This window comes from Monodelphis domestica, chromosome 2, assembly GCF_027887165.1.
Source record: "Monodelphis domestica isolate mMonDom1 chromosome 2, mMonDom1.pri, whole genome shotgun sequence".
Taxonomy (NCBI): Eukaryota; Metazoa; Chordata; class Mammalia; order Didelphimorphia; family Didelphidae; genus Monodelphis; species Monodelphis domestica.
Window position 1 is genome coordinate 366,553,220 of NC_077228.1, and position 144,179 is coordinate 366,697,398.

Here is a 144,179-nt window from a genome sequence, read left to right on the forward strand (position 1 = left end):
GGTTTTGTTTGTACAAAAGCTTTTTAGTTTGATGTAGTCAAAATTATTTATTTTACATTTTGTGATTTTTCTATATCTTGCTTGGTTTTAAAGCCTTTCCCCTCCCAAAGGTCTGACATGTATACTATTCTGTGTTTACCCAATTTACTTATGGTTTCCTTCTTTATATTTAAGTCACTCACCCATTTTGAATTTATCTTGGTGTAGGGTGTGAGGTGTTGATCTATTCCTAGTCTCTCCCACACTGTCTTCCAATTTTCCCAGCAGTTTTTATCGAATAGTGGATTTTTGTCCCAAAAGCTGGGATCTTTGGGTTTATCGTATACTGTCTTGCTAAGGTCGCTTTCCCCCAGTCTATTCCACTGATCTTCCTTTCTGTTTCTTAGCCAGTACCAAATTGTTTTGATGACTGCTGCTTTGTAATGTAGTTTTAGGTCAGGGACTGCAATGCCCCCATCATATGTGTTTTTTTTCATTATTTCCCTGGATATCCTTGATCTTTTGTTCTTCCAAATGAACTTTGTTATGGTTTTTTCTAAATCAGTGAAGAAGTATTTTGGGAGTTCAATGGGTATGGCACTAAATAGATAAATAAGTTTGGGTAAGATGGTCATTTTTATTATATTGGCTCGTCCTATCCATGAGCAGTTAATGTTTTTCCATTTGTACAAGTCTAGTTTTAGTTGTGTGGCGAGTGTTTTGTAGTTGTGTTCATATAGTTCCTGTGTTTGTCTTGGGAGGTAGATTCCTAGGTATTTTATTTTGTCTAAGGTGATTTTGAATGGGATTTCTCTTTCTAGTTCTTGCTGCTGAGCTGTGTTGGAGATATATAGAAAAGCTGATGATTTATGTGGGTTTATTTTGTATCCTGCAACTTTGCTAAAGTTGTTGATTATTTCAATTAGCTTTTTGGTTGAATCTCTAGGATTCTTTAAGTAGACCATCATGTCATCCGCAAAGAGTGATAACTTGGTCTCCTCCTTGCCTATTTTGATGCCTTCAATTCCTTTATCTTCTCTAATTGCTACTGCTAGTGTTTCTAGTACAATGTCAAATAGTAGAGGTGATAATGGGCATCCTTGTTTCACTCCTGATCTTATTGGGAATACATCTAGTTTATCCCCATTGCAGATGATATTAGCTGTTGGTTTTAAATATATACTGTTTATTATTTTTAGGAATGACCCTTCTATTCCTATGCTTTCTAGTGTTTTTAATAGGAATGGGTGTTGTATTTTATCAAAGGCTTTTTCTGCATCTATTGAGATAATCATGTGGTTCTTGCTAGTTTGCTTGTTGATGTGGTCAATTATGTGGATGGTTTTCCTAATGTTGAACCAGCCCTGCATCCCTGGTATGAATCCTACTTGATCATGGTGAATGATCCTTCTGATCACTTGCTGGAGTCTTTTTGCTAGTATCCTATTTAAGATTTTTGCATCTATATTCATTAGGGAGATTGGCCTATAGTTTTCTTTCTCTGTTTTTGACCTGCCTGGTTTTGGAATCAGTACCATGTTTGTGTCATAAAAGGAGTTTGGTAGAACTCCCTCTTTGCTTATTCTGTCAAATAGTTTGTATAGTATTAGGATTAACTCTTCTCTGAATGTTTGATAGAATTCGCTGGTGAATCCATCAGGCCCTGGGGATTTTTTCTTAGGAAGTTCTATGATGGCCTGTTGGATTTCAATTTCTGATATGGGATTATTTAAGAATTCTATTTCCTCTTCTGTTAGTCTAGGCAGTTTGTATTTTTGTATATATTCATCCATTTCTCCTAAATTGGTGTATTTATTGCCATATAATTGGGCAAAGTAATTTCTAATGATTGCCTTAATTTCATCTTCATGAGAGGTGCTGTCCCCCTTTTCATCTTTAGTGCTGTGAATTTGCTTTTCTTCCTTCCTTTTTTTAATTAGATTGACCAGTACTTTGTCTATTTTGTTTGTTTTTTCAAAGTACCAGCTTCTTGTTTTATTTATTAAATCAATAGTTCTATCACTTTCGATTTTATTAATTTCTCCCTTAATTTTTAGGATTTCTAATTTGGTTTTCTGCTGGGGGTTTTTAATTTGATCGCTTTCGAGTTTTTTCAATTGCATTTCCAATTGATTGATCTCTGCTCTCCCTTGTTTGTTAATATAAGCATTCAGGGATATGAATTTACCTCTGATTACCGCTTTGGCTACATCCCAAAAGGTTTGAAAGGATGTTTCGCCATAGTCATTTTCCTCGATGAAATTATTAATTGTTTCTATGATTTCTTCTTTAACTAAACGGTTTTGGAGTATCATATTGTTTAATTTCCAATTGGTTTTAGATTTGGTTTTCCATGTACCATTACTAATCATTATTTTTATTGCCTTGTGATCTGAGAAGGCTGCATTCATTATTTCTGCTTTTTTGCATTTGTGTGCTATGTTTCTGTGACCTAATGTATGGTCAATTTTTGTGAATGTGCCATGTGGTGCTGAGAAGAAGGTGTATTCCTTTTTATCCCTATTTATTTTTCTCCATATGTCTATTAATTCTAATTTTTCTAAGATTTCATTCACTTCTTTTACCTCTTTCTTATTTATTTTTTGATTTGATTTATCTAAATTTGATAATGGTTGGTTTAAGTCTCCCACTAGTATGGTTTTATTGTCTATTTCTTCCTTCAATTCTCCTAGTTTCTCCATTAGAAATTTGGGTGCTATATTATTTGGTGCATACATGTTGATTAATGATATTTCCTCATTGTCTAGAGTCCCTTTTAACAAAATATAATTACCTTCCCTATCCCTTTTGATCAGGTCTATTTTTGCATTGGCTTTATCAGATAGCATGATTACCACTCCTGCCTTCTTTCTATCAGTTGAGGCCCAGAAGGTCTTACTCCATCCTTTAATTCTGACCTTGTGGGTGTCAACCCGCCTCATGTGTGTTTCTTGAAGACAACATATGGTAGGGTTTTGGATTCTAATCCATTCTGCTATTCGTCTACGTTTTATGGGTGAGTTCATCCCATTCACGTTCAAAGTTATGATTGTCATTTGTGGACTCCCTGGCATTTTGATTGCCTTCCCTAATTCTAACCTTTTCTTCTTCGGCTCTACCTTTTAGTCCAGTGATTTACTTTGAATCAGTCCCCCTTGTCCCCTCCCTTGATGTTTCCCTTTTTAGTCCCTCCCTTTTTGTTCTCCCTCTACCCCTCCCCGCCTTGGTTTTCCCTTCTCCTTACCCTTGTTGGGTAAGATAGAATTCAAGATCCCAATGGATCTGGATGTTTTTCCCTCTCAGAGTTGATTTCCCTGAGATTGAGTTTTAAGTAAACCCCCCCCCCCCTTCCTCTCCTTCTTATAGGAGTTTTCTTCCCCTCCCCTTCCCATGTGAATCTTTCTGTGAGAAAGATTATTCTATTTGGTCTTTCTTTACCCCCTCTTTATACATTACATTTTCCCCACATATTAGTATACATAGATTGATATAAATGTAGTCCTTATAGAAGAGAGTTTGAGTAAAAGAAGAAGATAACATTTTTCCCCTTTCCTTAATATTTACCTTTTCAGGTATTCCTTGCTCTTTGTTTTTCGGTATCAAACTTTCCACAGAGCTCTGGTCTTTTCTTTGCAAAGAGTTGGAAGTCTTCTATTTTGTTGAATGCCCATACTTTCCCTTGGAAGTATATAGTCAGTTTTGCTGGGTAGCTGATTCTTGGTTGGAGACCCAGCTCTCTTGCCTTTCTGAAGATCATGTTCCATGCCTTACGATAATTCAGAGTAGAACTTGCAAGGTCTTGTGTGACCCTGATTGGCATTCCTTGCAAAGATATTTCTAAATACTTTATATTATCTAGAGTGATTTTAAATGGAGTTTCTCTTTCTAACTCTTGCTGCTGAATTTTGTTGGAAATATACAGAAATGGTGATGATTAATGGGGTTTTATTTTTTGTGTTGAAACTTTGCTAAAGTTTCAAATTATTTCCACTAGCATTCTGGTTGAGTTTCTAGGATGCTTTAAGTAGACCCTCATATCATGTGCAAAGCAGTGATCATTTAGTTTCCTCATTGTCTACTTTAATCATTCAATTTCTTATTCTTCTCTAATTGTCACATCTAGTGTTTATAGTAGAATTTTATTAATAGAGGTGATGATAGACATTCTTGCTTCACTCTTGATCTTATTGGAAAGGCTTCTAACTTTTCCTCATTGCAGATGATACTTGCTGATGGTTTTAAATATATACTATTTATTACTTTTAGGAATAGCCCTTCTATATCTATACTTTCTAGTGTTTCTAATAGGAATGGGTGTTGTATTTTATCAAAGGCTTTTTCTGAATCTATTGAGATAATCTTGTGATTTCTGTTGGTTTGGTTGTTGATTTTGTCAATTATGTGGATGGTATTCCTATTATTAAACCATCCTTGCATTCCTGGTATAAATCCCAACTGGTCATAGTGAATAATCCTTATGCTAAATTGCTGTAGTCTTTTTGCTAGTATTTTATTTAAGATTTTTTTCTTCTGTATTCATTAAAAAGATTGGTCTATAGTTTTCTTTTTCTGTTTTTGGTCTTCCTGGCTTTAGAATCAGTACCATATTTGTGAGAGAAAAAGAATTTGGAAAGACTCCTTCTTTGCATATTTTGTCAAATAATTTGTATTGTATTAGGATTAATTGTTCTTTAAATGTTTGTTAGAAATTACTTGTGAATCCATCTGGTTCTGGGGATTTAGTCTTAAGAAGTTCCTTGATGGCTTGTTCAATTTCTTTTTCTGAGATGGGGTTATTTAAGTATTCTATTTCCTATTTTGTTAATCTAGGAAATTTATATTTTTCTAAATATTCAAGCATTTCACCTACATTGTCACATTTATTGCCATATATTTGGGCAAAATAGTTATTAATTATTACCTTAATTTGCTCTTCATTACAGGTGAGATCACTCTTTTCATCTTTGATACTGTTAATTTTCTTCTCTTTTTTTATTAGAATAGCTGGTACCTTGTCTATTTTATTTATTTTCCAAAGTGCCAGCTCCTAGTCATATTTGTGAGTTCAATAGTTCTTTTACTTTCCATTTCATTGACTTTTCCTTTAATTTTTAGCATTTTCAATTTAGTTTTTATCTGGGGATTTTTATTTTGTTCTTTTTCTAATTTTTTAAGTTGTAAGCCTAATTCATTGATCTCCTTCCCCCTTGATTTTGTTGCTATAGGCACTCAGATATAAATGTTCCCCTGAATACTGCTTTAACTGTTTCACATAGGTTTTGATACAATCTCTTCTCATAGTCATGCCCTTTAATGAAGTCCATAATTGTTTTCATGACTTCTTTTTTGACTCAACAGTTTTGAATTATTATATTATTTATTTTTTCCAATTAATTTTAAACTTTCTTTTCCAGGGACCTTTTTAAATGTAATTTTCTCATTATGATCTGAAAAAAGATGCATTTATTATTTCTGTATTTCTGCATATGTTTGCAATATTTCTATGTACTAGTAAATGGTTGGTCTTTGTATATGTACCATGTACTGCAGAGAAGGTATATTATTTTTATCCATGTTCAATTTTCTGCAGATATCTAGTAATTCTAATTTTTCTAACATTTCATTCACTTCCCTTACTTCTTTCTTATTTTTTTTCAGTACAATGTATCTAGTTATGTAAGGGGAGGTTGAGATCCCCCACTGGTATGGTCTTACTATTTATTTCCTACTTAGATGCTATCCCAATTTGGTGCATAAATGTGTATTTATTTGTATATTGTATATAAATGTATAATTTCATTTGTTTATAATATGTTTTAGCAAAATGTAATTTCCTTCCTTATCTCTTTTAATCAAATCAACTTCTACTTTTGTTTTTTCTGGTCTCATGATTTCTACTCATTTTTTTTTCCTTTTGATGACACAAAGAAATGCTGCTCTAGCCTTTTACCTTGAATCTGTGTGTGTCACTGTGCTTCAAATATGTTTCTTGTACAAAACATAGTAGGATTCTGGTTTTAATCCACTCTTCTATATGCTTTCATTTTATGAGTGAATTCATCCCATCCACATTCAGTGTATGATTACTAACTGCATATTGCCATCCTTTATATTTTTCCCTTTAAATCCTGCTCTTTTACCTTTCTCTCTCTTTCCCCTCACCAATATTTTTGTCACCCCCCTACTTATCCCTTCCTCCAATTACCTCCCTCTTTCTTTGTCTTATTCCCTTTATACTTCTTTGTGGGGTAAGACAGAATTCTCTACTCCCATGTGTATCCACATTTTTACCTCTCTGAGCTAGTTAAATTGAGAGTATAGCTTAAGAATTGCCTGTCATCACTTTTATCCTCCCCTTCTTATCAATATTTTTCAAACCTCTTTATGTTATATAATTTACCCCATTCTACCTATCCCTTTCCTTTTCTCTCAGTGGAAACTTCTCTTTCAGCCCTTGATTGATATTTTTAGATATCATTCATATGCATACACATAATATCATATAGATATAATGTTCCAAATCATATATATGTATGTTTACATATACATCATATTATCATATATCATATCATCATAATCAGCTTACTTCACCTTTCTGAGTAAATTCCTTCTATCTTCTTTACTACTACTAAGAGTAATTTAGAGTTAGGTTCTTTTTTGGTTGTTTGTTCATTTTTCTATCTAATTTTAGGTAAGCACTGCTTTCTGAGAAGTTGGGGTACCCTATTAAACTTTAGTCCTTCTTTGATGTTACTTTCAGCTTATTTTCTGGATTGGTACTAGTTTACAAGATGATCTGAGGGCTGAGAGCTCTAAGAGCCCCCTAACACTGCTGATTGAATTGACCCTTGAGATTTTTATAGCTTGAGATACTGATAGAAAATGAAATTTTGAAATTGAAAGAATCTGTCACTCATAGGTAGGGTCCAAATAGAATATACAGAAAGTAAATTAGTAGAGTGGAATCTGTTTTTTATTGTATTGAAGTCCAGGTATAGATGTGCATAATTTGGACTGAGATTCAAGTATTTGTTTCCAAGATATAAATATAAATCTGTCCTAAGTAAAAGAAAAGCACACTCTCCATAATAATGCTAACAGTGGGAATTTAGCCATTAGCTGATAGAAATATTTATATTAAACTAAAATTTAGTCACTCACAGTTCAGCAGCAAAAAAAGGGCACATTAAAAATGAAACGTGCATTTGGGCAAAAAAAAATACAGCAAAAAAATAAAGTTTCCAACATCTTTATTGTACTGAATTACAGAATTTCCATCTTTTAACTCTGAATTGAAGTCAAACTCAATAAAACTTCTCATTCTTTGTAATGAATATTTTGTCATATGTTTTATGTGGCAATAAAAAACCCCCTCTAATTTAGTAAACTCACTCATTAAAATAGCTACCACTTGAGACTTTAGAAAAAGTTTTAAAAAGTTATCACAGAACCTAGCAAGGAAAGCAATTTTTAAAATATAATTGAAATAGAGAATGAACACACTCAGTGATTTGTATAGAAGCAATTCTTGAGCTAATAACAGTAGTTTTATTTGCCTTTCTGCCCAGTTTACTATCATTCATGAACTTAATTCTTTATAGTACTTAATGATCAAAGATGCTATATAATATAAAGTTCTGCTTTATTGTATTTTATATGTGGTACATTAATATCTATTGTGTTATTATGTTTCCCTCCATTCGCTACATGAGCTTTCCTAGATAGGATTTTACAAAATTGACAAAATGAAGACTATAACCCTTAATATCTTAACTTTATTGTCACCAAACTATTTTCACCTCGGTCTTCTAAATATACTCATAAGCTCTCTAATTAGTAGACAAAATGCATACAAATACACACAGATCATATATATATAAATTGGATGCGTACCATTAGTGAATATATATAAATTTTTACATGCACTGCTGTGACATATAAGTGTATGTGTGAATTGTGTATATGCAGACACACATATATATAAATGTATTTTATGTATATATGAAAATGTGCAAGTAAATACACACACAGACACACACACACACATATACTTTTAGTTAATTGTTTTGACATTCATATATTTAAGACAGGACATACTTTAGTTTTCCCAAAAACAGAGAGAGTTAACAACATAATTGGATTGGAAGTCCTTTGTTGATATATTCTAGTTGAGTGACCATGGGTAAGGCACTGAAATCCCTATAAACCAGAAGTCACTCTCTGTAATTTTGCTATTAGTTATTTGAGAATCTTTATCAATGGAAGGAATTTCCACACTAGGCATTCTTTACATCTGTAAATCATATGACTAGATAATTGTCCCCCTTGCAGAAATCCCTCCAAAAATATTAGTTTATTTTAATAGCATTATTTAAATAAAATGTCCTAACATTTTTTTTTTTACTTTGTATAATAAAGCAAATTATAGAAGAAATTTCTGCTCTTCAATGGCAACTAAGGTAGTAAAACAATCCTTTGGGGGATAGCTGTTGTTCAAACAAATATACTTTTTTTAAAGTAAGGTTTATTGAGAATAAAATAATAATTATAAAATAAATATTATAAAAGTCTTGCACTATATGACTAAGATATTCATCTTAATACTCAGATGAAGTCCAGCTGTCAAGAAAAGTAGAATATTTTAAGGTTATAGGCTACTGTGCAATTTCTCTGCTTAATAAAGCTTTACTTTCCTGGCATACAGTATGTCTTAATTTCTTGACATATCCTCATAAAATAGAAATTTTTGTGCCATAAGAAAGAATTCAAGTGGAATGTTTGCCAAAGACTGACAGGAGTGGGTTTGGTAAAGGAAATAAAAGTAAGGAAATATGAAAAATCACCCATATAGTTTTTCAAATTTAGACAAAATAGATTTATTATATTAATAGTCTGGTTGGAAAAAATATATATACTCCATAATTTTTGTTATTAAGGTTTGGAATATTTTAAATGGCATTATTTATCTTAAATCCTTAACTTTTGTGTGGTCTCATTTTCAATTTGGGCATATTGAAGAGGATGGTTATAGGAGTTTAGAGCTTTTCTTTTCATTTTATATTTGAAGGGTTTAAAAGTGTTTAAAAGCTCATACTAATATATGATTTTAAAAATGACTCCATATCTAGTTTTCTTATTCCTTCTATCTTGTCATTTCAACTTAATTCTTTCATTCCATTTCTATTTTAGAGTAAATTTAGCCACCTTTGAAGATATTTTCCTCAATGTGTTCATTTGAGTTCATGAATTTTTTTTGAGTCAGAGTTTTACCTTTTACATTTTTTATTTATTTGTGGAGATTGATTTTTCTCCCAGAGTTTGACCACTTTCTATTAATTGTTTTCTCCCCAGTATTTTTCTTGTTTACAACCATACCTATATGCTGTTATTCCTCTTGTCCAATATTTACCTTTTTAATATTATTAGTGCATTGTGTTCTCTGAGTCCTTAAGTTTCAGTTGTATTCTAGTTGCTTGACAAACGGGTCCAATGAAAATAACTCTCTATTCATTGTTTTAAACAAAATAAGAATACACAAAAGATGCATTTGAAAGCTGAACATTTAATAACCATTCCTCAATAATAACCTATTCATTCAGTTATTGCTAATTATGATATCAGGCCAATACAAATTAATGTTTATTAATGGATGGTAGAGATGTTACTAGACATAATTTTCAAAGATTAAGATTATTTGTAAATATATATGATAAAATAAAATGATTTGTGACTTTCTCATAAAGGCTTTAGAATACTAATTGATAGTAAATGTCATGATAAATAAGTCAATAATATATTTGATTGTCCACATATGAATCAGAGTGCAAAAATTATGTTTAGAATTTAGAAAATGTTCAAGGTTCACAAATTACTTTCCAAATAATATCTTTCAATAATCCATGGAGATAAGTGTCACTATGATCTTCATTTTACAGATGAGGAAACTAATGTTGACAAAAGTTAAGTAACTTAATAATGTCAAAGCTAGTGAAGTATCTGGATGTTATCTCAGGTATTTCTGACTCCAGATTCAGTACCCTATTGGACTTTGACCTGAATATAAATATTCTGCATCTAAACATTCTTTTTCATTCATAAGTTGATGTTACATTTTCAATATAAATTGAATAACTTAAATACTTTTAGAAATTATAAAACATTGCCTAAAACATATGACCTACAAAAATTGTATTCTAATACATAGAAACAATGAAAATCTATGAACAAATTCTTTTCCAGAGTTCTATGCCAATGCCCTAAACATTTGGGAAACTGAAAATTACAGGAAGTAATGTAATGTGGAAAGATCACTAGTTTTGGAGAAAGATAATTGGTTTCAATTCCTACATTTGTTGTTTGACTTTGAGTTATTATTTTAACCTCTCTGGCATTTCATTTACCTTATAGGTAAAATAAAGTCAGTAGATTAGATCTTCCTCTAGGATGACCTCAAGGTTAATAGTCAAATACTATCAAGTTGTTATGTACTCTTGAAATTCACTTTTCAAAGGCAAGTAGAACATAAGCTTCACCTCCCAACAAAGGTAGTAGCTTTAAGTAAGGTTTCATTGATAGACTTGATTCTGCTTAGGACGTATTTAGCTAAGTTTAGAGAATTTCTTCAACATAAAGTTGATTGTACGATTATGAATTTTTCATGAAGGTCAAATTATCATACATAGAACAGTTGAAATCTATATCTGATCCTGATGAAATGAACTTTCAAATTTAAATATGAGTAATAATCATACAGAAAATGTTATTATTGAAGATTCATAAATGTGTATATGCATATTACACACATATGGTGATATGAATACATATGTATATATATACAAATCAATACATGTGTGTATCTATCTATCTATTATGGAAAGAGGTGGTATTAAGGATCTTAACTCAAAGGAAAATATATTTAAAAGTAATAAAGTCCATACTGATGGGAGATAGAAATTTTCTGACTATGATAGATAACTATTTCCAGAAATTTCTATATATAAACTACAAATTCCATTTCATCATCCTGATAAGGAAAAAGTGATAGGAGATAGAAATCTGTGTCAACACAAACTAAATTAAAAATGTAGGCTTTTGAGCTGATGTTATCTTTTTTATAGAATGTCATTTCTTTGGTTAATGTTCTTTATTTTATTACAAAAGTTTATAGAAAAAGTGTAGGAAATGATTGAAAAGGAAATAATAAAAACTACCCACGAGGGCACAACAGTGAATACAAATATCTATTTTGTTACATAAACTTCATTGGTCACCACTTAAAACATAAATGCCAAAATATATTTATTGAATGAAATTTATTTTTTTGAGTTTAAAGACAAAATATCCATATATATAAATATATATATGTATATATATATATTTCCTCCTGCCTGCATGAGTATCTATTGATATATGTCACTGTATATCAATTATAATAATAAAAACACATATTTGCAAGTGTATTTCTCTATATTAGTACCTGTGTATGCAAACATAAGTTTTATATATATGTTCTTATAATTATAGAGACCATTTAATTTTTCGTGTAAAAATTTTTGAGAAAACTCTAGTCTGTTTTTAGGAGGAGTATTTGAATATGTGATCATATACATCATCTAATAGATATATTTTTAATTTTATAAATTCTCATTATTCTTTTTAATTAATTTATTTGATTAATTTTGAGAATTTTTCCATGGTTACATAATACATATTATTTTTTTTAAAACCTTACCTTCCATCTTGGAATCAATACTGTGTATTGGCTCCAAAGCAGAAGAGTGGAAAGGGCAAGGAAATGGGGATCAAGTGACTTGCCCAGGGTCACACAGCTAGGAAGTGTCTGAGGCCAGATTTGAACCTAGAACCTCTCATCTCTAGGCCTGGCTCTGAATCCACTGAGATACCCAGCTTCCCCCCATATTCTTTTCTACCCCTCCTATGTCCCCTGACCTGTAGCCATCAAGCAATTCCACAGAGTTTTACATGTATCATTGATCAAGACATATTTCCATATTATTAAAACTTCCAATACAGTGATCATTCAAAGTAAACATTCCCAAACATATGCCCATCAAACCATGTGATCAAGCAAATGTTTTTTCTTCTGTGTTTCTGCTCCCCCAGTTCTTTCTCTGGATGTGGATAACATACCTTCTTATAAGTCCCTCAGAATTATTCTGGATCATTGCATTACTGCTAGTAGACGAGTCCATTCTATTCAATTGTGCCAAAGTGTAACCATCATTGTGTACAATGTTCTCCTGGTTCTCTAATAGATATTCTTGAGTGACAGGCTATATATACAACTACTCATAAAAAAATCATACAAAGCAATTAAAATTTAAAAGACATCCAGCACACCACAAAAATCTATCTTTTTTTTTGGTTTACTTCCATTTTAATTATGAGACAGTCTATCTATCTTCTGGCCTTCTCTAAAACAGAAAGAATTTACATACAAGGTCTCTATTAATGCAATTAATAAATTCCCAAAATGGTCACATTATTCAAACTTTTACTATTCAAGTGAGCATTGTTGTTATATATGGTAATTGTTTCCAACCCAATGAAAATATTCATGGAATTAAAAATTTTTTTTCTATATATATTAATGTAATATAACAGTAAAGGATAATGAAAATATTTTTGTGTTTCACATTCATCATAAAGTAATAATAGAAAACAAAATTTAAGTTTGTGTTGTATTTCTGTATGTATGATTAGATAGCAATATATTTTTGTATATATTGGACAATGTATCTAAAAATGTCTTCACTGATCATATAATGAAAGCGGTATTGTATTTTAAAATATTTAACAACATAGCCCAGATCATTTTTCTTTCTTTAAATCCTCATATACATCTTAATAGACACTGAGAGATTTATATTTCAGCATATTTACATACTCTTTAATATCAGGTCATCATCATTATTTATTTTCTTCATGACTTATACAGTTCAAATAATATCTTAATGTTTTACACTATTCAATTTGTATATCTTACATCTATTCTGCATCATTATTAATTTCTTCAAACATTTGTTAATCTAAATTAATAGACAAACTAAAGTAGAAACCTAGGTTCTACAATAACATGTTTATCTAGAAAAGCATAAATTAACAGTATTTATATTTAATTATATTTATATTTTTAACACATCTCAGTTACAACTTAATATGATTAAATTGAGGGAATTTTCTCACTAGTTGATAGTTTGCCACCTCTAATCTGAATGAAAATAATCATCAGTCAATCCTTCCAAAGGCATATTTAGCACTTCCTTATTATTAAGATGTTCTTCATTAAAACCAAACTTTTTTTCTATGTTTGTTATTTATGTTATAATGGTCTTATTTTGAGAGAAAATCTTCAAAACATCTCTGCAAAATGTGACTAAATGAACTTACTTAATATATCCATAAAGCTTTGCAGTTATTTCTTGTTAACCATGGTGAATATTTGTAATGGAATCTTTGGTATTATAATGTTTTCAGAAATCAAAGAAAAATAAATCAAATTATCACCTGTAATCTCAGAAAATATATAATTGTATATTTTCCTTGGGTTATAGCCTTAAAAGTTATAATGCTTCCTTGACCTATTGACTACAATTAAGACATTAAAAAAAGTTTCTTGTGGTAAATACATAGTTTTTGTTTCATCAAACTATGAATCAAGGCTAATTTGAAAAATTGGAATATTAAATAAGGCGAGTAATGTGAAACAGCTAGGTTGTCCAGTAGATAGAATAGTAGGCCTGGATTTAGGAAGACCTGGGTTCAAATATGGGTTAAGAAACTTCCTACCTATCTGACTTTGGATAAATGACTTAATTCCAATTGCATAGTCCTTGCTGTTCTTCTGTTTTAGAATTTATGTTAAGACAGAAAGTAAGGACTTAAAAGTATAAACTAAAATGAGTAATGATTTAAGTGTGATGATTATCCTTGAATTATTTTGACAGTTTTTATAATATATTTTAAAAAGCTTCAGAAACATCTTTAGTCATACATGGCATCTAATTTAACACCAATGAACTGTAATAATCAGTGGTTATGATATGTCAGAATAAGAGAATTCAGGAACCAACCAAAAAGCATCCATTTTAATTTTACTAATTTCTGAAAATTTAGTTGTTGTTCAGGTGTTCAATTATGTATGAGCCTTCCTGACACAATATTGTTTTCTTTCTTAACTCTATTTTATTACATAATTTTCCTATTACCTAGAAAAACATTAACCATATATCAGCCATTTGTTTTATGATATTTTGTAATCTGATTTTTTCCCCTTCTTCTCCCCTCCCCAAAGTGGCAGGTAATATGATATTATATAAATTACACATGTGCAATCATTTAATAAACATTTTCATTTTTGTCATGTTATGAAAGAAGAAGCATATTGTACAAGAAAATACTCAAGGAATAAATGATATGAAAAATGTTATGTTTCATTTTGCATTCAGATTTCATACATTCTTTTCAAGATGGTAGAGATAATTTTTCATCATTAGTCTCTTGAGCTGTCTTGGATCCTTGCATTTCTGATAGTAGTTGCATTCACATTTGATCATCCAACTTTAATGATGTTACTCAGTAACAACATTCTCCTGTTCACTCTACATCAGTTCATATCAGCTTTTCTGGATTTTTCTGAAATCATCCTATTTTTCATTTCTCATGGTACAATAGTATTTTATTACAATCATATACCATAACCTATTCAGCCATTAACCAATTGATGGACATCATCTTTGTTTCCATTTCTTTGCCACTACAAAAAAGCCATAATTTAATAAAAAATTATGCATGTGCTTTCCTTCTTCCTTTGATTTATTTGTGATATGGACTTAGAAGTAGGATTGTTGGTGGCAGAGCTAAGATGGCTGAAGAGTAGAAGGAACTTTAGGATTCTCCCTACTACCAATCACTACAAAGTGTCTAAAAAGACAAAAATCAAAGTCAGATTAGTAAAGGGGCTCTGCAATGAGGACAAAACTTAAAGGTAAGCAGACTGGGGGCATTTCTAAGCTACAAAGGGGTAAAACTACACTTACCAATGTGTGAGCTGATCATACCTCCCTCATAATGCCTACTGCACCAGAGTTAGAATTAGGGCCTGCAATATCTAAATTCTCAGGGACTGGCTGAGGGCACCACAAAACTATTCCTGAGGATAGTGCAAAGTTTCTCATTAAATCATTAGGAAACAATGAAATAAATGGAGCTTTACTTAAAATGAAAAATGACATCAATCTAAAAATCAGCAAACATTATCTGTAAATGAAATAAGGTATAATTCTTTCCAATAACATCAGATATGAAGCAACAAGGCCCATTATCACTATTTCTATTCAATATTGTGTTAGGAAATCAATAATTAAAAGAATTAAAGTAGGCAATGAAGAAAAAATTATTTTTCTTTGCAGATGATATTATGGTATACATAAGGAACTGAAAAGAATCAACCCATAAACTAATCCAAATAATTAAAAACTTTATAAGTTTGCCACAAATAAAATATGCCTACATAAACCACCAACAATTCTATGTGCCAACAAAAAGTCTAATATTAAGGAATAGTAGGAAAATACTGTTAAAATAACTGTAGCTGATATATAATACCTGCAGGAGGTCAATCTATGAAACAAACTCTTGAGCTACATAAAAATAATCATGAAGGGGGCAGCTGTGTAGCTCAGTGGATTGAGAGCCAGACCTAGAGATGGGAGGTCCTAGTTTCAAACCTGGCCTCGGACACTTCCCATATATGTGACCCTGGGCAAGTCACTTGACCCCCCATTGCCTAGCTCTTACCACTCTTCTGCCTTGGAGCCAATACAGAAGGTAAGAGTTTAAAAAAATAATCATGAAACATGTTTCACACAAAGTCAGACCTAAAAAATTGGAGGGAAAAAAACAGTTATCGGAAGGAACCAAAATGGTAGATTAGATGTAGGAGTCCTAGAGTTTCTCTGAAAGCTTTGTCCAACTAACTTGACAGAACTAATGAAAGAACAGTTTGGGTAGAGTCAGGGGTGGACTCAGGATAGAAGAATAACTAGAGAAGCAGTTCCATTTCATGATGAGAATCTTCTCCATACAAGATTAAAATATCACCACAAAAGAATACAAAAGCAAAAGAAACAACAAAGTGACAGAATGAAACAAAATTCAAGAAAATAAAAACCTGAAAGGTAGGCAGAGTCCATCTGGGGATCTGGGGTGAGAGAGTAGCTGAGGCAGCAAGAGACTTTGGCAAAGATTAAAGAGCAAGACAAGAGAAAACTGCAACCCCCAAAACCACCCCACATCTACTGTCATAGGTTCCAAATTTAATACCAAGACAAATTCAAACCCTGAAAGCCAGCCTGGGCAAATAGTGGTACAAGCCAACTCATACACCTTGAAATTTCAAAACTGTGGATAAATGTGGAATCCCAGCATAGGGCAATTTAGACTGAAGGGTGCTGATCTGTGTGGACCCAGAACAAAGCCAGGAATCCTAGACTGGGTTTGGGATGAGGACATAATCCACAGTTTGAGGTGAGGACATAGTTTACAGGGGGAACCCCTGCCCCAGATATTTTGCCTAAAACTAAGGGCAGGGCTCCAGAAAAGAGCAATCCATAAATTTTAACATTCCTTTTAAAATATTTGAATGGTTGGTATTACCTCAAGAAATGAAAAATAGTGCCTCCATGTATCAGAAATTTGTAGCACAGTCACTCAAAGAAGTCAGGAAAAAGTATGAAGGTCAATATATCTGCCAATATTTAGATGATATAATGCTAGCAGAGCTATCTAGTGACATAGTTCAGAACATGCTAGCGGACACCACAGCAACTTTAACTAAAGCTAAGCTAGTAATTTCCCCTGAAAAGATTCAAATTAGACCTCCTTATAAATTGTCTATGAGCAGAAGATTAGACCACAAAAAATAGAGATTCATAGGGATTGTTTAAAAACTCTAATGATTTTCAAAAATTAATGGGTGATATTAACCGGCTTAGGCCTTTTCTGAAAATTACAACAAGACAATTAGAAAACTTGTTTGCCACTCTAAGGGGAGACTCTTCACTGTCCTCACCCAGGGTACTTTCACCCAAAGCTGAGATTGAATTACAAATAGTTGAAGCAGATTTATCAGCAGCTAGATTACACAGGATTGATTCTTCTCTACCTTTGGTAGCATCAGCACAAGGTACACACCCACAGGTGCATTACAATCAAGGGGACCATATAATTGAATGGATAAATTTAGCTAATTAGCAAAGTAGATCACTCATTCATTATTTAGAACTCATGGTACTAATAATCACTCAAATCAGAAAAAGATCCCAACAACTAATAGGTTGTGATCCAGAAACCTATCCATCTCCCTATCACACAAGAACAGATTCAAAATTTATTTGCACAGTCACTATCATGGTAAATTGCTCTTGTAAATTTTATAGGAATGATTTATAATCACATTCCTAGTAATAAAATATTACAATTTGTAAAATTAACTCCTATTATTTTTCCAAAAATAACATCTATGCCTCCAATCAGTAATGCAGTGTATATCTTCACTGATGCATCAAAAATGGTAAAGCAGGAGCAGTTGTAGACAATCATGTGATGTTAATGAACACACAATACAGTTCCCCACAAAGGCTGAATTAGCAGCATAAATACCCAAGTCATGTGGGATTTATGGAGATTTTAATTAATATAAATATTTAAATGAAGGAATTAAGGGAAGGAGAGAGAGAGAGAGAGAGAGAGAGAGAGAGAGAGAGAGAGAGAGAGAGAGAGAGAGAGAGAGAGAGAGAATAGCCAAGCAATAGAAAAGGGACTAGGCTCAAACAAAAGGGCCTAGGCCTGAGCCTAAGGGAGAGCGAATCAGTCTTTATCTCTCACCACAAGATCATCTCTAAGCAAGCTCCAGTCCTTACTTGAACTCCGAACTTATATTCACTAACCCCAACTTCAAACTGCCCTTCCTTTTAAAGAAATTTCCTTTTATGTCACCTCCCCTAAATTTTTTACATCTACCAATCATAGTAGACACTTTTTTTCCCAGGACTGCCCATTCTTTATTCTCATCTTCTTTTGTTCTCACCTTCTCTAGTTAGATAAAATCCTCTGAGAACTTCACACCTCTTTTGTTAATCTTGCCTTTTGTAAGTTGCTTGACTTTTAGGTACTAATTTAAACTTTTTAGGTACTTAGCAACCTTTTGTATTAGATCTAAAAATAGACCTAGCTTAAGGTTCTAGCTTTACTATAAATATGAGTTAGGGACTTTCATTGTTCAATCAGGAGTTTGCAACTTTATCTTCCCCTAAGGCACTGTCTGAGTAGGGTGGAGTAATTTTAAAAGTTCCCAATACATTCCTTATCATGTACCTCCATTGTTAAAAATGAGGAATAGCTTAACCAAATATTCTAAGGTACAGTCTGAGCAGTTTTTAAGATTCACAATGGACAAGCCCCCACTTATATATGTTAATGATACTAAATGGCTACCATACCCAATTTTAGCCAAAGATGTTCCTATGGAATCTGAAGAGGCAAGCTACAATTATTCAGGCTCTACTGTATACCCTCCATTTTGTATGTCTATATTACATGCTGACAAAATCAATGCATTCTGTATGCCTCGTAGAATTCAAGGTTGGATTGTAAAAAATGCTACTGATAACAAATATATAGGCATAGGTATGGGTGTTATAGGAAAAGAAGATAGAACATCTCAGTTGGTAGAGCATGAGACTTTTAATCTCAGGGTCTTGGGTTCAGGCCCCACATTGGATGCCATGTATAGGGGCTGCATGCAGTTCCTATACAATTTACTCATGGGTGGTTACCTGAGAAGGAGAATGGAGAATGGAGGAAAATGGATGAAAAGGTAATAGAGATAGAGGGAGAAAAAAAGGAATAAAGACTCAGAGACAACAAGTTAAATCATGAGGGGTGTAGCAAGCTCTGATGATGCTTCTGAAGAGCAAAAATAAGAGAGGCAAGGAGTGAGAGTGCAAGAGGAGCAAGAGGAGCAAGAGGGAAGCTTGCATGTGTCCCCGAACTTTTATTGGAGATTTTAGGAATGTGGAGTGGGAGGTAATTAATGAATATGTGACATGGCATAGGTATTAACATTGGTTGAATTCATAATCATGAAATCAAAGAGGAGGAGACTAGTCCAACATGGTCTAACAAGTCGAGAGCTAGGACACTGTGGCCAATAATGTCATTCTCAGGAATTCTCTTGTCCTTTGGACTGAAGATTTAGAAATGCAATAACAAATAAGTAACATGACCATGAGTCTGACATATGAACACATAAGATACAATATCAATACATCAGTCATAATTCCATGATGCTAATAGGCCTGGTATGATACAATTACTCTCTCAGGCAGTTGGGAGTTGGGCTCTTGTATTTGGCAGAAACACACCCTCAGAGACACTCTCAGTGCTGGAGAAGGTAACATCTTTTCCTCTCTCTGTGTCTGAGGGAAAGATCTGAAGGAGCTCATTTTTTTCTTTTCGCAACTTGGGAAACACTATTGAATATCAATTGTAGTTTTTATAGATTGTTGAAATCTGAGAAGACCAAAGAAAAACCTAATGATTCTTGTTGAGACTCAACCAGCTAGCCTTTGCTATTTCATAATTTGACGGAGAAGTTAAGATGTATAAGGAAATTAGTGGTAGTTTTTATTTAGATAGCATAAATTTGGGTTATTTAGATCAGGGAGGATTAGTGTAGCCTGTAAATCACAGGAGAAGTGATTCCTTGTGGAAGCAGGGAGTTTGGGGGTGGATTTAGAATCATTTAGAATTAGAAATCCTTCTTTATCCTTATATATTTCAATAAATATTTTATTTTTATAATGAGTCTCTTTATGTCCTTCCACCTGTTCATGAAGGGAAGTTCATATTTGAGCTTCACTTCATCACTGAGGATACTTTTGGTTACCTCTATCAAAAGTACACAAATAGTTTTGAACCAATATTGAGCAGTTTTCCACCAAAATATTTTATTTTTATAACTCACCAGTTATTTTTTACAGAGTGCCTATAGCAACAAAATTGAGAGGGAGGAGATCAATTACTTGGGTCTGCAACTTAAAAAAATTAGAAAAATAACAAATTAAAAATCCCCAGCTATAAACTAAATTGGAAATCCTAAAAATTAAAGGAGCAATTAACAAATTGAAAGTAAAAGAACTTTTGAACTAACAAATAAGACTAGGAGCTGGTACTTAAAAAAACAAATAAAATAGATAAAGTACTGGTTAATCTATTAAAAATAAAGAAACAAGGGAACCAAATTAACAGTATCAAACATGAAAAGTGTGATTCCACTTCTAATGAAGAGGAAATTAAGATAATTATAAACGATTATTTTGATCAATTACATGGAAAAACTATGAAAATCTAGGTGAAAGGTGTGAAAATTTTAAAATATATAAATTGCTTAGATCAACAAAAGAGAAAATAAAAAACTTAAATAATTAGATATCACACAAAGAAATTAAAGAAACCATCAAGGAACTTCCTAAAAATGAATCCATAGTGCCACATAGATTCACAATTGAATTCTATCAAACATTTAAATAGCAATTAATCCCCCAAAAATATAAATTATTTGACAAAATAAACAAAGAAAGAGTTTTACCAAATTCCTTTTCTGGAAAAAAATATGGTACTGATTCCAAAGCCAGGTAAGACCAAAAACAGAGAAAGAAAACTACAGGTCAATCTCATTAATGAACATAGATGCAAAAATCTTAAATAGAATTCTAGCAAAAAAGTCTCCAGCAAGTGATCATAAGGATTATTCACTATGATCAGGTGGGATTTATAGCAGGAATGCAAGGATGTTTTATGTTAGGAAAACCAGGCATATAATTGACCATATCAATAATCAAATGAACAGAAATCACATGATTATATCAGCAGAAACAGAAAAAGCCTTTTATAAAGTATAACACTCATTCCTATTGAAAACACTAGAAAATATAAGAATAAAGGAGCCATTCCTCAAAATAATAAACAGTATGTATTTAAAATCATCATCAAGTATCATCTGCAATGGGGATGAGTTAGAAATCTTCCCATTGAGTTCAGGAATGAAGCAAGGATGCCCATTATAATCCATATTGTTTTATATAGTACTAGAAATTATAGTGGTGGGCTTAGAAGCTGTGAAAGTTCAGACCTCAGAAACCCTTCCTTACCTATCTCAAACTGAAAGCTCCTAGGACACCGAAATTCAAGCTGAACAATAGGACAGACCTGGGGAACCCCTCTCCCAGACCTGGATCAAAAGGTAAGGACCCCCAAAAGCCAAAACCCTAGATCACTCGGTTCTAAGGGGCAGGCAGAAGGAAGGTCCCAGGACCCATCTCCCCCCAACCCAGAGTGCTGAGCCTACAGAAACAGCGGGAATTTCAGGGTTGGCAAAAGGGCCCCAGGGCTGGCTATTTTGAAGGACTCACCTTGAAGCAACCTGAGCCATTCTCAGGGATGCCCAACACAGATGGCAGGGAAACAGAGAGAAGGGGAAAGCCTGTAGCCCCCTGGCTGGGTCTGTCCAACTGAGTCTCAAGGGAGGTCCCAGATTTAGGGCACCAGCTGAACCCAATCCCATCAGGAACACTCAGAGGTACTGAAAGGAGAGAGACCTTATGGCCAACAAAAGGGTTGCTCCGAAGAGCTTACCTTAAAAGTAACCTGGGCCAGTCTCCAGGCATTCAACACAGATTGTGGAGGAGGAGGTTGGGTATTTTTTCCTTTTTTTTTTTGGCTTGGGGATCATTAGGCCCACACCAGCTGAACCTGAAGACAATTGGGAAAATCCCATGAGGAGCCCTCAGAGCATCTGAAAGAACAGAAACAGGGCTGGAGAAGGGCTTACATTGAAAGCAACCTGGGCCCGTCTCTGGGCATTCAACACAGATTGTGGATAACAAGGTTTTTTGCTTTAGGGCTCATTCAGTACAAACAAGCTGAACCTAATCCCATCAGGAGCCCTCAGAGCCCAGGGAGGCCACGACCCCTCCCCCCTTAGAAAGCAGAGTCTTCTGAAAGAACCAGATGAACCTAATACCATCAAGAGCCCTCAGAGCCCAGGGAGGCCACGACCCCTCCCCCTTAGAGAGCAGAGTCTTCTGAAAGAACCAGCTGAATCTAATCCCATCAAAAGTCTCCAGAAAGCAGGGAAGCCCAGGCTCCCCACCCATCCTCATTGACTGCTGGACTTTAAGCCAATCAAAACACTCCAGAGGACAGGGAAGCTCAAACCCCCAACCAGAGACTACAACAAGAGATCTTCTGTTAAAGCTCCAAGAGGGGAGACTGATAGAAGTGCCCAAGAAACAAAGAAAATGAGAGGAACAAGAGCACAGACAAATACGGGAAATAAAGAAGGGGTGAATTTGAGCAAACAACAGAAAAAGAAGAAAGAAACTACAATAGACAGCTACTACTCAGCAAATGGAACGGAAGGGGAGAGATCAGCAAACAATAAACCAGAAATCCCAGCGAATTGGATACAGGCTGTGGAAGAACTCAAAACACAACTAAGAGAGGCTGAAGACAATTGGGAAAAGAACTTAAAAAATAAGATAAGTCATCTGGAAAAAGAGGCACTTGAACTAAAACAAGAAAATAATGTCTTGAAAGCCAAAATCAACCAGCTGAAAAATGAGGCAAAGGAGATGAAAGATGAGGTAAAGAGGATGAAAGATGACCTTCAAAGAAAATCAGACCAGAAGGAAAAAGATGACCAAAAAGCCAGACATAAAATCCAATCTTTAAGAACCAGAATAAAACAACTAGAATCAAGTGACCTCACAAGGCAATAGGACACTATAAAACAAAGCAAAAAGAATGAAAAAATTGAGGAAAATGTAAAGCATCTCATTCACAAAACAGACAATTTAGAAAATTGTTCAAGAAGAGACAATTTAAGAATAATTGGACTACCAGAAGACGATGACAAAAGAAAAAGCCAGGACATAATACTAGAGAAAATTATCTAGTAAAACTGTCCCAAGATCCTAGAACAAGAGGAGAAAGTGGAGATTGAAAGAATCCACAGATCACCCCCTGTATTTAATACCCAACTGACAACACTAAGAAATGTTATATCCAAATTCAAAAATAATCAGATGAAAGAAAAGATATTACAAGCTGCCAAGAAGAAGCCATTCAGATACCATGGAAACATGGTAAGGTTAACACAGGATCTGGCTTCACCCACACTGAAGGACTGAAAGGCATGGAATACAATATTCCGGAAAGCAAGGGAACTAGGTCTACAACCAAGAATAAAATACCCGTCAAAAATGACTATATTCTTACAGGGGAAAGTATGGTCATTCAACACAACAGAAGAGTTCTAAGCATTCATAAATAAAAGACCAGACCTGAACAGAAAATTTAATGTCCAACCACAGAACTCAAGAGAATCATCAAAAGGTAATTAAAAAAGAGGGGAAAAAACAAACAAAGCAACAACAAAAATTTTATAAGAGACTCAATAAGTTAAAATGATATGTATCCCTATAAGAAAAGAGGTCATTGGTAACTCTTAAAAACTGTTGCTATCACCTGAGCAGCTAGAAGTATTACACTCAGAGGGAACAGTGACAAACTGTATAGGATGAAAGGATAAGACATAAATTGGTATATAGATATATGCATACAAAAATACATACACATGTGTATGTATATATATATATATGTATACATATATATATATATATACATGACTAAAGCTACAAAAGAAAAGAGATTATGACTGAAAGAAATGGGAAAAGTAACAAATGGGGTAAATTTGTATGTCACAAAGAATCTCATGGCGGGAGGGGGGAGAACATCAATACACTGGAAGGGTAAAATGGTTAGAGACAGGAAATACTCAATTCTTATGTACTTTGAAACTGACCCAAAGAGGAAAGAACAACCCAATCCATTGGGGAAGAGAATAGATTTGCGCCTTATAGGGGAGTAGAAGGGTAAAAAACAGACTGGTGGGGAGGGAAGAAGAGAGGGTGGGGGGGAAATTTTAAAAAGACTACAGGGGAAAATAAGGGAGGGAATAAGAAGGGAGGGGGGTAGAAAGGGAAGTAAAAAAATGGAGGGAACGGGGGGGGGATGACTATAAACAAACATTGGTATAGAAGGAAATAGTGAAAGAAGAAAAGGCAGGACCAGAAGTAGAAATCAATATGCTGGGAAATACACAGCTAGTAATCACAACTCTGAATGTGAATGGAATGAACTCACCCATAAAACGCAAGCGAATAGCAGAGTGGATTAGAATCCAAAACCCTACCATATGCTGTCTGCAAGAAACACACATGAGGAAGGTACATACACATAGGGTGAAAGTAAGAGGATGGAACCAAACCTATTGGGCATCAAATAATATAAAGAAGGCAGGAGTAGCAATCATGATATCGGACGAAGCCAAATTAAAAATAAATCTAGTTAAAAGAGATAGGGAAGGTAATTACATCCTGATAAAAGGCAGTTTAGACAATGAGGAAATATCTGTACTCAATATGTATGCACCAAATGGCAGAGCATCCAAATTTTTAAAGGAGAAACTAGAAGAGTTCAAGGATGAAATAGATAGAAAAACTATACTAGTGGGGAGATCTGAACCTTCCCCTCTCCAAACTAGATGAATCAAATCAAAAAATAAATAAGAAAGAGGTGAGAGAAGCAAATGAAATCTTAGAAAAATTAGAGTTAGTAGACATATGGAGAAAAATAAATAGGGACAAAAAGGAATACACCTTCTTTTCAACAGTACATGGTACATTCACAAAAATTGACCATATACTAGGGCACAAAATCATTGCAAACAAGTGCAAAAGGACTAAAATAATAAATGTAACCTTTTCAGACCACAGTGCAATAAAAATACTAATTAGTAAGGGTACATGGATAGATAAATCAAAAATTAATTGGAAATTAAACACTATGATTTTCCAAAACCAGCTAGTTAAAGAACAAATCATAGAAACTATTAATAACTTCATTGAAGAAAATTACAATGGTGAGACATCCTTTCAAAACCTAAGGGATGAGGCCAAAGCAGTACTCAGGGGGAAATTTATATCCTAGAGTTCATATATAAACAAATTAAGAAGGGCAGAGGTCAATGAATTGGGCAGGCAAATTAAAAAATTAGAAAGTGAACAAATTAAAAATCCTCAGATGACGACTAAATTAGAGATCCTAAAATTCAAAGGAGAAATTAATAAAATTAAAAGTCAAAGAACTATTGATTTAATAAATAAGACTAGAAGCTGATACTTAAAAAAACAAATAAAATTGACAAAGTACTAGTCAGTCTATTAAAAAAATGAAAGAAAAAAACAAAATTGACAGTATACAAGATGAAAAGGGAGACCTCACCCCTAATGAAGAGGAAATCAAGGCAATCATTAAAAACTACTATGCCCAGTTATATGGCAAAAAAATATGGCAATCTAAGTGATATGGATGAATACTTACAAAAATATAAATTGCCTAGACTAAAAGAAGAAGAAATAAATTACCTAAACAACCCCATATCAGAAAAAGAAATTGAACAAGTCATCAAAGAACTCCCTAAAAAAAAATCCCCAGGTCCAGAAGGATTCACAAATTAATTCTATCCAACATTCAAAGAACAGATAACCCCAATACTATACAAACTATTTGACAGAATAAGCCAAGAAGGGGTTCTACCAAATTCTTTTCATGACACAAATATGGTACTGATCCCAAAGCCAGGCAGGTTAAAAACAGAGAAAGAAAACTATAGACCAATCTCCGTAAGGAATATAGATGCAAAAATCTTAAATAGGATACTAGCAAAAAGACTCCAGCAAGTCATCACAAGGGTTATCCACTACAATCAGGTAGGATTCATTCCAGGAATGCAAGGATGGTTCAATATTAAGAAAACCATCCACATAATTGACCATATTAACAAGTAAACCGACAAAAATCACATGATTATTTCAATAGATGCAGAAAAAGCCTTTGACAATACCCATGCCTATTGAAAACACTAGAAAGTATAGGAATAGAAGGGCCTTTCCTAAAAATAATAAACAGTATATACCTAAAACCATCAGCAAATATCATCTACAATGGGGAAAAACTCAAAGCCTTCCCAATAAGATCATGAGTCAAACAAGGATACCCATTATCACCTTTAATATTTAATATTGTACTAGAAACACTAGCAGTAGCAATTAGAGAAGAAAAAGAAATTGAAGGTATTAAAATTGGCAATGATTGGCAATGAGGAGAAGAAGCTGTCACTCTCTGTGGATGATATGATGAATTACTTAAAGAATCCCAGGGAATCAACCAAAAAGCTAATTGAAATAATCAACAACTTTAGCAAAGTTTCAGGATACAAAATAAACCCACATAAGTTATCAGCATTTCTATATATCTCCAACCCAGTTCAGCAGCAAGAATTAGAAAGAGAAATTCCATTTAATGTCACCCGAGACAATATAAAATACTTAGGAATCTATCTGCCAAGACAAACACAGGAACTATATGAACACAACTACAAAACACTCTCCACACAATTAAAACTAGATCTAAATAATTGGAAAAACATTGATTGATCATGGGTGGGATGAGCTAACATAATAAAAATGACCATTCTACCCAAACTTATCAATCTATTTAGTGCCATACCCATTGAACTGTCAAAAAACTATTTTACTGAGAAGTTAGAGAAAACCATAACAAAGTTCATTTGGAAGAATAAAGGATCAAGGATATCCAGGGAAATAATGAAAAAACTACAAAGGAAGGTGGCCTTGCAGTCCCAGATCTCAAAATATATTACAAAGCAGGGGTCATCAAAACAATTTGGTATTGGCTAAGAGACAGAAAGGAGGATCAGTGGAATAGACTTGGGGTAAATGACCTCAGTAAGACAGTCTTTGACAAACCCAAAGACCCCAGCTTTTGAGACAAAAATTCAGTATTTGATAAAAACAGCTGGGAAAATTGGAAAACAGTGTGGGAGAGATTAGGTTTGGATCAACACCTCACACCCTACACCAAGATAAACTCAGAATGGACAAATGACTTGAATATAAAGAAGGAAACTATAAGTAAATTAGGTGAAGCACAGAATAGTATACATGTCAGAACTTTGGGAAGGGAAAAAATTTTAAAACCAAGCAAGACTTATAAGGAGTCACAAAATGCAAATTAAATAATTTTGACTACATCAAATCAAAATGTTTTTGTACAAACAAAACCAATGTAACTAAAATTAGAAGGAAAGCAACAAATTGGGAAACAATCTTCATAACAAAAACCTCTGACGAATGTCTAATTACTCAAATCTATAAAGAACTAAGCCAGTTATATAAAAAATCAAGCCATTCTCCAATTGAAAAATGGGCAAGGGACATGAATAGGCAATTTTCAGTTAAAGAAATCAAGACTATTAATAAGCACATGAAAAAGTGTTCTAGATCTCTTATAATCAGAGAGATGCAAATCAAAAAAACTCTGAGGTATCACCTCACACCTAGTACATTGTTCAACATGACAGCAAAAAAAAGTAATGAATGCTGGAGGGGATTTGCCAAAGTAGGGACATTAATGCATTGCTGGTGGAGTTGTGAATTGATCCAACCATTCTGGAGGGCAATTTGGAACTATGCCCAAAGGGAGATAAAAGACTGTCTGCCCTTTGATCTAGCCATAGCACTTTTGGGTTTGTACACCAAAGAGATAATAAGGAAAAAGACTTGTGCAAGAATATTCATAGCTGCACTCTTTGTGGTAGCCAAAAATTGGAAAACGAGGGGATGCCCATCAATTGGGGAATGGCTGAACAAATTGTGGTATATGTTGGTGATGGAATACTATTGTGCTAAAAGGAATAATAAAGTAGAGGAATTCCATGGAGACTGGAACAACCTCCAGGAAGTGATGCAGAGTGAGAGGAGCAGAACCAGGAGAACATTGTACATAGAGACTGACACATTGTGGTACAAGAGAATGTAATGGACTTCTCCAGTAATGGCTTTACTACGAGAAAAAATAAAAACTATCCTCAAGTGAGGACAAACTGAGGGAGTAAAAACACCGAGGAAAAGCAAGTGCTTGACTACAGAGGTTGAAGGGACATGATCGAGGAGAGTCGCTAAATGAGTGCCCTAATGCAAATACCAACAATAAGGAAATGGGTTCAGAGCAAGGACACATGTGATACCCAGATGAATCATGCGTTGGCTAGGGAAGGATTGGGAGGAGTGGGGGGAGGAAAAGAAAATGATCTGTTTCCAATGAACAATCTATGAAAATGACCAAATAAAATAATGTTTATTAAAAAAAAAGAATGCAAATCCATCACCAAGAGTCACTGAAGGCTCCAAAACAAACTTGAGATGGGTATGGAGGTAAAAAATGCACAATCATGGAAGAGCTAAAGTGTCCCTGAAGAGAGAGATATATATGAGTAGAGTAAGGATGCAGAATGTTCTGTGACAGTGTTAGTACCCTTTTTTATAAGGACATGAAAAATGACTCCTGTCTCTGGCATCACAAATTTCTAAATTAAAAAAAAATATTTATAATCAAAATAGAGTATTAAAAAGTTTAAGCCAAAAGTTAATCTTTAAACTATAGAGACATGTCTATAATTTATTTGCCAATGCCCCATACTCTTTAAGGCAGGAGATGATAAGAAACAGCAAGGCATGAATTGTTGGGAAATGGAAGGGTGGAGGCTGGCTAGAGATTTTACCTTCACATATCTGTCACACTCCTGATGGATGAAATGATCAAAGGATGACCAGACAAGGGAAGTGGAATAGTTGAATTTTAATTCTAGGTTTATTGCTAAACAGCTCTGTGATTTAAAAGAGGCACTTTCCCTCAGTTGGCCTCAGTTTCCTCATCTGCAAAATTACACTCATGATATGACCTCCAAGTTTATGATCAGCTGTAACATTCCAAGATTATATGGTTAAGGAAAACAATAACTTTACGCTTGTCAGGATTCATATCATTGTTTTCTGTTATAAATCTTCATTCATTCAATATTCATTTGTTGAGTACCTCCTTCGTGTATATGCCAGAATATGTCTGTGATTCTCTTAAGGTGGTTCTGCCTTACTTCATCACATATGTGTGTATGTCAAGTAACCTTTGTTTAAAGAACCCTTGTCTAGCTATTTGGTAAAATCTATGCATGCCTTCTTAGAATAATATTTTTTTGGAAAAAATGGAAGGAAATGCTAATTAGATGTTAGTGAAAAATAAAATAAAAATGAATTTTTTCCTATCCAAGTTTAAGGACTTCTTGAAACCTATCCATATGCCTCTGCTTAAGAATTCCCGACTTAGAAGACATAGACAAGAATTATAATATGTAGTTAGTATAGGTCCTGCTTAGAGATGCATGGATTAATGAACGGGAAATTTAAGTGCTTTACTAAGTGCCAAGGATAATGCTAAGCACTGAGGATACAAATAGAAACAAAATGAGATACTAGGGATACAAGACATGTGACAATATTTAGTTTCAAGGATGATGGCAAGGTCTATAAATCAAGTAGTCCTTAAAGTGTTCTAACAGGTCAAATGACAGTGTGGGGACCATTTAGAGGGCATCATCTTAGGACAGATGATAAGCCCTGGTGGTCTTCTATCTCACCAGAAGCATTATAGTTAATAACACTTAGCTCATCTAGAGATGTTTTTTTTCTCATTTTTCTCACCTGGCTGCCTTGGATGAGATCAGTATTAGGAAAAAGGTAAAAGAGACAAAAGAAAATGTTTTTTCTCCTGACAATTCTTTTTATTGACTATCCTGGGATCTAAACATCTGGGGGGGGGTAGGGAAGAGAAAAAGAAATCAAGATATTAATTTCATTTCTACTCCCTTTTCTTTTTTTTAATTATATTGGTTAAAGGCTTATTTATATGTTAGGTTTTTAAAAGAACTAGGTTATAGTTTTACATATTAGTTCTACAGATTTTTAAAATTTCAATTACATCTATTTACCTGCTAATTTTTAAGATTTCTTTTTTTTATTTTGGTGACTATAGTTTATTTGATGGCTTTCTAATTTTCTAAATTACCCACTCACTGACTTAAAATATAATCTTCAGCTAATCATTTCTTGTTTTTCCTATTTTGTTAATGCATCTTTTTAGGAATATTATTTTTTCCTTCAAAAACTCCTTTAGTTTCATCCTGGGAATAGGATGTGTTTTGTTACTTTCATTTAATATTGCTGTTCATAAGTTATTAGTTGTTTCTATGGTTTGCTCTTTATGCTGTTTTGATTAGGATTTAATTGTCTTCATTTAGTTTTTTCTTTTGCTTGAGCTTCCTAAATTGATTACTTTTTAAATTTTCGTATGATATATCATCTGTAAAGGATATGTTCAGCACTCATGGTTTCTTTTTCATTTATTAATGTCCTAATGCATGATCTATTTTTTAAAAGTATCCCGTGATACTGAAAAATGTGTAAATTCCTGACTGGACCCATTCATAAGGTACCATAAATCTTTTAGTTATAAATTAGTTTGCTCAATTTTATATTTTCCCCCTTAGTGTCCTGTTTGATTTTTGTCCAGTTTCAAGAAAGCAACATTAAAGTATATATTATAATAATTGTGTTGGAACTTGTCTTTTTTTGAAATTCAGATTTTTTTCTTTGTGAATTTAGGAACTATGTAATGTACTTCCTTCTAACATTTCCTTCATAGGTTTCCTTCTCTTCCTTTAACATACAGCTTAGGCAGTATTTTTGTGAAATTCCTTTATGATTTTCTCCCAAAACTGCTGTTGCCCTCCCTTTCCAACTATTTTGTATTTAACTACATTGTATATATTTGCATTATTACCTCTATATTCATGATATATGTATTTTATATGTATTTGTTATCTCTCCTATTAACATGTATACTCACTGTGAGAAGGGATTGTTTTAATCTTTGTATTTTGTATTTCTAGCATCTAGTTCAATGTCTGCTATATAGTAGGTACTCAATAAATACTTGTTTGATTGACTGTTAAAAAAAAGAAATGATAGTGGTAGCAATAAGAGAAGAAAAAAATTGAAGGGATTAAAGAAGGCAATGAGGAAACTAAACTATCACTCTTTGATACGATGATATCATGGTTTATTTAAAGAATCCCAGAAAATCAACTAAAAGGCTCAAGGAAATAATTAACAACTTTAGCAATGTTGCAGAGGACAAGATAAACCCAAATAAACTATTACCATTTGTACATATTTCCAACAAAATGCAGTAGCAGGAGTTAAAAATAGAAATTCCCTTTAAAATCATCCTAGGCAATATAAAATATTTAACAATTTATCTGCCACGATAAACACAGGATTTATATGAACACAACTACAAAACACTTTTAACAAAATTAAAAATAGATCTAAATAACTGGAAAAATATTAATCACTCATGTGTAAGGTGAGCTAATATAATAAAAATTACAATCCTACCCAAATCAATCCACTTATTCATTGCCATTCCTATCAAATTAGCAAAAATTTTTTTATGGAATTAAAAAAATATTTTAAAAATCATCTGGAAAAACAAAACGTCAATAATATGAAGGAAAATAATAGAAAAAAGTGTGAAGGATGGGGGCCTAGCAATACCAGATCTTAAGCAGTGGTCATCAAAACAATATGCTATTGGTCAAGAGACAGAAGTGTAGATAAATAGAAAAGACAAGGGGTAAATGACCTTAACAAGATAGTGTTTGATAAACCCAAAGATCCCAGATTTGGGGATAAGAATTCACTGACAAAAATTACTGTGAAAATTAGACAATTGTATGCAAAAAAATAAGTTTAGATCAACATCTAACACCCTACACCAAGATAAATTCATAATTGGCAAATGACAAATATAAAAATTGAAATCATAAAAAATAAGGTGAAATAGTATACCTGTCTGATTTGTGGGAAAGGAAGAGATTTAAGACCAAGCAAGTGACAAAGAACATTACAAACTTTGAAATGAATGACTAATATTATATAAAATTAATTTTTTTTTCTGTACAAGAAGAACCAATTCAACCAAAATTAGAAGGAAAGTAACAAACTGGGAAAACTTTTTTAAAATAATGCTCTCTGACAAATGTTTAATTTCCCAAATATATAAGGAACTAAGTGAAATTTATAAAAAAAAAATTACAAATTTACAAAAAATCAAGCCATTCCCCAATCAACAAATGGTCAAGATACATGAATAGATAGTTTTCACATGAAGAAAACAAAACTATAAAGAAGTATGTGGGAAAAAAGTGCTCTAAATCCCTTTTGATTAGAAAAATGCATGTTAAAACAACATTCAGACCACTTGTCAAATTTTAATTCTCCCTTCCCCAATACAGTTGTAACCCCAATAGAAACATCAGCATGCTGACTAAGGGTTAAGATCTATTCCACCAGAGCTAATTCGTTTGACTACTTCATGTAGGTACTTTCTTTGTGTCTTTCTTCTCACCTTATGGTTTTATTCCCTTAGACTTTTACCCATCACCTATTCTTCTCTCAGTCCCTGATTCCCTTTTGAGTATTCTAACCACTATGAACTTTTGTGAGGATGCTGGATGTCTTCAAAAAAGTATACCCTACCATCATATTAAAGGAAAATTTCAAATAATAATTTCTTGAACCAGAGAACAAAATATAAATTAAAAGAATCAGCTAACTGTCTCCTGAAAGAAATCCCCACAGGAAAACTTCCAGATAGCCAATTTCCAGAGCTCCCAGAGAAAGGAAAAATTACTGAAGACAGACAAAAAACATCAGTCCACGTATCATGGAGCCACAGTCAGGTAAGTAGGATTCAGCAGATTTTATATTCAGTATCATAGAGTTTTGTATATGATATTCTAAACGGCAAAGGAGCTAGGTTTACATCTAAGAATGACCTGTCAGAAAAACTGAGAATGTTATTTCAGGGGAGTGTAAGAATTGTAATAATATTTCTACCCAAATATATATTTTATTAAGTTTATTAGGAAGGGTAGACAATCATTCCTCTAAGTAAACTGACCACGTGGTCCCTAGCCTGCAACTCTCTTCCCCATTCCCTCTCATCTGCGTGCTCTGTTCCCAACTTCTTCCTTCATCCTTCTCTTTTCAGTTCTCCCCTCTTCAAGCCCAAAGCCTTAACTTTTATTGATGTACAGCACGTAGAGGGACACAAACTGGAGCAACTATGTTATGTCAGGAATGTTTGATGGACAGGTCAAATTACTCAGAAGGGGGGGATGAATAAACTTCCTTGACACAAACCCCCTGTGATCCTTTGGAAGTCTTGTCTCACAAATGGATCATTTAAATATAACTACCTTATAACTCTAAATGCCTTCTAGGTAAAAGAACATACTATATTGCATTTTTCATCATCCCTGAAACTTCTACTTCTATTTCCCTGATTTCTCTTCTTATATTTCATAATTATACAACACACTTTTCCACAAAATAGCACATTAGTGGTTGTTTTGTGGATTCTTGTAAGGGAGTTTATAAGGTATCTCTCCTTGCTTTACCTTTCCAACTGTTCCAGTTTATATCTTTTATTTCTTTCCTGAATGTCACTACTAAAGTAACATTCTCCTTATCCTTCTCTCCCTGTTTAGAAGTCAATTCCTTTATTTCCTTCCTTAATGTTTCCACTAAATCAGTATTTTCCTTCTACTTTTCCTTATGTTCCTCAAAAGTATAAGCTGCTACTCTTTTCAATTCTTCAAGGTCCATAGTAGGCCAATTTGGACAGCTAATCATAAAATCAAAAATCTTACAACTGTTTTTTTTTACTAGTTATATTCTTATTTGTCGAAGGTTCCTTTCTCTATCCAGATCAAGCTTGATATACCTTCCTCCCAGCTCAATAAGTCTATCCATGAACTGGGATGGGCTTTCACTGTCTTCTTTCTTAAGATTTTCAAATTTAGTCCATGTATGAGGCCTATCAGAGCAGGCTCTCAGAGTTTTTAGCAATGCATTTCTAGCCTGGCATAGTTGTAAGTAATCTTGCAATGAATTTGAGTCCCTGTTGGGATCTTCAGTTGGCCAATGAGGTGTTTCCTCTCCTTGGGCCTGCTTAACAAAAGAATATTATTCATTTCTCTTTCTGTTAGCAGGGCCTAGAGGAAATCTTATACATAAAGCCATATGGGATTATATGTGTGAAAAATGCTTTCAAATTTATTTATTACCACCACAGGCTCAGCTTCATAGGAAGGTGTTTTCTTTGAATCTCTCAATGTCCTGTGGAGAAAAAGGTGTATGGCTTCTATTGTTTACCAATCTCCATGTCTGTTATATGTAGGGGCATCCTTTAGAGGAAAATGACATTTATTTGAATCATCTGTGGTGACTGCTATTTGGCCTGAATTCTGTAGTTCAATGGAGTGGGTTTCAGTGAAGCTAATAGGGGAAAGGGGTGGGGTGGTTGAATGGAGCTGGTAATCAGGTAGGAAGGCAGAGGAAAAGGATTGGGGATATTTTAGCCAGGTAAAAGATATGTCCATCCATAAAGCTTTCCATCTTCTTTCTTTGTCATACAATTTTCCTTAGGAAGATTGGGATCAGCCCAAGAATTAAGAAATTTGTGCAGGGGTGAATCAGGAGGAATATTTCCTGATTTCCTTTGATTTGTTGCAGTATTTCCCATATTGTCTAGTCTGTATATCTTAATCTGCTTATTTGAGCTATTCTGAGTATTGCTAAATTGTCAGCTTAAACAATGAAACGGTCCTAAAACATGAAGAAATGGAGACACAAATCTCTTCATTGTTATTGGGGAAGGCAATAAGAGGCTTAAAACAAAAAGGCTAATGTAAAGAAACAGTAATTGTTGCACAGCAATAGTATCAATAATGAATATGTATTCAGTGTAATAATTGTTATTAATAAATAATAACATATTCATATATTATAATTATTGATGGTGCTATTGATAATTAATAACATATATTCATAATAATTATTGTTATTAATTATCAATAACCATAACTATATATTCTCTGTCATCAATAATAATTATTAGTAATTAATAATAGGATGTAGTAACTAATTATAGTTATTGAAAATTAATCATTATTGTTATTGATATTATTAATACTATTGTGTTCTAAAATTATTCCTTAATATTGTATGTAATTATTTGATTTAATGTTGGCTTTGTTCAATTTTAGAAATTTGATTTAAATTTAAATTTAAGATTATTAGTATTTTCTATTAATAATTCTGTTATTTCAATATATTCAATTTAATAGGATTATTTTAGATCACTAATAGAAGTAGCAAAGGAATTCTTTTTATTTTCCTGCAATTTTAATTCTCGACAGTATGTGGCACTATAAATTGGTGTAGAGTGGAAGGCACCTTTAGGTAAGCCTATCTAAGCAAGCAGACAGATAAAGAAAAAGAAAGAAAAAACTGTGGTTTTTGATATGATAAAGAAGGGAGGCAGTCTGCCAGGAAAGTTTGAAGGTGGAGGAGGAAGAGAGAAAAATTCAAAAAGAACATCCTTGTAAAAATGCAGTCTGAAGGAACATGCTGAGGAGGAAAGAAAATAATTCAAAAAAAAAAAAAACTTCCTGTTAGCCCAGTTCTAAGGAATGTTTGGGGCAGGGGAAGGGAGATGGGAAAGAAAAATGGAATTAATCCCTTCCCCTCCAGAGCAAACAGTCATGTTTCTTTAAAAAAACAAAACAAAACAAAACATCATTTTATTTGGTCATTTTTCAAACATTAGTCATTGGAAAAAAAGATCATTTTCTTTTCCTCCCGCCCCCACCTGCCACCCCTCCCATAGCCGACACACGATTCCACTGGGTATCATATGTGTCCTTGATCCGAAACCCATTTCCATGTTGTTGGTATTTGCATTAGGGTGTTCATTTAGAGGCTCTCCTCAATCATATCACCTCATCCCCTGTAGTCAAGCAGTTGCTTTACCTTGGTGTTTTTACTCCCACAGTTTGTCCTCTATTTGTGGATAATGTTTTTTTTTCTCCTAGATCTCTGCAGATTGTTTAGGGACATTGCTTTGACACTAATGGAGAAGTTCATTACATACAGTTGTGCCACAGTTTATCAGTCTCTGGGTACAATGTTCTCCTGGTTCTGCTCCTTTCACATTGCATCACTTCCTGGAGGTTGTTGGAGTCTCCATGGAATTCCTCCACTTTATTATTCCTTTTAGCACAATAGTATTACATCACCAACATATACCACAATTTGTTCAGCCATTCCCCAATTGAAGGGCATCCCCTCGTTTCCCAATTTTTTTGCCACCACAAAAAGCACAGCTACGAATATACTTGTACAAGTATTTTTTCCTTATTATCTCTTTGGGGTATAAACCCAACAGTGCTATGGCTGGATCAAAGGAAAAACAGTCTTTTATTGCCCTTTGGACATAATTCCAAATTGCCCTCCAGAATGGTTGGATCAATTCACAACTCCACCAGCAATGAATTAGGGTCCCAACTTTGCCACATCCCCTCCAGCATTCATTACCTTCCTTTGCTGTCATGTTAGCCAATCTGCTAGGTGTGAGATGAAACTTCAGAGTTGTTTTGATTTGCATTTCTCTGATTATAAGAGATTTAGAACATGTTTTCATGTGCTTATTAAGAGTTTTGATTTCTTTAACAGAAAACTGCCTATTCATGTCCCTAGCCCAATTATATATTAGAGAATGGTTTGATTTTTTGTACAATTGATTTAGCTCTTTGCAAATTTGAGTAATTAAACCTTTATCAGAGGTTTTTGTTATGAAGATAATTTCAGAATTTGTTGCTTCCCTTCTGATTTTTGTGACATTGGTTTTGTTGGTACAATAACTTTTTAATTTGATGTAGTCAAAATTATTTATTTTACATTTTGTGACTCTTTCTAAGTCTTGCTTAGTTTTAAAGCCTCTCCCTTCCCAAAGGTCTGACATGTATACTATTCTATATTCACCTAATTTATTTATAGTTTCCTTCTTTATGTTCAAGTCATTCACCCACTCTGAGTTTACTTAGGGGTAGGGTGTGAGGTGTTGATCTGAACCTAATCTCTCCCACACTGTCTTCCAATTTTCCCAGCAGTTTTTATCAAATAGTGTATTTTTGTAGCAAAATCTGGGATCTTTGGGTTTGTCATAGACAGTCTTGCTGAGGTCACTTGCCCCAAGTATGTTCCACTGATCCTCCTTTCTGTCTCTTAGACAGTACCAAATTGTTTGGATGACCACTGCTTTATAATATACTTTGATATCTGGGACTGCAAGGTCATCTTCCTTTGTATATTTTTTTTCATTTTTTCCCCTGGATATCCTTAATCCTTTGTTCTTCTAAATGAACTTTGTAATGTTTTTTTTTTTCTAATTCAGTAAAAAAGTTTTTTGGGAGTTCACTGGGTATGGCACTAAATAGGTAGATAAGTTTGGGTAGTATGGTCATTTTTATTATATTAGGTCATCCTACCCATGAGCAATCAATGTTTTTCCAATTGCTCAAGTCTAGTTTAAGTTGTATGGTGTGATATGGAAATCACTTTAAAAGACTGATACATATTAATTTAAGGTCGCCAAGGAATTCAGCTATGTAATTCCTAAATGAAAACTCAAGTCAGCAATCAACCTTTTATGGAGTTTTTAATTACAAACAGGAGGAAGAAAGGTATGAGAGAGAGAGAGAGAGAGAGAGAGAGAGAGAGAGAGAGAGAGAGAGAGAGAGAGAGGGAAGAGAAGGGAATAGGGCTTAAATACCCCCTCTGCTTAGGCTGGGCCAAAGGCCCAAGCCCTTAGATAGCTGAGACAAAGAAAATAGATCAGTCCCTATCACTCACATGACCAAAATGGAGAAACAGTCTCAGGGGCCTCCACCTCCAGTCTCCTTCAGAGCAAGCCCTCCTCTCAGATCTCTCCAGGAGCTCTCCCTCCAGGACCTCTCTCCTCTCAGACTCCTTCAGAGAAAAACCTCTCAGAGCCAAACTTCCTCCAGAGCATCCACTTCTCAGAACAAAACCTCCTCCTCTGTCCTCAGACCCCACTATCTTTAAGGAAAACATCTAATTCCCCTCCCCTCAGTTCTCACATCTACCAATCACTGTCGATGTCTCCCCTGTGCCAATGGTGGCTCTAGCTTAACCCAGGACCGCCCAGAGATCTGTTTCCTTTGCACATGTCTGTTGAAGGTCATATTCTCAAATAATTAAGTCTTGATCTTTGTTGCAGTCCTTCCTAAATCCTGTTACTCTGAGTAGGGTGGAGATTGTAAGTTCCAAGACCTGGTTCTGTCATTCCAAGTATCTCTATTGTATCAATTCTAAAATCAATCATGACTCAAAGAACTTCCTGTTCTATGCTTAAGCATAGGTCAAAGCCCTTTCCATTGTTTAGCAAAAGGTTTTTGTCCTAAAGTAGTCTTAAGTAGGGAGGAGAAGGATCCTCCCATGCCAAGGAGTTTCACATTCCAATAGAGTTCTTCCTTGAGGCAACATCCAGACCCTGAGACACTGCCTGAGCAAATAAAGGAACAAGCCAAGCCAAATCCCTTGAAATTTAAAATTTAAAACCTGTGGCTGAGACAGTGGTGGCAGTAGCAGCTAAGGAAGCAGTGGCCATGGTGGCTGAAGTGGCTAAGGAAGATAACCTCAGGGCAAAACATGGTGTAGCCTGCTACATTACAGATACACCCTTGAAAATACAAGCAATAGGAGGTGGGGCTCAGAGCTGTAGAAGCAGCAGCAGCAGAGTGGCAGCAGTAGCAGCAGCAACAGTAACAGCAACAGCAGCCAGAGTTTAGGAAGATAGCCCTAGGACAAAATGCTCTGAACCACACTCAGGCCTCTGAAAAGGAAGGGAAGGTACTCCTAAAGCTTAGCCCTGTGAGGTAGAAACCAATATAGCAATGACCATCAACACGTAGGAATCCCAGCAAACAGAGTAAAGAACAGCAATAAAAAAGTTATTGCCCCTGTAAAATTTCTGTGGAGAAAAAGAGCACAATGCAGAAGCAATACAAAAGATTGAGAAACAGACAAACACATACAAACTCCACCGCCCCCCCTTGTAAATGAAAATTGGTCAAAAACTCTGAAGGAACTCAAAAAAGGGTTCAATAATCAAGTAAGAAAGATGGAAGAAAAATGCGAAGAAAAGTGTGAACAAGAAATGGAAGTAATACAAAAAGAAAATAATCTCATTAAGGCAAACTTTCCCAGATGGAAAAAGAGACTGTAAAGAAATGGAAAGAGAGGCAAGAGGATGAACCTACAGAGTGAGAGGGGAACCTGTTTGGAATCCAAAAAGGAGGGGCCTGAGGGATTTCTGCCAGCCCTGGAAAGTTGGAGAGGGGCTCTGGAAAGGAAACCCATATGGGGGTTTAAGAAAGGTCTTAAAAAGAGAGCAAACTTCTAGCAGTAAGATAAGGTTAAACTTTCTCAAATTAGCCCAATAATTAATATCTTCTAATAAAAACAAAAAAAAACTGAGCTGAAATTATTAACTTCCTCCAAAATTCTGGGTTTCTCAGGAAGGTTAGAGGCTAAATATTCCTAAACACACACACATACACACACACACACACACACACACACACATATCTGCTTTATCAGGTCACAGTAAGCAATTCATACAGCTGTTCGCAATGTTAGGGAAAGAGATGTATACTTGAACAGCTACCCCGAAAGCAGTTCACAAGGACTCCCAGGTTGTGTATTCAAGAGATACAGCAGAAGGCTCACAGCAGCAGCAGTAATAGCAGTAGCAGGAGTAGCAACAGCAGGTGGCTGCAGCAACAGCAGTGGCAGTTTGAGTTCCCAGAAGGGTGAGGGCAAAGAGGTCAAGTCAGGAGACATATGTGGCTTTTCAAAATTCATCTACTCCCTATTCTTTACTCAAAGACTTTTAAAAAGAAAATTAAGGATTCTGTAGTACTTATCAAAAATGTAGAAATTAAATTAATGTCCAAAACTCCAAGAATTATATTTTATAAAGTTTAATAGTAATCACTTGAAGTAAAGGACTAAAAAAGGAAATAGAAGTTAAAAAACTAATTTTCTAACAAAATTAAAACCACATGAACACGTTCTCCTGCCTATTGCCTTATCTCACCTCCACAGAATGCAATCCCTGGAAAAGAGGACAAGAGGCTGGGCTACACAAAATTTATATCCTGTCTACATCAGCAGGTAATGTGAGGAAAAGAGTTGGGTGTTGGAAATTGTACTTCTGGGGTTCAGATTCCAATTGAACAGTACATAGGCAAAGACTGTGGTATTAAGCTGTTTAGGATAACATGTTAAAAAATTAGGGAAAAAAGCATTGTCCTAAGAGAAACATGAAGGAAGAGATAAAATATGGGAAATTATACCACACTTAGAGACTCATTGAGGGGGGATATTATTATTAGATGGGAAAGAAGAGAGTGGTGACAGGTAATAACTAAACTTTACTCTCAGTGTAATCAGTTCAGAGGGGGGAAGAATAACCATATTCATTGGTGTAAAGAATTCTATCTTACCCTATAGAGAAGTAGAAAGGGAATAAAAAAATGAAGTGTTTTTGGAGGGGAAGTATTAAAAATGTGAGAAAAGTTGGCAGGGGTTGATGACCAAAATATCTTAAAGAGAAATAGGAGGGGAATAAGAAGGGAGGGAGTGGGACAGAAAGTAAGTAAGGGTGGGGAAAAGGGAACTGATTAAAAGAAACAAACTGGTATAGAAAGAAATAGTGAAAGAAGAAAGGGCAGAACTAAAGGAGCAAGTTAAAAATGATTGGAAATACACAAGTGACAATCATTACTCTGAATGTGAATGGCATGAACTCATCCATAAAAAGGAAGCAAAATTCTACCATGTGTTGTCTACAGAAAAACATATGAGGCAGCTAGACACATACTGGGCCTGGATCAGAATTTATTGGGCATCAACTGAAAAAAAAGAAGGCAGCAGTTGCAATAATGATATCTGACAAAGCCAAATAAAAATAGATCTGATTAAATAGATATAAGGAAAGTAATTACATAGGCAGTATAGACAATGAAGAAATATCAGTACTCAATATGTATATAACAAGTGGTATAGCATCAAAAATGTCAAAGGAGAAATTATTAGAGCTTAAGAAAGAAGTAGATAGTAAAACTCTAATAGATGGAGACATCAAACTCCATCTATCAGATCTAGATTGATAAAACCAAAAAATAAATAAGAAAGAAGACTTGTGAATGAAATCTTAGAAAAAATAGAGTTAATAGATATATGGAGATGAGTAAATAGGGCTAAAAAGGAATATACCTTTTTTTCAGCAGTGCATGGTTAATTTACAAAGATTGACCATATAATAGGGCATAAAACATTGCAAACAAATGCAGAAAAGCAAAAATAATAAATTTAACTTTTTCAGATTATAATGTGATTAAAATCATAATAAATAAGGGTACATGGAGAGATAAATTAAAATTAATTTGAAGTCAAATTATCTTATTTTCCAGAATTTGTGTATTAAAGAACAAACCATAGAAATAATTATGGATTTTATTGAAGAGAATGACATTGTGGTAACAGTATATCAACATTTATGGGATAGAGTAAAAGCAGTACACCAGGGAAAATTTATATACCTGAGTGCACATATTAACAAAAAAGAGAAAGAGGAAATTAATGAATTGGGCATGGAAATAAAAAAAAAAAACTAGAAAAAGAACAAATTAAATACCCTCAAATAAAGACTATATTGGAAATTATAGAAATAAAAAGAGAAAATAATACAATTGAAAGTAAAAAAACTATTGAACTAATAAATAAGACTAGGAACTGGTATTTTGAAAAAAAAACAAATAAAATAGATAAAAATTGGTTAATTTAATAAAAAAGAAAGAAGAGAACCAAATTAACAGTATCATGAATGAAAAGTATGATCTCAGCTCTAATGAAAAGGAAATTAAGGCAATTATTATGAGCTATTTAGTCCAATTATATGATAATAAATGTGGCAATATAGGTAAAATTGACAAATATATACAAAAATATAAATTGCCTAGATTAATAAAAGAGGAAATAGAATACTTAAATAGTCTCATCTCTGAAAAAGAAATCAGATAAGCCATCAAGGAACTCCCTAAGAAAAAATCACCAGGGACAGATGAATTCACAAGGGAATTCTTTCAAACATTTGAAGATCAATTAATACCAATACTCTACAAAGGTTTTGGCAAAATAGGCAAAAAAATAAGTCTTACCAAATTCTTTTTATGATGCAAATATGGTACTGATTCCCAAGACAAGAAGACCAAAAACTGAGTAGGACAACTATTGACCAATATCCTTAATGAATTTAGATGCAAAAAATATCAAGTAAAATACTAGCTAAAAGGGTAGAGCAAGATATCACATGGCTTATTCCCTAGAACCAGGTGGGATTTATACCAGGAATGCAAGGATGGTTAATATTAGGAAAACCATTCACATAATTGACCATATAAGCAACCAAACTAACAATAATAACCAAACACAATTATCTCAATTGATGCAGAAAAAAGCCTTTGACAAAATACAACACCCATTCCTCTTGAAAACATTAGAAAATATAGGAAAAAAGATCCTTTCCTCAAAATAAATATAAAATAAAGCTCTATGTATCTTGCATATTACAATTACCTGAGAAGGTTCAATGTCACACATCTCACTATTGGAAATAGTTTCTAAGCATTTTTGTGAATGTGTGAGTAAATAGATTGTTTTTGACTCCCCAATAATGGGTTTGCTAGATAGAATTATTACAGATTAAAAAGATTCACATTAATTTTTTAGTATGAGAATTTACACTTTGGACATAGGGTATTACAACAAATAAGAGCCTCATTTATGTTTTGTTGATTGTCTATATTCAATAAATTGATGAAAAAGGTGTTAAAATAATATAAATAAAACTTAGAAACTTGTAATGAGCTTTCAGAGAACCAGTTGCAAAACATTTGCTAGCACATGCTTTCTAAAATAAAATATTTCCAGTGCACGGAAAAGAAGGAAAAATGATAGATAAAACCCAAATACATGATAACCTTGGAAACAAGGATATATAGCTGTAACAGCTAACAGAAATGGCTAAGCCATTACACTGAATGTTGATAAAGTTTCTTATTGATTTGACCAAATCATGGAACTATATAAAAAGTATGAATTAATGTTTTTCAAGTTTATATTGTACATTATTTTTAATTATTCCATTAAATATTCCATATTACATGACACTTTTTATTTTATGTAATAATCATTATTGCTAACATCAATTTTTTAAGGTTTGTAAAATCATTGCATTAATTTTCTCATTAATGAGCACACAGTTACATGTGTATTGTTAGCATGAAGATAGTCTCATTGGCCATTCAAAAGTGCTATTGAAATATGAGTTAATTTCATTATTTATGCTTTGGATATAATTTTTCCCAAATTTGTCAGAAATATAATTCCTCATTGCTATTTAATTTTGGTATTATATTTCCATACCTACACACACCTTCTTAAAAGGTCTAATATAGATTCACACTTTAAATTTAAAAGCACATAAAGGAATGTTGTCTTGATAGTATCACTATAATCTTTAAAGTAATTGAAAACATTTTGGAGTTTGTCTAAACCAGCAGATGGTTTATTGTGGTCTTCTTATTGCAGTAGATGTTTACTTTATGCTTACAACACCTTTAAAATATAAACCATATAGAGAGCAATGTTAGAATACATTTTTCTTATCTCAAAGGAAGGTCACCCAGCTCTATTTTGTAGCCTACATTTCTATATTGATGAATTGCTGTTTCTTCCACAGCCTATTTTCTCTGAGTAGATTTTATCATAAACAATTTTAGCTATTAAAATAAAAATAGCTCAAATTTCACAATGTCAAAGTTTTATTGGCTTTTTAAAAAATACTAGTTTTGAATCAAAATTCTTGGCTTGTCAGTGAGTCCATTATTAAACAATATATTAGTCTATGAAAGTTGAATTTTAGATTGAAAAAAAAATGATATATTTACCCTCAAAATTTTTGTTTATTACCTTACCAATTCTGGGATGAGCCTAGTTCAGTCTAATGAAGTGATCCTGGCTCAGGGTTAGAATGCAACAAGACATTTCTGGAATATAAAATGTAATTTAATTGATATAAATTAATTGATAATAAGGTTAAACTTTATAGATTCATGGTTAAATTTGTGTAGAAAAATTTATGCCTCTGCATTTACAATGGCAGTCAAAAAGATTAGATCACAACAACATTCCCACATTTCAATTAAAATCCAACTAAAAGTAAATCCCCATAGTCTGAGTCTTTCATGCTTCTACTGGCAAGAAAAACACATGGTTTTTGCAACCTTAAAGGTCTCAACAAATGAAGATCTGAGACTACTCTTACCAAACTCCCTGTTCTATCTTATGTTGTCACAACTTTGAGGATATGTGATTTGTTCTTAGTTATAAAAACCTATGCATTATTTCATAAGTACATAATTTTTTAGTCCTATGTAAGATCAAATGTGTTTAAAAATCACTGTAGTCTAAGAAATATGAGGTATGGAAAAAAGAGGTTTAGATTTGAGATGGAGAATGAAACAACCTTTCAGAAAAAATATTACAGGTTATCATCAACACAACTATAACCATCATCATCCTCATTATCATAAGCATTAATAATTTGTATATATGTGTATATATAATGTGTTTATACATGTACATATATAAATATATATTCCCTAATTGTTAAGCAATATCATAAATTTTTTCATTTGATCCTCATAGTACTACCAAAAGGTAAGTACTAGTATTGTCCTCATTTAATCGCTGAAGAAACAGTTTAAAAGACTTGTCCTAGTTCACATTGATAGAAAGTGTTTTCATGAGAGATTTTAACACGTCTTCCAAATTTATGCTCAGATTTCTAGCCATTGTACCATCTAGTCTCTCTCATGAGTCCTAGAATGGCCTAGAGTCTGCAAAATCAGCATGCATTCATCCAAACATTCATAAGTGAATCTATGACATGGAATATATCAAAGTACACATGTAACACAACTTATACATGTAAATAATACATGTGCTTATGTTATAGGTAAATAGAAATAGTAATGTAATCATATAATATTTGAGTTATATATGCATATGTGCATAGCCTTATATGTATTTCTATATTTTGTGTATGTATGTATAAATGTGTGTGTATGTTAGTAAGCATTTCCTAAGTACCTACTTTTGCCAAGCATTGTGGATGTGGTAAGTGCTTAGAATACAAGAAAGGAAGAAAGAAAGAAAGAAAGAAAGAAAGAAAGAAAGAAAGAAAGAAAGAAAGAAAGAAAGGAAGAAAGGAAGAAAGGAAGAAAGGAAGAAAGGAAGAAAGGAAGAAAGGAAGAAAGGAAGAAAGGAAGAAAGGAAGAAAGGAAGAAAGGAAGAAAGAAAGAAAGAAAGAAAGAAAGAAAGAAAGAAAGAAAGAAAGAAAGAAAGAAAGAAAGAAAGAAAGAAAGAAAGAAATAGAAAATATTTTCCTTGCCGTCAAGGAGTTTACAATCTAATGGTAGATACAATAAGCCAATATATATGTAAAAAGGATAAATATGATATAAATTAATGAGAGAAAGCACCATAATTTAGAAATATTGGAAAAAGCAACAATTAGAAGATGAGCTATATTTGTGACTTAAAGGAAACCAGATAAGCCAGTAATTAGAGATGTGAGGGACAACATTCCAAACATAGGGCATAATCAGAAGAGGACAGCATTCCATTCATAGGGCACAGATGAGAAATGAAGTTGCTTGTGCATAGAACATCAAGATTATCAGTGTCATTGGACTGAAGAGCATATGATCTCAAATTTCATCATAAATTGGCAACCATGAAAACAATCTGGTACTGACTAAGAAACAGACTATTAGAATAATGGTATAGATTAGATACTTCACACACTGTATTTGATAACTACAGAAACCTAGGTTTTGACATAAAGATCCAAGATTTTGGAAGAATTCTCTATTTATAAATACAATTAGGAACACTGGTAAATAGAATGAATGTCAGAAGAGCACAGAGCAACATCTCATTCAATTTACTAAGGAAAAGTCAAAATGGATATCAGAATAGGAAATAAAGAGTAATACCATTAAATACAACAGAAAATCATAGAAAAATTTACCTTTCAGATCTTTGGTTATCCAAAATTTATTTCCAAATATACATAGAGAATATTATGAGATATAAAACAAATAATGAATGTATTAAATAAAAAAGGGTTTTCATAAACAAAATCAATGCAACCAAAATTAAAAAACAAACAAAAGACTGGGAAAATTATAAGAAGTGTCTCCAAAAAGGGCCTTATTTTTCAGTATATAGAGAATTGAATACAAAACATTTCTCAACTAACAAATGTACAAAGGATATGAACAGGCAATTAGGTGAATAAATTAAAAATATATTTAATTATATAAAAATCCAAATCACTATAAATTAGAGAAATACAAATTAAAACAATTATGATAAATGATATATGTTAGAAGGGATGTGGAAAATTGGGACCCTAATACCCTGCTGTAAGAGCTGTGGCCTAATACATTCATTCTGGAGAATAATAGGGAATCATGCCTAATGGGCCCTCAAACTGTTCAAACCCTTTCACTTAGTAATATCACTAAATATGTGGTCTGTATGCTAATAACATCAAAAATAGGAGACAAGGAATTTCTAACATAAAATAAATATTTATAAAATCTCTTTTTGTAGTGGCAAAGAACTGGAAACTGAAGGAATGTTGACCAATTTGGGGAATGGCTAATATATTATTGTAATATATTGTTGAAATGAAATACTATTGTACCATAAGAAATGATGACCAAAATGAAACGATAAGAAAAAATCCTGGAAAGACTTATATGAAGTGCTTCAAAATGAAGTAAAACAATTAAGGGAATGTTACAGACTAAGAACAATAAAATTCAATAATCACCTCTAAATGATAATTATTATCATTAATTCAAGGATCCAGGACAAATCCAAAAGACTGATAATGAAAGAATAAAGCACTTGGGAGTGAACTGATGGAGTCTGAATGCAGAGTGAAGTATATTATTCTTCATTTTATTTCCTCCATTAATTTTTCTCTAGTGTAAGTGAGGTTTGTCTTCTTTCATAACATGATGAACATGGAAATATGTATTGTATGATAAAAGTGTACAACCCATATTACCTGCTTGTCTTGTGAGGCAGGATGGATTGGAGGAAGAGAGAAAACATATCACAAAATATCAGGAAAACATTATTAACAATTTTACCAAAATATAATCCTGAAAAACAATAATTAAAGTAAAAAAAAGAAGCAAGTTAGTCCCCTCTCTCTCTCTGGATGAGTGAAAAAGCACATGTTTACTGTTAAATTTTAATTGCGGTTGGACTCTGAATATTTATATAGGTGGTCATGAAGTATTTAATTTCTAAATCCCAAAATGAATTACTAAAGTAAATGGAATTTAGGGTTGCTTATTTACAATAGAGGGAAGATATTAAGGAGTGTGTGAGAGAGAGAGGAAACTCCAACTTCCTCTGAGCCAAGTAGAAATACTAAAGCCTTAATGAGGGAAAAGAGTCTCAAGATGATGGGCCTTTCTTGGAGGTCTCCAAGACAGGCAGGGTCACTAAGTCAGCCTTTCACTCACAAAGGGTGACTGTCTAAATGGAAAGAAGTCTGGTTGTCTGTCTTCCAGTCGCTCCTCAAGTGTCTGTCTTCCAGTCTCTCCTCCAAGTCAGAGAGCTCTTTGATCTCTAATCTAATCAAATATATCTTCTTCTGGCCTCTGGTCCTCTTTTTAATGATCTTTTTCTCTTGTGTCATCTCCCCTAAATTTCTTGTCTACTAATCACAGCAGACAGGACTGCCCACTCTTTAGTTCACACCTTTGGTTAGATTATACCATTTTCAGTTACTTAACACCTTTTGAAGTTAGTTAACACCTTTTTGTAGTTAAAAGAGGTAGATATACTTCAAATACTGAGTTACAACCTTTTGGGGATTAAAATCTAAAAATAGATTGTGTATTACAATTCAATCTTCCCAATAAAGGAAGAGCTAAGCACCTTCATTGTTACAATCAGGGGAGAGCTAAATCCAATCTTCACATTATAAAGTAAGGTATGAAAAGATTAAAATGTTAGAAAAGTATTTCTTTATGACAAGTTTTGAATGCCCAAAGATATTATATTTGGTCCTAGAAGAAACAGAGTTATTGTAGTTTGAGATCAGTTCAAAAGGTAATATGGTCAAAGATATATTTACAAAATTATTTTGGTGGCTGAATGGAGGATGGATTGGAGTAGATAGAGGCTTTAGGTAGGTAGATCCACCAAGAACTTATTATAATACTTTAAAACAGTGATGATTATTGCCCAAGAGAAGGGGATTTATGAGTAAGTATACACTTTGTCTTAGACATTTTCCTAACTTTTAGCCATGGAAAGAAAAAAAAAAAGATGGTCTGGACTCTGAAGGAACAGGAGGCAACCTGAGAACAACTATGAACATTCAAACTATTTGTAGGATAAATTTGAGACAGTGAACAAGAAAACTACTTCCTCCTTAAGCTCCTTTAGTTTCTCCTTTAAAAACCTAGAAGCTCTACCATTTGATGTACATTTAAGTACTGACATAACTTCATTGTCTATGCTATCTCTTATCAGGATGTAATTACCTTCCATATTTCTTTTAATCAGATCTCTTTTTACTTTAGATTTGTCTGAGTTCATGATTGCTACTTTTGTATTTTTTCATCTCAGTTGAAACCAGATAAATTCTGCACCAACTCTTTACCTTTACTCTTATGTGTGTCTACCTGCCTCAGATGTGTTTCTTTTAAACAGCATATGAATTATTTCTCTCTTCCCATTTCTCTTAGTACAATCCTCTTTTTCAAACTTTGATTTTTTTTTGCATATCATGTTAAACAGCTAGACTATGAAACCCTCTGTGTAGGTATGCTTCTTCTTACTAGTATAATAATGAGAGCAATTTTTAAATTACAAATATCATCTTTTCACATAAAAAATAAACAACCTGATTGAGGCTCTTAATTTTTTTCCTCTTTCTCGTATACTTTTTATGCTTCTCTTGAACTCTATATTTGGACATCAAATTTTCTGTTTCAGTCTGGTATTTTCTTCAGGAATTCTTGAAAATCTTCTATTTTATTAAATGGTCTTTCTTTCCCTTGAAAGAATAGTCAGTTTTGATGGATATGTGATTCTTGGTTGCTAACCCAGTTCCCTTGTCTTCCAGAATATCATATTTTAAGCTTTCTGTTTCTTCAGTGTGGAAGTAGCAGATCCTGTGTAATCCTGACTGGGACTCCATGACACATGAATTTCTTCTTTCTAGCTGTTTCCAGTATTTCCTCTTTGACATGGGATTTCTTGAAATTGGCTATAAGATTACTAGGAGTTGTCATTTGGGGATTTATTGTATGAGGTGGGCAATGGATTCTTTCAATTTCTATTTTATCTTATTATTTTATTATTATTACTATTATTATAATTATTATTGTGATATTTCTTTAGCAAGCTACCCTGAGAGTATGTGAACTTTTCTCAAGTTGAAAATTCAGTACACAAAGTTGCTAATGTCCTTTCAATTCCTTCCCTGTCCCCTGTTCACCATTTTGGTAATATCAGTACTACTGATATAGTTTTTGTGAACTAGAGAATGCCTTAATGATAGGAGGCAGTGATTGCCAATATGTTTTAAACTCTAATCTTAATAGCAATAGCTGAGGCCCCAATCACAGTCTTGGTCACCATTCATAGATCAAAAGGGGAAAAGGAGGTTCTTCTTGAAAAGGTATGATTTTGAAATCCCCTCACATTGCTTTCAAATGCTGAATCATAGCTCCTGGCTCATGAGTATATCAGTGTGGCTGCCAACATTTATAGAGCCAACCTTGGACTACAATTTGTGGCTCCAAGAGGACAGAAGAAGCCCTCCTTTGGAACCTCATAATTCATCAGCTAATCCTTGCATCAGCTTCCTGAATCATTGTGGTGAGGCTTCCTGGTAATTGATCTCTATCTGGCATGAAAATTCCTGAGCTAGAAAGCAGTATTATAGGGGGTCTTATTAGTTACACATGTGATTCAGGGCTTTGAATCTTTTTCCCACTCCAGAATGTATGTAAAGAAGCAGTGAGACTGCCAGACTTTATTTATCCATCTAGAAGTATAGCAGTAAGGACACAGGCATAATTCTAGTTAGTGGCTTATAGATTAAGGGAAAGTCCTGTGATGTAGACTTGAGAAATTTGTTGTCCATTCATTGGATTCTGGCAAGAAGGGACAAGTCCAAGAGTCACTACTACAGACTTTATTAGTGACACATTAATACTTAACAGTACCAGCAGATAGTCAGAGTCAGTTACCACAGCAAATGTGAAACTTAATTGAGGATAAGGGAGAGACAAAAGGATAGAATCTGAGGGATTTAAGTGCATGGGGTTTAAGTCATCCCTGAGAAAAGGGAAGTGATATTTCTGACCATCACCTTGAAAGTGGGAGATAATAATGCAATTCAGGGACTATCAATGATTGCTCCACTGACTGAATCTTATTTTCTCCTTGGGGACTTGACCTCCTTGTTCATCTGGATGGGAATGAGGCATTATCCATTGGTCTCAAAACAAGGAGAAAAGTATTTCTCTTTGAACTCAAAAAGAGAGCAAATCATTCTCCCCTCAATATTTAAGTCATTATAGGCCTCGTCTCCAGATACAGTTACTGAAAGTCCACCCAAGTGTCCCAACTTCATGGCCATTGTGGCTGTGTTGGTTCTATGTGGTAGATGGCAGCCTATTAGAATACACTCTCAGGAGATATCAAAGCTTTTGAAGTCTTATCAAAAAAGCTAATTAATTTTCAATGCAAATTAAAACTGTATATCAAGATAAAGTTCCAAATTAGACCATAAATAATCATATAAGGTATAGAACTTAGAAAATTACTCAATTTAAGAATTAAAGGATAATATGAAGAAATGTATTTTATTTCTCTCCTTTCCTTCTTTCCTTCTTTTTTAACTGATGTTTATGTCAACATCAATTCCCCTCAATAAATAAAATAATACTTTAAGGTATACAAATTATAAATGCCTTATAGTTCATCATTTTCTGTAAGATGACTTATTTATAATTTATTTAAAAGTTGGTTGATTTAGAAATGACACCCACATCAGTAACCGTCAAATTTCTCTTGTCAAGTTTTTGAAAGATATTTTACTGTGTTCACCATGCCTTGTCACTCTAATACACAGACACATACATATAAATGTGTGTATGTATTTGTGTTGTAGATCTGAGGCTTTTGTATAAGGTAATAACATTTGTTGTCTAATTTCTTACTACTAATTTGGGTTTTCTGGCATATATTCTATCTTATCTACTCCTTTTTGGAAAGAAGCATTAAAGATTATACAGTAAAATTTGGAGAATATTTTTAAAGTTTTAGAGAATTTTCTACTGCCTCATTCCCTGAAACTCTGGGGTATAAGTTCAATTGTCTTCCTAGTGTCCTTTTTGAAATTTTCATAGCAAAGGTACTTTCTCCAATTGGCCAGTCTATTACCAGTGATGAACCTTTCACTATTTAACCTAGGCTACCTTTATTAAAGCAAATGCTCATTCTGTTTTTAGGATTATATTTAAAATAATTCAGATAGGGTGGATACTTCCATAGTTCAAATATGGTCTAATGGTACATCCTCAAAAACTCAGTTTCCAAGCCATTATGAACCATTGGATTAGAAACTTCTGGAGATTTTATCTAAATGATGGATAAAAAAAGTTTCTTTTCCTTATTTATCCAGTACTTGTGTATATATGTATGCATATGTATATGTACATATTATATAAAAGTTAGCTGAGATCTATTTGTCAGTTTATAAGAATTGCAATTGTAGGTGTAAACTAAATATTAAGTTCACTTATATTTTCACATGTGTACATGAAAAGTAAAGGACACTTCCCAATTGATTTATATATAACAAACTATTTGCAAGGTGTGTCACTCTAATAAATATTGCTCTTACTTTTTATATATCACAACATATTTTCTGGGTAAGAAAAAATGTCTATGTAAAATTGACATATGAGTCAATAAATAGTATTCAAAAATGATTAAATACCAAATGAAAACAGGTGTATGATTACTAAATGATCTGCTTGTAGCATATGTTAATTTTATGAACACTATTCCCATTAGCTTATAATTTTCAACCATTTATTCTATGACTCATGATTTTCCATGCACTTTATAAAATCTAAGCAGTTTAAATGATTTACAATTTTTATACTGCTGGTGAGTAAAGTCATTGTGGATATACTCTATTTTATAGATAACCAGTACTTATTAATTAAGCATAGGGACCTACAAATTCCTTAATGATGACCACCCTAATGAAGACACTCCTATGAATTGTTTAGTATTTTCTTCACAATTTATTGTCTTATAGAACTTCTTAGAGTAGGGAGAGCTAAGTGATTTGCCAAGAGCCATAAGCCACAACTGGAGCTTTTTTTTTTTTTTAAACCCTTACCTTTCATCTTGGAGTCAATACTGTGTATTGTTTCCAAGGCAGAAGAGTGGTAAGGGCTAAGCAATGGGGGTCAAGTGACTTGCCCAGGGTCACACAGCTAGGAAGTGACTGAGAGCAGATTTTAACCTAGGACCACCTGTCTCTAAGCCTGGCTCTCAATTCACTGAGCCACCCAGCTGCCCTGCACAACTAGAGTTTGATTCCAGGTCTTTCTGGCTTTGAGACGAACTATCCATTCTACCAATGTGCCTCGCTTTTATGTATTAATTATTTAAAATATAAGAATCAGAATATTGATTCTAGATACACTGACAAGTTAGTATGAATTTTAGAGTCATAAAATAATGAAATAATGTAATTGTATTCAACACTGACTTTTGTATGTGTATCAATTAAATCTCATTTTTGACACTTTAATGTATTTTTGAATGGTGTCTTGTGTTGACATTTCTTGTATTTAAACTAAACCAACAATCCTAAAAAGACTTGTAGAACCTATTTGTAGTATATGCACATATAAATATACACATACATAATGTACACACACATATATTCATATGAATGTGTATGTGTATTCCAGTTAGTGAAATGAAGCTTAGTACATGGAACTACCAAAGTAACCCTTACATTGTTCCCTATTTTGATCTATGAGGCAGAATTCTCAAATGGCAGTTGGTCATTTTTCAAGGTGATCTATGATTAAACCATTACATTTTTTTTGGAATGTGTACATATGGATGAAGAAGCATCAATGGTTTGTTACTCTATTTTCCTTGATGAGATTTTTCCTGATCTGCTTCATGAAGCAAAATGTATTCCAGTTCTTTTCATCTCTCTCCATTTTATATTCACTGCTGCTGGGTGTACATTAAAGAGCTGAGATACTTAAGGATCATCATGAGATATTCAGTGGGTATAACAGAATTTAGGACTCGATGTTCTTCCTTACTCAACAAATGAAGTTTCCTTTTTTAATGATATCATTTTCCATCATGGCTGATTTCATCATAGACCCAAGGTGCCAAGTTGGTGAGAGGAAAAGGAAGATGAGCTCTGGTCTCTTCAGTCTCTCTTCATTTTCATTATCTTAAATTACTTTAAATGCTTCTGGCTTCCAGTTTTGAGATATAAAAGAGATAATGCCAACCCTGATAGAAGAGTTTCTTCATTCTGTATTGTCTACTATATATCACTCTACATATACATATGCCTCTAATTTAATTTTGGTATGAACTTGAATAAAAAAAATACTTCTTTGTTACTTATTAATTTGTGTTCATTAAAGAACTGGGATTTGGTGGGAAATAAGTCTAGTCTTGAATATAATAATAGCTGGTCCTTTCTTGTACTGTAGTTCCTATCTTTGAGCATAACAGAATCTTACTAACTCTGCTATGCTTAGAGATAGGAATTACAATTTTATTTAATTGGTCCCTTAAATATCATTAATCTAGGGGATATAATTTTAAGATTCAAGTTATAAAATGTCTATTCATCAAGAAAAATATTTCCTGCTGAGAGTATATATATATATATATATATATATATATATATATATAGTTTTTCTCCTTGGAGATGAATGGGAGATAAAGGGCTAAAAATGTCTATTCTTCTTCACTTTTAGCCACAAAACAATGCCCCCATGCTATAATAGCCCACTAATTCTGCATGTAAAACCTAAACTACACAGGCTTGTTTTTGTAAGCATAATCCATAACCAAGATCTTATCCACCCCTGAAAATTCATTTCACAGAATTTTTGTTTCATTTGTAACAGTTTTCTATGATAGTTAGAAAGGTTCAATAAATTCCCTCAGAACTGTTGGTGAATGTCTGGTATGCATGCTGAAGCATTCCAGAGGGGGCTGCTCCCTTACACCCATGCCTGAGAATATTTCTAATGAGACCTGCCCCTCTGGCCAGCAACATAGTGGGAGCACTTCCTCCCTCCACTGTCTGGGGTAAGGTAGAGAGATCACATGCAGCATGAGGGTTGCAGTTTAGGCACTCAATCTATAAAAGGTTTGCCATCACTGCCTAAGAACATGACTTATGAGTTCATATCTCTCTGCTTGTATTCATAGTACTAGATACAGTCTGAAATGCTTGCCATTCTCACCATTCTGAGATCCAAATAAGATTAAATATCCAATGTAATATATTTACTGACTACTCTAACACAAATAGAATGCAACCAGTCAGAGGAAGAGATCAGAGGGGACATAGTATGCTCCTACTGTGAGAAGTCCAGAAACAAGGTGGTGGACATTCATACTAAAGAAGCCACAGGAACAGAATATATTTCCATGTTGATACAGTTGAAATGGTAGGGAAAATTCAGAGATGGAGGGGGAAATCAAAGAGGAAAAAAAGAAAAAAGGACTTTTCAATTAGATATTAGTGAAAATAAATATGTATTTCATCTCATTCCAAATTCATGGACCTATTGAAATCTATAAATAAACCTATTGGGAGTCTGTGGACTCTAACTTAAAAACCATTGATCTAGGGCTTTCTCTCTATTTTACTTCAATGTAAATTATTTTCTTGATAACTAATAACTTGTTCAAAGTTACATAGTAGTAAATAGAAGCAAGATTCAAATTTAGAACTTCTATCTCCACTGCAATTGTTCCAAGGACTCTACACCTCATCAATTAGGAAAGTTATAATTAAGTATAACTAATAGAGATACTTTCTAAAGATGTAGTTTCAAGAAATAATCTAATGATTTAATTAGCTATTAGCATTATGAAGATTTCCCACAATTGGTGTCTAACAGGGTCATTTTCAGTTTTATGGAATGTAGTTTCATCTTTATATGATTAACCTTACTTAAAACCATCATTTTATGTGCATTAACATGAACAAATAAGTATTGTTCCTCCATGTTTTCACAATATTCAATAAAGAGTATGGAAAAATAATGGGCATGGTTACTTATTCTTTTGCTTTCAAAATATAAGGCAAGAATTTATTCTCTGCTATTACAGTGGCACCCCACCCACACACGGGAATGAAATTCAGTGTTGGGAGGATAAAAGTAGTTCTAACCACCACTGTTTTAACACTTTTCTACTAGTAGGTGGTCTGTTTTCTTAGACTGTACTTGATCTTCAAAACCTTGGAATGGAAAGTTTATTTTTAATGAATTACAATCATAGCATTGAGCAATCTGAAGCTTACACAGCTGTTGCAGACATTAAAGAGACCTTTTTTTTTTTCAATTAGAGTCTCTTCAAACAGACAGTGTTTCATTCAAACTTGGAGAAGTAACTTATTGTCTTTTTAAAATGTAAGTGGCCTAAAATTTAATTTAGCTCCATGATTATTTCCATGTCTTTAGTTTTTCTATTGTAGCATTTTCTTTAAAGAGTTGTTTGTTTTATTGGTGAAGTAAAGTGTTTATAGAGCAGGACCCAAATATTTCTTCCATCCTTCCCGCCTTCCTTCCTTCTTGCCCTCCCTCCTTTTTACCTCAAATAAATGCTGGGTAGACAAGTCACTGTGCTCAATTTTTCTCATTTATAAAATAAGATTCATTCACCTCTAACATCCCTTTTACTTCTAAATTTCTTATTCTTAATTATAACATAGGATTTTCTGAGCTAAGATATTACATTATTCCTTATATGTGTCTATATCTCATAATATCATTTTTGAAGGGAAGTAGGAGATAAATATTTTAGTGCATTCTTATAGTAGTGTAGTGGACAGTCCACTAATGTATGAAAATAACCAACTGAATTCTAATCCTAGCTCAAACACTAGTTCTGAGTCCTATCTGTAAAAGGACAACAAAAATATCAATTTTATTTAATCTGTGGGTCATCATGAAGTTCAATTAAGATAACATTAATATAATATTAAGATAAGGACTTTAACATTTGCCTTGAACCTAGTAGGTCATTCATAAATAATTACTGGTTAGAAATATGAGCAAAATGGAACTTTTGTCATATAATATGAAGTAAAGCATTATTTAGACCACAGGTCTGTGAGAAGAAAGCATAGTCAATACATTATTCTAAATTAGAGTGGTATATGAAGTATTCTCATGGTATCAAGTACAGTTTGGGTATCTGTAGCTCATCCTGTATGCTCATTTGGTTTTCCTCCTTGTAAATAATTTCCTGAAGCTCCAGTTTGTGTATTAAAAACTAATGAGAAAATAGAAATATTGACCCTTGATACATTTTAGTTGGGAGGGAGGCAATATGATAGGAGTATATTGGTCTATACCACAGTATCAAACTCATGATGAACCAAAAATTCTAGAATGTTCCTCTTGAACCAGTGTTTTTTAACAGTTTTATTTTTAAAGCCAAATTTTCATATTTTCCAAAGATATATGATCAAAATTCTCTCCCTCTCTTCTTCCTTGCACTTTCCCAGAGACGTCAAACAATTCAATATGAATTATAGATTTATTATGATGCAAAATATATTTCCACATTTTGCAGTTTTGTAAGTAATCTTTAAAATTTTTCAAAATATATTACTAAATAAACAAATGAGGAATCAAATCTGCATTCATACTTCAATAGTTCTTTTTTTTTCTTTTTTATAAGTCCCTCAGAATAGTTCTGGATCATTGTATCACAGTAATTCACCAAGTCTAACATATTTGATCATTCCACAAGATTGTTGTTACTGTGTACAATATTTTTCTGGCTCTCCTTATTTCATTCTGCATCAATTCATGTAGGTCTTTCCAACTCTTTCTGAAATCATCCTCTTAACGATTCCTTACATCACAATACTACTCCATCACCATTATATATAACAATTTGTTCAGCCATTCCCCAAATCTATGACATCCTTTTAGTTTCTAATTCTTTGCCACCTCAAAAAGAGCAACTATAAATATATTTTTTTTATAAGCAGGTCTTTTCCCCCTTTATTTAAGTCTTTGGTTTACAGACCTAATAGCAGTATTACTGTATCAAAGAGTAGGCATTGTTTCATAGCCTATTGAGCATAATTCCAAATTGCCCTCCAGCAATGGATCAGTTTACAATTCCACCAGCAAATGCTTTTGTGTTCCCAATTTACCACATCCCCTCCAACCTTTATCATTTTACATTACTGGCATATTGGCCAATCTTATAGGTATGAGGTGGTATCACAAAGTTGTTTTAATTTATAATTCTATTATCAAGAGGACTTTAGAATATTTTTAAGTGCTTATTGATACCTTTGACTTATTCATCTGAAAACTGCCTATTCATATCCTTTGACCATTTATCAATTGAGAAATGACTTGGATTTGTATAAATTTCACTTATTCCTTTATGTATTTATATATATATATATATTATATATAAATGAGACCCTTATCAGAAAAATGTTATTATTTTTTCTTTATACTATCCTGTAAGATCTGGTTCTACTAGGCAACCATCCTTCACATTTTTTCATTAGTTCTATTGATATTCTTGATCTTTTATTCTTCTAGATAATTTTTTCTAGTTCAATGAAATGATTTTTCAGTAGTTTGATTGGCATGACAATAAATAAGTGAATTAATTTAGAAAATTTTATTACATTGCTCAGTGATCCCATGAGCAATTAATGTCTTTTCAATTGTTTAGATCTAACTTTATTTTTGTAAAAAGCATTTTGTATTTGGGTTCATATAATTCCTGTGTTTGTTTTGGCAAATAGATTTCCAAATATTTCATATTGTCTAAAGTGATTTTAAATGGAATTTTTCTTTGTAACTCTTACTGCTTTATAATGATTGTTTTATTTTCTTTTTCATTAGAGGTGAAATAACTTTTTAAAATTCATGATACTGATTATTTTGTGCCCTTCATTCTTTTTTAAATCATATTAACCAATTCTCTATCAATTTTATTTGTTGTTGTTGCTGTTGTTTTTTTCATAGAGCCAAATACTAGTCTTATTTATTAGTTTAATTTTTTCTTTCAATTTATTAATTTCTCATTTAATTTTTTGGATTTCCAAATTAGTCCTTAAATTTGGATTTTAAATTGTTTTCCTAATCTTTTCAGTTCCATATATAACCATGAATCTTCTTTTCCCCCATTTTATCGATCTAAACATTCAAGGATATAAATTTTCTGTTGAGTAATGCTTTGCTCTATCCCATCAATGTTGATATGTTGTCTCTCATTGTCATTCTTTTCAATGAAATCACTTTTAAGCTTTAAAATTATGTTTGTCTAAATATGAAACTTCCAAAATAAGATTATGGTTGCTGTTTATAAAATATTAGCTCTTAAGTTAGAAAAAAAACTGTTAGCAGTTTTTATTTACAACAAGGTAGAGATATTAAAGTGGTTTGAAATATAGAAAAGAGGCAGAGAATTGTTTGGCCTACCAGCCTAAATGCTGATCTGGTGGAATCTTCATCCAGGAATTCACCAATGCATGCCTTTTCCTTCAGCCTGAGTCACTCAACCAGCAAGCCTCTCTAGCACAGAATGCTCCAGACTTCAAGAGCCTCTCTTCAGCCCTGGCTCACTAATGCAGAATAAATTAATCAGTCCTTGGACTTTACATTTTATCCCTCTTTTTCCACATCACTTCCTGTCTCTCCCCCTCTTCACAGGAACCAATTACAGTCTCCCAAATTGCCTAGCATTGCCCAAGGGGAGGTTCATGCTTGTGGCCCTTAGGGGTGGGAGCTAGTAAGTGATGTGTAAGCTCTCTTATTTAATGGTTAGTTAAGTGCTAAGTTGGTGTACTTTACATTCTTGATTTGATTAAAGTAGGCAAAAGGAGAGTTAATTCTATCTTCACACAGTGATAGTTCCTATTATTTGCTCTTTGATCCATCTGTTTTGAAGCATTAAATTATTTATTTTCCAAATAATTTTTATTTGTCTTACCATGAATCTTTATTGAGTATAATTTCTGTTGCCCTATGATATTAAAAAGTGCATTTATTATTTCTGTTTTTCTGCATTTGGTTGTAAAATTTTTAATGCCCTAGTACCTGATCAATTTTTGTTTAAGTACTATATACTGATGAAAAGAAGGTATATTCCTTTTAATATCTATTCATTGTTCTACAGATATCTCTGAAATCTAATATTTCTAAAATTTAATTCATTTTCCTTACTTCTTTCTTATTTATTTTTGGTTAATTGTTTTTAGTTCTGATAGGGGAAGGTCCCCCACTAGTATAGTTTTGCTGTCTATTTCTTCCTTAACTAACTTAGTTTCTTCTTTAAAAATCTGGAGTCTATACTATTTGGTGTATATGTTAAGTATTGATATTACTTCATTTTCTATACTACATTTTCTCAAGATCTATTACCTTCCTTATATCTTTTAATCAGAATATTTTTTGCTTTAGCTTTGTCTGAGTCATGATTGTTATTCCTGCTTTTTCCTTCATCTTGGTTGAAGCTATCTAAATTCTGCTCCAGCCCTTCACATTTATTCTATGTGTGTCTACCTACCTCAAATATGTTTCTTGTAAACAACATATGGTAGTATTCTGGTTTTTAATCCACTCTGGTTTCTGCTTCCATTTTATTCCCATTTACACTGACAATTATGATCACCATGGGTATATTCCCCCCATTTTTTCCTCTTTGAATCCTGCCATTTCTCATTACATTCTTTCTATCCATGACAGTGTTTTACTTTCAATAACTGCCCCATTTCCCTTCCCTTATATTACTCCCATCCTCACCACTCTCTTTGTCCCCTTCTATTCTAAAGGGTAAGATAGGATTCTATACCTCAATGAATTTGGCTGTTCTTCCCTCTCTGAGTCAATTCCAATGAAAGTAAGCTTGAAATATTACCCATCAGTACCCTCATCCTCCTCTCCACTGAAATAGTTTATTTTTCCACACATACTTCTTTGTGTGATAAAGTTTACCACATTTTAGTTCTCTCTTCCCATTTCTCTTAGTAAAATTAACTTTTTTATTCTTTTAATTTTTTGAATGTCATTCTAAACAGCTTACTACCCCACACTCTGTCCATGTATACTTCTTCTAACTGTGGAAAGGAAAACTGAAGCAAATTTTGGACTTTCCACCAACCAAGTGGAACAAACAGCAGTTGGAATGTTAGAGAGAAGATTTTGACAAGTATGACAGTTGGTGAGGGGAGGGGAAACTAGGAGTGGCAGTTGGTCTTGTGACTCTCTTCCTGACCCTTAGTATGGTAGGAGTCTATCTCCCTGTCTCTGGATAGAAGTTCCTCTATTCCTGATTTTCTCAACTCTGTGCTCTACCAGGATTCCTGTGATCATGCCATTGAACAAAAGGACTTAAAGGAAGCAGTTTGAACTGTAAGGCCAGTCTTTAGGGGCATCAGCCTGAAGACACAGTCCCAACAAGCACTGAAGATCAGAACCTTTTCTTCCTCTTGCTGTCTATTGCTAAAGACTTTGAACTTAAGAAAATTAGCACAGATTAGCATAGAGAAGAATAAAAGAAAATCTCCACCAGCCTGTGAGGCCTGCCCTCAGCTCAAAAGCTGAGAGAGACTCAAACCCAATCTAGGGAAATCCAGATTCCCTCTTCCCTGATACCTTCCAATCAAAACTTGTTATTAAAATTCATCTTTATATAAATAACTGCAGTCAGATAAGAGGACTATTATTTCAGGTAGACATAGAGGGAGCTGAACCTCAGGAGAGCTTGGTTTGGGGGGAGGCCTGTCCCTCCAGAGGGTCCATGCTTACCTGCTCTGGGGTATCTTCAATATAAATCAATAGAGAAGATGTCCCCTCAGGCTATCTTAGTTGGCCCATTTATTGGGAACCCCATTTTTCAAAGATAGCCTCTCAGCAGGAGGCATCTTCCTCCTTTTACCTCACCAGCAGCCATATTCCCTCTCTCCCTTCAACTCCTCCATTCCCTGTTATAAAACCATCAGTATTCCCTGTTCTTCAATCCCCTACATTTCCCTATAAATATTACAAACTAGTATGGTATTGATAACAATGTAAGTATAGAAATATCTTTCCATATTGTTAATATATAGTTAACCTTCTCATGAGGTTCATTTTTCACAGCAATATAGCCTTGAATAGTCCAAGAGTGATGATTTTTAAAGGGTGGATGTGGTGTTTGGGGTACTCTATTTTTGGTGTAGGCATATTCCTAGAAATCTGAAGTTGGATGATATCCCAGGTTCAGAAGACTGTTGCAGTACATGGCAGATGGTTAGCCAGTAATCCTCTTTGTGTAGTTTTACTTCCTGTTTCTACTTATCCCATGAAAATTAACTCTTTTCCTACCTTTAATATCATTTTCCACAAGTGATGATGTCTTTTTTGATTCCTGTCATATTCAGATACTTTTTAAAGATTGGTTTGGAAGGATTCTGAGAGAGGCTTCGGCTTTCACTTTCACTAAGCCACAATATTGGCTCTTCCCTGGTCCCCAACCAGTTTAAAATGTAATTGGAAAATGTTTAGTAAAATAAATAAAAATAGAATATATCATATAGTATGTTAATTTATGGTCTTCTTAGTCAAATTGTTGCTAAAGAATTAATTTCCTGGACTTCCGGGTAATCATGGCTGCAATCTAGACGCCACAGGCTTCCTCTCCCCGGCACCGAACAAAATAGACTACATCAAAGGAGCATAAAATCACCTTTGGAGGAACAGAAGGACTCCCCAGTACCCCACAGAGGCAAAGGTACGTGGGGCTTGAACATTTCCACACTAAAATAAGAAGGAAAAGCTTGCACAGAAAAGTGAACTGAGCCGCCCTTCCCCCACCCCACCTCCCCCACTAAACCAGAGTGAGCTACCTGAGCGCTCACCGGGACAGCGAGTGAGTGGGGAGTGTCTCTGTCTGGGGGGGCACTCCAGGGTCCTTGGGATCTGGGGACTGCCAGGAAAAAACGTCTCAGGGCGCTTTCACAGCAGAATCCAGCGGAACTGTACTTGGGGCGGGCTGCGCTGAACAACGCGGACCACGCGCTGATTATCTGGGCGGAGCTGAATACCTGGGCTCGGAGGCTGGGAAGAACTAGTCTGAAGCAACCTAAATTCACAGAAAAACCGCTCATATAACCCAGACCCCAGACCAAAAAGGAAAGGGGAATAAAACCACCAAAGGGATGGCTCACATGGCCCAAAATCAAGCCTCCAGGAAGAAAGGGAAAAAAGTGACTATTGAAAACTTTTATGGTGGAAGTACCCAAGGAAAAGAGGAGAATGAGGAGGAAATCCAAAAAAAATTCAGAACACGCCTCCCAAAATGGAAACTATCAACAAGCTCTGGAAGATCTCAAACTGGAACTTATCCAAAAGATGGAAACCTGGAAAGAAAAATGGGAGAAAGAGATCAGCTGTCTGACAGATAAGAATGCTCAATTGGAAAAAGAACTCGAAGCATCAATAGAAGGGCAGACAAGGCTGAAAAGCAAAACCAGTCCCTAATGACCAGAATTAAGCACCTCGAAGAAAGTGAGATGATAAAACAGCAAGAATCAATAAAGCAAACCCATATAATTAATGAATTGGAAGAAAACATAAAATATCTCACTGAGAAGGTCACAGACCTGGAGAACAGAGGAAGACGAGAAAATCTCCGTATTATCGGTCTCCCAGAAAAACCAGAGGTAAACAACAAATTGGATATTATTATACAGGAGATTATAAAAGAAAATTGCCCCCACGTTCTGGAGCAAGGGGGCAAAATAGAAATAGAAAGGATTCATAGAACACCTTCTATACTAAATCCCCAAAAGACAACGCCTAGGAATGTAATTGCCAAATTCAAGAGCTTCCAAGTAAAGGAGAAAATCCTACAAGAAGCCAAGAAGAAGAGATTCAGATATAAGGGGGCTCCCATAAGGATCACACACGACTTAGCGGCTAATACACTAAGAGACCGCAAAGCATGGAACACGATATTTAGAAAGGCAAGAGAGCTGGGTCTCCAACCAAGAATCAACTACCCAGCAAAACTGACTATATACTTCCAGGGGAAAGTATGGGCATTCAACAAAATAGAAGATTTCCAAGCATTTGCTAAGAAAAGACCAGAGCTCTGTGGAAAGTTCGATATCCAAGCACAGAAAGCAAGAGAAACATGAAAAGGTAAATATGAAAGAAAGGGAAAAGGAGATAAATCTTATCTTTTCCTTTAAGTCAAACTCTCTTCTATAAGGACTACATTTACATCAAATTATATATATTAATATGTGGGGAAAATGTTTTGTGTAACTCTCATAAATTGTATCATCATAAGAGTAGTTAGAAGAAACATGCATAGGGAAAGATTGGGGTATTAAGAAGATTTGGGGAAAGTTGGGGTAAAGAAAGGAAAAGGGAGGGGGGAACCGCAATAATACTAAGATTAACTTCAAGAAATAGGGGGGGAATCAATAGAATAATCTTTCCCATATAAAGATACACATGGGAAGGGGAGGGGAAGAACTCTCATATGAGAAGGAGAGGAAGAGAGCGTGAAGTGGAATTACTTAAACCTTACTCTCAGTGAAATCAAATCTGAGAGGGAAGAACATCTAGATCCAGTGGGATCCTGAATTCTATCTTATCCATTAGGGCAAGAAAGAAAGGAAAATCAAGGAGGGGGAGGGGGGAGGGAGTACAAAAAGGGAGGGAAGGAGAGGGGGGAGGGGAAGGGAGCATAAAAAGGGAGGGCTAGAATGGGAAGCATCTCAAGGGAGGGGACTAGGGGGACTGACACTTTCTCACTGGTTCAAAAGAAGAAAGCTAAAGAAGAAAGGTCAGAACTAGGGGAAGATATCAGAATGCCAGCAAATCCACAAATAACAATCATAACTTTGAACGTGAATGGGATGAACTCACCCATAAAATGCAGACAAATAGCAGATTGGATTAGAACCCCAAACCCTACCATATGTTGTCTTCAAGAAACACATATGAGACAGGTTGACACTCACAAGGTTAGAATTAAAGGTTGGAGTAAGACCTTTTGGGCCTCAACCGATAGAAAGAAGGCAGGAGTTGCAATCATGATATCTGACAAAGCCAAAGTACAAATAGACCTGGTCAAAAGGGATAGGGAAGGTAAATATATTCTGCTAAAAGGAAGTATAGACAATGAGGAAATATCACTAATCAACATGTATGCACCAAATGGTATAGCATCCAAATTTTTAATAGAGAAACTAGGAGAATTGAAGGAGGAAATAGACAGTAAAACCATATTAGTGGGAGACTTGAACCAACCACTATCAAATTTAGATAAATCAAATCAAAAAATAAATAAGAAAGAGGTAAAAGAGGTGAATGAAATCTTAGAAAAATTAGAATTAATAAACATATGGAGAAAAATAAATAGGGACAAAAAAGAATACACCTTCTTTTCAGCACCACATGGCACATTCACAAAAATAGATCATACACTAGGTCATAGAAACATGGCACTCAAATGCAGAAAAGCAGAAATATTAACTGCAGCCTTTTCAGACCACAAGGCAATTAAAATATTGATCGGCAAGGGTACATGGAGACCCAAATCAAAAATTAATTGGAAATTAAATAACATGATACTCCAAAATCGGATAGTTAGAGAAGAAATCATAGAAACAATTAACAATTTCGTTGAAGAAAATGACAACGGCGAAACATCCTTTCAAACCTTATGGGATGCAGCCAAGGCAGTACTTAGAGGAAAATTCATATCCCTGAGTGCATATATTAACAAATTAGGGAGGACAGAGACCAAGGAATTGGAAATGCAAATCAAAAAACTTGAGAATGAACAAATTAAAAACCCCCAGAAGAAAACCATACTAGAGATCCTAAAAATTAAGGGAGAAATTAATAAAATCGAAAGTGACAGAACTATTGAGCTAATAAACAAGACTAGAAGCTTGTACTTTGAAAAAACAGACAAAATAGACAAATTAATGGTTAATTTAATTAAAAAAAGGAAAGAAGAAAGGCAAATTAATAGCATCAAGGATGAAAAGGGGGATTTCACCTCCAATGAAGAGGAAATTAAGGCAATCATTAAAAATTACTTTGCCCAACTATATGGCAATAAATATACCAACCTAGGTGATATGGATGAATATTTACAAAAATATAAATTGCCTAGACTAACAGAAGAAGAAATAGTTTTCTTAAATAATCCCATATCAGAAAAAGAAATCCAACAGGCCATCACAGAACTTCCTAAGAAAAAATCCCCAGGGCCTGATGGATTCACCAGCGAATTCTATCAAACTTTCAGAGAACAGTTAATCCCAATACTATACAAACTATTTGACATAATAAGCAAAGAGGGAGTCCTACCAAACTCCTTTTATGACACAAGCATGGTACTGATTCCAAAACCAGGCAGGCTAAAAACAGAGAAAGAAAATTATAGACCAATCTCCCTAATGAATATAGATGCAAAAATCTTAAATAGGATACTAGCAAAAAGACTCCAGCAAGTGATTAGAAGGGTCATCCACCATGATCAAGTAGGATTTATACCAGGGATGCAGGGCTGGTTCAACACTAGGAAAACTATCCACATAATTGACCACATGAACAAGCAAACCAGCAAGAACCACATGATTATCTCAATAGATGCAGAAAAAGCCTTTGATAAAATACAACACCCATTCCTACTAAAAACACTAGAAAGCATAGGAATAGAAGGGTCATTCCTAAAAATAATAAACAGTATATATCTAAAACCATCAGCTAATATCATCTGCAATGGGGATAAACTAAATCCATTCCCGTTAAGATCAGGAGTGAAACAAGGATGCCCATTATCACCTCTATTATTTGACATTGTATTAGAAACACTAGCAGTAGCAATTAGAGAAGAAAAAGAAATTGAAGGCATCAAAATAGGCAAGGAGGAGACCAAATTATCACTCTTTGCAGATGACATGATGGTCTACTTAAAGAATCCTAGAGACTCAACCAAAAAGCTAATTGAAATAATCAACAACTTTAGCAAAGTTGCAGGATACAAAATAAACCCACATAAGTCATCAGCATTTCTATATAATTCCAACACAGTTCAGCAGCAAGAACTAGAAAGAGAAATCCCATTCAGAATTACCCAAGAAAAAATAAAATCCTTAGGAATCTATCTCCGGAGACAAACACAGGATCTATATGAACACAACTACAAAACACTTTCCACACAACTAAAACTAGACTTGAACAATTGGAAGAACATTAACTGCTCATGGGTAGGACGAGCCAATATAATAAAAATGACCATCCTACCCAAACTCATCTATCTATTTAGTGCCATACCCATGGAACTTCCAAATTTTTTTTTACTGATTTAGAAAAAAACATAACAAAGTTCATTTGGAAGAACAAAAGATCAAGGATATCCAGGGAATTAATGAAAAAAAAATACAAAGGAAGGGGGTCTTGCAGTCCCAGATCTCAGACTATATTACAAAGCAGCAGTCATCAAAACAATTTGGTACTGGCTAAGAGACAGAAAGGAGGACCAGTGGAATAGACTGGGGGCAAGCAACCTCAGCAAGACAGTATATGACAGACCCAAAGATCCCAGCTTTTGGGACAAAAATCCACTATGTCATAAAAACTGTTGGGAAAATTGGAGGACAGTATGGGAAAGATTAGGCTTAGATCAACACCTCACACCCTACACCAAGATAAATTCAAAATGGGTGAATGACTTGAACATAAAGAAGGAAACTATAAGAAAATTAGGCGAACACAGAATAGTATACATGTCAGACCTTTGGGAAGGGAAATACTTCAAAACCAAGCAAGAATTAGAAAGAGTTACGAAATGCAAAATAAATAATCTGGATTACATCAAATTAAAATGTTTTTGTACAAACAAAACCAATGTAACCAAAATCAGAAGGATAGCAACAAATTGGGAAACAATCTTCATAAAAACCTCTGACAAAGGTTTAATTACTCAAATTTATAAAGAACTAAATCAATTGTACAAAAAATCAAGCCATTCTCCAATTGACAAATGGGCAAGGGACATGAACAGGCAATTCTCAGCCAAAGAAATCAAAACTATTAATAAGCACATGAAAAAGTGCTCTACATCTCTTATAATCAGAGAGATGCAAATCAAAACAACTCTGAGGTATCATCTCACACCTAGCATATTGGCTAACATGACAGCTATGCAAAGTAATGAATGCTGGAGGGGATGTGGCAAAGTGGGGACATTAATTCATTGCTGGTGGATTTGTGAATTGATCCAACCATTCTGGAGGGCAATTTGGAACTATGTCCAAAGGGCGATAAAAGACTGTCTGCCCTTTGATCCAGCCATAGCACTGCTGGACTTGTACCCCAAAGAGATAATGGACAAAAAGACTTGTACAAAAATATTCATAGCTGCGCTCTTTGTGGTGGCCAAAAATTGGAAAATGAGGGGATGCCCTTCAATTGGGGAATGGCTGAACAAATTGTGGTGTATGTTGGTGATGGAATACTATTGTGCTAAAAGGAATAATAAAGTGGAGGAATTCCATGGAGACTGGAACAACCTCCAGGAAGTGATGCAGAGCGAAAGGAGCAGAACCAGGAAAACATTATACACAGAGACTGATACATTGTGGTACAATCGAAGGTGATGGACTTCTCCATTAGTATCAATGCAATTTCCCTGAACAATCTGCAGGGATCTAAAAAAAAATACTACCCACAAGCAGAGGATAAACTGTGGGAGTAAAAACACCGCTGAAAAGCAACTGCTTGACTACAGGGTTGGAGGAGATAAGACTGAGGAGAGACTCTAAATGAACACTATAATGCAAACTCCAACAACAGGGAAATGGGTTCGAGTCAAGAACACATGTGATAACCAGTGGAATCATGCATCGGCTATGGGAGAGGGAAAGGCGGGGGGGGGGGGGAAGGGGAGGGGAGGAAAAGAAAACAATCTTTGTTTCCAGTGAATAATGTATGTAAACGACCAAATAAAATAATATTTAAAAATAAAAATAAAAAAAAAGAATTAATTTCCTTTTGAATGTTCTGCCACTTATATACACTAGTTTGTCAAATGTCTTGCACCATCACCTTAAATTCAGAGTGCCACGCAAGCCAAGTATATCACCATGGCAATTTGAGGTTCTCATATAACCTCTATTGATTTTCCTCTAATCTCTCTAATGTCTAATTGTATACTCTCTTTTCCTAACCTGAAACCCAAATAAATGTCACTAATGGAGTAGATAATCTATCTTTCCAAATCAAAGACAATTTCCAATTTTGTGTGTGCTCCCCCCCTTTTTTTTACCCAGAAACTCTAACTATGCTAGTTGGTATCCAAATCTTCAGCAACCAAGTCCATTCAGATGTAGACTTCCTTGTTTTTGTTTTTGTTTTTTTTCTAGTTGACACTATGGACTTGCTTTAGCTATGCCAAGGAAATTTGCCTACATGTTACTTCTCCATTTTGTATTGTGGCATGAACCCAACCAGGTGATTTTAAATCTCAAGATATGAACATAGTTATCTGACAATCAATTTCTCTGCCTATTCTTTCAAAATCTCTTCTGAATTATTATTATCCCTGAGCTTACCTCTTTACTAGTGAGAAATCATGAAAATATGTAATTCTTAAAATTATTTTTTTGTTTAAATAGATGATTTCCTCTCTTGTGACTTTACATTCATTACTCACTATATCATTCATATATTGCAATAGTGGAATGAAAATTTCCCTAAACATTAACATCAACATGAACAATATGGCCTTGACAGTGAGAATGGCAAACCAATAATGATGATTCCAAGAACATACACCTAGGACACTTAAATAAAAACCACCACAAACTCCATGAAGTCAGTGACTCTCCTATCATATTCTCTTAGTTAATGACCAAATGCTATATATGTACATGTTATATTCCTAAAGGAATATAACCTCTTAAAAGTTGAATTGTTTCACTTTTGTCTTTTCATACCCAGCATTTAGTGTGGTGGTGACTTGATATAATAGAACTTAATAGATGTTTATTGATTGATTGATCTGTAATTATGAAATAGCAATTATAAACAGTAAGGTGGTCTGAAATTGGCTCAGTTTCTCATGACCCTGATGTTTTAAGAAGCGAAATTAACCAATTTCAGAAAACATCATTCACAAAAATGCTATTTCTTTTTTTTTCCTAAATGGCAATATGAGATAATGGAGGCAGCACTGGATTTAGAGTCAAGAATACCTGGATTCAAATCTCTCCTTAGATAGTAAATAGCTATAAAACTTTAATCATTTTATTTGTGTCTCAGTTTCTGCATTTGTAAATGAGGTAGAAGGATTCCATGTCACATTATGTCCCTTTTGTCTCTAAAGCTATGCTCCAATATTATTAGGAATATTATCCCACTTGTAAAGTAGACAATAGAATCTAAGCATTTTTAAAATTTATATTTCATTTCCTGTATTGAAGTAATTTGATAATACCATAAAATTAACTTTGAACTAAATTGGGCAATTCTTATGAAGAAAATGTCTTTTCTACTGTCTTTCCACTTAATAGTCACAATAGAATTCATGACAGATAAAATAAAATTTGATAATAAAGCTTATTCATATCTGGTAAAAGAATTTGCCATTATAAGAGGTTATAAAATCACCTATCTAGAATGCATAGTAAACAACATAAAATAATAGGAACTTGGAAAGGCTTCCTGGAGAAGGTGGAATTTTAAATGGAACATGAAAGAACTCAGGGAATTTTGGCTGTGATGATAAGGAAGGAGAGTGTTCCAAGAATGGAGGATAGTCATAGGAAATTCCCATAACCAGGAGATATACAGTCTTGCTCTGATAACAGTAAGATGGAAAGTATTAATGCATTAAATACTACATGGGGGAAAGGAATAAAAGACTACAAAGGTGAAGGTGTAAGTGTTCAGTTATGGGGGTTTTCTACATAAAAAAAGGGATTTTGTATTTGGTCCTGGAGGTGACAGAGAAAAACTTGAATTTATTGAATAGGGGTAAGATGTGGTCAGGGCAATGCATTAGGAATATAATTTTGGTGATAAAATGGAGAATAGGGAAAGACTTGAGACTAGTAGCCCTACCATGCTATTGCAGTGGGATAGGGCACAAGAAGATGAGAGCAAACACCGGGGTAAGTCACAGTATCAAAGTAATTAATGGGATGAGTAAATGAGGTTTTGCAAAGTATAATTGACAGTTGGGGGTCTTTTGCCTCTGGGATCTCTAGAGATTCAGAGGTGTGTCTCTGTGGGAAAATATCTGCTGGCAATTGGCTGCTGACAGTTGGACTGCTATAGAAAACTGATTAAAGGAGTGAGTGAGTGGTGGCTGTCTATTATTTTAGAGAGTTACATATTTAGTGAATAATTAATATATAGAGTAGAGTACATTAGGCCTTATGTGCCAGGGAGAAGAACCTGTCCTGAGAAGACAGTTAGATGTAGGTTTAGGAAATTTTAGGTAGTATTAGGAATTTTAGGTATATTTATAGGATATAAGATTTATAAACTTTTTTCCTCTTTTCCATCTTTCTATCTGTACTTCTTTCTTAAATTAAACAAAGTTTATGTTAAACTGTTCTCCTCAATTTGTTGAACTCCTTAATTTAACCCTTACAATACTTGTGAGCCAGGTAGGCTAATGTGTTAATTTGTTCATCTTCTTTCCTCCCTTTTTACTATACTATCCCTACTTTTCAAAAATACATAGGCAAAAAAAAAAGAAGTGCAAGAGATTTTTATAGAAAATTCAATATGGTACTAGAAATTATGGCACACATAGTGAAGAAGCAGTTTCCTGCCTATCTCAAACAACTCCCACTCCCGGAAAGCTTTACCAAGGTGATACAGTTCATAATTTTAGATTTTTTCTGGTTATTACCATTTCTGGGATTATTTGTTCTGAAAGAATTACTTAAAATATACCAAATTTACCTAGTTCTCTCTAAGAAGAAGAAACAACAGAAAGATAACTTAATTGAGACTTGATTTGCATACCTTGAAGATTGTGTCTCTCAAAAGGATATTCAAATTACATACCTTGAAAATGTGTATCTCTCAAATGTCCCAAATTATTGTTCAATTTAGTGAAACCACCTCTCACACTAATCAGCCTGTCTCTTCTACTGTTCCTACTTCCTCCACCAACTCCATGTCAGCTCAAGCAGAAACCCAAGAGAATGAAACAACAAGAAATAATCACGATAGATGTCTGTTCCCCTTAAGAGAAGTACCAAATTTAATCCTGAAGCTTTAGTTGCCATAAAACATCAAAAACTATTTACCTTTCAGGATCTTGAGGGATTTAAGCAGAACACCCCATATTTTGAGGATGATCCCAGAGTTGTTATCAACAGACTGGAAAGCATATGTCAACAACTTGATCCAACCTGAATTGATTTTGAACATTTGTTAGAGGGGTTGTTAATGAAAAGTTAGAGAGATAAGGTTACCTTGCTTACTAATGAGACTTGGGAAAGAGGAGCAGTTCACTGGTCACTAAAAGACTTCAAATGGGATTTTAAGAATAAAGCTGATTACACTAGATTGTGTCAGGGTAGGGAGTCAGTCCTCAAATCAATGAGAGCATGTTCTGACAGACTGGGTACTGGACAAAATTTGAAAAAATCAAGCAGAGTTCAGTGAAAATCCTTCACAGTTTATTGACAAGCTTGTAGAATTGGGAGGAAGATATATAGATCCAGAGAAAGGCATATTAGACAATAGAGAAGGCAGTTTGCAAAAAATTGTTGCAAGGTGGTCAAGGTCTATTTTAAAACCAGTTGTCCTAACTGACTGAATATGGCCCTTAATGAATTAAGGAGAGTGGCCATGTATGTGTATAATAGGCATGAAAGGAAAGGTGATGATAGTGATTTAGAGGAGGCATTAAGAAAGGAGATAAAGGTATTAAAGGGAAAACTTGAAAAAAAAAGATACAAATTATGGGGTAGTTATTGCCCCTTTGGGAGAATCTACAAACCAAAGACAAACATGTTACTTATGTGGAAAAAAGGGGACACAATGTTAAATTGTAGGAGCTGGATTCAAATATTCAATAATTTTATAAATAATGGAAACTTTAGGAACAATCATTCTAGGAACAAAAATCATTCTAGAAATAATAACAACAACAAAATAATTACAGAAATAACAATTATAGAAATTATGATAATGATAGAACCCAAAAATCAAAATGAGGAAAATGATGTTACAATATATCCAGAATGGGACTCATCCACACAATGGCCAAAATGTAAATCTTCCTCAATGAGGAGAATCTCAGAGAGGTGCACAAAGCCCTTTATGAAAGTCTGAAAGGGAAAAAAGAACTCTGGAATCAAAGATTGAAACATTTGATTTTCCAGACACCAATATAATTACCAGTCACCCCAGTCCTTTCTCTCCTGAATAGCAATGAACCATATGTGACATTAAAAGTAGGAAATAAGTTATATGATTTTCTTCTAGATTCTGGGTCATCAAGATCTGTGCTGATGAATATGCATGATTCTAATTGTAATTCTATTGTATCTATCAATATTGTGGGGATGTCAGGAGCACCTCTGAAAGTCACAAAGCTTTCACTACAAATGGTGTCTGTGGGACACTACCTGTGGAACATGTTTTTTTTTTTAATGCCTATTTATTTATTGGGGATTTTGGGGGGGGGTTTGGGGGGAAGAGATTTTTTGTGTCAATTAAAAGCCATGGTAATATGCACTCAGGATGATGATATTACATTAGAACTACCTGAGGAATCTCTAAATGTGTTCCCTGTACTCTTTCTAGATAGTCAGGAGGTGGATAAAACTCCCACCTTTGAAATATCAACAGATATACCTGAATCTCTCTGGGCTGCATCTTCCAATGTAGGCCTACTTAAATCAGCTGTTCCAGTTCAAATTAGAACAAAAGGTGGCCCTACTCCTTCCATTCCTCAGTATCAATTATTAAAAGAGGCAATTGAGGGAATTACCCCAGTGATAACTTCTTTAATTAAACAGAAATAAAAACAATCCCATACAAATCAGAATACATCTATTTTGCCTATTAAAATACCAAAATTAGATGAAAATGGAAAACCTCTTTAGCAATTTTTTCAAGAGTTAAAGGCTGTTAATAATCATGTCATCAAAGACATCCTGTTGTTCCAAGTACATTCACCATTATTTCCTCAATTCATAGCACCACTAAATATTTCACAGTAATAGATTTGTGTTCCAAATTTTTTTCAATACCCATCCACGAAGATTCCCAAAACATATTTGTCTTCACCTGGAATGTGTCTAATTACATGTGTTGTCATCTGTCTCAAGGTTACATAGAAAGTTCAAATTTATTTTCCCAAATATTGACACACGGTTTGGTGAATATTGAGTTTTAGGAGAACTGTTTAATACACATTATGGATGATTTTCTCTTGACCTCACCAAATACTGCAGCATACCAAAAAGTTAGTAAACATCTCCTATTGGAATTATATAAGAGAGGACACAAGATCTCAAAGGTAAAGGTTCAGTGGTGTCTCCAAAAACTAGAATATTTAAGATTTGTTTTAGCTAATGGTACCTGATTTGTTTCCCTGATCATATTGAAGAAATCCAATAACTGATTGCCCCATCCCTTAAGAGAAAGATGAAAGCAATTTTTGTAACAACAGGATTTTGCAGGCAATGGATTCCTTGGTATGGGAAAATCACCAAATCCCTTATAACACTGACAAAAGATGCAGTCACTGAACCACTTAGGTTGGAGGCAAAACATCTAGCAGAGCTTACTAAATTAAAACAGGCTATCCTATATGCCCCTGCTGTAGGCATCCCAGATTACAATAAAACATTCATTGTACATGCACATGAATGGAGAGGGGTAGCTTTGGATGTTTTAACCCAAGCTTTAGGACATCATCATTGTCCAATTGCACATAATTCATCTCATCTAGACCCAGGAGCTTCAGTAGCACCACCATGTCTTAGAAACATAGATACAACAGGTTTTCTAGTAACAAAATCTGTAGATTTAGTATTGGGATACTCACTAATGATAATGTATTCTCATGAAGTTGAAACATTGTTGCTAAGGCATAAAACACAGGCATTTTCTGACCAAAGACTTACAAGATATGACATACCTTTATTTATGACATCACTTTAAAACATTGCCCAATACTCAACCCTGCCACCTTGTTTCCCAATTTACCAATCACAGGAGAACCATTACATAGTTGCAGATCATTGGTGTCCATAACAGAAAAACCTCATGATAATCTCCTGGACACTCCTTTGGTAAATGCAGATCTAGTTTTGTTTATGGATGGTTCTTCCTTTATGAGAGATATTATATGTTACACTGGAGCAATTGTAGTTACAGAATTTGCCACTCTGTGGTTGGCTTCACTGCCATCAAATATAAGTGTTCAAGATGGCAGAAATAATAGAGTTGAAACATGCCTGTGTAATTGCAGGAGACAAGAAAGCAACAGTATACACTGACTAGAGATATGCCTTTGGAATATGTCATGCTATTGGTATGCTTTGGCTTCAAAGGGGATTTTTAATATCAGCAGGCAAATGCTAAAATCTTCAATGAGGTTCTTTCTACTCTCCAACTACCTGAAACCCTGGCTGTTGTACATTGCTCTGCCCATACAGGTAGAACTGACCCTGTCTCTAAAGGAAATCAATGGGCAGATGCTGCCACAAAACTAACTGCTATAGAAGGCCCTAGATTAGTCTTAAATTTGTCAACTACAAATGACTCAGATTTATCCCTTTTCTATAATGAAAAATAAATTAAAAATGGAAACAAAACTTCAAGGCAAAATAGCTTAATGTAATATAGGTGGCAGCTGAAAGAAAACCCCTATTCCCTAGAAATTTTTATTATTATATATGTAAATTCATCCATAAAACTGTAATTTTAGAACCAAAGGCTTGTAGATTGTGTGAAAAAAGGATGGATAGCCTCTGGAATAACTTGCATTGCCTGTAAAATATGTACAGGCTATCCCACCTGCCAAGCATATAACTAGCATGCAAGGATACTCATTTGAAATGGTATGAAGCTCTCTCTCTAGGACTATTCTATCTTTGAAGCAGACCCAGGGAAGGTCTACACATCTCACCCTTTGAGATGCAGTTTGGTAATCCACCAATGCATGCTAAACCATTTACCCCTAGGTATACATTTTTGCTAGTTGGAGATAATTCTATTGCCTCATATAAACAAGATCTTAAAATAAAAGAGGAAAACTTCAGGAATCCAGAGCCATGGTACAAGCTGGACTTTTAGACTTTTCTCTTCACGATTTAAATCCAGGAGTCACAGTATATGTAAAGAGCTTCCAGCTCACAGGAACAACTCAGCCAGTCTGGGAAGGTCCATTCCAAGTACTGTTAACAACCACAACAGTGACAAAATTTAGAGAAAAGGCATCATTTATCCATTGCTCTCAATGAAAAGAGTACCTTCCATAGGAAACAACTGATTGCATGTATCAAGGATAAGACTACAGAGACAACTGGACACTATTTTCAATGACTTTGAACTCCTGACCTTTTTTTTTCTTCAATAAAATGTTTGATTTTGAAATAGAATGAGTAATAGCCAATAGGTAAGTTTTAAATTTATATTATATTATATAATTTCTGTTTAGGAATTATTATTATTAACATACTTTAATAGTATTATAGAAAAAAATCAAAATAATAGAATGATAGGTAAATGACAAAGGATTATAAGTGTTGGTCAATACCTACCTCAGGGGGGATATTGTATTTATATAACATTCTTGTATTTTAGTACATAATAGTTATGAGCTTTTATGCAGTATTCATTAAATTTGGATTGATACCTTCAGGTTCTTATTTCTGTTTAGTATAGACAGTATTGTGTTATTTGTAACTTTATAAAATTATTTATAATTTTGTAACTGTAATTTCTTGTAATTGTTTGTAATTTGAGACTTGTAGCCCAAGATTTGTTTTGCTTACTTTATTTCTCTATTTCTCCCTGTTTCTCATATTGTATAGTTTTCTATTAGAAAGAATCAATGCTATAGGCAACATTGACTAGGAATATGAGTATAAGTATAAGGTAGTTATGTTTGAAAGATCCATTGGGCAGACTAGTCTTCTAAAGTATCTCAGAGAGGTTATGTTAAAAGGATTTTCTTAATCTCTCCCTCTATCTCCTTAAAAGGCTAGAGAGCCAGATTTTTAAGTAGATCAGAATTTACAGGAGTCAGTGAGACAGAACTGAAGAGTCTGTTAACAGGGAGACCAGGACTGAGGAGAGGAAGTTGTTGGTCCTCTGAGGAGAAGTTGGAGGACAGTTGGTGAGTGAAGAGATAAAGGAAGCAGTAGCTGACAGTTGTAGGTCTTTTGCCTCTGGGATCTCTAGAGACTTAGAGGCCTGTCTCTGTGGAAAAAGTCTACTGACAGTTGGCTTCTGACACTTGGGCTGCTATATAAAACTGATTAAAGAGTGAGTGAGTGGTAGCTGTTTATTATTTTAGGGAGTTGGGTATTTAGTGAATAATGTATAGATAGAATAGAGTAGATTTAGCCTGGTGTATCAGGCAGAAGAACCTGTCTTGAGAAGACAGAGGTAGTATAATGGGGAAGTGTCCTAGAGGGATGTAAGATGTTTTAACCCACCTAGGAACTCCTTAGGTACAACTAAGCAACAAACATTTTAGTTATAGAAAAAAAAGTTTATTTTAACAGAAGGAATAAGAAAATTTCATAAATATGACCCTAATACTCTTTAAACTCCCTCTACCCAGGTCCTAAATCCCTGGCAAAAGGAGAGTCTTCTGTTCTTCTTTAGGCCTTACCACACCTCATTTTGTTATCTAAAATGATTTCCCAGGCTATCTAACAACCCTACTCTTCCCACCAGTAGTTAATAAAGAAAGAAAGGGGAAAATCTCTGGGGTTGGCCACTATACTAAGTAACCAAAGTTATACATGAAAAGCTTTGAATTGCCTTTGCCAATAGGAATTCTGGTAGATGGACCACTGTCAGATGAAGACTGGACTCAGGGACATTAGTTTTCTCCAAGTAAATACTCTATCTAGATGCCAAATATTTTCTCCACAAAAGTCCTGACTTTCCAGGGAGAATCTCTTAGAGCAAAACTCCTCCTTCAGCTTGAAATTGTGGGCAGAAACAAAACCCACTCCCAGCTCAGATGAAATCCAAGAAGGAAGTGAATTTCAGTTATTTTCAGTTTTAGACTCCCACAATTCCTTCCTACCCAGAATCTTTTCCCAGAGCTTATGTCAAAATTCCCATCTTCCAACTAACCCTAGAAAACCAGACCAACCCTAACTTATATTCCTCTAGTAGTTTTAGGAAATTTTAGGTAGTATTCAGAATTTAGGTATATTTATAAGGTATAAGGTTCATAATCTCTCTTCTTTTCTATCTATACTTCTTTCTTAAATTAAATAAAGTTTCTGTTAAATTGCTTTCCTCACTTCATTGAACTCTTTAATTTTACTTACAATATGCAGTAAATTATTTCTGATTAAGTGATTATTGAGTATTATGAACTTGCAGTGTGGATGAACAGAACTATCCTCATCTAAAATAAACTGCATATCTGTAGAAGGTAAAGTACATGCTGGTATATTTGTGCCATCACCTAATACTTTTTTGAATGCTCAATTTTACCTGTTATGACAGGTTCTGTATATATTCCCGATTCCCTCTTGTAACCAAGTGAGATCCTAATATCTGATATTTAAAGAAAGTAATGCATTTTTACTGCAGATTAGAAGCAGGCAAGGAGATGTATAAGAAGCAAGTCCACTGAGATTAGTGAGAAATGATGGAATCATAGGAAAAGAGGCATTAGAAGCACCAAGAAGAAAAGTATAATAGGTCAAACAAGTTCTGGCAGCAACATATCTATATCTCATTAACTAATAAGTCTAGGCAGCAAAATAGCTATGTTTTATTAACAGTGTAGATATCATTACAGAGGATTCCCAGAGAAATTTGAATATTTTACCTATATCAGTATAATAAGAATACTATTAATTCTTGCAAACTTCCTCAGTACATCCTTTTCTCATTTAATACATAAATTGTAATTTATCTCATGGTCTTTCTTCATTCAAGGTATTCTTGATAATATATGGCAGCTAACTTACAATCAAAAATATATTATTCTCTCATTGTGTCAAACATTTCTCTAATCTCTGAAGATACAAAAAAATGGAAAAATTTTAGTTCCTGTCTGGAAGAAATTTACACTGGAATGGCATAGACAACATAATTTGCAAACAACTACACATACATATACATAAATATGATAGCTATAGATTTTGTAGAGAAGGAAAGGAAAAATCTATGTAAGCTATATACATATATATGCATATGTGTATTTATACATATAAATATATGTAGTTTAAATAAAACATAACATCTAAATGAAAATACTGGAGGTGGAGGGGGGGAGCTATGTGGCTCAGTGGATTGAGAGCCAGGCCCAGATATGGAAGGTCCTGAGTTCATATTTTACCTCAGATACTTCCTAGCTGTGTGACCCTGAGCAAATCACTTAACCCCCATGGCCAGCCTTTACCATTATTCTGCCTTAGAATCAATATGCAATATTGATTCTAAGACAGAAGGTAAATGTTAAAAAAAAGAAGGAAGTGAAAGTTATATTTGAATAAGCCTTGAAGGAAACAAGAAAAATGAAACAAAGAGGGAAGGAAAGCTTTCTAGTAATGAGGGATAGTTAATGCAATGGCATGGAGACATATTTGGGTGGTAAAAGGAATGGAAGAGATTTAAATTCAAGAAATAGTGGAAAGGAATCCAGTTGCATTTAAATCAGAAGAGGGAGATGGAGAGGGAGACAGGGAGTGGGAGATAGAGAGAGGAAGAGCTTGCCTTTGCCCTTGACCAAACAAGTAATTTAGGAAAATCACTTAAATAGTTGAATGAAAGGTAGATTGCACTGAATAGAGACTTAAGGTAGTTAGTCCAAGGAGAAGGCTATAGTAATTGTTCAGCAAAGAGATGATAAGGGTGGAACTAGAGTCCTAGCATTGTGAATAAAGAAGAAAAATATATGAGAGTTATTTTAAAGTGCAAATAACAAATTTGAGCAATGTATTGAGGTGAGCAAGAATAGATTTGCATTTTTGAACTTCAGTGACTAATAGTATAAAAATAATTATTGAGAAATAGTGAAGTTTGAAAGAGGGTTTGGGGGAAAAGATAATATGTTTTGGGTTTGAAATACTAACTTTCCAATGTCTACCAGACATACAGCTTGAGATTTTGAAGGGAATGTGGATAGAAATTGACTAGATATAAGAATTAGAGAATTTTGCCTAAAATGATTACCGAACCCATAGGAAATGTTGAGATCTATATTCCAGGTAGTATAGAACAAAAAGAAGTGAGGTCCCAGGTAAGAGCTGTTGGGGACACACAAATTGAGTGTGATATGGAAGAAAAAGCAGCAAAGGAGACTTTAAAAGAGGAATAAATCAATACAAGGTGAATCGGGGGAGAACAGTTTCTTGAAAAGTTAAGGAAGAGAAAAGATGATAAAGGATAGAGTGATCATCAATGTAAAATGCATAAGAGAAGTCAGAAAGCATAAATATTTAGAAAAAAAAGTTATTTGAATAAGATGTTAGTAGTCACTTTAGAAAGAGGATTCAATTAAGAGTGAGAATAAAGGTCAGATTTCAGGGGGTTTAGAAGCAAGTGAGTAGAGAAAAAATGTCATTTACTCTGGCCAGTTTTATCAAAAAGTTATGCTGGAAAGAGGAACACCAATATAGGATTGTTAGGTTAAAAAGTAAAATATATATATTTTTAAGTATGAGAAGAAATGTTTGTGGTTTTAGAAAGTGGGAAAGGACTCGGTAGATAGCAAGAAAAAAGAAGACAAGATACAAACACTGGAAATGAGTTTTGGAACAATGTACTAGAGCAGATGGAATGGTATGCGATCAAGGTGGTTCTTTAAATGTGGTAGGACTGTCAAGGAAGCCTCAGAATGTTCCTAAGCTTTTTCCTCTAATAATATTCATGGGCCCTCTACTAGCAGAGCATTTATTCCTTTTAATGTCTAATTATCCTATACATGTTTTAGGAAGAGACTTCTTATGTAAGCCAAGGGCTACTGTAGTATGCTCCACAGATGGCTCTTTGTCCCTAGAATTTTCTGAGGATTCTTTAATTATTTTTTTCTAGTTCTGGTTCCTGACAGTCAAGAGGTACTAGCCTCTGCCTTTGAAATTCCAGTAAATATTCCTGAGTCTCTATCATCTGCTATCTCTGTCATCATCTTTGGATGTAGGCCATCTTAAGTCAGCAGTTCCTGTTCATATTAAGAAAAAAGATGGGTCAGACATAAAATATAAGGGGGCTATCCACAGATGTGGATAGTTTTAGATCCACTCAAGGATGCCCCTGAATACACAGCTGGGTATTCTAACCTCCAGTCAGTGAGAGTGAAATTGAATCACTTTCTCTCACTGAGTCATTTGCACAAACCACTTGGAGACAATTGATATAATAAAACAGTATAACTTTTATTTTAAAAGGGAATATAAACTGAGGATCAGAATAAGAGGTATGTAATGTAGTAATATTGTACTTACACATTATAAGTCAGGACTACAGGCAGTTGCCATAATATAAGACAGAAAAAAGGACTAGATTTTTGTGTAAAAGGGAAATGTCTTTTCCTGATCTGATCTTTTATCATTTCTCAAGGATAGGGGAGCCAGAACAGTCAATTGTTAGATACTTTGATAGAAAATATTTTACAAGGAGTGTGGTTCAAGGAGTCCTGTGTCTTAACATATGTCAAGTGCTGCAACCTTCAACCTTGAGTCTCACACTAGGTCCAAGTCCTTTTGTATTGGCATAGAAGTTCATCAATCACACCTAGATTGGTTTTCTTTTCTTTCTTTTTTTTTTGACCTGTGTGCTCTTTTTTGGCACTATTCAGGTTAAATCCATGCATCTATGACATGGTATATATAAAGTCTGTGCTCCCTTTTTATCCCATTTCCTGGAATCAGACACAAACCTTAATCACACTCCCATAATATTTATCAATAAATGGCAGGTTTCCATAATCTAAAGCTTGTGGGAATGTATTTATATGCTAGGTAAATGGACATCTAGCTTATTCTATTGCAAAAACCAAAAATAGTTAAAAGAAAATCTTCTAAATACTGGTCACATGTGCTTCAAATGCAGAAATTGAGAGAAAAATTCAAATATCTTATGGAACATATAGGAAAAAATGTTTAAAATGTGTATGTTTCTCAATCCCAGAGGTACTGTATTCAAAAATCTATGTCTTCTTCTTTACTACTGTGTGGAGGAGAGACAAAACTGATAAGGGTTAATATTAACAAACACAATAGAGTCTAAAGGGAACTACCTTCTGCTCCATGTGGAGGGGCAATAGCACTCTGAGTATTTTATGCACAAGTTCCACTTAAGTTATACTGTTGGGAGGCCAGTTGGCTTGAGTTATCATTTTCCCAATTTCTATTCCTAGAATTTTTGTCAGTCCTAAAATTGTGATTCCTATAATCATTGTTATAGTTATTATTTTTGTAGTTGTAATTCAACTACATATTATTTTGATTACCTTGAATGAATTTCTACAGTCTCTCATTTTGTGAACCTTCTCACAGAAGTGGCAGGTAATGGATCAGTAATTAGATACTTGAAGAGGGGCAAGTGCCATTTGTTGAGTATCATGACCTTTTTGCTGTTTATCAATCCTATCTCTTAAATATTTTAATTCCTTCTGAAATATTTCTATGAAATCATTAGTATCTTCCTGTTTTTCTTTGTTGCCTTTTGAAACAAAAACAGCAGTTTTCCTCAACTCATCAAGATCCATCTCAGGCCTCTTTGGGCAATGGGTTTTAAAATAATTTCTAATCACTTTGCAAGAGTTTTAGACAAAGTGTCTTCCAATTTGTCTACTAACCTTTTCTTTAGAGAGATCAAAGTCTAGGTACCAACCCCCAAACTCAAAAAGTCTATCCATGCATTTGGAGGCTGTCTCATCATCAGATTGCTTAAGTTTTTCAAATTTTGTCCAGATATCAATATTTTCAGAACAATCTCTCATTGTTGTTAGAACAGCCTCCCTACAACAATATAATTGTAAATAGTCCTCAGAGTTGTTATGATCCCATTCAGGATCTTGAGATGGCCAGTGTGCTTCACTGTGCCCTTGAAATTTATTGACATGTGAAATGATTTTATTTTTCTTACATTCCGTTAAAAAAGCCTGGAGTAAAATTAAATGTCTTTATAAGGCAGATTATTTTGAAAAAATGCCAGCTATCTTTTTTTGTTACCACAAATGAATCTTCTTCATAAGTGGGAATATTGCATGTCAATTCATTTATTTCTTTGGGAGTAAAAGGTTTTTGGCATCTTAGGGTTACCATATCCCCATTGCAAAATATCCCTATTTCTGGCACTTCCCTTAAGGGGAAAAAGATTATTTCAATTGGGTAATGGTGCGGCAACTTAGGGAGGAACTGTTTTGTTAAGAGGATAAGATTTTCACGGGGCTACAATTGGTTGTGGGATGGGAGAAGAGAAAGGAGAGGGATGAGTCATCAGGAGAAGGATCAGGGAAGGTAAGATTAGCCAGGAGATGCAGAACCTGAGAGAGGTGGTTCTGCTGTTGAGATATGAGAAGGGTTTTCCATCTCTATTTCGGGGGAAATGGGATTTTCCTCTCTTAGTGGTTCAGGATCTTGCTTGTAAAAATCAGACATGTTTTGGATGGGGTCAGTATTTGCCACTGGATAATTTAAGAAGTATTTGAAATCATCCAATTGAATTTGCATGTCGGCATGCATTTCAGCTTTAATATTTTGTATGATAGCAATTTTTTTGTCATAACATTTAGGAATACAAAAATAAAATTACCTAAGAACAGGAGGAATAGGAGGCATTCCGAAACCTTTAAAGTTTCCAATTGGGCAAAATCCAGAAGGATTTCATGCAGAGTAGCATCCATTTTTATTATATATGTTATTATATATATGATAATGAATATTATACACACACACACATATATATAGTTAAATTGCTTGTAATTCTGGCTTTTGTCAGTAGATAGTGATACTGGCTAGGGGTTAAAGTCAGGGTGTGAAAATTAAAGGTAAGAGTGCAGTCCCTTTAAGGATGTCACACTTTGATTTTATTAACCCCTTGGTTAGAAGGTGGGAGAGGGTGCCTTTTGTTTGGGGCTAAGTATAGAAGGGCAAATGGAGGCAGCTGACTCCTCCTCAGGGTAAAATGCTGGAACCATGTATTTCTACCACATGCTTCCAAGCTGCTTTTTTGTATGACCTGAGGCAAAAAAGGTTTTTATAAATTATTTTTTTTACCTTATTTCCACTGTCAAAGCCTCTTAGGGAAAAAGGACCAGGTTTTTGTTGTTGTTACTTTAACATTGCTCTTCCTGACTGATCTCCCCAGGTTTTACTTCTCACTTAAGTTAATCCTAGAGACAGTGGGGTTTGGAAAAAATAAAGTAGATATTTCTGTTGGGGCTTTGCAGGATTACTTTTCCCCTTGAGAGGGAGAGAAAGCTTTGCCCCAAGTTTTTTTCCTCACAGATAAGTAAGAAACAAACAAGGCAGCTAAATGATAGAATCCTCCCCAGATGAAAAACCTGAGGTTCTTCTAATTGGGTTGTTTTGCGAGGGGGTTTTGAGGAGCAATTTCCCCAGGTGGGGCCTCAGGGTCCACCTGCTAAGATTAAACATGCCTGTCTTCTTTTTATTTTTGATGGGAAAAAGGGAAAATAAATTGAACATAACCTCCACAGCTGTCCAATGTAGACTTAAAATAAGTTATTAAAAGCTGACTTAGGAATACCAAAAGGAAAAGTCAATAAAAGTTAGGAAGATTGTGGTATTTCATCAAAACCGACATGGTGAGCCAAATAAAGGTAAGGGGGCAAAGGGGGATTTTTATAAAAAGGTTGGACTGGATTATTCAAGAATAGAGAGTTAATTAATTTCATTTTCACAATCAGAGGAGAATTAAATTTAATCTTTACACTATTTTCTAGAAGCTGTCACATCCAAACTGTTCCTCCTCTGCCTTCTGCCTGGTAAAATCCTTTTCCTTGAGTTCCTAGTATGTGCTTTAAAGACAGCCTTCCACTTCTCTTAAATCTTAACCTATCTCTATCTTTTCCCCATTATCAATGGGAAAGCTATTTATTGTTCAAGATCTGAGGGAAATAAATAATCATGTGATCAAGAAACACCCTGTTGTCTCCAACCCAATTACAATAATTTTCTCAATCCCTTGGGCAGCCACATATTTCACTGTAGTAGATAAAAATTCCACAAATATATTTTCTTTCACCTGGAAAGGTTCCTAGGAGACATGGACAAAGTTAACTAATGGAATTAGAGAGGGATCAACTTTATTTTCACAAATTTTAAAGCAGGATTTATTTAATATCATTTTCTGGGGAGTTTTTAATCCAGTTTGTGGATGACTTGCTTTTAGCAGCAGCAGATACACAAATATGTCCAGGAAGACACTAGGCATCTTCTCTTAGGGTTACACTAAAGAGGTCACTAAGTTTCTAAGACAGAGATTCAGTGGACTTTTCCAAAGGTGGAATGTCTTAGTTTTGTTTTAACTGATGGAGTTCATTCCATTTTCCCCAAGCACATTGAAGCTACTCAACAACTGTATATTCTATCTACTAAGAGGCAGCTTAGAGCAATATTGATATTATCAAGGTTATATAGGCAATGGATTCCTCTTTGTGGGGAAATTACTAAAGCCCTTGTATCTATGACTAAAATTTCAGTCCCTGACCCACTCCAGTTAGATTCAGCTTTCTGAATTAAAACAAGCCATTCTGTCTATCCCTGCTCTAGGAATTCCAGATTATAAAAATCCTTTTACCTTGTATGTCCAGGGTAGCTCCTGGAGTCTTAACTCAAACTTTGGGTTCTGTACAGTGGCCAGTTGCTTATTATTCAACACACCTGGACTCAGTGACTTCTGGAGCCCCACTGTGCCTTAGAGCTGTCACTGCCACAGCTTTGCTTATAATTAAATCAGCTGATATAATTTTGGGGTCCCCCTAACAATTCTGTGCCCACATGATTTCAAGGCATTAATGCTACAATATAGGACATGGGCATTTTCAGATCAATGGTTTGCTAGATATTAGATAATTTTGTTATGGAATGAAAAATATCACTCTAAAAATACACCCCACAATATCACCTAAAACAGTCTTCAATACTGCATCATTTTCCCCTTATTTGTCAGTCTCTGGGGAACCATTACATGATTGTGAATCAATGGTAGACATGACTTAAAAGCCATAATTCCTCTGACATACCTTTAGAAATCTTGGAAGCATCTTAGCAAACACAGTTCTACAAAAGAAGCAAGCTCTTCCTATGTTTAATGTCACATTAGGGGGTGGATCCTCCTTTTAATCAATCTTATAGTTCTTATATAAATAAATCAGGTAAAATTGTTAAAATGTCCATGAACTTCAAAGCTGAATGACACTCAGCAAATTGCTTTAGAGACCCATGTGACATCTGATAGTCCATTGTGAAATCTATCATCATACAAGCAAAAGGTTTATTGGTGACTATAGTCAGATAGGCCTTGTTAATCTTGGGAATTTGTCCTTTTCAGAATTAATATTTGTTGTTCTAGTAAAGCTTATACCAAAGTTTTACCAGGAAGAATAATTATGTCACATTGTTTAATTGGATTTGCAAAATGGTTTTCATTTTTATTTTTTTTTCAAATTTTAAATTTGATTTCTTTTTTTTTTTAACTTGAGTTTATGGATTCAAGATAAATATTAGATACTGAAGTATCTGGTCAGCCCTGACAATATTGCATACCCAAAGATTTAGACTATTGAAACTTTCCATAGGTTATTAAATTTTATAGGACTGTAACTAATCTTTGTGTCTGATTTCAGAAAAAAATATATTTCTAAAAAGCAACTGATTAGTGCTGATAAGTGCAGGATCAAGAATGTCAACAACTCCTATAAAGGTAGTGAATGTCAGTGCTCTTATTCACTCTTGTGATTCATTTGGAAGATGAAGAGACCAACATGTTAGTCTTCTAGAGAACTGGTCTGTAGTTTTCTTTCTTTGTTTTTGGTATTACTGGATTAGGTATAAGCATCATATTTGTGTCATAAAAAGAATTTCATAGACTCCTTTGTTGCTTATTTTTTCCAAATAGTTTATATAGTATTCATGTTAATTGTTCTTTAATGTTTGACAAAATTTACTTGTGAATTCACCTGGTCCTGGGGATTTTTTAGGGAGTTCATTGTTCAATTTATTTTTTAGGAAATGATATTTTTTAAATATTTATTTCATCTTTTGTTAATCTAATTAATTTGCATTATTGTAAACATTCAGGCATTAAACCTTGATTTTCAGATTTATTGTCAAGTTATTGGATTATTTTAATTCCTAGTGATGGCTTTAATTTCTAGTTCATTGGAAGTGAATTAATATTTTTCACTTTTGATGTTGATAATTTGCATCTCATTTTTCCTTTTTAAATCAAATTAACCAACACTCTATTTATTTTATCTGTTTTTGTAGAACAAAACCCTAGTTTATTTGTTAGTTTAATAGTTTTTTATTGTCAATTTCATTAATTTTTTCCTTTGATTTTGAAGATTTCCAATTTAGTCTTTAATTGGAGATTTTTAATTTCTTTTTTCTCTAGTTTTTTTTTTAATTGCTTGGGCAATTCATCCATCTGCTTTTTCTCTATTTAACCATTAAGGGGCATAAATTTCCCTTAAGTACTGCTTTGACTATATTCTATGAATTTTTATATGTTTGCTCCTCATTGTTATTCTGTTTGATGAAATTAGTTATTCTTTCTATGATATGTTCTTTGACCCATACATTTTGAACAATTTGATTATTTTCCAAATAATTTTAATTGGCCATTCCATGAAATTTTGTTGATTATAATTTTTATTGCATTGTTCTGATAAAGTTGCATTTGCTATTTCTGCCTTTTTGCATTTGGTTGTGAAGTTTTTATGACTTATTACATGGTTAATTTTTGTGAATGTACCAAGTTCTGCTGAAAGGATGGTATATTACTTTATATCCTCATTCAGTTTACTCCAGATATCTATTAAAAGTAAGTTTTCTGAAATTTCATTCATTTTCTTTCTTCTTTTTTATTAGATTCATCTATTTCTGATATGGAAGATTGAGGTCTCAATAGTATAATTTTACTTTCTATTTCCCTCTTAATCTCCTTTAGTTTCTCCTTTAAAATTCTGGATGCTATTGCATTTGTTGCATATATGTTAAGTATGGATCATACTTCATTGTTTATACTATCTTTTCCCAAGATATTATTACCTTCCTTATCTCTTTTAATCAGATCTATTTTTGCTTTAGCTTTGCTAATCCAGTTTTTTTTTGTCTCAGTTGAAGCCCAATTGATTTTTCTCTAATCTCTCACTTTTATCTGAATGTCTACCTGCCTTAAATATGTATCTTGTAAACAACATATGGTAAGATTATGCTTTTTTAATCCACTCTGCTGTCTGCTTCCTGTTTATTGATGAGTTCATTCCATTTACATTCACAGTTATGATTAGCATCCATGTATTTGGCTTTCATCTTTCTTTCCCCTTTTAATACTACACTTTCCCTTTTTACTCTGTCTCTCCTCACAAGTGTTTTGCTTTTAATTACTCACTCCATTTCCCTTATATTATTTTCTTTCAAACCACCATCCTTCTTTTTCCACTCCTTCTTCTATATAGGGTCTTTTAATCACCCCCCCCATTTCACTCAACCTTATATTACTCCCTTCTCCACCACTAACTTTCTTATACCCTTGATATTTTTCTGGCTTCTATACCCAAATGATTGACTATTATTCCCTCTCTGAGCCAATTTTCCAATAACAGTAATATTTAAGAAATGTCTGTCACAACCTTCATCCTCCACTTCATTGTAATAATTTTACCAACCCCATGCCTCTTTATGTGACATAATTTGCCCCATTTTACCTCTCTTTCCATTTCTCTCAATGAAGTCCTCTTTTTCACCTCTTAATATAAAAAATATAATCCTGAATAGCTTATTAATACATTATCTATGTACATTTCTTCTAACTACTATGATAATGATGAAAATTTTAGGAATTAAAATATTATCTTCCCATCTTTGAAAATAAATATTTCAACCTTATTGATTCCCTTTTTCCTCTTATTTATCTTTTTATGCTTTTCTTGAATTTTATATTTGGACATGAAATTTTCTGTTATAAGTCTCATCTTTTCTTCAGCAATCCTTGGAAATCTTCTATTTTATTAAATAATGATTTTTCTCCTGCAAGAAACTAGTCTGTTTTGATGGGTAGGTGATTCTTGATTGCAAATCCAGTTCATTTGCCTTATGGAATATTATATTCCAATACTATCCTTCAATATGAAAGCTGCCAGATTCAGTGTAATCCTGACTGGGTCTCTATGATATTTGAATTGTTTTCTTCTGCCTTCTTTCAATATTTTCTATTTGTCCTGGGAGTTCTAGAAATTGGTTGCAGAATTACTGGGATTTATCATTTGGGGATATATGTTCAGGGGTGGTTTCTGGATTATTTCAATTTCTATTTTATCTTTTTTTCAAGAATATCAGGGCAGTTTTCTTTGATGATTTATTATAATTTGATGTTTACTTTTTTATCATGACTTTCAGGTAGTCCAATAATTCTTATATTGTCACCCCTAGATCTATTTTCCTGTTCAATTTCTTTTTAATTTATTATTATTATTGGTTTTAATTTTATTTCATCAGTTTAGAATATTATTCTTTGGTTACAAGAATCATATTCTTTCCCTCCCCCCCACCCACCAATCCCATAGCCAACATGCAATTCCACTGGGTATTACATATGTCCTTGATCAGAACCTATCTCCATGTTTTTGATGTTTACACTAGGATGATCATTTAGAATCTATATCCCCAATCATATCCCCCTCAACCCATGTAATCAAATAGTTGTTTTTCTTTGATGTTTCTACTCCCACAGTTTTTCTCTGAATGTAGTGTTCTTTCTCATAGATTGCTCAGAGTTGTTCCAATTGTTTTTAATGGGATATTTCATATTTTCTTTTATTTTTCTGTTGATTTTGTTTTATTGTTTGTTGTTGTTTCATTAAGTGATTAGCTTCTATTTGTCCAATTCTAATTTTTAAAGAATGATTTTCTTTCATGACCCATTGATCCTTCTTTTCCATTTTGTACATTTTACTTTTCATGGAACTTTATTTATTGGATTTTTCACCTCTTTTCCAGTAGATAAATTTTATTTTGAAAGAAACTGTTTTCTTTATTAAAATTTTGGACTTCCTTTTCCACTTAACCAATTTTTCTTTTTAAGTTATTATTTTCTTTTTACATTACTTTGTTTTTAATACATTTTTCTTCCACCTCTCTTATTTGATTTTTGAATACCTTTTTCAGTTTTTCTAGCACTTAAGGCCAATTCAATTTTGCTTTGAAATTTTGCATGTAGTTGTGATGCTCTCACTGTCCCCTAATAAATCTATGCCTTACTCTTTGTCACCATAGAAATTTTCAATGATTAGTTGTTTCTTTTACTTTTTTTCTCATTTTCCCAGCCTTTTTTTGTGGGCTTCATGAAAAATGCTCAAACTGTCTCTTTTATTGATGGCTTGTAACATCCAGCACTCTGAGCTATTTTGCCCTGGTACTAGGGGCTTCACCTCAAGCTTCAAAGGGCCAAGTCCTACAGACCTTAAGGACTCACCTCAGGTACCTGACATGTCTTGGTACTTAACAGGGTTGGTGTATGGTTACTTTATTTGGGTCAGGCAGAATACTAGAATCCCAAAGTTGGCCTATAACCAAACTCAGAATCTGGAACAATAGGTGGGGGGTGGTCAGTACACACTCTTTTGTGTAAAATTGTATTTCTCCTTCCCCCTCTCTACCTTTCAAGTCCTTCATCTCTTACCCTCTTCCAGATGTCAGGTAATATGATATAGATAGAAAATATGTTATTATAAAATCAAAATTTCCAGGTCCATTATATTATAATAGAAGCCATAAATTGCTTACTTTAGAGAAAATTTCATGGGGAAATAAAATATAGCATTATATATTCCATTTCCACTTAACTTTGGCAGTTGCTTCAGTGGTAGTGGATATCCTGTTTTATCATGAGTCCCTTAGAGTTTTCCTGAATCACTGCAAAAAAAATTAATTCATTTGGAATTGTTACTCATACTTTAATGCTATTGCTGTCTCCAGTGTTCTCTTAATTTTTCTTCCTTTAATTTGGATCATTTCATGTCTTCACTAAACTCTCTTTAGGCTTTCATGTGATGATTTTAGTCATGAATTTTTTTAGGGCACAATAATATTTTATTGCAATTATCTACCACAACTTGATTAACCATTGCCCAATTGATAAACATCCTTTCAGTGACTACTTCATATTTTAATTGTTATAGTGCTTTGCTACTGCAAAAGAATTGATATAAGTAGTAAAATGATTATTAAATCATCTTTCATCAATATGTTTTATCAGTTTTCCTAATGATATCTTTTAAATTTTCTTCTATTTTTATTATTTTAACATTGTTTTATTGTTTCTTGATGCCTCATAGAATCATTAATTTACCCTTGCCCAATTCTAATTTTTAAGAAGTGATTGTATTCAATAGATTTTTGCATCTTTCTTTTCATTTGGCCTATTGTTCTTTTTAAGATATTTTTTCAATGAATTTTTTATCTCATAATTTACCATTATACCAGTTCAGTTTTTAAGATGCTATTTTCTTCAGTATCTTGTGCTTCTTTTGCAAAGTTGTTAATTGTCTTTTCATAATTTTCTGGTGTCATTTTCATTTCTTTTCCCAGTTTCCTACTGCTAATGCTTTTCTTGACTCTTCCAGAATTTCTTGTTGAATTTTTGTTCAATTATTATTTTAATACTTGTAGCTTTTTTTCACTTTGTGTTGTCTGAGTTTGTGCCTTGGTTTTTCCTTATGCTATAATAATTTTTTTCTAGTCAACTTAGTTCTTGTTAATTTGGGATTATTTTCCATTATTTCTTGACTTTGAATTTTATGTGAAAATTAGATTCTTTTTTAGAGAGGAATTTTCGGTCACTTCAGCTGATTGTTTGCCTCATATCAGCCATTTTGACTCTATTCTATTAGTTATTACTTATTTCTTCTTGATTTATTTTCTGGGTCAGTTGATTTTCTGGAAATATAATCACGTATTCTATTTTCCCATTTTTGACTTTTTATAATTTGTTGATATTTCAAGGAATCTTCCATTTCCACCTTTTAAAGCTTTTGTTTCTCATTTTTTTTTTTTTAATATATTTTATTTGATCATTTCCAAGCATTATTCGTTAAAGACATAGATCATTTTCTTTTCCTCCCCCCCACCCCCCATAGCCGACGCGTAAGTCCACTGGGCATTAGATGTTTTCTTGATTTGAACCCATTGCTTTGTTGATAGTATTTGCATTAGAGTGTTCATTTAAAGTCTATCCTCTGTCATGTCCCCTCAACCTCTGTATTCAGGCAGTTGCTTTTTCTCGGTGTTTCCACTCCCATAGTTTATCCTTTGCTTATGAATGGTGTTTTTTTTTCTCCTGGATCCCTGAAAGTTGTTCAGGGACATTACACCGCCCCTAATGGAGAAGTCCATTACGTTCGATTATACCACAGTGTATTAGTCTCTGTGTACAATGTTCTCCTGGTTCTGCTCCTTTCGCTCTGCATCACTTCCTGGAGGTTGTTCCAGTCTCCATGGAACTTCTCCACTTTATTATTCCTTTGAGCACAATAGTATTCCATCACCAACATATACCACAGTTTGTTCAGCCATTCCCCAATTGATGGGCATCCCCTCGTTTTCCAGTTTTGGGCCACCACAAAGAGCGCAGCTATGAATATTTTTGTACAAGTCTTTGTGTCCATTATCTCTTTGGGGTACAGACCCAGCAGTGCTATGGCTGGGTCAAAGGGTAGATATTCTTTTGTCGCCCTTTGGGCATAGTTCCAAATTGCCCTCCAAAATGGTTGGATCAGTTCACAACTCCACCAGCAATGAATTAATGTCCCTACTTTGCCACATCCCCTCCAGCATTCATTACTTTCCTTTGCTGTTATGTTAGCCAATCTGCTAGGTGTGAGGTGATACCTCAGAGTTGTTTTGATTTGCATCTCTCTGATTATAAGAGATGTAGAACACTTCTTCATGTGCTTGTTTCTCATTTTTAACATTTTTTTAAAATTCTGCTTTTTAAGGAATTATTTCCTTCAGTTAGATTTTCTACCTTAATTTTTTTAATACATTACCAATTCTGTTTTTGAGGAATTATTTTCTTTAATATATTTTGGATACATTTCATCAAGCTATAAATTTTTTTCATTTTTTTCTTGAATCAGTCCCATTTTTTTCATTTTTTCTGCTACATTTACTTTAAAAAAAACACTATTTTGATCTTTTAATCTCTTCCTAAATTCTTCCAAGAATTCATTTTTGGCTTCTATACAATCTGAAATTTTTCTTTGAGGCTTTATTTGAAATTCTTTCACACATTTTCTTCAGAACTTGTACCTTTTCTGTCACCATAATAGTTTTTAAGGTGAGATTCCTTTTCTGTTTACTATTGACTTAACTTTCTATTAGAATTTGATTATTCTTCCCTTGATGGGGAATAATCACAGTTTCCATGTTTTATATATTTTGACCTGCTATTGTAATTACTGGTTCTGATTTTCTGTAAGATTCCTTGATTTCAAGGTGGTATAATGTAGAGATAAGTTTGGTCACTATTATCCATGATCCTCATGCAGGTAAGGACTGTGTTCCCTTGCAACACAAGAGCTTGTCCCTTGTTCTATTATGATTTTATATCCATATTCTGCAATGAAACTGAGACATGGAAATGGGTAATAGGCAGAAAAGTTGTCTAAACTGCACCCATCACAGGGGTCAGCTGTAATTACTTTTTGACCAGTCTTCTAATATCTTATACTGGGCAGTGAAAGCTCCTGTAAAACTTGCTGTTGCCTCAGTTGTCACTGCTATAGTTTCCAAGGTGCTACCAACTGAAGACCCAGTCAGATCCCATTGAAATATTGCATCAATATTTATTAAGTAGTTTTCTTTATTTTAGCTCTTCCTGGTTTTGGTATCAGTATAATATTTGTGTCAAGCAAAAAATGTTTAGAAGGATTACCTCTTCCTTTATTTTTCCAAATAGTATATGTAGTATTAGAGTTGTTCTTTGAATGTTTGGTAGAATTTTCTCATGAATCCATCTGGTCCTGAAACTTTTTTCTTAGGGAGTTTCTGCATGGTTTGTTTAATTTCTTCTTTCTGGGAGAGGGTTAAATATACTAGTTTCATGTTATTTTTGGTCATTTATGGTTTCATAATTATTCATCTATTTAATTTACATTGTCAGATTTATTGGCATATACTTTCACAAAACAAACTTCCAATAATTGGAATAATTTCTTCTTCATTAGTTGTGATTTTATCTTTTTCATTTTTGATCCTGGTTATTTTCCTTTTTCTTGCTTTTTAAAAAAATTTACAAAACCAGATCCTTGCTTTATTTAGTAGTTCAATTGTTTTCTCTAAGTTTCAATTTTATTGTTAACCTTCATTTTCATGATTTCCAATTTAGCCTTTTAAAATTTAATGTTTTTATTAGTTGCATATTAAATTCATTGATCTACTCTTTCTCTATTTTATTGATTTAAACATTTATAGAAATGAATTTTCCCATAAGAACCACTTTGCCTGCATCCCACAAATTTTGATATGATGTCTCCTCATTGTCATTTTCTTTCATAAAGTTGTTCATTCTTTATATGATTTGTTCTTTTACCTATCCATTCTTAGGATAAGATTATTTAGCTTCCAAGTAATTTTTAGTATTTTGTTCTGCTTGTATTTTAATGTAATTTTATTGCATTATACAATGAAAAGCATGCATTTAATATTTCTGCAATTTTTTACATTTGTTTGTGAGGTTTTTATGTTGTATAATGTAGCCAGCTTTTATGTTTGTTCCACATAGTGCTGAGTTAAAGGTTCATTCCTTTCTATTCCCATTTAATTTTCTCCAAGAGACTAGTAGTTTATTCCTAAAGTTCTACTTATTTGCTTAACTTTTTTGAGAAAAATTGGTTGAATTTTTGTACTTCTGTGAAGAAAAGATTTAGGTTCCCTACTAATAACGTTTTACAAGGTATTTCATTTTGTAACTCATGTAACTTTTTCTTTAGGAATCTGGATGTTATATTATTTGATACATATATAATAAATATTGATATTTTTCAATCTGTGGTGCCTTTTATCAAGAAGTAATCTCCTTCTTTATGTCTTCAAATTATATTAATTTTTACTTTTGCTTTCTCTGAGATCATGATTGCTAACTCTACTTTTTTTTTCCTTAGAAGAGACATAATAGATTCTGCTTCAGCCCCTTGTTTTCACTCTGTATGTGTCTCCCTGGTTTAAATGTATTTCTTTTTTTTTTTTTAGAAAATTATATTTAGTCAAATTAGAACATTATTCCTTGGTTACAAGAATCATATTCCTTGCTGCCCTCCTCTCCCCCTCCCCTTCCCATAGATGAAGTGCAATTCTACTTGTTTTACATGGGTCCTTGATCAGAACCTACTTCCATGTTGATGTTTGCACTAGGATGATCATTTAGAGTCTACATCCCCATTCATATCCCCCTCAATCCATGTAAACAGCAGTTGTTTTTCTTCTATGTTTCTAGTCCCCCAGTTTTTCCTCTTAATATAGATAGTGTAATTTCTTGTAAATCCCTCCAAGTTTTTTAGGATCACTGCATTGCCACTAATGGAGAAGCCCATTGCATTCAATTGAACCACAGTGTATACGTCTCTGTGTTGTTCAATTTTATTGTGGTTGGACTCTGACCAGAGATTTAATTTCTAAATCCCAAAATGAATTACTTAAGTAAATAGAAATTATAGTAGTTTATTCTTACAATACAGGGAAGATGTTAAGGATGAGAACAAAGGGGAGAGAGAGCAAGAGTGAGTTCTGGCTTCCTCTGAGTCAGATAGAAATTCTAAGCCACAGTTAGGGGAAAAGAATCTCAAGATGATGGGCCTTTCTTGGAAGTTCACACCTTTTGTAATTAGTTAACACCTTTCTGTGGTTAGTTAATGCCTTTTTGGTTTGGTTAACACCTTTTTGTAGTTAAAATGGGTAGATATACTTTAAATTCTGAGTTAACACTTGGGGATTAAAATATAAAGATAGACAGGGGAATACAATTCAATATTCACAATAAAAGAAGAGCTAAGTACCTTCAATGTTATAATCAGGAGAGGGCCAAAACCAATCTTCACAATGTATAATGGTCTGCTCCTCTCACTCTGCATCAATTCCTGGAGGTCATTCCAGTTCATAAGAAATTCCTCCACTTTATTATTCCTTTGTTCACAGTAGTATTTCATCATCAAAATTTGCCACAATTTGTTAAGCCATTCCACAACTGAAGGGTATCCCCTCATTTTCAAATTTTTTGCCACCACAAAGAACACAGCTATGAATATTTTTGCACATGTCTTTTTCCTTATTATCTCTTTGGGGTACAAACCCAGCAGGACCATGGCTGGATCAAAGGGCAGACATTCTTTTAGCACCCTTTGGGTGTAGTTACAAATTTTCCTCCAGAATGGATGGATCACTTCACCACTCCACCAGCACTGAATTAATGTCCCAACTTTGGCACATCCCCTCCAGCATTCATTACTTTCCTTTGCTGTCATGTTGGCCAATCTGCTAGGTATGAGGTGATACTTCAGAGACTTGCATTTCTCTGATTATAAGAGATTTAGAGCAATTTTTCATGTGCTCTTTAATAGTTTTGATTTCTTTAACTGCAAATTGCCTATTCATTTCACTTGCCCATTTATAAATTGGAGAATGGTTTGATTTTTTTTTTGTACAATTGATTTAGCTTCTTATAAATTTGAGCAATTAGACTTTTGGCACACATTTTTGTTATGAAGATTGTTTCCCAATTGTGACAAGGAAATCACTTTTAAAAGACTGATATATATTAATTTAAGGTCGCCAAGGAATTCAGCTATGTAATTCCTAAATGAAAACTCAAGTCAGCCGTCAACCTTTTATAGAGTTTAATTACAGACAGGAGGAAGAAAGGAATTAGAGATAGAGAGAGAGAGAGGGAGAGAGAAAGGGGAGAGAAGGGAATAGGGCTTAAATACCCCTTCTGTTTAGGCTGGGCCAAAAGGCCCAAGCCCTTAGATAGCTGGGGCAAAGAAAAGAGATCAGTCCCTATTACTCACGTGACCAAAATGGAGAAACAGTCTCAGAGGCCCCCACCTTCAGCTTCCTTCAGAGCAAGCTTCTCAGAGCACCTCTCCAAACACCCAGAGCCAAAACTCTCCAACCACCCCCACAGTCCTCAGACCCCCCTCTCTTTAAGGAAACCATCCAAGTTCCCTCCCCTCAGTTCTTACATCTACCAATCACGGTCCATCAATTTCCCTGTGCCAATGGTGGCTATAGCTTAACCCAGGACTGCCCAGAGGTCTGTGGCTTTGCACATGTCTGTTGGAGGTCATATTCTCAAATAATTAAATTTTGATCTATGCTGCAGCCCTTCCTAAATGCTATTAGGACTGAGTGGGGTGGAAATTGTATTTTCCAAGACCTGATTCTGTCATTCCAAGTATCTCTATTGTATCAATTCTAAAATCAATCATGACTCAAAGAAATTCCTGTTCTGTGCTTAAGCATAGGTCAAAGCCCTTTCCATTGTTCAGCAAAAGGTTTCTGTCCTAAAGTAATCTTAAGAAGGGAGGAGAAGGAACCTCCCATGCCAATGGGGTTCACATTCCAATACACTATCAGTAAGAAATTTTCCAAGTATGAAATTTCCCAATGGTGAAATTTCCAACATTTATAAGTCTAAGAAATATTAAGGTTTACACAATTTTTTTTCTTCCCTTCTAATTTTGGTTGCAGTGCTTTTGGTTATACAAAGACTTTTTAATTTGATGTAATCAAAATTATGTATTTTACATTTTGTGATTATTTTCTAATTCTTTCTTGGTTTTAAAATCTTTCCTTTCCGAAAGTTCTGATATATATACTATTCTGTGTTCACATAATTTACTTATAATTTCCTTCTTTATATTCAAGTCATTCACCCATTCGGAGTTTTTCCTGGTGTAGGGTATGAGGTTTGATCCAAACCTAATCTTTCCCATACTGTTTTCCAATTTTCCTAGATGTTTTTATCAAATAGTGGATTTTTGTTCCAAAAACTGGGATCTTTGGGTTTATCATAGAATGTCTTGCTGAGGTCATTTACACCAAGTCTATTCCACTGATCCTCCTTTCTGTCTCTTAGCCCGTACCATATTGTTTTGATGACCACTGCTTCATAGTATAGTTTGAGATTTGGGACTACAAGGCCACCTTCCTTCGCATTTTTTTTTCATGATTTCCCTGGATTTCTTCGATCTTTTGTTCTTCCAAATGAACTTCGTTATTTTTTTTCTAATTCAGTAAAAAAAGCTTTTTTGGTAGTTCAATGGTTATGGCACTAAATGAGTAAATTAATTTGCATAGGATTGTCATTTTTATTTTGTTAGCTCATCCTACTCATGAACAATAAATGTTTTTCTAATTGTTTAGATCTAGTTTTAATTGTGTGAAGAGTGTTTTGTAGTTGTGTTCATATAGTTCCTGTGTTTGTCTCAAAAGATAGGTTACCACTTATTTTATATGGTCTATGGTGATTTTAAATGGAATTTCTCCTTCTAATTCTTGCTGCTGAGATGTATTGAAAATATATAGAAATGCTGCTGACTTACATAGGTTTATTTTGTATCCTGCAACTTTGTCAAAATTGTTGATTATTTTGGCTAGCTTTTTAGTTGATTCTCTAGAATTTTTTAAATAGACCATCATATTATCTGCAAAGAGTGATAGGTTGGTCTCCTCATTGCCTATTTTTAATACCTTCAATTTCTTTTTCTTCTCTAATTGATACAGCAAGTGATTCTAGTACAATGTTAAATAATAGAGGTGATAATGGGCATCCTGGTTTCATTACTCATCTTATTGGGGAGACTTTGGGTTTATTGCCCTTGCTGATGATGTTTGCTGATGGATTTAGATTTATTATTTTTAGGAAAGGTCCTTCTATTCCTATGCTTTCTAGTGTTTTCAATAGGAATGAGTGTTGTATTTTGTCAAAGGGTTTTGCTGTATCTATTAAAATAATCATGTGATTTTTGTCAGTTTGCTTGTTAATATGCTCAATTATGTGGATGGTTTTCCTAATATTGAGCCATCCTTGCATTCCTGGTATAAATCCCACATGGTCATAATGAATAACCCTCATGATACTTACTGGAGGATTTTTGCTATTATTCTATTTAAGATTTTTGCTTCTACTTTCATTAAGGAGATTAGTCTGTAGTTTTCTTTCTCTGTTTTTGACCTGTCTGACTTTGGAATCAGTAACATATTTGTGTCATAAAAGGAATTTGGTAGAACTCCTTTTCTTATTCTGTCAAATAGTTTGTGTAATATTGGGATTAGCTGTTCTTTGAATGTTTGATAGATTTCATTTGTGAATGCATCTGGACCTATGGATTTTTCCTTAGGGAGTTTTTGATGGCTTGTTCAATTTCTTTTTCTGATATGCCATTGTTTATTGAGTCTATTTCTTCCTTTGTTAGTCTAGGCAATTCATGTTTTTGTAAATATTCATCCATCTCACCTAGATTTCCAAATGTATTGCTATATAATTGGTCATAACAATTTTTAATGATTGACTTAATTTCCTCTTCATTAGATATGAGATCTCTCTTTTCATCTTGGATACTGTCAATTTGGTTTTCTTTTTTCCTTTTTTTAATTAGATTGACCAGTATTTTGTCTATTTTATTAGTTTTTTTTCAAACTACTAGCTTCTAGTCTTATTTATTAAATCAATTATTCTTTGACTTTCAGTTTTATTAATTTCTCATTTGTTTTTTGGAATCTCTAATTTAGTCTTCATCTGAGGATTTTTAATTTGTTCACTTTCTAGTTTTTAATTTGCAAACCCAATTAATTGACCTCTGCCCTCCGTAATTTGTTGATATATGAACTCAAGGATATAAATTTCCCTATTAGTACTACTTTGGCTTAATCCCACGAATTTTGAAAGAATGTCTCATCATTGTCAGTTTTTTCAATTAAATTACTAATTCTTTTTATTATTTGTTCTTTAACCAATTTTGGAGAATCATATCATTTAATTTCCAATTAAATTTTTTATTTGTTTCTCTATGTATTCTTACTAATTGTTATTTTCATTGTATTGTGATCTGAGAAGGTTGCATTTATTATTTCTGCACTTTTGCACATGTTTGCAATGTTTTTTATGCCCTAGTACATGAGCAATCTTTGTGAATGTACCATGTGCTGCTGAAAATAGGTGTATTCCTTTTTGTCCCTATTTATTGTTCTTTACATATCTACTAACTATAATTTTTCTAACATTTCATTCACTTTCCTTACCTCTTTCTTATTTATTTCTTAGTTTGATTTATTTACTTCTGATAGAGTAACTTTCAGGTCTTCCACTAGTATAGTTTTTTCTATCTATTTCATCCTTGATCTCCACTAGTTTCTCCTTTAGAAATTTGGATACTATGCCATTTGGTGCATACATGCTGAGAACTGATATTTCCTCATTGTATATATTACCTTTTATCAGAATGTAATTGACTTCTCTGTCTGTTTTTACTATATTTATTATTATTTTGACTTTGTCATATATCATGATTGTAACTCCTGTCTTCTTTTTCTCAGTTGATGCCCAATGGATTTGGCTCTATCCACTTACTTTTACCCTGTGTGTCTATCTTCCTCATGTGTTTTTCTTGTAGACAGCATATGCCAGGATTTTGGTTTCTAATCCACTCTGGTATTTGCTTGTGCTTTATGGGTGAGTTCATTCTATTGATATTAAGAGTTATGATTACCAGCTGTGTATTTCCCAGCATTTTGATTTCTACTCCTAGGACTACCATCTCTAATTTCAGTATTTCATTCTACACCAGTGTTTTTTTAAATCAGTCCCCATAATTCTCACCCTTATTATACTTCCCTTCATAGCCACCCTCCCTTCTTATTCCCCTCTTTGTTTTTTATGGTATTTTAAAACTACCCCACCACCCTCTCCCTCTCTTGTATTGCTTCCTTCCCCACCAGTTCATTTGTTACCCTTCTACTTCTCTATAGGGCACAAATCAATTCTCTACCCCAGTGGATTTGATTGTTCTTTCCTCTTTGAGTCAATTTCAATGCACATAAGAATTGAATATTTCCTATCTCGAATCTCTTCGCCTTTCCAGTGTATTGGTGTTCTCCCCCACTCTCGCTATTTGCTTCTTTTTGACATATAAATTTACCCCATTTTGTTTCTTTTCCCATTTCTCTTGATATTAACCACTTTTTAAACTCTAGATTTATATTTATATGCATATCTATCTATAAATTTATGCATATGTATATCTATATACATATTTATGTCTTACCATTTTGTCCTATAAAATTTGTCACTGTTCCCTATAAGTAAAATTCTTCTATCTACCAAGCTGATAATAACAATTTTTTTTGAGTTACCAATATCCTCTTTTCTTGTTGGGATAGATATCATTTTAACTTATTGCGTCCCTCAAAAAAGGGTTTTTTAATTTGTTTTTCCCCTTTCTTAATTACCTTTTGATGATTCTCTTGAGTTCTGTGTCTGGGCATCAAATTCCCTGTTCAAGTCTGGTCTTGTCTTTATGAATGCTTGGACTTTTTTTTTTTTTGTTTGTTTGTTTGTTTGGTTGGTTTTTTTAATTAAATGACAGTACTTTCCCCTGCAAGAATATAGTCAGTTTTGCTTGGTAGTTGATTCTTGATTGTAGACCTAGTTCCCTTGCTTTCTGGAATATCATATTCCATATCTTTCTGTCCTTCAGTGTTGATGCAGCCAGATCCTGATTTCTTAGCAGTTTGTAATATTTTTTCCTTGGTATGGTAGTTCTTAAATTTGGCTATAACATTCCAGGGTGTTGTCAGTTGGGGATTCATTTCAGGAGGTGATCTGTGGTTTCTATCAATCTCCACTTTTCCCTCTTGCTCTAGAATATCAGGGCAGTTTTCTTGGATAATTCCCTGTAGTATTGTGGCCAGGCTTTTTCTTTTGTCATGATCTTCTGGTAGACCAATGATTCTTAAGTTGTCTCTCCTGGACCTGTTTTGTAAATCTTATGTTTTGTGGATGAGGTGTTTCATATTTTTCTCAATTTTTTTCATTCTTTTGATTTTGTTTTACAGTTTCCTGCTGCTTAGTGAAGTTGTTTGTTTCACATTGTTGAATTCTAGTTTTTAAAGACTGAATTTTATCCCTGGCTCTTTGGTCAACCACCTTCTTTCATCTTCTTTGCCTCATCTTTCATTTCTTTTGCCTCATTTTTCATATCCTTTGCCTCATTCTCAAGCTGATTAATTTTGGCTTTCAAGACACTATTTTCTACTTTTAATTCAAGTGTCTCTGTTTCCAGATCACTTATCTTGCTTTTTAAGTTCTTTTTCCAGTTGTCTTCAACCTCTCTTAATAGTCTTTTGTATTGTATTTTGAGTTCTTCCAAAGCCTGTGTCCAAATCACTTGAGTCTCTGTGTTTTTTCTTGGTGTTCCTTGATCCTCCCCTTTTTCATTTGTTCTTTGTTAATTGCCTGGATAGAACCTGTCGATTGCAATTTCTTTTTTTCTTTTTCTATTGTTTGCTCATATTTTCCCCTTCTTTCCCAGCTGTAGTTTCCTGTAGTCTTGCTCCTTTCATTATGTGCTTGGTTTGTAGTTTGGGGCTTTTCTGTACTGAGGGGACTTCTTCTCTGCTCTGCTGATTGGTCATGTTATAACTTCCCCTGCTCTCAGCAGAAGTTGAAAAGAAGCTGGGCTTCCCCCCTTGTTATTAAGGTGTGAAATAGAATAATATTCTGAGGGAAACTATTACTTGTTGAAATAGAGAAATGTGACTGAGGGGAAACTATTTCTTCTGCTATGACTACTGTCCTCTGGCTTGTGACTAGAGAGAGCTGCTATAGGAACTTGAAGCTTCTTGGTTGTAATGGAGGTAGAATTGAGAACTACTGAGGGGATGTGTGTACCACACAGGATGCTGGTACACAGGGGACTGCTCTGGGGTTTGCTCTGGGGTTTGCCTACTGATCCCTACTGATGGCTGATGGATCAATCTATTTCCTAACCTCCTTCCTCCCTCACCTTCTCCCTTAACCAACCTCTTCTGGAAGCCGTAGGCTTCCTCCCTGCCCCGCCTGAGTAGACTATAAAATACTCTAGTTTATTTCTCATGTAAGGGGTTTATTGTGATAACAGGATGGGAAACTGAGAGGATGAGGATTTCCCTAAACTATGGGAATAATTTTAGTAAGGTTTGAAGAAGTAGTCCAGTCACAAACTGTGACTCTAAGACAGTTAGGGAGATGGAAGACAACAGCAGTTCTAAATCTTCTTTCTTCTTCTTCAGAAAATCAACCTTGCTTGTTTCCTTTCTCAGTTTCATCCCCAGAGAGAAACAAAGTTCAAAGTCTCTCAGTTTCTCCTGGTCAGCTCAACTCTCATATAGGCCACCAACTCAAAAGCCAAGGTTTTCCTTCTTGTCAACTTCAACTGTCCAAAGCCAAAGAACCCCCAAACCAAGTCAGCCCCCAAGGGTCTTTCAGCCAGTTTCAAACCTCCAGGGAGAGAGAGTGACTCCAAGTTCCCTCCCCCTGTCAGTTCAATCTGCCAACTCCGGGGAAGATTCCGTTTTGGAAACTCCTTCTTTTGATTGACAGGTCTCCATTTTCTTGCATCTTGGATTATAAATTTTCTCTCTCCCCATATCTCTACCACAGGTGTTCTGTAGTAGTTTCAGCCTTCAGTCTTGGAGTTTGATCTGCAAGGATCTCAGAGCAATCTGTGTAGGAGGGGTGTTGGAGTTTGAGCTTCCCTGCCTTCTGAAGCCTTGATAAGACTAAGTCAGGGTGGAGCTGTTCTTTTAGAGCAGGATGTGCCCTGATGCCAAAACCTTGGGAAGGAGGGGGCAATATGGAATGCATCAGCCGAGATTGGGCTGCCTTCTCTAAGCTTCTCCTCTTGCTGGCTCCCCACCACTTGTGTTCAAAGCCCTGAGCCTGGTACGGTTTTGCCTGCAAGATACTCCCTACAGACTAGCACCCTTGCCTGCCCAGAGATTCCAGCCACTGCTGGATGCTCAACACTGTAGGTGGGGGAGGGGTCCTGGGATCTTCCTTCTTCTTTCCCCTTAAACCTCAGTGTTCTCAAATTCAGGCTTTTGGGGGGCGTATCTTTTAAATTGAGTCCAGCAAGAGGCATCCTTAGCTCTGTCCTGTTGTTACATTTGGTTTTCAGTCCCCTAAGAGTATCTTGTTTTTAATCGGTGAGGAAGGGTTTTCAGAGGTCTGAACTTTCACTGCCTTTATGCTGCCATCTTGACTCCTAAATGTTTTTCTTGTAGATAGTATATTGTGGGATTCTGGTGTTTAATCCATTCTGATATCCTTTTCTGTTTTATGAATGAATTCATCCTATTCACATTCAGTTATGATTATTAATTATGTTTTTCCATCCCTCTTATTTTCTCATGTTTACTTTTTCTCCTCTCCTTTTCACCTTTTATTGTTCACAGAAGTTTTATTTTTGACAACTACCTCCCTCAATTTATCCTTCTCTTTGTCCTCTTCCCCACTTCCCTCATTCCTCTTTCTCTCTTATATCCTCATAGGGAGGGGTAGGATTCTATACATAACTGAGTGTCAATGCTATTCCCACTAAGAGCTAATTCCAAAGGAAATAACATTCAGGCATAGCCCACCAGACTCCATCTTCTCTTCCATTCATGTTGTCTCTTTTGCACCTTTTAATAAGACATAGTTTACATCCTTCTATTAATTCTTTTCTCTTCTCCCCATTTGTTCAGCTTTCCCATTCATAGTTTTGTTTTGTTTTTAGATATCATCTCATCTTATTTACCTTCCTTCTTTCTCTGTATACTTTTTATAGCTCTGATCATGATAAAGCTCAAAGGTGTCTTAAGTCCTTCAGGTATCTTGCATACTTTAAGTACCTTAAGTATCCTAGATATTTCACTTATTAACTTCCTATATATGAATACTCTGAATTCAATCTCATAAAAACCCTTAATCTCTCTCTTTAAATTTTTATATTTCTCTTGAGTATGAAAATTGATTTTCACATTCTCATTTCAGCTCCAGGTTTTTGGTTAGGAAAGTCTGAACTTTCTCATTTTCATTAAAATTAACTTTCCCTCCTGAAGTATCATCCTAAGTTTTTCTGGGTATGTAATTCTTAGTTGTAGTCCTAAACCCCTTTCTTTTTGGAATATCATATTCCGTGACATCTAGTTCTTCAATGTAGAGGCTGCTAGCTTATGTGTAATCCTAACCCTGCCTTCATGATATTTATATTGTTACTTGCTGGATACTTGTAGTGGTTTTTCCTTGGCCTTGGAGATCTAGAATTTGGCTATAATACTCCTGTGGTATTTTATGTTTGTGTTTTATCTTTCAGGATGTGATTATAGGATACACTAAATGTTTCTTTCGTCCTCTTATTTGAGGATACAGGGCATTTTTTCCTTATGATTTCTTGTAATACTTTGTCTGGGTATTTCAGTGATTCTTAAATTATCTCTTCTGGATTTTTTTTTTAGATCAGCAAGATATTTTAGATTTTTCTATTTTTTTGAATTTTTAAAATTTTATCTTTGTGTTTTCTTATGTCTTATGGTTTCATAAGTTTCTGTTTGTTGAAAACTAATTTTAGCGAGTTATTTTCTTCCTCCAGGTATTGTGTTTTCTTTTTCCATTTCTCCAATCATACTCTTTAAAGAATTGTTTTACTCAGATTTTTTTTGTTTTGTTTTGTTTGACTCCATTTCCATTTGGTCCATTCTATTCTTAAAGAGTATTATTTTCTTCAATATATTTTTTGCCTCCCTTTCCTTTTGGACTATTCTAGCTTTTGGCAAGGTGATTTCTTCAGAGATTTTCTTTTCAATTGTTGAGTCTTTCTGTCAGTTCTTTTACATCTTTAATGTCCTTTTAAGTTCTTTCAGGGGTTCTTTTTAGAGCTGACATCCTTTCATACTTTCCTTTTAGACTTCAAATGTTTCTTTGTTTGGCTTTATGGTTCTTTTCTGAGTTCTAATTTTGGTCTGTCATGTCACTGAAGTCACTTTCTAAGATCAGTTATTTTTGTTTTGTTTTGGTTTTGTTTTTTATCATTTTTATTCTTACCTTTTCCCATTATCTTTTTTCATTTTTTGTGATTCTTTTCTACTCTTGGGGTAGAGTGTGAACTGCTCTAAGGTTGCAGAGTACTCTTCTCTGGTATTAGGTTTGGCAGCCTTTTTCTTCCACAGTGAGTTCGTTTAGAGGGTGGCCCTGTTAGAGTGTTTTGGGGAGAAGTGCAGCTATTTGTCCAACTACATTCAGTTTCCTGTATAAACAGTTCTCTGTTGTTTCATATATTGGGAAGGTCCCGCCTCTACTGCTTTCCTGCCCCTACCAAGTGGTTTGGGGTGTATAGGTGCCCTGCTCTGTGCTCTGTTGACTCTGTCACTGTCCTGTTTGTCTTTCTCCCCCTTTGCTTTCTTGTTCCCTCATGTAATCTGCTGTCATGTAGAGTACGTTTCCTTCTGTCTCTGCCTTTGTTACTCTTGTGGTGGGGTTAGGCTGAGATGGTACATTTCTCTGGGCTCTGTTGTCTCAGGCACTCTGCTGCCTTGTGGGTATAAGTAGATTCGGGAAATTCATAGGTTTTTGACTCTGATCCCTTGCTGCCTCGGGTGCTTTCCTGCCACATGGGAATTTGTAGGGTTTTTTACCTTCTTTGATTTCACTACAAATATCAAGTGGCTTAGACTAGTCCACTTCCCTACACTGCCCTCTCTATGTTTTATAGCTGTGTCATCTGTCTTGAACTGGGCTTCTTCTTGTTCCACATCTACATTTACTTTGGTACAATTAAAGGTTGATGGGCTTCTCTGATTTATATTAGTTTCCACAGATGCTATGCTACCTGTGTCACTCTTTCTTTCTACCCCAGTGAGTTAAGTTACCTCTGCTTTCCTTTTTTGTGACGTGAGTGATTTTAGTGTGTGTGTGTGTGTGTGTGTGTGTGTGTGTGTGTGTGTGTGTACATACATGTAGAGAGATCAAGGGAATAAAGTGTTTTTAACTCCACAGTCTTAGCTCCCAATATTCGGAAGATAAACTCTAATGATCTCAATTTATTTTTGTATATTAAATGATATATTCCATAGCAGAGAAGGTGCAAAGAAAATACAGGATACTTGAAAAAGAAAGAAAAAATAACTTTAAAATTTCCTGTGTTGGCATAGATAATTAATTAGGTAAGAATAAAAAGTTTGTCATTGTTCAGGGAGGTCGTAGTTTTGGTTGGAAAATATGAATTTATATGATATCCAAGCACCACAGTTGTGATTTCCTTCAGTTTTGTTAAAAATTTCCTTAATAGGAGTGGGAGAATTATCAAGTTTGGGTGATCCAGGGCCAAGGTTTAGCAAGAGAAAAGAAGACATTAGGCAAGAAAATTAACCATGAAGGACTCCTATTTCAGTGAGTACTTAGAGATGGAAAGACTAAGAAAAGACATCCATGATAAAGCATAATTTATTTATTGTGAAGTGGGAGTCCTTTAGAATATAGTAAAAGAGAAGTGTCATAAGAACAGTAGTAATATAATAGAGGGCTTTAACTTAGATAAAGGTTAAAACTACTTTGATCACAATGTAGCAAATAAAAGAAATGTAAGAATAGGAAAAAATGTAATAAAATGATTGAAGGCTTTGATTTGCCATTGAAGAAATCTGAATTTTATTAACTTGGTTATTGAGTTATTGGAGGTTTTTGAAAAGGAGGTCTATGTGTTTTGAAATTACTGTCAAACCCATCAGACTAGCTGAATATGAAAGAAGGAAAATGATAAATGTTGAGGTGCATGTGGAAAAATTGGGCCACATATATTACTGCTAGTTATAAAATATTACAACCATCCTGTAGAGCAATCTAGAATAAATCTGAAAGTTTTGACTTAGCATTATGAGTTCTGTATCACAAAGACATTAAAGATAGGGAAAATAATCAATTTCTACAAAAATATTTATAGCAATTCTTTTTGTGGTGGTAAAGACCTGGAAAATTAAGGCATTTCTATCATCTTGGGAATGCCTGAACAAGTTGTGGTATATGATTTTAATGGAAAACTCTTGTGTCATAAGAAATGACAAAGAAAATTATCAGAAAAAACCCTGAAAAATGTAAATGAAATAATGAAAAATGAAAGGAATAGAAAGAGGAGAACATTATACACAGTAAAAGAGATAATGAATGATGATCACTTGTGAATGTGAACTATTATCAAATCTCAGATTTGGAGAAAAGAACTGAATATTTGATAAAAAAAAAAGTGGGAAAAATAGGAAAACAGTAGGGCAAAATTAGGTATAAATCTGTACCTTTCATCCTATATCAAGATAATGTCAAAATAGTTATATTATTTAGACATAAAGGATGATATTATAAGTAAATTAGGGAAACATACACTAGTTTATTTGTTAGGTCTATTGAGAAATGAAGAATTTTTGACCAAACCAGAGACAGGGATCATTACAAAATATAAAATGAATAATTTTGACTATATTAAATTAAAAAGGGATTATACACACAGAACAAATGTAACCAAGATTTGTGGCATTTAAAAGAGTGGATGCCATAAACTGTAATAATTAAAATGGTTGAGGTTGTAAACTGTAGTGAGTAAAATAGTGGAAGATATAAATTATATTAGATATAAGAGTGGGTGAGTAAATGTGTGACCACAGAAAATATGTTTCACTACAGTGTCTTGGTTTTAAATCAAATATAAGATGGCCACCAGGGAAATATTCCCAATTATGAATATACCCAAGTCATCTGGATTTTATAGAGATTTTAATTAATAATACAATGAGGAATTAAAGAAAGAGAGAAGGAGAGAGAAAAGGAATTAATGAGAAAAGAATAGGTCGGCCCAGGGCAGGCCTGGCCAAAGTGTTAAGAGAGAAACCAGTCAGTCCTTAATCACTCACCATAAGATTTGTCCAAGCAAGGGACTCAGAGGGACAGAGTCTCCCCAGAGGGAGTTCCAGCCAGAGTCAGCCTCCCTTGAGAGACCTCCTTAGAGATTTCCTCCAAGAGATTCTTTCTCAAGAGACCCTTCTTAGAGCCTGTCTCTCAAGAGCTCCTTCTCAAGCGATTCCTTTTTCTTATGTAGGGAGTTTTCTCCTATGTCACCTCCCCTAAGTTCTTCCATCTACCAATCACAGTAGACATTTTCCAAAGGACAGCCCATTCTGAATTCACAGCTGAGTCGACTAATCCCTTTAGTAAGTTTGAACCAGAAAAAACACAGCTGAGTCGACTAATCCTTTTAGTAAGTTTGAACCAGAAAAAACTTCTGAATAAGTTTTCACCTCTTTGCTCCTTGTAAATTCACAAGTTGCCTGACCTTTATAGGTACTTAGCACCCTATTGTATTAATTCTAAAAATAGGCATGACTTAAGTATGGGTGTAAGTATTTCTCATTGTTCAGCAAGGAGTTTTCTCCCCTAAAGCAGTCCTAAGGTCTTCCCATTTCTGATCTAAGTAGAGTTCTTACTGTCCAAATGGGGACTGTTCCCTGGAGGGAATTGTTCCAATGGAGAATTCCCCAATGGGGAAATTTTTAACATTCACAAGTCTGAGAAATTTCAAGATTCACAGATTAGAAGGGAAACAACAAGTTGGGGGAAAAGGTTATAACAAATTTATCTGATAGAGGTCTTTTTTCTCAAATATATAAACAAGTAAGTCAAATTTATAATACTACAAATCATCCTCCAATTGACAAATGGTCAAAGGACATGAATAAGTAATTTTCAAGTGAAGAAATCAAAGCTGTCAATAATCATATCAAAATATTCTAAGTTCCTCTTGATTAGACAAATGCAAAGTAAACCAATTCTAGGGTACCACCTTATACCAATCAGAGGTTCCCTATATGAAAGTAAAGAAAGTGATAAATATTGTAGGGGATGTTGCAGAATTGGGATATTAATGCCTTGATGGCAGAGCTGTGAACTGATCCAACCATTCAGGTAAGTAACTTGGAAGGATATCCCAAGGTTTATAAAACAATACATACCTTTTGATCCAATAATACCAATACAAGATCTATATCTCAAAGAGATCCGAAAAAGGGGAAAGGACCTATTTGAACAGGAATATAATAGCTGCTTGTTTTGTGGTAGCAAAGTTTAAGAAATTGAAATGATTTCCATCAATTGGGGAATGACTGAACAAATTATGGTATATGATCATGATGGGATACTATTGTGCAGTAAGAAATGATGAGCAGGATGATTTCGGAAAAAAAAAAAAAACCTGGGAAGACTTACATGAAGTGATGCAGAATGAAGCAAGCGGAACAAGGAGAATATTGTATAAAGTAAGAGTAATATTGTGGAATGATCAGCTGTGTTAGACTGCTACTCTTAGCACACAATGATCCAGGACAATTCTGAGGTACTTATTGCAAAGAATGCCATCTGCCAACAGAGAAAGAAGTGTCGAAGTCAGAATGCAGATAAAAGCATACAAGTTTTTACTTATTTGGGCTTTTGTTTTGAAGTTTTGGTTTTACATGATTTTTCACTTATAAAATGAAATAAAAAACATGGAAATATGGAAATATGTTTTGTATGATTATACATATATAAACCAGACTGTCTTGCTTACCAGCTTTAGAGTGGGGAGAAAAGGAGGAAGGGAAACTATTTGGGCCACATAACTTTAGAAGACATATGTATAAATTTGTTATTACATGTAATTGATCAAATAAACAGAGAGATAGATTGACAGACAGACAGGCAGGCAGGCAGGCAGGCAGACAGACAGACAGACAGACAGACAGACAGACAGATAGATAGATAGATAGATAGATAGATAGATAGATAGATAGATAGATAAGCTATGAAGGAAGAGTAACTCGTGTAAGTCTTCACTCCCTCTCTCTAAGTTCCTCATTTTGTTTTAAAAACCTGTTAATATCAATGGTCACTGTCTCATGTTTTGAACTGGGACAAAACTTGCAGACTTCTGGCCCTATGATTTCTCTGTCACAATAAAGCCAGATATTTACCCAGAAATGTCTACAAACATCTCATTTTTACACATTATATGGAAAAAAAAACCAAAATATTTATTATAATAAAAAATGAACATACTCTTTAAATCTGTATTCTTGAAAAAAATAATCTTTCTCCCTTATGGAATCTCCAGGTTCTTCCTCTGGTTTTTATTTATATGATCATACACTGCTAATTTTCTTTTATATCTCAATTATTATAGCCCTTGTCCTGAGCCTCATTTTTTTTTGCAGCTTAGGCCACTCATAACCAATGGGTGACCTATAATTCCAGATCTTATGTGTAATAAGAGAATTAATAAGTTAATTTTAATGCTAAGATGAATGTGGATTCTCTATCTAATGACCTAGTTTTGTATCTGTCTTCTCTATTACAATATTACTTGTGGCCATGAAATGTAGAATACTTTATGATTGAGCCAACAATCTTCATGTTACTAACTATTAAAGTCAATGACTTGTTTGATTTCTGGCAAGTTTTTGTCATTTCCTTAAATATAAGTAATGTTTTGTGTTAGTTTCTTCCTAGGGTCTAGGAAAGTGTTTAGAAGTAATGTCTGGCACAAATAAAACTTAATGCTGAAGTGAAAGACAAGCCCTTAAGCTCCATTTTCCTGTAGTGTCTGTCTTTCCCTGGAGAGTAGGCCACATGATTGAGCCCATAACCATATATATATATATATATATATATATATATATATATATATATATATATATATATATATATATAAGGGAAATATGAGTAATAAGTTCATGTGGAAATTTAGTGATGAGAAACTATACAATGTGAATCTTACAACAGGGGTAACCCTTACATTTTTAAGACAACAAAAAAACTTCCGTAACTCCCTAAAAAGAAATAAAGATTTTATAGGTTTTTAAAAGTGGGCTGTGTTCCCTTGGTCAGCCCACTATTTCCTGTAAATATTCCATTTTTCCTAATGTAGCACCTTTTATATAGAGCTTGAACAACTTTGAGAGTGATTTTGCAAGACTAAGTTTCTCATAGAGCAGTTTTGGGGAAAACTTTAGCACTAAAAGAATTATTACTATATGCCTTATTATCATACACAAACATAAAATATAACCTTGGGCTAACACTGAACATAATTGGGTTAGTGTTACAAAAAGAAAGATGGAATAATACTAAGGATAAGAAGTCACCATTTTAAATTAAGAGAAGAAAAAATAGAATATAGTTTGAAAGCATAAATATATTTAAAACTGATAAATTGTTAATATTATTTTCAGCTATGGATTCTCTGGACACATCATCCAATGGCAATATAAGTTCAAAAAAGAAACTCATTGAAAAATATTGAAGGAGGTAGAGTCAAGATGGCCTCTTAGAACTGTGGTGGTTTCTGTTGCTGGGGGTTTTGTTCCCTGAGACCCTAGGCCTAGTTGATGAGAAGATCGAAGCCTGGAGGGCAAAACAACTTGTCGAAGGTCACATAGCAAAGAAGAATGAAGGCTCACTGTCTGAAAATCACAGACACACTGAAAATGAAGTATCTCTTGGTCCAGAGGATGTCTATTTAAGTAATGAACAACATGATCTTGGACAGACAGAACTGTACAACACTGGTGAAGCAGTTTATGCAGCCCTGGGAAATGAAGTGAATGGTGATCATTTAATGTCTGTGTTTCCAGAAGAGACAAAAGATAGGCAAATTTCAGATCTCAATGCTGGCAGTTGTGATGCTGGAGTTGAAGGCTCTAAATGCAATATCTAAGAGAGTCTTTTTTCTCTAACTACATCTGGAACAAATATTCCTGATAAGGGAGAAGAATATAATTTGGTTCTTGAAGCTGTGCCCACAAGCCTATCATCTAAAGAAGACTCTAATAGTACAGACAATGTAAAGACTCCAAAGGTGAATTGTGAGGAGAGAAATGTTTCTGGCTTAGAAAGTTTCACTTTACAAATTCTAAATGTTTCACAGGACCTGATGGAATTTTTAAACCCAAACAGTAGTGATTGTACATTAGTCTTATTTTATACTCCTTGGTGTCGCTTCTCTGCCAGTCTGGCCCCACATTTTAATTCTTTACCACGAGCATTTCCATCTCTTCATTTTTTGGCATTGGATGCTTCTCAGCACAGCAGTCTGTCTACCCGGGTTGGTACTGTGGCTGTTCCCAACATCTTGCTATTTCAAGGAGCTAAACCAATGGCGAGATTTAATCATACAGATTGGACTCTGGAAACTCTAAAAGCCTTCATTTTTAATCAGATAGGGATAGAAGCCAGAAATGATGTGGTAGTGACTGAAGATGACCAAATAGGCCCTCTTCCCAGCACCTTGGTGAAAAGTGTGGATTGGTTGCTTGTATTTTCTTTATTCTTTTTAATTAGTTTTATTATGTATGCTACTGTTCGGACTGAAAGTATTCAATTGCTCATTCCAGGACAAGAACATGAACATCCTGAGTAATAATAGACTGGAAGATGAAATTGGAAAGATTAATTTCAATCTTTGTCTTCAGAAACCTGTATTGTTTTCCACAGAGATATATTATATTTTAACTTAGGTTAAAATAATTTTGCATTTGAGCTACTGAATATGCAGAAAAAATCATACACTAGTGTTATATACTAGTGTTTCAATAAATATGAGAGATTCAGAAAATTTATTATTATTATTATTTTCAGTGTTTGCACTTAACATTTCAAAGAACTGTTTTAAAATGTGAAAAATGCATGTATACAGATTCAAATGAGTACAGTGTTTGATAAATACAAAGATTCCAGCTATTGGGGCAAGAACTCACTACTTGGCAAAAATATTGGGAAAACTGGAAAATTGTCTGGCAGAAGTGAGTCATAGACTGATATATCATACTGTATCAAAGTAAGCTCAAAATGGTCATGATATAGATATATCAGAAGTGGATTATGGAAGAAATTACCTGTCAGATCTGCGTATAGGGGAAGATTTTATGACCAAAGAAGAGGTAGAGGGTTTCAAAGAACTCATAGGAGATAAAATGCATAATTTTGATTACATAAAATTAAAAAGATTTTGCACAAACAAAACAAATGTTGTAAAAATTAGAAGCAAAGCATCTTGGTAGCAAGTTTCTCTCATAAAGATCTCATTTCTAAAATATGTAAGGAACTGAGCCAAATTTGTTAGAATTAAAGCCATTTCCCATTGACAAATTATTAAAGTATATAAATAGGCAATGTTCAGAGGGAAGAAATCCAAGTTATCAGTAACCATATGAAAAAAAACTCATTAATAGAGAAATGCAAATTAAAACAGTTCTGATGTTACCATTTCATCCGATCAGACTGGCTTAGGTGATAGAACAGGAAAATTACAAATGTTGGAGGGGATGTGGGAAAACAGACACTAGTATACTGCTGGTGGAGCTGCAAATTAATCCAACCATTCAATTTTTTTTAAACCCTTACCTTCTTTCTGTCTTAGAATAAATACTGTGTATTGGCTCCAGGGCAGAAGAGTGGTAAGCGCTAGGCAATGGGGGTTATGTGACTTACCCAGGGACACAGCTAGGAAATGTCTGAGGCCAGATTTGAATCTAGGACCTCCTGTCTCCAGGCCTGACTCTCAATCTACTGTACCACCCAGCTGGCCTCCCCACCCCCCCCAACTATTCTTGAAAATAATTTGGAACGATTTCTCAAAGCTCTCAAACACCAAATAGATCAAAGAAAAAGGAAAAGGATCCAAATGTTTAGAGTAGCTCCCTTTGTGGTGACAAGGATTTGGAAACTCAGGGATGCCCATCAATTGGAGAATGGCTAAACATATTATGGTATATGAATATGATGGAGTACTATTATACTGTAAAAAAATGAAAGGGTTGAGAGGGGGTGGTTTAAAAACAACCCCGAGATTTGTTTAAACTGGTACAAAGGTTAAGTGAGCAGATCCAAGAGAACAATTTATACAGTAATAGCAATATAGTAAAAATAAAAACCTTTGAAAGACTTAGCAACACTGACAATGGCCAATCATACAATGCCATAGAATTCATGATAAAACATGCTATCTGCCTCCAAATAGACAAGTGATTGACTCAAGAGTACAAAATTGAAGCAAACTTTTTTTTTTAATATAACTAATGTGGAAATTTGTTTTGCATGATTACATGACTAAATATTTGTAATGGATTTTATTTTTCTTCTCAATATATAGGGAAGGGGGAAGGAAGGAAGGAGGGAGAAAATTCAGAACTGAAAATAAAGGTGAATTGAAAAAAAATGTAAACAAATGAATTAATGAAAAAATTCCCAATGTCTGTCTCTTTTTAAACCCTTACCCTCTTTTCTTAAAAGCAATACTTGGTATTGTTTCTAAGGCAGAAGAGTGGTAAGGGCTAAACATTTGAGGTTAAGTGACTTGCCCAGAATCACACAGCTGGGAAGTGTCTGAAGTTAAATTTGAACTGAGGGCCTCCAATCTCCAGCCCTGGTTTTTCCTACTAAGCCACCCAGCTAGCTACTCTGACAATGTATTTTAGTGGTAAAAATTCTATGGCATGGTTTAAGAAAATTTATGATTCTAAGAATTTAGATTTTCTGTCCTTTTAATTTCTCTTTTAAAACAATTTCAAAGTCCACAATTGGAGAGCTGTTTTTTTTTTTTTAATGATGGAATTTACCAGGGTTGGAAACCTAATTGTAATTTCTCAAGTAGCATTGTATTGTTTCATGTCTTTCTTTCTGGAACAATAAAGAGTTAATTATGTAAAAAAAAAAGTTGGCCTCTTAGATGCAGAAAAAGTTGAGTCCTCTTTGAAAACCCTTCCACACCTATAAAAAATAAAGTGTTTCGAGGGGGACAGAAAACCAGATCTAACAACAGGACAAAGCCAGGGGCCCTTCCTAATCAATTCAACTTAAATGGTACTCGGGAAAGTTGAAATCTTGGGTTTAGGAAAAAGAAAGAAGGAAGGTCCCAGGGCCCTTCTCCCACCTACTGTTCTGAGACTAGAGTGGTCAAGGAGATTTTGGCAAGAGGACTTCAGCCCAGAGGAAGTGCCTTGCTACCACAGCTACTTGAGGCTTAGGGCTCTGACCACAGCTGGCAGGAAGGAAGCTGGAGGAGAGGGCCAGAGAGAAGGGAAGCCTGACCATAGCCTTTAGTCACCACTCTCCATCTTGAGCCTCTGCCTCTGGAGGTTTTGGACTCAGGGCACATTCAACTCTGCAGATCAGCTACTCCCAGCTTTATCCAGTTTATCAACAGTGTAATTAAGAAGCCTTCAGAGGACAGGGAAGCTCAATCTCCAATACCCTCCCTTCACCTACTGCAGTGATACCAAAAGTAAGAATCTGACTGCCTGGGATCCCAGAGCAAAGGCTACAACCTCAACAGAATACCTTAGTGCCATGCTGGGAAGCTCAGGGCTCAAACTGGGCATCCTGCAGGGAGGCAACTGGCAGAAAGGAGTAGAGAGGAGGATGAGGGTAGCTACATTCAGCTTCCAATATTTATCTCCACCTTTAGCTTCTGCAGGTAGCTGGAGAAGATCTGGCCTCAAGGCTCATTAATAAAATAGGTCAGATCCATCAGCCAAATACAATTCAGCAGAGCAGAGAAGAAACCCATTCTCAGGAAAGAAAAGCCCAAACCCACAAATATAGCAAATATATAGAGGAACAAGAACACAGCCTCCACACCTTCACCTTCACCATCAGCTTTTGCAGGTAGCTGGGAAAGATCTGGCCTCAAGGTTCATTATACTCCATCAGTCAAATCTAGTCAATCAGCAGAGCGGAGAAGAGGCCCCTTCAGGACAGAATAGCCCAAACTCACAAATTCAGAAAATAAACAGAGGAATAAGATTACAGCTAATGGGATGGGGGAGAGAAGGAAAAAAATATGAGTATACAAGTGAAAAATAAAAAAAATAAATTACAATCAACAGCTTTATCCAGGTAATGAACAAAGAACAAATGGAACATAGGATGACCCAGGAAAGCCAAGCAAAAACTCAGGAACTCTAGAGAATTGGACATGGGCTTTAGAAGTACTCAAAACAAAATTAAGAAAAAATTAAGAGAGACTGAAGAAAATTGGGAAAGAACTTAAAAAGCAAAATAGGTCATCTGGAAATATAGGCACATGAACTAAAACAACAAAATGGTGTCGAAAAAGACAGAATTGATAAGCTTGAAAATAAGGCAAATAAAGTGAAAGATGACCTACAAGGAAAAGCAGACCAAAAGGAAAGAGATTACCAGAAAGCCAGGGATGAAATTTAGTTTTTAAAAATTAGAATCCATCAACTAGAAACAAATAAATTCACAAGGCAGCAAGAGTCTAGAAAACAAAATCAAATTAATGAAAAATTGAGGAAAATATGAAACACTTCATTGCTAAAACAAAACACTTGGAGAATAGATCCAGAAGAGAAAATTTAAGAATTATTGGATTACTAGAAACTCATGACAAGACAAAAAGTCTGGGCATTATTCTACAAGAAAACTTTCCTGATAATCTTGAACAAGAGGGTAAAGGGGAGATTGAAAGAATCCACAGATCATTTCCTATATTTAATTCCCAACTGACAACTCCCAGGAACATTATAGTCAAGTTCAAGAACTACTAGATCAATGAAAAGATGCTACAATCTGTTAAAAAGAAACCACTCAGATACCATGGAAGCAGAGTTAGAATGACATAGGATCTGGCTGCATCCATACTAAAGGACTAGAAGGTATGAACTATGATATTCTGGAAAGCAAGGGAACTTCGTCTATAACCAAGAATCAACTATCTAGCAAAATTGACTATATTGTTGCAGTGGAAAGTATGGTCATTCAATAAAATAGAAGACAGCCAAGCATTTATGAAAAAAAGACCTAACTTAATCAGAAAATTTGATGCCCAAACAGAACTCAAGAGAATCACCAAAAGGTAATTATGAAAGGGAAAAAAGGGACCCAATGAGTTAAAATGATTTTTGTTCCTATAATAAAAGATGAAAAATGGTTATTATCATCAGGGTAGCTAGAAGACATATACTTAGAGGAACAGTGAAGAACTGAATAAAGTGAAATATCAAAAACAATATAAAATACTAGATGTAAAAAGAGGATAATAATAAGAGAAATGGGGAAAGAGATAAAATGGGATGAATTTATATTTCATTGTGAAGCTCTTGGGGGAAGGGAGGGAAAGATCAATACAATGGAAGGATGAAAGAGGCTATAGCAGGTAATACTTAAATTTTACACTCATTGAAATTGACTCAGAGAGGGAAGAAGAATCAGATCCATTGGGGCAGAGAATTGTATTGTGCTCTATAAAGAAGTAGAAGGTTAATAAATGGGCTGATGAGGAGGGAAGCAATACAAGGAAGGGAGAGTTTGGAGAGTCATTAAACATATACTATTGTAAGAATAAGGGGAGGTGTTGGAAGGGGAGTAACATTAGAAAGGGGAAAGGAAGAGACTGACTAAAAGTGAAAAGTTAGAGGGGAGAGTAAGAGGAATAAGAGAAAAGGCAGAATCAAAGGAGGAAGTTAAAACATAGGGGAATACACAGACTAATCATAACTGTGTATGTGAATGATATGAACTAACCAGTAAAAAGGAAGCTGATAGTAGAATGAATTAAAAACCATAATCCTATCATATGTTGTCTAAAAGAAAAACACTTGAGAGAGGTAGACATACACAGGGAAAAGGGAAAAGGGTGGAGAAAGATTTACTAGGCTGCAACTGAAACAAGTAGGGAGTGGCAATCATGATCTCAGACAAAGCTAAAGCAAAAAAGATCTGATTAAAAGAGATAAGGAAGTTAATTACATCTTAATGAAAGGCACTACAAATAAAGAAGAAATATCAATACTCAACATATATGCACCAAACATTATAGCATTAAGATATTTAAAGGAGAAACTAAAGGGGCTTAAGGAGGAAATAGATAGCAAATCCATACTAGTGGGGAACTTAACCTTCCTCTATCAGACCTAGATAAATTGAACCAAAAAATAAAAAAATAAAGAAACAAGGGAAGTGAATGAAATGTTAGCAAAATTAGAACTAAGTATCTGGAGGGAAAAATAGGGATAAAAAAGGAATTTACCTTCTTTTCAGTATAACATGGCACATATATAAAGATTGACCATGTTCTAGGGCATAAAACATTGGAAACAAATGCAGGAAAGCATAAATAATAAATATAATTATTTCATAACATAATGCAATAAATATTATAATCAATAAATGCTTGAGGAAGGGCAGATTTAAAATTAATTGATAACTAAATGATATAATTCTTCAAAACTGTTTGGTCAAAGAACAAATCAAAGAATCAATTACTGATTTTATTTAAGAGAATGACAATGAGGAAACAATTTATCAAAATCTATGTGATGTAGCTAAAACAGTACTAATGGGAAAATTTATATCCCTGAGTACATATATCAATAAGTCAGAGAAGGAAGAGGTAAATGAATTGGGCATGCAACTAAAATAAACTATAAAAAGAATAAATTATAATGCCCAGATTAAAATTAAATTGGAAAGCATGAAAATCAAAGGAGAAATTAATAAAATTGAAGGTAAAAGAATTATTGAATAAATAAGACTAGGACCTGGTACTTTGAAAAAATAAAATAAATAAAGTACTGGTTAATCTAATAAAACAAAAGAAAGAAGAAAATCAAAATAACAGTATCAAAGATGAAAAGGGCAACCTCAACTTTAATGAAGAGGAAATTAAGGTAATTATTAAGAACTAGTTTGCCCAATTATATTACAATAAATATGACAGTCTAGGTGAAATGTGTGAATATCTATAAAAATATAAATTGCCTAGATTAACAGAATAGGAAAGAGAATACTTAAACAATCCCACCTCAGAAAAATAAATTGAACAAGCCATGAAGGAACTCCCTAAGAAAAAAATCTCCAGGGCCAGATGGATTCATAAGTGAATTCTATTAAACATTTAAAGATCAACTGATCTGAATATTATATAAACCATTTGACAAAATAAGCAAAGAAGGAGTTATTCAAATTTCTTTTATGACACTAATATGGCACTGATTCCAAATCCAGGCAGTCCAAAAACAGAGAAGGAAAACTATAGGTCATTCTTCCTAATGAATGTAGATGCAAAAATCTTAGAAAAAAATATTAGTAAAACGAGTCCAGCAAGGTACCACAAGGATTATTTACTATTATCATGTGAGATTTATACCAGGAATGGAAGGATGGTTAGTAAAACCATTCACATAATTGACCATATCAACAACCAAACCAATAGGAATCACATGATTATCTTGAAGAGTGGATAAGAAGCCTTTGACAAAATACTGCACCCATTCCTATTGAAAACAAGAAAGAATAGGAATATATGGGTCTATCCTCAAAATAATAAACAGTATATACTTAAAACCATCAGGAAGCATCATATGCAATGCAGATAAATTAGAAACCTTCCCAATAAGACCAGGAGTGAAGCAAGGATGCCCATGATCACCTCTATTATTTAACATTCTACTAGAAATGCTAGCTGTAGCAATTAGAGAAGGAAAAAACACCAAAGGAATTAAAGTATACAATAATGACACAAAACTATCATTCATTGCAGATGACATGCTGGTATCCTAGAATCCTAAAGAATCAACTAAAAAGCTAGTGGAAATAATCAACAACTTTAGCAAAGTTGCAGGATACAAGATAAACCCACATACATCTTTAGCATTTTTATATATTTGCAACACAACTCAGCTGCAAGAGTTAGAAAGAGAAATTCCATTTAAAATCACTCTAGACAATATGAATTATATAGAAATCTGTTTGCTGAGACAAACACAAGTATTATATGAACACAACAACAAAACACTTTCCGCACTATTAATATTAGATCTAAGGGGCATCTGGGTACCTCAGTGGATTGAGAGCCAGGCCTAGAGAAGGGAGGTCCTAGGTTCAAATCTGGCCTTAGACACTTCCCAGCTGTGTGACCGTGGGCAAGACACTTGACGCCCATTGCCTAGCCCTTACCACTCTTCCTTGGAGCCAATACATAGTATTGACTCCAAGACGGAAGGTAAGGGTTCATAAAAAAAATAAAATAAAATAAAAAAACTAGGTCTAAATAATTAGAAAAACATTTATTGCTCATGGGTAGGATGATCTAATATAATAAAAATTGAAATCCTTCCCAAATTAATTTACTTAATCAGTGCTATACATATTAAACTACCAAGAACATTTTTATTGAATTAGAAAAATATATAACAAAGTTCACTTGAAAGAACAAAAGATCAAGAATATCAAGGAAAATAATGAAAAAATGTGAAGGATGGGTGCCTAGAAGTACCAGATCTTAAAATGTAGTTAAAGTCCTTTAAATTAGGTTTAGATCAACATCTTACACCTTATCTCAAGATAAATTCAAAATGGATGAATGGCTTAAATGTAGAGTGAAATCGTAAATAAATTAGGTAAACATAGAATAGTATACCTGTCAGATCTGTGGAAAAAGAAGATATTTAAGACCAATCAAGAGATAGAGAACATTACAAAATGTAAAACAAATGGACTTTGATTATATCAAATTAGAAATGTTTTGTACAAACAAATCCAATACAACCAAAATTAGAAGGAAAGCTACAAATTAGGAGATCAAATTTTTAATAACAAAACTCTCTGACAAAAGTGCAATTTTTCAAATGTATGAGGAGCTAAATCAATTGCATGAAAAAATAAGCCATTTCCCAATTGATAAATGGACAAAAAACACGAATAGGCAATTTTCAGATAAAGAAATCGAAACTATCAATAAGCATATGAAAAAGTGTTCTAAATCTCTCATGATTAGAGATATGCAAATAAAAACAACTCTGAGGTAACTTACACCTAACAGATTGTCCAACGTGTCAATAAAGCAGTTTAACCAATTTTGATTGTTTACAATGTTAGCTTCATTGATCATAATTTTTTGACCCACTTAAACTATTCTTCTATTTGTGTTTCACACTTGATAGTGTGTCTTCTATCTTTGCACTGACTGTTCCTCATTTCTGAAATCCATGCCCTACTTACTTTTGTCCCATAATGGCCTTTCTTCTTTTAAGATACTACCTTCTAGATAAAGCTTTTCATGATATGGCACCTAATTGTCTTCATCCTTAGCTATTTTTATTTAACTTCATTGCATATATTTACATTTTTAAAGTTTATACTTGCATATTACACATGTCTATATTTATTTATTTATGGATGGATTGACATATAAATAATTAGAAAAGTGTCTGTGGATTTGTTAATTTATCTGTTTTACTGTCAGTCTTTCTACCTCTTTCCACCTCTCTTTATATATATATATATATATATATATATATATATATATATATATATATATATATATATATATATATGTATGTATGTGTGTGTGTGTGTGTGTGTGTACTCAAGAAGATCATAAATCCTTTAGTGTTAGGAACGTTTTTTGCATTCACTGTAAAATCTGCCAAAGGATGTCTTATCATAAATATTTCATTAACATTTTCAAGTAAAGTATATCATGTTAAAGATATTGGGGTGGATATATACAAAGAATATATTGAAATTATGTTGACCTTTGAACGAATCCTTTTTTTAAAAGAAAATTCTGATCATTAATTTTTTTGTTATTTTTCCCTTTTCCCTAAGACCTGAAGGCAACAAATGAAAATAAAAATAAATATAACTCAATCTTAGCAAATTTGAGGTCTTAGGTTCCAATTAATTGAAATGTTAGCATGCAAAGAAATACTATATTTACTATATACCCCAAACTGTTTTCTCTTAAAGGTATAGTCCCAACTTTTTATTGTTTACATGTGTAATGCCAACTTAGTTCTCCGAGATGACAATTTTTGATTGATTTTTATTTATGTTGGTTTCTTGGGTTTCTGAGTCAGTGTTTCTACATAATCTGCAGGAAGTACTTTCATTTTGAGATGTCTCATGAACTGTTTCTTTTGAGGGAAGATTCAGAAATGCAAATATTTTTAGAAAATGCTATGTCAGTGCATTTAAACTGCCCAAATGAACTGTCAGAATTAATGTACCTTTGAAAGGAGGTTAACTTATTCCCAGAGAATTGAGTTTATCATTCAATTTAAAACCAGTGATAAAAATACAGGGTTAAATATCTGTTTATGAAGTTGTTCATCTGCTGTCCCCTTCTGTTTATGTCATCTGAAGTGTTACACTTTTATTATATGAAAGACATAAAATGCAACTAAAAGTGCTCAGGAAGTCAATAGCAAGGTCATAATTTACTCCTGGGACTCTGCTGACATTTACAAGCCATTTATACTTTGTTCTAGTTTATCACATCTGCATCAGCACAATCCTTGAAGTGCATCACTGCTTTCAGTGTCGCTATAATGGAGCCCACTTACATAAATAACCAGCACAAAATTAGAACTCATACTGATAATTTATCTCTGCACAAAACTGTAAACATTGAAATGAACAACTGTTCATTAACTTTCCATTAAATGAATAAAATTCTTGAGTGTGTTCTATTTCAGGGAAAAATAACATTCTATGTGGGATTAAGTTTAGTTTCATTTCCACATAAAAAACCAAGAGCTGAGGAAATATCAGTTAATTTTTAATAATCATATTTTGTTTTTCAGAAATAGATCATTTAATTGGTGAATATGGAGGCAGTCATTTTTTTTTTCTTTAAAGAAATTCAGACACCTTAATCTCAGCTAATGTTATATAAGCAATAGATACCACACTAGAAAAGATTCAATTGAGCAGAAAGAGAACTTGACTGAAAGTAATGGCCAAGGCTCTAATCTTGATGGTGTCATTAATTAGCTATTCACCCTTACTCAAAACACTCTATTATCTGGATTTTGTGTACTTTGACAACTTCTCATAGGAATGACTGTGGACATGTCATTCTAAATCCTTCATAAATGCTTTCTTATTTACTGTCAACTGTTTTGGGGCCTTGATCATTCCATGGTTGCCAATGAAGCACTGATTATCTATCCATTATCCCATACTCTTGCCTTTGTTTTTGTATCTCTAGTACTTAGTAGAATCTCTGACTCATAGTAAGCAATTAACATTTGCTTGTTGACTTCACGATTTGATACATAACCCATTCACTTCTTTTCAAATGATAACTATGTTAGAATTTTTATTTATTTGCACATAATTTATTTTAATATATAATGTAGATGGAATCAGAATGTCCTGAAATCAAAACCAACTTCAAATAATCATAAATTGTGTCCTTATATGTCATTTAAGCTCTCTTAAATTCAGTTTTTCATATGAAAAATAGAAATAGTTGTGCCTGCCTGTAGTAGAGGCAGAGAGAAAGAGAGAGAGAGAGAGAGAGAGAGAGAGAGAGAGAGAGAGAGAGAGAGAGAGAGAGAGAGAGAGAGAGAGAGAGAGAGAGAGAGAGAGAGAGAGGATTTGTAAACCAAGATGCAAGAAACCTGTCTGTCAATCAGAAGAAAGTTTCAAATGGAATGTTCCCAGGAGTTGGCAGTTGAGCTGACCAGGGGGAGGGGACTTGACTGGGAGTCACTCTCTCTGAAGGTTGAACCTGCTGAAAGACTCTAGAGGGGCTGATTTGGTTTTGGGGAGCTCTCTGACCAAAGGAGAAACCTCTGAGATTGGACTGACCAACAGTTGGAGGAAAGCCAAGCTTAAGGAGAGATTTTGAACTTTGTTTCTCTCTGGGGTTGAAGCTGAGAAAGGAGACAAGCCAGGCTGAAGGAGAGATTTTGGACTTTGTTTTCTCTCTTGAGTTGTCTCAGACTGAAGGACCCTTGGGGAGGGGGGGGGGGGCTTCAGAAATTAAGCTGAGAGACTTTGCTGACTTTGTGAAGAAGAAGAAAGAAGATTTTAAAAGGCTGTTGTCCTCCATCTCTGACTGTCCCTCTGTCACACTTGTGACTTCCCAAGCCCTCAATTTTCCCTCATTTAGATTAGGGACATCCTCATCCCTCTCACCTCAGTTTCCCATCCTGTTATCCCAATAAACCCCTTGACTTGAAAGAGGAAAAGAAAAGAGCATCTTTATAGTTCACTCAGGGGAGAGGGAAGAATTGGGAGGAGGGTGGCGGGAAGAAGAGGGTTGGAGAAGGGAAGGAGTGAAAGGGAGGAGATAAGAAAGATATACTGATCCATCAGCCATCAGTAGGGATCAGTAGCCAAACCCCAGAGTATTCCCCAGTATCTATCATAGAGCATTCCGCAGAGCAGTTCCCCTCTTTACCAGCATCCCTGTGTGGCACTGTCCCTCAGCATTTCTCACTTCTACCTCCATTACAAATAAGCAGCTTCAGGTTCCTGTAGCAGCTCTCTCTAGTCAAAGTCAGAGAGTAAAGCAGTCATTGCAACAAGAAGCAGGTTCCCCTCAGTTTACCTTTCTCTAATTCAATCAGTAGTAGTTTCCACTCAGTTTGCTTATTCTATTTCATACCTCACAGAGTATTTGTGAAGATCAATAGCATATGCACTATAGAAGAAACAGATGGAATCTGAATGTATATTGAAACATGCCATTCTTTACTTAATGTCATCTATACATTTTTTCTAGCATAAGTAATATGTGGCATTTCACAATATGACATACATGGAAATATGAATTACATGATAATATATGAAAAATCTATATACCTGCCATTTTCAGGAGTGGGGAAATAACATGTAACACCAAATATCATAAAATGAATATTAAAAATAATTTCAGCATGTAATCTAGAAAAATTAAAAATGTAAAATGTAAAAAACAAGAAGTAGCATATGGAAAATATATTGTAAATCTTAAAAACCTTTCTCTTTTTACATTGAGTGTGATTTTTTTTTGCTTGGATATGTTATTCACTGATTAATAAATATATAGAAATATTCCAAAGAATATTGATTTTTAAAAATGGAGTTTTTATTCAAGAAGCAAAATAAGATCATTTATATATGGAATATTCCAATTGAAATTCAGCTTATTCTTTTCCTTATACATGATTATAGGTCGAGCTCACTATGATTTTGAAGTTTCTTTGGAAGATATAAGTGTGGTTGTTATACTGCAAAAGACCATCCATGCAATTGCCTATCATATACACAAAAATAGGGATTTAAATTGATTGTATTGTTTTTTCTATAAATTAATAACTCAATTTTTTACAGATTATATCCAAAATCATCAGTGTTCTAAAATTTAATTCAATGGTTATAATGTCATCCAAAAACATTCCCTTTTAAATGATCATAACAATTTATATTGATTTTCTCTTCCATTTGGACTCTGTTATACATTCCTCATGATATTTCTTTTCCCAATTTTCTTTCATTTATCATATTTGATGTTTAAAATTCTTTTTGAGCTCCTTCATTTATTCTTTTGGTGCTTGAAAACAATATTATTCTTGGAGGTTTTGGAGTGTGTAGTGCTATTGATTTTGTTTTCTTCTTTTGAGTTTGAGTCTGTCCTGTCACCAAAATAACTTTATATATTATTTATTTTGTTGTTGTTTGCTCATTTTTCTGCCTTTTTCTTTTCTTTTCTCTTTTAAATTGTTAAAGTTGGGCTTTTTAGCTGTGTTGAAGGGAGCAATGTTCCAAGCTTCAGATTCTTTGTGCAACTTCCTTCAGATATGGTACTGAGAATCGATCAGCTTTCAGTTTTCCCAAGGTGGCGTGAGATAAGGAGAGGAGCATTTAATATATCCTGGCCTGTTCTCTGATCTGTGAGTAACTTCAAACATGCTTTTACCCTTGGAACTGTGACCAGGTTTTCCTGCTCCATGTGACTACAAGTGCTGTTGTATGATGATGCTCCTTGTCACCCTGAAACTGAGCTCCAGGATTATGGCCTAGTTCTGTGTATAGGCAATATGACCAGAAATCTTGCACCCAGAGCCAACAGAAGGTCCTGTTGTACTTCTCTTCTAATCAGTTGTTCCATCCCACCCCTTACTATCTGTGACTAAGAGTTCCAGAAGGCGGCTGCTTCAGTTGTGCTCAAAGCCTCTTGTCTTGGTGGTGCCTGCCCTGGCACTGTGTTCCCCCTCCACCTTGATTCACTTCTAAGTTGTTTTGTGCTGAAAAATTACTTCATCTATTTTGTAGACTATTATGTTCCACAATTTATCCTGAGGTCTTATATCATTGCTTTCCAGAGGATAATTAGGTAGAAATCATATGGGTCCCTGTACCTTTTCTGCCATCTTGGCTCCATCTCCAAGTTTTCATTGTTTATGAGGGATTCCTTACTATGGGTTACCTGTTTCCTCAGTAGAGGCATTATATTATTTCTTTGCTTCTATTCCTACCACTGATTTTTGAGAAACAATTCTAGTTTTCATTTTTGTCTAATGAATGCTCCTCTGTCCCAGCAGAAGTATTGGGAAAATATAGGGAGACATTAGGAAGCAAATGAAAAAATAAACAAATAAAAAAGCAAATAAATGGTACCTAAAGTTAAAACACGAATATGGTATGGAAAAAATAGGTTTATCTCACACAGAGATATACTAAAGCATCAAAGAATAATTGAATGATTATAATCAAAATAATAGTACAGGGACAGTTAGATGGCTCATTGGTTAAAACACTAAGATGTTTGGTTCTGGGCTCAAATATGACCACATACACTTCATAGCTATGTTACTGTGGGCAAATCATTTGACCCCAATTGCCTGACCCTTACTGCTTTTATGTCTTAGAATCAATACTTATTTATTAAAAGGCAGAAAGCAAGACCTTTTTCAAAAAGGTTAGCTTAAAAAAAGACTAGAGCATATCTCAATCGAACACTTGTGACAGGGTTGCTCATTAGCTATTTTGTGTTTCATTAGCACGAGTCGCTTCTTTTCTTTATTTTGTTTCTTTATTTTGTTTCACTTGTGTTAGTGAGATGGTCACAGTTGGATAGTATCTAACTCTGTGCTTTCTGGAAAAAATAAGGTGCAAATGCTACCAAAAAAAAATGCTACCAAAGACATTAATTTATATTGAGCCATGAAAGCCATAAAAATTACCTTAAAGACTACTGTTAGCAACCTTTTGGACAGAATGGCATTGGTCAGCTCCTTAAGCTGAATTACCTTAATACACATTTTAAAATACTACAGTGGAATATTAATTTTGATTGAGGGAACAAAATTGAAGTCTCACTTCCATGAATATATTAATAGTCCATATAGGGCATTTGTTATCTAATATTTTGAAGTCTCTCCTATTACCCTTGTGCAGGTCATTGATTGACTACAGCTCACACTACCTGATCTGAGTGTTCCCTTATCTTGCAAAGTTAGTGGAACAATTTCATGCCAGATCATCATTCCTCCTACATATCTCTTTCCATCTATAATACTTTTTTTATTGTAATATAAAAGTAGGGATTGATTGAATAAATCAATCATTACTCCACTCAATTTAAAGTGAAAGATTTCTGTGCATTGATGCGTTTAATAGATGAGGATATATATCAATCACTTGATCAATCAATAATATACTTTATAAAATTAAAGTATAGAAAAAGTCCCTGATTGACAGAAGTTATGCTACATAGGAAGAGAGTTTACACTATCTGTGGAAATTTGATAACACTGTGTCCTATGTCAAAGCAAAGAACTAATGGGAACTAGTTCATAAGCCAAAAGAGTAAAAAAAAAAATTCAGAAGAATATTTTTAAAACTAAACTAGTGAATAGGAAACATTTTGGTAAGTGAGTAGGAGAAAATAATCATACATATATAATGTTCACCACCTTAACTTTTAATAAGAAAAGGACTTTATTAATTTGAGAAGCCTGGAGGATTTACTATTTTCCAATCACCATCATTTCAGAATGTCTTGAATTGGTGGTGACAGTATGGGCCCCTCAATTCATATTCAAAGTGCCTTGTAGCAAACTTTGGTTATGTATAAGTATAACATTTTTAAGACTCCACTCAAAGGACTTTGGGAGCTCTCGTTTATCACTCTGCCAAAAATTCTTTGTAAGTTTGAACTCACTTTACTCTGGATTCCTTATGTACTTATTAGAAAATGTGTCAGATCTTTTGGAGGACATTTCATCCCAATCAATTCTTATGATAATATTTTTCTAAAATATACTTTTCTAAAAGGATTTTAAATCTGACTGATAGTTATACCAGCTGATGATCATAGAGAGAAATGCACTATGGGAGATGCAACCTATAGCATTAGATTAATACCCTTGACCACTTGGGGCTTACCCCTAGCCTGAGGGAAGATGTAAATAGCTTTCCTTTAGGAACCCAAATTGTCAACTCAAGGGGGAGTTCAGAAAGTAGGCCCAAAATATTTGGTACATTAGTAAGATCTTCCTGTTGAGAAGTATACTAATATTCTGCATAATTGAAAATCTGTTACCATGAAAAAAGAACTACATTTCCTGGGAGCCTACTGACGTTCTGTCATTATATACTTCCTGTAGACAGGAAATAAATTGAGTGGGTAGTCCTCCTTTCTCCCTCTTTGGCTTGATGACAGCAAATATGGTGGTGGTAAGCAAGGGTTTGACTGGCTTATTAGCCATGGGCATGTGGTTTTTATTTTCTAGTCCCTTTTGTTCCTTTATTTCTAATGATCATTAATAAATCTCCAAAAATACATTTTATTATTGACATTAATTTTAATTTTTACATTGATGGCAACCAGAAGTTGGAGGAAAAAAAACTCTTAGTTTTTTAAGATAGCATAGATAATTTTAACCCATATTTCTCCTGCCAAAGCTTTTTGCCCCACCCCACCTCCAACCCCCTACCCTTGCAAACTCTGAGAGAACTCCAAACTCTCTTTGGAACTGCTGCTTTGCTTCTGCCATCCCCACCTTTTCCCCAGTTGCCCTCCCTACAGGCCTGGCTGTTTTTAACCATCTCTTGGCTGAGAAGAGATAAGCTGCTTCTTTTTGAGCCCCTGTTCCTCAGTTCCTTGTTGTTGCCTCTACCATGGCTGATACTGCTTGCTCCGCCCAGCCCTAGCCCAGACTGCTGTTGATTCTGCTCAGCTGTTGATTGCTGCCACCAAGAAGCTAGGAGTCCTTGGAGCCACTCTTAGGGCATCTGATAAAAACTGGGGTGTGCTTTCCTTATTGTAAAAGTTAAAATTAAATGTCAATAATAAAAATATTATAATTTTAGTAGATTTATTAATGATCATTAGAAATAAAGGAATAAAAAGAATACAAAATAAAGACCACATGTCCATACCTGATCAACCTGATGAAAACCCAACTCACTACCATTGAGCCAAGAAACCAAAGAGGGAGAGACACTCCAAGTCTCTGCCTAATATCCCTTGTCTACAGGAAGTATGAAATGACAGGAAGTCAGTGGGCTCCCGGGAAATGTAGTTCTTTTTTAGGGTAACAGATTTTCAATTATACATTCCACCCATGATCAATTTTGGGGGGCTAGTCTCCCCAAGTTGATCACTTAACATAATCAACTTTTAAATTACAATAATTTGGGGATAAAAGGGAAAAAGAACAAAAACAATGATTGCTAGACGCATTGACAAAAAGCCAGTTAGGGGGCAGTCCCATTTGGCATAAGACTATATATACAAAACAAATGCATTCAAACCCACACAATTCAAATAACCACTATCTCTCTCTCAATGTTCACTCTGGATTTTCTGGTTCAGTGTGTGGTCTGTGGAGTCATCTTCATGGTGCCTTCTCCAAAATGTTCACTTTCTAGATTTGGAGAGGTAGCATGTTTCTTAACCTAAAATTACTCTCAAAAGAATTTAAACTTTGTATTTTAGAATTCTAATACATTCCCCCCTGAGGAGGGTGTTTAAAAACATAGGGATCACTTAGGGGTGCATGGCTTAGTTATGAAGTAAATGAATCAATTTTCAAGAGAAATCAAAAGCATCAAAAAATTGAAATAAAAGAAATAATAATTTGTAAATGAAATATATACTAAGAAAGTCTCATTTGTAAAAATTCTGAGGAAAAATAAACCTATACCAGGTCCTTGAATGAGGGCCCAAATAAAGTGATTTATGTAATTATGCATTTACCCAATCAGCAGCCAGGACTACAGAAATTTTGCTACACAATGAAAGACAGAATAGGGACTAGATCATAGTAGCCAGGTAAGAGTCAAATTTGAGATACTTGATAGAATGTGGGACAAGGAAAAACTGATTTTGACATATGTCAAAACAGCCACAACCTTGAACCCCAAACAAGTTCAAGACCTCTTATCTTGTCTCAAAATTTCATCAATCCCATTGGGATTGGTTGTTCTCTTTGGCCTTGTGCTCCATTGACACTATGCAGTTTAGCTTTGTGCTTCTTTGGCACTGTACAGTGGCTCTTTTTGTATTCCCTTCTCCTGGAATCAGACAAAATCATTAAGCAAAGTCCTATAATTTATTAAACAATCAATGGCATAATTTTTATAGTCTAAAGCTTTTCTGGTATACATTGATATCAGGGCAAATGTATTTTAAACTTATATTACTGCAAAATCAAAAAAGTTAAAAAATTAAATAAATTACACTGCTTCAAATAAAAAAGGAAAGAAAAATAAAACTGAAATAGTATATTGCACATGCAAACAAAGACAATAATAAAAATTTTAAAAAATCTAAAATATATAGCAAACAATCATTTTGAGATATTTAGCTCATTAAATTCTCCAAAGATTGTTAACCAGGTTGACAGAGTCCATCATTAACTATGTGACAATTTAACAAAACCAAAATGGAAGAAAGGGCTGGTTATGGGTTTTTACAATATTTTACAATATTTTGTTCAGTAGTTATATATAGTTCAGTTCAGGAAACATAACAGAATATATCTAATAGTTAAAATAGCAGATTAAACTGATTCAGTGTAAAAGAATAGTACTGAATACATTAATATATGAATTTAAAACAACAAAAATAAATCTTAAGCAAAACAATCAGCAAAATACAACAAAATACAGAGACTTTCATAAAAAAATGGAGTCTGAAAAGGCTTAAAATCTTTACCTCCATTCACTTTAAAATTCCTTCCCTGGGATCTCCTATAGTGAGGGAGAACATGGGTTTGAGGAATCCCAAACTGGATGAATTTTAGAGTCTGGGCAGGCCCAAATGGCAAAGAGATATAGGGAGATGAATTTCTCCCCTGAATCTCAGGCAAGATAATTGAAATGAATAGTGCAGTTATGAATGGTAGAAGCTTTTTGAAAAATGCAATTTACTGATCTTTCATAGAGTACGCCATGCTTGAATTTATTTCCTGTTTGGAAGAGTAACTTCCTTCTTCCCTTCCACTTCCCCTTCCCCCACCCTGAGGTAAAATACTAGGGAGTAGTTTGTTTCCCCAGCCTCGTGGAGAGGGAATTAGAAAGCTAATCATTGCCTAAGGAAAATAGACCCTGTTTTTTACCAGCTTCAGATCGGCTCCAAGTTTGTGAGTTCCAAAGATACAGCATCACCTAACAGCAGGAACAAAGTTGGGGCTGGTGCCAAATCCAGAACAGGAGCAGAAAAGGAACTAGGAGAAAGCAGGATAGGCAGCAGCAACCAAAGGCAGCAGCAAGGAATGAGGAACTCCAGCTCAAGCAGATGGGTGAGAGAAGAGGCTTATCTCTTCTTTGCCAAGAGTCCCTGGCTAAGTCCCTCAAACTAAAACAGCCTTCTGGGAGGGAGAGTGACCAGGAAAAAAGTAGGGAAAACAAAAGGCAGGAGCTTTAAAGAAAGTTTGGACTTTAGGGAGGGTGGGTGGGGTGGGTGAAAAGCCTTGGCAGGAGAAATGTGGCTTAAAAAATTTATCTAAGTATCTTTAAAAAATTGAGAGCTTTTTCTCCATCTTCTGGTTGCCATTAATTTCAAAATTAAAATAAAGGAATAAAAGGGAAACAAAATAAAAACCACATGCCCATGGCTGATCAACCTGGTGAAAATCCCACTCACCACCATCGAGCCAACATAGCAAAAAGAATGGGACCCTCCACATCCTCACCTATCCCCTGTCTACAGGAAATATGTAATGACAGGTAGTCAGTGGGCTCCAGGGAAATGTAGTTCTTTTTTAGGGTAACAGATTTTCAATTATATATTAGGCAATAAAATTGCAAGCATAGCACAATCTATGAAAGAGCAGTACCTTGCCTATTTCAAACAGCTTCCAGTTTTAGGATGTTTTTTATTTCTACCACTGATCCTTTTAATTATCTTGCCTGAGATCCAGGGCAGAAATTCATCTCCCTATAACCCTTTACCATTTGGGCCTGCCCAGCCTCTAAGATTCATCTAGTTTGAGATTCCTCAAACCCATGTTCTCCTCTGCTATGGGTAATACTAGAATTCTGACAAAAGAAATCAGAATGGATAGAGAAAGGAACTTTAAAGAGACTGGAGGTGAAAATTTTAAACCTTTTCAGACTCCATTATTTTATGAAAATCTCTATAATTTCTTATATTTTTCTGATTGTCTGATTTATGATTTAATTTTGATGTTTTAAGTTCATATGTTAATCTGATCAATAATATTCTGTTACACCATATCATTTTAATCTACTGTTTTAACTATTAAATATATTCTGTTAGTTTTCCCCTATAATTATACTGAATTATATATATATATATATATACACACATATTAAAAGTCCATAAATAGCTTTTTTTTTTGTTCTTTTGCATTTGTTAATTGTCACATAGATGATGGATGGACTCAACTTGTCTAACAACCTTTGGAAAATTTAATGAGCTAAATATCTCAAAGTGATTTTAAGGGGTCTTCAGATATAAATTTTAGATTTTTTCAACAACTCTGATTGATCATTTTGCCTGCCCCTGAGTTATTTGTAACAAGGTGTAAAGGGTCCATTTTAGTAGCTGAAGTGAATCCTCTTCCATTTTTAAAAATGTGAATGGATGGGACATAACAGTCTCATACCACAGGACCTGGGAAATTGATCCCAGAGCATGCTACATTTGGATGGTTCCCAAGAGGGAGCATATCTCATTTGTAACTCTTCAGCTTATTCTTCCCTTCCAACAAAAGGATCTAGATTCTTAATGAAAGTTTTAGGCCCAACATCAACAATACAGATTTTTGGTTTTTTTGGTACTACTCTGCCACAGTTTTTTATGATATCAATGAATTATTTTTTAAATATCTCAGGCAAGGTTGTACACCTGAAAAACTTGTGACAAGTATCCATTAGTTTTAAATATCATACAGCTGATTCATGTAAAATATGATAGAGGGTTTCTCTGCTATTGTCATTAAATGGACTATTATAACTTTTGGGATTTTGATACTTCATGAATGTGCATTACACGCTGTACTACTGCTCTTTATTAAAAAAAAAACTGTTATAGGATCATGGCCAATTTTGAAAAGGAAATGGATCTTAGTTTTGGTGAAAAGCCATTGTATTCTACCTTTCTTAGCTGACACAGTGTGTCAATGTTTATAAACTATATATTTTTGATTTTTACAACTTTTTTATTATTTTTTTGTTTGCATGTGCAATATAGTATTTCAGTTTTCTTTTAATTTTCTCTCCTTTTTTGTATTTGAAGTACATGTCACCAGTATTGAGAAGATTTTCTTTAACTTTTTTGATTTTGCAGTAATATAAGTGAAATTATATATTTGCTATAATATTAATACATATCCAAATGCTTTAGACTATGGAAACCTGCCATTTATTGATAAATGTTATAGGACTGTGGTTAATGATGGTGTCTGATTCCAGGAGAAGGGAACAAAAGAGCCATTATATAGTGCCAAGAAGCACAAGGTCAAAAAGGACCAAACCAATCCATATAGGATTTATGAACTTCTAGGCCAATATGAAAGGACTTGTACCTAGTGTGAGACTCAAGGTTACATATATGACATATGATAAGATACAGCTGACCTTGTATCCATACTCTTTGTGATATACTCATAGACAAGTAAGGAAGTTTGGCTATCATACTGACTTCCCATATCCCTGAAAGTGAAGATAAAACCACACCAGAGAATGACAACTCCCTATCACGCAAAAATCTAGTCCTTTTTTCTCTCTTATAGTAAAGCAACTTCTTGTATTCTTGGCTGCCAATGGGTAAGTGAAATATTACTGAATTTGTCCTACAGACTTGTGGAATAGAAATTATTTTAATTGGGCCCCAATTCAAGGACCTGTTATAGGTTTATTTTCCTTTACTTAGAATTTTTACACATTAGACTTCAATAGTCTATATTTCATCCAGAAGTTTTCTCTTCTCTTTTATTTGGATTTTTGGATGTTTTTCATTTCTCTTGCCAATTGATTCATATACCTGTTAACTCAGCCATGCATCCCTAAGTGATCCCTGTTTTATTCAAAACCCTTTTCAGGGAGGAATATATTATTATTCTAAAATGCAAAGTTTAAATTCCCTTTGAGAGTAATTTTATGATAAGAAACATGCTACCTTTCTGAATCCAGAAAGTAAACTGTTTGGAGAAGGCACCATGAAGATGGCTATGCAGACAACATGCTGCACCAGAGTGAACTTTGGGATGTGATGACTTGAACTGTGTGGGGGTTGACTACATTTATTCTGTATGTATACTCTTATGCCAAAGGGGAAAGCACCCAACTGGCTTTTTGTCATTGTTTTTGTTCTTTTTCCCTTTTAACCCCAAATTACTGTGATTTAAAAGTTGATTATGTTAAATGATAAAATTAGGGACATTAGCCCCCAAAATTGATCATCAGGAGGGGAACGTATAATTGAAAATCTGTTACCCAATAAAGAAGTATATTTCCCCAGAGCTCAATGACTTCCTGTCTTTATGTACTTCTTATAGACAGTAAATAAATTGAGTGGGTGGTCCACCTTTCTCTCTCTTCGTCTTGATGACAGTGAATATGATGGTGGTAAGCAAGAGTTTGACTGGCTGATTAGCCATGGGCTTGATTTTTTTATCCCTTTTTATTTTCTAATGATCATTAATAAATCTCCAAAAATATATTTTCATTATTGATATCAATTTTAATTTTTTCAATTCCATGAATAATCTTCATCAGGTAAGTGTGGGTAGGATTGGAAGAATTAGAGTCCCTTGTAAGATCATTTCCCATGAATTTAGATATATACAAAGATTATAACTGCATGGATTTTTTTCAACATACAGAAACATTCTATTTCTAGGTTCCTCAACTAGCAAATCATCTTATGTATTCAAAATCCTTTTCCTCTCCCCCTCTTTCTTTGCATTGCAGCCACTAATTCTGTTCTTTGTTCAGTCTATAACTTCCAATTTTTCAATCCCTCACTTTCTTTCCTCAGTATTAACAATGCCCTAGTTTCACTTTTCTTTTTCCATTCTGAATACTTGATGAACTAGCTTAACTCTTTACTATTCCTCCTTTATGTCCCTTGTTCTTTATTTTATTTGTTTATCTTGCACTGCCAAGCCTCAGCCATGAGTCATTTCTAACAGCCACTGCCTTTTATCATATAGCAGTCTGAATAAAAAAGAGGGATAAACATTACCCTTTGGACAGACTGATTCAAGATGGCATAGAAGGTACACGGAACCATCTGATCACTAAAAATTTACCCAGTAAAAATTATGAGATGACTCAGAATGAATTTTCAAGCTACATTACCCATTCTTTGAACAAAATAGGATTCAAATTCAAATCATCAGAACCTTTCATTGTAATTTATCTGTTCTGATATTGTTTCTTCATCAATTTAGATGAAAAAAATCAGCCAGTGAAATTTATCAATAATTTAAGATTGAGCTAGCCTTTCTATGAATAAAACAGACAAGAAACAATGACATGGAAATAATTGATATAGATATTTTAAACAATGAAAATAGTGTCAGCTATTTCACTAAATATTGTTTATTTCTAGGTACTTTCTTTCTCAAGACCCTCATCCAATAGTTTACATGGTAACTTTATTTACTCCTTTAGTAAGAGAAATAACTGAAATTAACATACAGTAAGTACCAATAAAAAAGTAATTATATAATTAAAAATGTGTTTGTTTCAAAATCTTCCATCACTGGCAATCGTTCCCTAAGGGATTTCCTACCAGAAGTAGCCAACGCCATCATTTACACTTATAACAGAAATCCATTCCAGCAGTAGTACCATTAAATTTCATTGTCACCTAGAGCCATATTGCATGTCTGTCTCTACCAAATGGTCTTCATGTCTTTGAAATTTTCCTCAATCTCTAACCTCTCTATTTAACTGAATTCATCTTAAAATATTAAGTCAAAGGCACATCTTGCCATTTCTATTTCTTTAACTCAGTTTCTTCATCCCCAAAGTGACAAAATTCAACTAGAGATTCTCTGAAATACATTTTAACTCTAAATCCTCAGAATAGAAACGATCCTTTAGTCATTTATCTATGCATTTTAGTATATTTTTAGTGTGGTATTCTACTCAGAATCTATGCTTGTCTAACACAATGGTCCCAGATATATTTTCTACTGAACTCAACTGATTATTATTATTTTTATATATAGAATCTATACTCATTCTTGAAGCATTTGACCAGTAGACATATGACCTCATTTCTACTGAAGTCTCCAAAGCTTGTTGACTATTCTCATTATGTTGAAAATTTCTACAGCCAATATTTCAAAGCTATTTTGATCAATGACTACAACTGAAAAGCCATGCACATTGTCCATGCACCATAAATAGTTAATGATGATTACTATTTTCTTAGTTCCCTTATAACTCACATTTATTATATTTTCTCTTTAAATTCAGTAAAAATTAGTTCACTATGTCAAGTGGCTTAGTGACTTCATTTAAGATATGAGGGGAAAAACACCTTCATATGGTTGTTTGACATTTTCTAAGTAAAAAAAAAGGGTCAATTTTACCATTTTTTAAAAAAGTTGATTCACAATTCATTTTTGTACCTTTATACTTTTCTCCTCTAAGTCAGGCAAACTCATTCCTAGGTACTTTTATTTTATTTTCACAACAAAGTTTTATCTAGCTCATTAATATGAAGATAATAAAAGGGTGTCTATGAGGATTTTTTTTATTTTTTTTTCCTTTTAAAACTTTTAAAATATTGCTATGTAGAAAATTATTTACTTTATTATGTGTATTTTTCATATGCATAAATATGGTTATATTACTCCTCTACAGATATCAACAGCCCTGTATTAATATCTAAGGATTTTTATAGACCTCTCCTTTCTAGAAGACTTCCATTGGAGGACAAGATAATATAATTGTCATTTGTAATTTGATTATGTTCCTTATCTTGAAACTAGGCAACAAGATTGGATAATGAACTCTGCCAAATCAAAGTGGTCAGTCTTGTCTTGGGGAAAACTAATAGAAATATATAAAAGAAACTTCAGGAAATCCTGTCTCTTTAGATTTTAATACAATTCCTTTTATGCTAGTCAATTGCCATTTCTCAGTCCTCAATCTTCTTATCCTCTCCAAAGCCTTTGGCACTGTTGGACACTTTCTTTTTTATTGAGGGTCTTTTCTTTCTAGTTTTGGGCATTTCTCTTTCCTTCTCAATCTCTTTTTTCTTGTCCCTTTACATTACTTTACTTGGTAATATCATTAGCTCCCATAGATTTATCATTTCTGTGCTGCTGATTCTTAAATCTTTTCCTATAAAAACCTACTCTTTCTTCAAACTTCCACAGCATCTGGGGATTTAGTAGTGAGTAAGAATTCACTATTTGGTAAAAATTGTTGAGAAAATTGGATAACAGTTTGGCAGAAACTAGATATAGACCAATATATTAAATCATTTACCAATATAATATTAAAAATACATGACCAGGTTAAAAAGGGAGATATTATAAGCAAATTAAAAGAATAGGAAATATATTAACTATCATATTTATGGACAGGAGAAGAATTTATGAAGAACAAGGGATTGGAAGCATCATGAAAAGTAAAATGGATAATTGTGGATACATTAAATTGAAAAGTTTTTGTACAAATAAAATGAATATAGTCAAGATTATAAGGAAAGCAGTGAGTTTTGGGAAAAAAATTTATAGACATTTTTTGGGGTAGAGATCTTATATAAAAATATGCCAAATGTATAATAAAACAATCCATTCACAATTGAGAAATGGACAAAAGATATGAATTAACAGATTTTGGAGGAAAATGTTAAGCTATGTATAAATATGTATTTAGAACTATATGAAAAAGACTCCAAATCATTACTGATTAGAGAAATTCAAATAAAAATAATTCTGAGATACCTCACACCTATAGAAGAATGTTTCTAATGAATATTAATAATAGCCAAGCAAAGAAAGCAATATATCACAGAGATAATACATTATACAGAAGCTAAATTTGTAATAGAAATGCAATAGAAAGAGCACATGAAGTCCAAATACACATAAAAACATATAATTCTTTACTTTTTACCTCCATGAATTCTTCTCTAATGTAAGTAATATGTGTTCTATTTCACATGATGAAAATGTAAATATGAATTATATGATAACATATGTATAATTTATATCATATTATCTCCTTTCTTAGGGAAGAGGGAGAAGTGGGAATAAAAGAGAGTATATGAATTACGAAACGTCAATAAATGAATATGAAGAATATAATATAATTAATGGGCATGTAATCTAGAAAAAAATCATATGAATTTTTTTTTCTTGAGAAGCATATGAAAAAGATGGAATATAATGGTATAGAGAAGAGCATGATTAATTGCATTTGAAGTTTATTAAAATGCCAGAAACAAAGATTAGTATTCATTAATAATCTCTTGTTCATTTGTAAATTCACTAGTGAATGGATTATTTCAAGAATTAGTTTGGTTTAATATTTTTATCCATGAAAGATAAAGTTACCTTAAGAGGGAAAACTTTAAGAATTGTGGATAATATGGAACTAGTAAAGATAACTAACACAAATGGGTGGGAAAAGGCCTAAAAATTGTACAGATTAAATAGTGGGCTATAATCAGTACTATGAATTTTAAAAGGACATATGAAAATTCTTCGATGTGATTTTAAAAATATGACTAAAGTACAGGATAGTGATGGTGTTTATAAGACAATTTGCCTAAAATGAAATGAGAATTTTAGAAAACAAAGGAGTTCTAAAGAATACAGTCTTATAAACTAATCCTATTTGATTCTTATTCTTATTGTGAGACAGAATCCTAATACTTAATAAGAGAAAGATGAAATATATAAAGATTATAGACTAATATAATGAATGAATATTGATTCAATTAAGAAAATTCATGGCAGACTATTGCCCTTTATCCAGGAAATTTTTCTCAATGAGAATTTCATTTTGTACCTTGGATTCCTGTAAACTTCAACACTGAGAAAAATAAGCAATATAATTAATTATATTAAAAACCAAAAACAGCTAAAAGAATTTAATTACCTCAGTGGGAGGAAAAATGTACTTTAATGAAATAAAATGTAACTAATGTGCCAGGAAATATCTCATCCTGACATTTTTCTGGTTCTACTGCTTCAAAATTTGATTTTATATATTATTTTAATATTTTAATTTTTTTGACAAGGCAATACAAAATTGTTAAATAAGGAAAGAAACCCCTAAGCTATCCCCAAATCACCCCCAAAATAATTTTTTTAAATGCCTCCAAACAAATTTTGGAATAGCAGAACCAACAAAAGGTTACGGTGAAAGAATCTTTTGTATTCAAGACAATTTAGAACTTACAAAGAAAATATCTGCTCAGTAAGGTAAAAGGGGAGTTCAATTTAATCCAGGCAGCATCTGGGAAAACCAGTAGTAGGTCTCAAGCTAGTAAGCCAGCTATGAGGCTCTTGTGTTTTACATCCAGGTACCCTATTCCTTAGCCTAATAGATGTACAATCTCATAGGCACCATGTCCCATGTACACACTGACACAGTCTGTCATATAGCCAAGGTCATGTGACCTCTACCTAAGAAGCTTCTTCCACCTCAGGAACAGAATCCAAATTTTATAAAACTGCAAAACATCATGAAATAGGCTGAAAAATTGAGGGAAGCAAAAAAAAAATGAACTTGATTTTAGAAAGTTTCTATGCAGCAGTGAAGATAAAAACACAAAATCAGAAGAGCACAATAATATCAAAATGACTACATGTGAAGTGTTAAAGGGAAAATGTAAAATTGTTTCAGGTTCAAAGAACACTTAACTACAGAAAGTGAAAATCAAATTAGAGAGGAAAAAATAAAATTGTGGCAAGGAATAAATATAAGACAATATGAAAAAAAGAGTCAATAGTTAGGCAAAGGAAATAAAAAATTGGGGAAAATATATGAAAACTAACTGAAGAAAGCAACTCTTTAAAAACTAGAACTAGCCAAATGGAAAAGGAGGTGTAAAATCTCAATGAAGAAAATAATTATTTTCAAACAAGAATTAGATAAGTAGAAACTAATCCATGACATCAAGAAATCAAATAAAATCCAAAGAAATATAAAATGGAATAAAATGTGAAATATTTCACTGGAAAAAAAAACATTCTTTGAAAAAAGATATCAGTAAAATTATTAAAAATTATTAGACTACTTCAAAACAATGAAAAAATAATATAGACCTCATATTACAAGATATTAGCAAGGAAAGTGTCCTGACAATTTTTAACAAGAAGACAAAATAGGAATCTAAAGAATGTACCAAATATTTCATGAAAGAGATCCTAAAATGAAAACTCTCCAAAATTTAAAAATTAACTATGAATAGTTCCCAGCACAAGGAGAAAATGCTGCAAACATACAGAAAGAAACAATTCAAGTGTGTCAGAAGCAAAGTTAGGACAAAAATTTGATTTAGTAGCTTCTACATTAAAAGTTAGAAAACTAGGGCTATGATATTATGGAAGGCAAAGGAACTAGGATACAAAGAATCACCAACCCAGAAAACCTGTATTTAATACTTTGGGGGAAGGGGAGAGAATGGCCATTTAAAGATTACCTATAATAATGAAAAAATACTCAATTATTTTTGATTAGAAAAATGGCAAATTAAAATAACTTTGAGATACCACATCATACCTATCAGATTGGCAAATATGACAGACCAAAAAAGAAAATGAAAAATGTTTAAAGGGGTTGTGGAAAAACTGGGACCCTAATGCAATGTTGTTGGAGTTGTAAACTGATCCAACTGCTCTAGTGAGTAATTTGGAGTTAGATTCAAAGGGCTATAAAACCATTTGATTGAGAAACACCAAAACTAGGTCTTTATCCTAAAGGGATCAATGAAAGAGTAAAGGAACCAAGTGTATAAAAATATTCAAAGAAGCTCCTTTTATTGAGACAAAGAATTTGGAACTGATGGGATGCCCAATAATTGGTGAATGCCTTAACAAATTGTGGTATATGAATATAAAGAAAGATTTTTGTGCTATAAGACTTGATGAACAGGTTGAATTCAGAAATGCCTAGAAAGATTTACATAAACTGATGCAAAGTGAAGTGAAGAGAACCAGAACAGAAAACATAATAGAAGCAATATTGTACCATGATCAAATGTAAATGACTTAGTCATTTTCCACAATAGAATGATACAAGATAAATCTGAAAGATTTATGATACTATCTACCTCCACAGAAAGAACTAATAGTCTGAATGAAGTACAATATTTTTTATGTTTTTAAAAATATTTATCTTCTTCCAAAACAAGAAAAATATGTTAATATGTTCACATGATATCATATGTATATATATATATATATATATACATATACATATAAAACCTACACCTAATTTGTTACTTTCTCAAAGATGGAGGAAGGGAATAAGTTAAAGAGATTATTTCAAACTCAGAATGTTAGAATCCTAATTTAAAATATTATTTATATGTGTAATTGTGGGAAATTATATATTGTATGAAAGGATTTGTTGGGAGAGGTCAGTTGTGTTATCCCTTGTCCAAAATACTTTTAGAGTTTTAAATTAGAAAATAAACTTTTCTAAGTTTACAAAGCTACTTTATGACATCTCAGGACTAGGATATCTAGGCCTCCAAATACCTACTTCATTGTATTTCTCATTGCTTTATATTCTTTTATAAAAGTATTCATATTTCCCTTCAGTCATCCTTCTAGTGCAGCGGTTCTCAACCTGTGGGTCTCGACCCTGGCGAGGATCAAATGACCAAAACATAGGGGTCACCTAAAGCCATTGGAAAATACATATTTCCGATGGCTTTAGCTGCTGAGAAATCGTGCTACTTTACAGCAAGATCTCAGAAAGAACAGGGACCCTGCTGCCCACACATTGTATTAATATCATCAGCCCTCCCCCTATGAGGGGCGATGGATTTACCCTGTTGCCTGGAGTTGGGACTCAAACAGAGACCCAGAGAGAGCGCCAGGGTGCTGACTCCAGAGGGGTTAAGAACGAGTCCTGAAGCAGATAACTCCTGGAGCCAATAATGGAGCCAAGTAACCCCAGCAAAGAGAAGCCTCAGCTCTAGCTGGAGGGAGACTACAGGAAGAAGAAGGCAGCATCTGCGGACCCCCTCCCCAGGCAGGACTTACCTCCCGCCCCAGCGCTCAGGCTGCCTCCTGCTGGATTAATATTTCTCAACATATAATTAAATATTGTTTTTGTGATTAATCACTATGTTTAAAGTATGTTTGATTTGTAGCAATGAGAATACATAATGCATATCAGGTATTTACATTCCAAATCATAACTGTAGCAAAATTACAGTTTTGAAGTAGCCACCAAAATAATTTTTTGGTTTGGGGTCACCACAACACGAGGAACCTTATTGCAGGAACCTTATTGCAGTCACCGCATTAGAAAGGTTGAGAACCAGTGTTCTTGTGCATCTTGCTATGTATAACTTTTCCTCTCTCCTCTAATTTCTCTTGTTTTGGAAATAGTAATCATTTTAATGTAACTATTGTTAGAAAGGTAAAAGCCATCAGTTGTTCTATATTCACTATCCCCATGTATCACCAGATCAGAACTTTTCTTCACAATTTTTCTGTTCATGATTTCTCCTCATTAGACTGGAAAATCCTTTAAGGAATGGGCTACTTCACTTATAAATTTATATCTACTAAATCTATCACAGTGTCTGACTCATAGTAGGTATTAAATATTTTTTTCATTCCTTCATTTGCACATTCTTTCATTCCTTTGGTCAAAAATCATCTAACAACCTCAACCTATACAAAGCACTCCTTTGAGAAAGAAGTGTCATTAGATACTTTTTGATTGAGATTGAGAA

The 144,179-nt window shown here is 33.9% G+C and overlaps 1 pseudogene; it reads left to right on the forward strand.

The window, feature by feature from the left end:
* The first annotated feature begins 38,638 nt into the window (after window positions 1-38,638).
* Window positions 38,639-113,566, forward strand: LOC100027892 (thioredoxin domain-containing protein 15-like; annotated as a pseudogene).
* The last annotated feature ends 30,613 nt before the right edge of the window (window positions 113,567-144,179 follow it).